Source organism: Amblyomma americanum, chromosome 2 (assembly GCF_052857255.1).
Source record: "Amblyomma americanum isolate KBUSLIRL-KWMA chromosome 2, ASM5285725v1, whole genome shotgun sequence".
Taxonomy (NCBI): Eukaryota; Metazoa; Arthropoda; class Arachnida; order Ixodida; family Ixodidae; genus Amblyomma; species Amblyomma americanum.
The window spans coordinates 149,757,587-149,899,974 of NC_135498.1; the positions used below are offsets into that span (position 1 = coordinate 149,757,587).

Sequence of the window (142,388 nt, forward strand, 5' to 3'; positions counted from 1 at the left end):
GCTTTTATAATCAGCAGAATTCTGTACGTCGCACTGTACCTTAGCTTGAAAGAAGTAGACAATGAGGAAATCAAGGTCCTGATAAGGAAGACATACAAGAGAGCCCTCAGCGTTCCAATCAGCGCGTCGACAGGAAGGCTATTGAAGCTGGGAGTCTACAGCACGCTCAATGAATTAATTGAAGCCCGCCTAACGTCGCAAAACTTGCCGCCTACCCAACAGAAGGACAGGCAGAGCAGTGTTAGACTCAAACTGCCATACACGAGCAGAGCGTAAGACCGACATAAAGCCCCCGAAGAGATGGACAATATCTTACAAGCAAAGCTCGTACCAAGGAACGCGCATCCGGTATACCATGCAGCAAGAAGAGAGGCCGGAGCTAAAGCTATAGACCAACAGAAATACAGTATGTAAGAACAACAGTGCAAACTACATTGGAAGAACAGAAACGCAGTATACACAAACACGGCAGGGCCGGTTGTATGCATCATAACGATTGCCGTGAATGACTCGGATGGCAACCTTAGAAATGACGCACAAATCAGGTGCAGAGACCAAATCCAAGCGGAGTAGGCAGCCATAGAGCTCTCGGTAACCTCACAGAAAAACTAAAAGCGTGGAGGAACACCATCATAGGTAGGATCGGGCAGGCAGCGATTAGGATCCTGAAGGAAGTAAAGGAAGCCGGGAAGGAAGTAAAATTGATATGGACACTTGCACATCAGTCCGTAAAAAGGAACGATAGAGCACATTTCGCATCCCGATCACTCCAACCCCGGAATCCTCAACACATGGAGTAGCCCAACTGTTCAAACATGCTGACCATATACGCAGATATTGTACAACAATAAAAGCTAGACAGAAGGGAACACGAGACACTGGGTGAAGAGCTAGACAAGCAATGGAAAATAACGTTGAGAAGAATAGTAAGACATAATCAAGCGCAAAAAGACTATGAGCCACAATGCACACACTATGCAATAGACCCGTACCTATAGCACATAGTATGGGCCTGCCAAAATAACACATAAATAGAAAGGATAAAAAGGCCGACGATTGAGTGGTGGAAGGAAATACCGTCCAGATCAGGCCCGAAAGTTCAGTAGGAGGTGACCGAAATGGCTAGATCGGCTGGAAGACCCAATGAACTCGTGGAATCAGACGACCGACCGCCAATTTATGTCGCAATAAAACGTTTTCGCCATCACCATTACGGAGGAAACAATGACAAAGGACGCCCGTTCAGTACAGAGAGAAATACAGGATGGCGAAAACGCTAATACTGCTGTTCTTCTGTTTCAGTAGTTACGCAAAAAGACTGGAAACGTCACTGGTGCTTGCGTACAACCGTAATCCTCCGATAAAAAGAGCGTACGAAAAACAGAAAAAGAGTGCGGAAAGTGATGTACCCGGTACCTGGGCAAGCGGCCAGCAGGGTGTCCTTCACAAACGAATGCATCGCGCCCATCTAAGAAGGTGTTGATCGCGATTGATACGTGAAATCTCACTCTGGTGAACCGTATTCTCAGCATGACTTAAATTACTTAGAATGAGCAGAACTTTCACTTCAGCACATATGAAGCCATAGCCTGCGAAATGGTACTAGGTGAAATATACGACGTCGATCCCAGAGCCAGCCCAGATGCTTTTAGAGAAACTACTGAATGCAACACCCAACGCATCATCTCCGTCCGCCGGGGAACGGTCTTCCCAGAATGCTTACGTATTACTCGTGCCTAAACAAGGTATCTGTCTCCAAGCTACGGATGGTCACTTGCAACAATTGCCACTGCATTGGTCATAAGCATGGTGATCTGCACGATTGCCGAAACTTGCTGCAACAATTGTGGACGCCTACACGACCACATGTCATGTCATACTGCGAGCAGCAGACACTTAAGTGCCGTAACTGTGGCGGCCTTTACCCTGGCACAGACGCAGTGTGTCCTCGACGCATTACGGTGAACCCGACCTCCAAAGTTCGCCTGAAAGCGCCCGCCAAGCACAGAAAAAGAGGACCATCACAAACAACACAAAAACAGGAAACCTCCTGAAGCACTCAGCTAAACCAGAAGTGTGCGGCACCTGAGATTTTGTCCTCGAAGGAGAACAAAACCGGTCCACCTGCTAAGCCTCAATAGAATACCTGGTCGGAAGCAGTGCGAAGCCCCCAATACCATCCACCCAGCTCCCCTAGCCACACATCTTTGCCTCGAACTCAAGGAGCCACTCAGCGAGGTCCTCGAGGGCAGCGGAAGAGAAAAACAAGCAAAGTGGTAATACAAATGCCAAAGCGGCCTTGTTGCATCGCAACCGACGACCGCTTCCTTTGAATCCTGGATTATGAAATGTATCGACGAAAGGCAGGCAAAATTTCAAACTCAAATTGAGAACCTGCTGCAAACGTTCGTCTCGCAGCTACGAGAGCTCTTACGCAGCGAGATTAGAACACAAGCCAGGCAGAAAATCAGGATCACCATGAGAGACTATACTTTAACCCTGAAGTAAGAAGGCCCCAAAATCTACTAACCTCACAGAAAGTCATCCAACAAGATATGGCTTCACCTCTGAGCATATGTGCCGAAGCAGCTCATGGTGCCGTGCGGCATTAAGAGTCAATGAAAAGAAATGATGACGGCCAGTTAAAAGCGATCATATAAGCAGCAAGCAAATAAATCACCGAAACGGCCTTGTTCCTGCAATGAACTACAGGAAATTCGTCAAGCGTTCGGCTGAGCTGCAGCAGTGACTTGACAGACCAAACAAAGCACTCGTGCTGTTCCTTTAGGAGACCCGAAGCGAGCATATGGCGCTTCGACACTTCAATTTCTATACATCGCGGATCATAGTTCCCCCGTGACAACAACCCTGTGGTAACAAGCCCTAGATTGGCAGTAGTCTTCATTGACAAGCGGCTAAGCCAAACGATACACAACACTCGTCACTGCTGCACGAAGCAAGAGAAGTGGTCGCAGTACACGTGCTAAATGACAGCAAACAGTATATCCTTCGTTGAAGTGTACATCCGGCCGCAGCACTGAAAAGGAAGCGACGCGGACTGGTTCATTGACCTGGCTAGACAAGCTCGGCATTCCCACCTGATCATAGGAAGAAAGTTCGGTGCTGCAGTCCCAGCCTGGGGTATCTAGTTTCGAAATATTTTGACCCAAGGGGGCCGACATATTTTTAGCTTGGAAATCGTGAATCATATTAGGGCTCAAAGGAGAGTGACTAGGCAGCGATGGCAACGCCACGCAATAGCAGATTTCACCTGAGCATCTGCACAACTCAAGAGAGACTGGATGGTCACCACTGGCACACTAGGAAGCGACCATTTACGCATTGTGGTCACATTTCAAGCTCTTGAAGTAAAACCTTCTCGCCGGACGGTGAAGTTCATCAGCTGGTGCACCTTCCAGAAAACGCTGCATGAAAACGGTAAACCCAATAAAATCTCAGTCAGAGCATTACTTCTAAAATTTCAGTTAGAGCTGGTTGGTTCAGATTTGAAACACTAGAGAGCAATGCAAAAGGAATGCACAGAACACAGCAGAAAGAAAGAAACGCAGTACAGTGGCCGTCCTGTGTTTCTTTGTGTTGTGTTCTGTGCCGGTCTTTTGCGCTGCTCTCTAATGTTTCATTACTTCTGCGCTGGCCGCAGCAACCGAGAACTACGCAGCAAAGCATGGAACGTCAGCTTCATCCCTTCGCCTGTTCAATGCTTAGTCGAATCGGCTGAGAGCCGAGCAGCGCTAGAGAAAAGGCGGAAAAATGTCACTTCTGCGCACGGAACTGAATCACGCCGTGGCACAAGCAATATATTGCTCATTACTAGTTTAAATGAAGAGTATCGACACGGCACATCCTTTAAAGAAAAGCGTGGACAACTTTACGTTACATGCTTCGCCACACAGCCCTACAGAATTTGGCTTTCCGTTCAATGTTTCTGAGAACAACCTCGCAAAACAAGTTGGCCAGCAATGCTTCCCACAGCCTGCATAGTATATGAGGCCCACTCAGACACAGCGGCAACCTGTTTCCGCACATACGCATCCTATGGATAGCCCATTCGTTATGGGTGAACTTATGACGGTGCGCAGCTTCACCAAGAGCACTTGCACTCCAGGCCGTGACTGTGTTTTGTGCCGTGTTTTCCAAAAGTAACCAAGGAGACGAGCAGCGGCGTTCCGGTCTTCAGCGCTGGCTGCTGCTCCCCGCTGCATCTGTCAACTGGCTCACAGAAACTTGCGCCGTCGGTCAGTATGACAGCACTGCGAATGCGCGAAATTATGTGCCACAAATGGTAGCCGCTTACGTATCATCCAAAGAAAGAGAGCGAGGGCGAAGGCTTACGTCAGCCAGCTTGTACTCTCAGCCAGGGTGCAACAGCCACCCCTGGAGACCGCAGCGGCACCGTTTGGCTGCAAGACCACTCCGGCTGCCGATTATTCCGTTACTTTTGGCAAAGACGCCGTGCAGCTATGGGAAACACCCCGGGAAACGCTAGATATCCTTTACTAGGTAAACATGATATGGGAGTCATTCAGTATTCCCAATGACTGTAAAATTCCTGCGTAGTGCCGATAGCGAAGCTACGCTGGCTCCCTACTGAACTGGGAAACTTGCGTCCCATTTCCTTAACATCGATCGTCGACAAGCCGATAGAAAGGATGGTTGTGTTTCAAATGCAGCGGCACTTAGAAACAAACAAGCTCGACCCATTACAAACTGGCTACCGACAATGTCTGAATACTCAGCAAAGTCTCCTTCCGCTGCACCACGAGGATCTCTAACGAGCGCCGGCGTCCTGCGAGCCACCAAGTATTGCGGCCATTAACGTCAAGAAGGCGTTAGACACTGTTCTCGATTACAAGGTACCTGAAAGCGCGAAAAGAAGTAGAAGTCAGTGCAATAATTCACGAATGAATATATTCACAATCTGAACTTCGTCTTTCTCATGAACCGAGAGTACCGGGCTCTGTTAGGTTGTACACGGGACCCAAGGACACCGAACAATCTAGGAGTTCCCTAGTAGGCTGGGCTATCGCCAACCTTGTTTAACAAAGCAACGGTGGATGTTGCGCCGCGGTTAGTGGGCGTCGAAGGGTTAGTTTATAAAATCTACGCTCACGACTTTCCTCTTTCGCCGAAAGCAGAATTCATCGTGCAATAAGAGGACACTTGCCTTGACGCTATGGCCCTGTTTTTGCAGGAAGCTCGTCTCAATCTATCTCACGAGGAGGCGGTTTATGTAGCCGTTGGGAACGGACGCCTTCCAAAACCTCAAGTTAAAGAGACTACAGACCACAACATGAACGGCCACCGTCTTCAACATCAATGTGGCTCAGGGGTACTCGACTCAAACTTGTCGCACATTGGAACAAACCCGTCATCTTATCAAGCGAATAACTTCTAAAATTCGTGGCGCCAAGAAACATTGACGCGCTCTCACAGTTTATGCTGTTGAAAATGCTATTAGCCCCGTTAATGAGGAAGGGCATGTATGTAATTCCACAGAGTCCCAAGAAGCAATACGAACGTGCACCTCCAGACACGACCTTAGCCGAATGACTGAGCGAATTAAGACCCCCGACAGAATCCTGCCACACAGAAGGATGAATTTAACCATTGTATGGATACCGGAACATCAGGGAATCCCTTGCAACGATTTGGAACATGTAGAGACATGGCAGCTGCTCTTATCTAGCATCCCCCTCATGGCGTTCAGTGCAGGCCCAGTCCACAGGAAGAACTTAGCACCTCCTCGATCGATAACATCGAAGACATGATGAAGCTGAAAAAGCACAGGTCATCGCACTTGCAGAGCGACGGGTTTTCTTTGCAGCCAGCTTTCAGAAGTGGCCTACCTCATTCCTTCAGCGTACAGCCGCTCAGGCTCGGCCATCTTTCGCCGGCACCAGACATGACCGGCCATAACCCCAGCGCTCCTCGCCCGCATCAGAGAAAATGAAGAAACAAGAAACTAAGAGAGCGCTTATATGCCAACCTGAATGCACTGTTCTCAGGACACGCCTGTCGGCAGCAAACACCTCATAAGAGGATGCAAGGACCTTCAGATGTGGCGTGGAGCAGCTGCAAGCAAGGTTCCCAGGCTAGGCAACTGTGAAGGGTGGTTCTTACCGAAATGACCTCCAGACCTCACCGAAAGCTGGTCCTCGATTCGCTGTCAGAAGTCATCCGACGGATAAAGCTGTAGGGCCTGTTTTAACATCCTCATTATCTCAATATCTTATATTCCCCCCAAGCCTTTTCTCCCAACGCTCCTTCACGCGATAACATGCCAAGGATGAACGATTATCCTTTTCACTTTCTCCAGTAAACATGTTCACCAGCAGCTTACGGTCATAGCAGCAGCAGTGCAGCCAGAACCCGCCCTGGTTACAACCCAAGAAAGTACTTCGCAGACTTCCAATCGTTTGTCCCTTATTGGTTGAAACTACCCATTTAAACCGCTGCCGCATTATAGATTCTGAAGAAGCACGGTGGCAGTCGAGTCCACTAAAACCGCCCGCCACTCGCTGCATTATTGTCACCGCGGTCACAGACGACACTCGTGCACACAAATACCGTTCGTCGCATTGTTCGCTCCTTTGCACCGATAGCTAATTGGTATGGTTTTTAGCCGCGCTGGCGACTGGCTATGCCGTCGTGGCTTCTACCCCCGCGCAAAACGCAGAAATAGTTTCGTCTACTAAATAAGTCATGTCCGGTCCTTTTATCGTACTTAAACGGGCGTGACATCGGAAGATGTTTTTATCACTTGATATCACTCCCACTGCTCAAAGCGCATGCGCAGCGTTGCTATAGCGACGGAGACTGGGCTCGGCGCATTGTTGTGCACGTAGGGCGAACGTTGCGGATAGCATGGATGGCTTTGCAAACACAACAGCTTCCATTAAGGCCTACACAGTGTCCTGCCACTTCTCGGCCCTTCGGCGCGCGAGTTTTTCTGTTCTCATATGCATTTTATTTTCTTTTGTGTTTCTCTGCGAAGGCAAAAGCAAGCTCTCCGCCGTTCCCCTCCAGCACCACGCGCTGGTAGTAGCGGTTTATGGAAAGAAAATACTAAATTAGAGGAAATATTGTTGGCAGCCGCGGGAATTGCTATCTGATAACTTAAGTAGCAGACCAGCGCCTGGCGGAAATGAAATGGAAAAGAAGGTAGCAAGGAGATGTACAGGGGAGAGCGATAGCCAGAAAATAATGGAGAGAGTATGTTCTGTATTTAAAAATTCCATCAGCTGCTGTAGCTTGCACTGCTCGCGCGCGAGACACTGTTCAAAATATAAGCGACTGCCAGCGACCACTGCCCATATTTACGCAAAATTAAAATACACTATATATACGAAGCCACGCGTACGTGGCGCCCTGTTGCTAATTAATCGTGCGCACGGCATACTGCACAAGAAGCAAGGGTCAGGGGCTCGGTATAATATCGCCCGAAGCAGCATACGCAAAGCGTTCATGTCACCCGCGCACCACTTGGCGATTAGAAAACAGGACGTCAAGCCCGCCCGCCCCATGGATAAACTGAGGCTCACCACTGTTCTGTCACGGGTGCGCGCACTGCTGCTTGCCCAAAGGAGCAGTTTGAGACCGTACGGGATGATGAACTGTACGCCGCGAGCTTCTCGCGACGGTGCTTTGCGAAAGCGGCACATTACCTCATCACAGTCATTGCACGCGTCGCTGAGCGAAAATCCGTGACGCATCCGTTTTTCACCGGGCATACGTGGCCGACGTGCTTTCGAGGGATCATCCGACGCTGGAGGCGCGACAATGAGCACGCGCCGACGACGGAGATGCGCTCTCCTTGCGCGATCTGTTTTTTTGACGGAAGTGATCATGGACCACCACGCGGACATCTTCCAGGGCGAGCGGAACGTCGCTAAGAAGCAAATGTGCGGCGGTGGCGACGTCGTCGACCTCCTCGTTGCCTCCTATGCCGCAGAGGCCGGGCACCCACTGAGCACGAATACCACGTCCGCGCTCTGCAAGGAGCGCAATTTCATATCTTCCCTATACAAATGCTAGCGATTCGTGGCTGCGCCAATAATTGCGCAAGCCACGCGCTGCGAGCTGACATTAGTTTTCAGCGCGATAGTAGCCTTGACTGACTCACTTGATACCTTAAAAGCCGTTAACGGTTCACGCCGTATCCTTATTTTAGCGCATGCTTTAGAAGCTGACTCGCCGACGAAAACACAATGTCAAGACACATCCAGCCGTGATAATTGGCATGCACGAACCTTTTATTCTGTAAGAGTGCTCAGCTCGGAAAGTGACGTTGATGGAGGTGAGGTCCCGCTGTTCAGGCGCACAAACGCGTCGCGAGAAGGCTCACATGCTGTCCACATGTTTTCTTGCTTCTTTAAATTCAAGAAATGTCTTCTAAGCATTTATTGTTCAGATGCCGTTCACACGATGTCCGCCACGACGAGGTACAATGCTGGTAACGGACGAAACTTGGCACACGGCCCGCAGACTCAATCCTCAAGCACGTGATGTAACTTTGCTGCGCGCTAGTGCCTTGAACGGCTCTGGGGCCGCAGCGCCGTGGGTAGCCGACGACATTTTAAGCCTCGTCTCCGTCGTTATAGCTACGCTGCCCATGCTCAGAGAGCAGTGGCGGGGGGGGGGGGGGGGGGGAGATCAAAGTGACAAAAGACCACTCCTCATGGCAACACGTAAGTAGCAAGGCGCGTTCCAGTACGTTCTAGGCATTCCTTTGCACGTGGCAACTCGCGCATATAATATTCCTTGGGTTTATATTCCTACTTTGAATGTTCGCAAAGCATCCAGTATGACAGTGCTGGCCGAGTCACGTGAGTGCTCGAGGATGCAGTCCGGTTTTCTTCCGCTTCGCTCCTTCGCTTCGCGACCAATTTAAGGTGCTTCCCTTTTACCTCCAGACGGTCAACGGGAGATTCCAGAAATGTAGGCCACATCAAAAGTTGCTGTAGAAAAAAATGCAGGGACCAGGGAAATCTGAAGAGTGAGTGTTGCGCCACGCAGCCGGCTTCTTGAAGCCAAGCTCTCTTCTATCTATTCCTTTCACCCTCTGAGCACTCTAATGGTGGCTCTATGAGCCGTCATACGTAAATGAATTGGCCTTTAATTCTCCATGGCTACAATTTCACCTAGTGATGTGCCGGTCTCTAGGGTGCTTCTTTCCTCTGTATGTAGAGCTATCAAATACGAAAGCGTAACCTCAGAGCTATACTGGCGTCTGTTTATAAGATTGTTAAAGTAAATTAATTATTAAATTTAGAGAGTTTCTCCGCGACACGTCTCCTCTAATGTTCACGCATCCAAAACGTCGCAGGTGCTTGCCAAGGCAGGAATTTCGCCCGAGGTGGACTTATAGGGGCACTTGGAGTCCTGCTGCTCCGCACTTTTTAACTGAGGCACCCCAAAAACGAAACAACGCGGATACGGAAAGCGCTTATAGGCACGAAGGATACACAAAAAATACCTAACAAAATTAATCTGGCCACACGCACAGCAGCTAAATATTGGTGTTCTTTGGCTTCCAACATTCAGGTTGTCTTTTTTCACTCTTCCTTGTGTGATAAAAGCATACTAGTGGTTTTAAAAAGTCTTACTTCGATAGGCACACGCGTAATCATGAACTCTCGTGAGCCTCTGAAGTCCGTGGTATTTGTGGGACTTCGTCGTCGCGCTTCTACTTGCGTGACTTTGCAAGGGCGGTGATACCTGTATTTTAGAACTTATTTTCTAATTTACAAGTGCAGAGTGTTCCTTTTATGGCTAGGGTCTGGTATTCTATCGATTCAAGTAACCTTCAGTTTCTCCTCAGTGTCCCTTTAATCGGTCGAACTATGATATGTATAGAACTCGAAGCAGATCGCAAAAAAGTTGGATATATATATAGATAATTCGATATATAAATATGCAAATAGATAAGCATATCTGTGACCTAGAGGCGAGAATACATTGCACCCACGCAAGTGACGCGTTTGCTGTTAAGACGTGCCACTCCCAGGCGTGCTGAAAGCGCACTGCTCAGTAGGCGCTGCTAGGGCTCACCTGCTTCGATGTGAAGCCGGTGTGGACGGTGCTTAAGAACTAGCAGCTGCCTACGACAATATGTATATTCCTATTACCAGTGCACACAGTGGTGGCAAAAAATTACGTAAAACTAAGTTTGAGTTCATTCTAGGATTTAGAAAAACTTGAGAGATGTTGTGCCAGAGCTATTTCGGCAAAAGTTCGTACCAATGGTATCACGTTGCAGCCAGGCGCCGAGCTCATAGGCCTAGCTAAAGCTAGTCTTGCTGCTCAGAGCCCGGCGGCGCCCTGTCTAAACGTGTCCGGGCCTCTTGTCCGGGCCAGCGCGGACCGCTGCTGATCAGTTGATCAGTGCCGCCCCCCCCCCCCCCCCCCCCCCTGGACGAGCGGCTGATGCAACCATGGTCAGTCGCCTATAGTGTGTAAAAGTAAACTAGGAGGTCGGATGGTGAGCAGAGTGAGAGACGCAGCGTTCGGGTCCCCATCATTCGAGTGAGGCAATATCGAGTTCCGTTAAGCTTTATGACCTAGTGCCGCACCTTCGAAGTGTTATTGGCCAGGACTTAAAACTGTCTTAAACCTGGTCGAGATTGTCAGCAACCAAAGAAGACCACCACCCGACCAGCAGGATTCCTGGACCTCATTGAACCCCCGTAAAGTCCCTTCCAGCAGATCGGCATAATCCTGCTTGACCCTTTTCCGAAGTCAAGGTCTGGAAACAAGTGCATCATTGTAGCCTCCTACTACCTTATCTGCTACGCTGAACCAAAAGCCCTGCCGAACGGAAGAGCAGCAGAACTCGCCAAATTGTTCGTGGAATACATACTTCTGCAACAGGGCACGCCCTAAGTGCTCATCACGGACAAAACAACAGCGTTAACAGCGGAACTGACGCAAGCCATCCTGCACTAAAGTGAAACAAGCCACCGGAGGACCCTGCGTACTATCCGCAGACCAGCGGCATTACTGAGCGCCTGAACAAGACCATAACAGCCATGGTTGCCTGTTATGTCGATGCTGAACACGAGACTTCGGACGTCATCCTACCTTACGTCGTCTTCGTTAAAACACCGCCGTGCAAGACACCACCACGATGGCGCCGTTAGGCTCGTCTATGGGAGGGATGTCACAACCACGCTCGACGCCACGATGTCCAACTTTGGCGAAGAATGTAACTTCGATATAGCCGCCTAACAACAGCGTCCGGAAGAAGCACGACGCCTGGCCTGCCTGTGCACTGAAGCCCAAAAGCGCACCAACGCCTAACGCTGCAACCTGCGCCGAAGACACGCGGATTACAAGGCGAGTGACGGTGTACGGGTGTGGACCTCCAGTCACGCTACGGACTGAGTAACAAGCTTTTATGCCGCTACTTCGGCCCGTACAAAATCGTTCGTAGACTTGGAGAGCTTGAATACAAAGTAGCCCCGAAGGAGTGATGGCGCCTCAGCGGCACCGTGCACGACCGTAAGTTGTCCTAAATGTTGTGCGCCTGCAGCTTCATAACGCCTGCTAATGGACACAGTGACTGCATTTCCAATGATTGTTTTCGGACTCGCGTTGTTTATTTTTGCCGACATTTGTTTTCGTTCTAAAGAATCTGGTCGATACTTCTTAAAGGGGGGCGTAATGGCGCATAGCTTTCTAATGTTTGTTCCTTTTTCAAGGGTGCCGGCACACGGCTTCACCGCTCTGTTTGTGATGCAAGTCGCCAAAAGATTTATCTAGATTGATCGCACACAGTTGGAGCCAATTCTACGTAGTTCCAGACTGTTGCCGTTACTTTGCGCGCTGTATCTCGTATTGTTTGTAACTTTTAAATTGAGCGCAGCCGAGAGCCGCTGGCATTCTGCTCGACGATCGCCGAGCACGCTTGTTGCTTTCGCCGCCTCCGAGCCCTTCAGTTCTTTGTGGGCGTTGGTCTGCCTAAATAAACTGTTTATTTCGGAAGCCTTTCGCTGTCGTCCTCACTGCCTGCACTGCCGTCACCACGAAGTGAAAATATAATTCGATATTGCGCTGGGTGGTAAATAAGCAAATACAACTGGCATATAGCATTCAATGCCTAAATCATACGCTTACTTAAATCGCCGAGTTAATCTTTAGAGCACCACGAATATTTAATATTTTTATTCTTATGTTCTTAAGAAAGTTTCTTGTTACACGGTAGAAGAGAAAAGAACGGGCTTTGCCTGGGGCCATTATTTTATTTTCAAACTTTAATCATGGTAACGGAGCAGATAGGTGGAGATTTCCTAGGCGTTTTACGAATTTTTCAGGCACCTGAAGGCTTCAAAATTGAAGAGTGGGTCTAAATGCACTTTGCAGGTGAGCGACCATAAACAAGGTACATGGTATAGTCACGCATTACGCCTCTGCTGGTCATAAGGTTGCTTGCTGTCATTTTATTTTAGCCCTCAGTGCTGCGTCGCGCTGTCATAACTACGCCCCATAATTACGCCCGACGGTGATCTCGGATTCTGAAATAACTGTGGACCCCACCTGGCTCAATATTTACGGGTATAATGATGATGTGATTTCACCACCCTCCAAGGACTATTGCTTAAATACTGCAATTAGAGAATCGCAGATAAGAAAGCAGCACGTCAGTCAGCTGCAGGTTAAAAGTTGAAACACATATAACCGCGGAAAACACTGACAAGTAAAACTGACTGCTTGCAAATATCGCGCTCATTGGAAGCAGTTCAGAGCGACATCTTTGATTAAATTCTTGTGCGCATTAGTTCTATGACTAATATTAGCACGTGTCGCGCTTTGACCATTTCATGGATGAATTTCTGCTCTTCCTTCGAAGCTAAACGGCACGCAGCGCTGCAGGGTGGCTTTTTCGAGCGCAGCTTCGCCAACTGGAGCATTTGCTTAGAAGACATCAACCATTATCAAAAGTTCATCGCCTTTCAATGACGAAATTCTAGCAGTGCTGGAAATAGCTTTCTGAAAACAAACTCTTAATATCAAACGTCCGCTGTTGGTATGTCCCCCTGAAATGGGTTCCTCGCATTGCATTAAACTAAGCATGGCGTTAATAACTGCTACTGTGAAACGATTAAAATACCAGAGTTCTGTGCAACGTGGTAGCTTAGGTAGCGTAGAGCTCTCCTGCTGCAGTCTCCACTCTTTCTTGAGAGAACCTATTTGAAGAGCAAAATTTATATGATGTTTGCCCCGCCTGTTCCACCATGGCGCACATACTTAATGGCAGGACTCGAAAATCGGAAGTGACAAAGGTCTGAAATGTGCAAAAAATTAGTGAACACTGTCTTCGAAGCTGCGCTCACTCAAAAAGTGACAATACACTTATTCACGCAATAAACTTGATGAGTAATTATTTCTACAGCGTTAAAAAATTGTACTTTTTGAATCATGATAAAATTTATGGGTCCAGCAGGAGATCATTCATAAATATCGCTAAAAGTTACGTTATCACACAGTATGAAGACAGCTTTCGCGTTCACTGAAGATTTCTTGGGGAAGCTTGGCACTACTACGATGACAGTGGTGCCGCTGATAAGTAATATTTGGGCTACAATAACAAAACCAGAAAAGAGGCTATTTACAAGGCAAGCACCGTCCGAAGCCCGAGCGCGGTACGTAGCTCAACATGCTGGATCACGCAATAAGTGTACAACTGTCGTGGTTCATTTTTAAAGGTGCCGCGCAGCCACTCGTTTCTTTCACTGCATCTGCGCCTTTTCCAGAATAGAGCACTCCGAGCAAAGCACTGCCGACGCACGCTTGGATGAATCCAAGAACTCTGTAGAGGTTGTCGTACGATCCGCCGTTGTCACGGTAGTAGCCTGAAACAGTAGAATAAAAAATTGTGTAAGTTTAAGGTCATTTGGTGAGCAGCGGCTTAACTTTTTATCGGCAGCAGCGCTGAAAACAAAAGAAGGTGGCCAATATTAATAAATGCGTTTCTTACATTCTTTCGTGTGCTTGCAATTTGCTCTGAAGCGGTGAGTGGAAACAGCAGAACGAGAACGAACTTGTACTTTCGTCACGTACTATGCCCCTGGTGTCAGTGTCTTACAGCTTACGGTGTCTACATGATAACTCATTTCTAAGAGTATTTGAACTTGGTATGTATAACGAGAACGTGCATTTAAACACGGAGCTCTCTGAATAAATTTCCAGTATTCCTTAAACCGCTAGCCTACGTAAACATTAAAAAGATCATGACTCATAGAAAGTAATTTATTAGTACCAAGCGAGTGCATCAAAATTGAGAAATTGCTTATCTGTCGCACAGTTCGTTGCACAACACTTCACCCCTCGTGGTGAGGTTGTTAAACATCTACAGGCTTAATACTACTATAAAATTTGAATCTTCTTAATAGCTGTTGCAAAAACAATAGTTCCCGGTAACTATATTTTATAATTTTGAACGCTTTCAACCTGCAGTGGAGCTATTTACTCTTCTCAGTTTCGAAGTGCACTTTTTTTTGTTGAAAGCGTATCAAAAGGTACAGGAGGAGGCGACAGAGAAACTGCACTGGACCTGGTTCTTTTGCAGAAAATGCGAATGTAACTAATTCTATGGAAGATATGCGTTATGTTCCAATATTTTGATGTGAAATATTCTGGTTGATTGCTGTAAACAGATGGATCAATTCTGTATTCTGGAGATAGATGCCTAAGTCTTTCAATCCATTTCTGTCGTACATTTTGTTCTATGCTTTATTTTTCAGCGAAAATCATTGTATCCTCCTGTCTTTTTTTATTCCTTGTAGCTGGTGCTAATATACAGCTCTGGCATTTTTTGTTGGCATTCTGAAATGTATTCAAAATTATTTTTACTTTTGGAAGAAACAATAGCTGTCCGCCGTGCTGCCTGTGCTAACCGACATTTTCATTATCTGTTTATTGTGCACAAGAATCGGGCCCAGTGCAGAATAAGGCTTTGTATACCTCCTCCTGTGCATACCTTTGATGCATTTTCCACAAAAAGAAGTACACTTCGAACTTCGAAACTGCGAAGAGTAAATAGCTCGATTGCAGGTTTGAAACGTAAAAATATAGACAATGGCAAGACGGGCGAGTTGGTGATACATACTTAAGGGAAAATAGCGCAAAAGACGGGGACAAGTGAAGAAAACAACAGGACCAGCTCTACTCACAACAGAAGGTTTACTCACAGGAAACCAGGAATATGAACAGCGCAATCAAACAAGATAAGAAAGCAAACAAACGTGTACCTAAGTGGGATCGAGGAACGGAACTTTACTATCATGCAGGCAAACCGATGGGCTGCTAACGCACAATCTAGTTTTTTTCTTCATATAGAACGCCTCCATAGTCTCCTTAGTTATCTGCGTTCGGTGATTGTACAAAACATCGTAGTGATGAAAAGAAGGGATGCAAGATTTACGGTCTTTGACATGATCAACTAGATTCGTAGGTTTGTTAGCCTCCAATATATTAGCATGCTCAGTTAGGCGCGTGTTAATACAACGACCTGTCTGGCCAATATATACTTGTCCGCAAGAAAAAAAAATTATAAACAACTCCTTCTGAGCATGGAACATACTTCGTTTTATGTTTAATTCCACAGGTACTTTGGGATTCATATTGTTTTTCAGCCTGTCTTTCCACCTTAGCACATAACCTTTTAAGTCTTTTAGGAGCTGAAAAGACAACCCCTATTTTATACCTGTTCGCCACTGTTTTCAGGTTATGCGAAAGGCGGTGCACATACGGGAGAACTGCAACCTTCTTCCTTTCTTTCTCTCTGTCTGACCCAGGCACACCAGCTGAAGTCTTAAGTTTTTTGGCTATCTTGCTGCAGTCCAACAAGATGGCATTCGGGTACCCTACTCCTCTTAATCTTTTAGCCTGTTCGTTGAAGCTCTGATTGATCAAATGTTCTCAAGATTTGGACAAAGCAGAAAACAACGATGAGACAAAAATTCCTGTTTTTACTGTTTTAGAATGATGTGACTTGTAATTCAACAACGGCTTGCCGGCCCTTGGCAAGTATTCCCAGCAAATATGTCCCGTATGCGGGACATATTTGCTGGACATAGTCACTCATAGCCTGAGTCGTTTTGGGACGTTAAATCCCTACAAACCAAACCAAGTCATAAACTACAAAAGTGTGGCTGTGAGAGTAATTCAGGGAGTGACGACTGAAATCAAAGAACGGAAGGATAATTGCAAAAAGAAAAACAAATTGAACCCTTCGAATGGTGGATATAATCAGGTGGCTTGAAACTTAAGAAGAGATCAGTGAATGCAGATTAGAGAGTCACAAATTACTCAAATATGGGCATTAACCTCTAAACACTATGACGTCATTCCTAAAACGGAGGTTAAATTCGATTTCGCCGATTTTGTCAGAAGTCTACTTGACCTTGAAAACAGTGCCTCGAACCGAAACAGAAGTTCTAGCTCACCTAATTCACATTGGGTCTAACCACGCTAAATCGCGCCATGTTTTTCCGCGGCTAAAAGACCAGCTCTGTACAGCTGCTGATGCTGTGGAAGTTGGAACCTTTCCCAATAGCTGAGCAGGTGGGGCACTTTTGGTTACGAAAGATGTACAGTAGAAGCAAATGATGGTTTAAATTTCTCATAAGTTCAACCGCCATATCGCTTTGCAATTTGCCGCTATTCCTTATACGATGTCATCAGTTGCAATTTATTGCATTTTGCACAAAATATCTGCTTCCAAACAGCACTTGAAGACCCACAAACTTACCAATGATTCTTGGGCAGTAAAGGGCGATTGGCGCGAAGATTGCACCAGAGAGTCCCAGACTAAGTGTGAAAAGCATGTCCGGAAGGTAGTCGGCCAGGAGCACGATTCTCAGGTTCATAATGGCTCCAGCGACGACACTGGTGGACGCCACTGCCAGCGAGTACTCGAGCGGTGACTTGGCACATGAGAGCCAAAAAAGAGATGCAGCCAGCCAGAAATACCCCAGCCTAACGAGAGTCCATCGACTCACGTACCTTCTGTCTGCAATGGCGGGAACTGCGAGTGCACCAACCAATGATGCCGCTGAATAGAGCGCGATATTCCACTCTGCTTGCGCCCGCGACGCGCCTTTGTCTAAAGCGTAGTCTACGACGGTTTCCACGAAGATAAACAGCGCGAAGCAGGCAGCCACAGAAGACACCATGAGGCCCATGAATGTCGAGTCCTTGAACTGAATGAAGAGGTGGGCGAGGTCTCGAAAAAACCTAGTGCTTGCGTTGGAGCTGTGTGACTTAAGTAGCAGGTGGGGCTTTTGAAAACATAGGTTTTTGCAAGCTTCCGCGTGTTCAAGCACCGACCACGAATGGCGTCGTACTCTTTTCTCCATAGGTGCCCCTTTGCCATCGCAGTAATTTGAATCAGAACTCACATCAAGAGAAGAGCTGTTTTCAAAGAGTAAAACGCGTTCGGCTCTGTCACCATCAACCAATGACCGAACTTCCTTGCAGCTGCGTTCCGAAGCAGCCCTAACGCAGGACGAACTTGTGGAGTTGAACAAGCAAACACTGTTGCTGTCACCGTCTTCCTTCCGAGCGCAAAGTCTGTGGTCTGCCTCTCGCCGCTGCAGCATGCAGCAAAAGACGGTGGTCAGCGTCGATGCAACAGCGAACATCAGTAGTGTTGTGTTGAACCCCCATGTTTTGTGAACCGCCGAAAGGAGGTGCACGAAAGCGAACGATGATACTGAACAGCCGGCGCACTTGAGCCCGTTTGCAACGCCCCGATATCGGTCAAAGTAGAACATCAGTATCCTGTCCAAGGACACCAACACCAGGCCCACGCCGCCACCTGTATAGAACCAGGTAGTGGTATCAGAACGTTTTGTAGTTTTTTAACGATTCTTAACTTTATCAGGTAGGCATAAGCTGCACTTAGGAAACTGTTGCCATGACGGAGCTTTTAGCTTGATGAGCTCTGTACGATATGAATTAATTTGAGCGATCAAGGGTTACGATATTCTACCGGGGCTTGCTTAATTAAAAATTATATGCGACATTGATAGGAGGTAGAATCTTTGTGCTCTGAAGAAAAAAAAAACACCTCTTGAATGATAAAACTAGGGAATATTAGCAGTACTTGTATTCTTGAGAACTCAACAAGACAGGCGCACTGCTTCATTCGAAGCCACATAAGTTCGCTTTTATGCTAACATCAAATATTGTTCTTAGACGAAAAACCACCGTGAAAATGCGCATAAGAGTTGCCAGTATCTTTAAAACCACACTCGCTTCCCAGAATCAAATTAGCCGCGATGACAACGAGAGAAAATACGGCTCACTTTCAGTTTTCTTTTCGCGAATAAACATTTCAAATAGTTACCAAACTCTCCTCCTTCAATTCACAAGGACCAGTACACATAGCCATTTAGCTACAAAAGGGATGGTAATGCAATTTCATCTCTCTCATCACTTATAATTTTCCTCCTCATGCGCATTTGATTTCCCAGGGCTGAGAACCGCGCACAACGCACACTTTTTTTTTTACGAGTATGTCTAAATTTATGCGGTGAGTTTCGGGAACCTCCCTTTGCTTTTTCTCGTTTTACTATACAAAGTAACGAGGCAGAAAGATGTCACTGTTGCTATATAGCTGAAAATGTAATTTTTTTGGAGTACGTGAACTAACTGAGCGATCCTTAATTGCGAAACTGAGAATTGTTAGGAAGAAACTGTGATGCATGTGACACCTGAAATGCGATGGATATTGCCTTTCACTAAACTGATTCTGCTCTAATAGTGAATAAATTACGCTTTATTTCAAGAAAGAAAAAATAAAACAGAGCCTGGAGCGGAACTTACATCGGTAGCTTATGTACTGAGATCGCTTGTGGCGCATGCACAAAATTGTTTCTCAGTTCAGAAAACAATACTTTCAGTGGTGTCATATTCGATACAACTCCACCACAACGAAAAATCCTGCACTGGTAGTACAGTTGTTATGGTTCAACTCGTTGCGAGACGTAAAGGAACAAGGGCTCTCCCAGGGAATGGAGACGCCTACCGCCGCTTGCGCTGTCGAGCGGCTGCGTAAGTGGTGCCGACTCGCAGTGGAGGTATGTTGACGTTAGGTACGTAGCCACTGCAGATCTATGTGGAAAGGGGCTATAGTAAACAAGAATTACGGAGAGCTTTAAAACTCTGCTTTAAAATTACCAGCATTATTTAACATATGAATGTAGATACGGTTTACTATTGTCTTTGTAGACAAACACGATGAATAACATTTTACCTTCGATGTTTATAAGTGTAGCTACAGCCTATGTTTAGCGCCATAGTCGTTAAGGCTTCTAGCGGTGTTTTAAAGCTGTAGTACAGATTAAGCTTCTCGTCATAATTCAGCTACTCTTGGTAGGGCACAGAGATGACATGAAAGGGCAGGAAATTCTTAAGTTCATTAGATGCCGCTTAAAGAACCTTTTGGCAGGTCCACACGTCTGATGTTCACAGAATGGGCTCGTGAAGTTGGTGTCACAGAACAGGCTCGAAGAAAACACATTTTGAAGACATCTGTAATGCATGCTTGGCAACAAAGCAACTAGGCTTGGCGAAAAGAAGTTTCGATCCGAGAAAAGCAACCAGCACTTCTAATGCTTCCTTTTAACTATTTCCCTTCACTAATTTCACTTCTTAACATCGTTGTGGCTTACCGTGCACGACACCAAACGTCACGCTCATCCAGAAGATGCTACCAGCTAAGGATGCCAGTGCAAGGCCAGCCCAGACCAGCACGCTGCCAGCGACCGCAATCTGGAAGACGTCCAGTCTTTGGCCAAGAAGAGCTACAGGGAACCCTGCATGGACGCGAGGAGTACACGGAGTAGTATTTTATTCGGTATCGCTGTGACAAGCATACGAACAATTATTGCGTCGATGAATAGGCAGGGTGTATAAAGGAGCCCTGCTTTAGTACAGAATAAAGAAACAGGGCTCAACAGCAGCAGCAGCAGCAGCTGTGATTTCACGCAGCGATTACACCCACATTACCTTTGCACAAACAATCATTTTACTGCCACTACGATAGCCCTCAACTTTAGTGCATTACTTTGTTACTTGCAAAGAGGAGCTGAACAGTTTTTAAATAGAGAAACGATTTTTAGCGGGGCCTAGGGTTCCATTTAACAATCTACTCCAAGCGCATCATTTTGTAAAAACACGTGGTCGCTTTCTCGCCAGGGCAAAACACGTGGGGCGGAGTTCGGCCGCTCTAGTGAGAAAGGTTTGCTGCAGGGCCGTCCCGATCACTTCTTCGCACCCGCAGGGGGTGTAGCGCTAAGAGGCATGATTCGAAGTGACCAGCGCGGAAACAGACAGGGACACGATAATAAAAAACAGTGACGACAGAACAAGTGTTTATTTCAGTCCTGTCGTCAGTGTTTTTTGTTCTCGTGTTCCCGTCTGTTTCCGCGCTGGTCATTTCGAATCATGTCCCACCAACTCGCCCAATCGGCAATTTTGATTGAACGCAAAGCGGGTTAAAGAGCAATATACAGCTAAGCTATGGCGAACGTCACTGAGGTAAAAGTCCATTTAAAAAAAAATGCTGTCGCCATGTTTTGCAAGCACATGTGGTGTGTTCACTCGCCCCCTGTAAATGATCGTATTGTCTGGGTGGATTATGAGTACTGGCTACCCTGATTTTGCCTTTTCTTCTCTCTAAAATGGATGCTGAACGGCACAGCCTACATGAGCCTTCAAGGCCTCGTAAAAAATAGAAGTTTCAATTTGTCTGTTCGTAACGCTTCCCGTCTATTTCAGGCAATTATGACGGGCTCAGAGCTGCGTGAGCACGCCTCTGCACCATGCCTAAAGGGCAAGTACGACCAGGAGTTGATGCCGAAACTCAGGGAAACGTAGGGCTACACACTACGTTTATTTCAGCCATTTTCACTGTTTGCTCGACAGCACGCACCTCACTAACACCTTCGTGTTTCTAAAGCAAATTCACTGTGATCTGAACTATTTTCCCAGACATGTTCAAGCACAGGAGCCTATCAGCGATCAGGTTTTAGCTTTTTAAAAATATGACTAGCGCGCGTGTGCGGCTAAGGGAGGGAAGGAGGAGCAAGTGCAAAAAAAAAGAGGTCTTCCAGTAAGCCTACGCCTGCTTCAGTTTAAATGCCACTGAAGCAGACGTGTCACCTCGATCAGTTTATGAATAAGTAGCGCTGAGGTGAAGGAAAAATTGCACCGCAAGCCGTTCCCGATAGCTATTATGAGTGCAAAATCAACCACATGAGATGGGCCGACAGCAGAGCGGAGTGATTAGTAATTAACAGTGACTTGAATGCCACTAAATGTTCACTAAAGCTGTACATAAGATGGAATGGGCAGCTGTCTCCCTACAGGGGGCCACCATTGCAGTCATGTGCCAGTACCGCAAATTTAAGCCTCTTTGCGCCAGACAACGGGAACGCTAATCCGAGAATTGGGAGAGGGATATCTGAAGAATGTTTCGTGAAGAATGTTTCCTGTTTTAGGTTATGCAAGTTGCGCAGACCCCAGCCATGCAAGCGGGGGAGCGGCCTCTTGGGGAATCCGCAGTGTGCGGTAATGCAAATAACGTCCAAACGGACGACGCAATAGAAGTGCTTGGCTGTGCCTGCTTGTGTCGGTCGTTGCCTTAAGCCTTCACTAAGTTCTCGGCTTTTTCTTTCATGTACCTTGTTTTGACGTCTCCTTTCTCTCGCTGTTATTTACTTTTTTGGTGCTTTTATATGACTATTACTTCGATCATGCTTTGATCCCAGGGCTCTACTGTTGCTCATGTTTCTATTTTATCATTTTACTGAATTCAACGTTCTAGTGTTTCTACTTTTTTGTTTTGGATGCCGACTTTCCTCAGATATCTTCTTGAGCTCCTTTTTCCAATGTGTTTTATTGCTCAGATACGGCGTTTGAGTAACTCATGGTTCAGAACGCTGTCCTTGATACCGCACTGACTTGGTCACTTTCCCTCGGGTGAAAATTTTAAAGCTTTTATTCTAGCCTTTTCTGCTACGTCACCTTGTGGTCATGCCGGCGTGCATTCCTCTCGCGGAGTGGATAGAGGAAGAAATGTCGTGCTCAGGCTTGTCTTGCTTTACAAGGTTCAGTATTAGATGGCTCGTGTTTTTCATGTGATCTACGCTCCCCATATATTGATGAGTGGATAAATGAATAAAGGTGGTTTCCGGTCTGCGCTAGACAGTGTCGCTCGTGTATGGTGCATTTTTTTTCGGCCGCACAGGAAACATGGTTCGTGCAAGCCTAACATATTTTACTCGTGCAAGTGTTTTGTAGCGATAGCTAAATTACGGTAGCGTTTCGAGCCTTCAGCATGGCGGCACCGCCACCCTGTGGCTGCATCGTCCGCCACGCTGTCACGTGGTTGGCCACGTGGGGCGGAGAAGCTGCCGTCGGCGCGGCGCTGTGGCTGATAACGTGGTTCGTCACGTGGTTGGTCAGGCGAGCAGCCCGTGGTACGGAGCAGCTGCTGCTGCTGGCGGGCCGGCGAAACCGAGCTGCAACAGCTGTGCGCATGCGCCGTGTCAAGTGTGACGAAGATGAAGAAGGAACGCCCAGCGAAACGGAGCGGCGAAAGACTGACTTTGCACTTCAACTGAGCAAGTTCCACCCGGCCAGCTGTAGCTATCGCGTCAGTCCAGGTTTAACCAGAGCTAAACCACCGCCATTTTTTTTAGTGGCGCCTTCATACCTTCTACCCGGACACAGAGTTGTGCGTTCACTAGGTTTATATGCACTTGTCGAACTCATTTTGTTTTTTTTTTCTACCAGACATTTTACACCATCTTCTGCCGCGCCAAGTCAGCCTCCAACGTCGATAGGTCTGGCATGAATACGAAATTATAAACCGATTTCTGTTCTGAACTGCATTAATACTCCGAAAAATTGTTAGCCACTCGTATTAAGCAGTTATTAAGCAAAACTGACAGTCGTTACAATACCCACCACGGTCCGCGAAAAATATGTCAACACCTACTGCTTTACTGCTCTTGTATAAAATGAATATGGAGGCCCTTGATAATGTTTTCACTGCGGTTGCCGTACATTTAGTCATTAAAAGCGTTTGATATGGTGTATGATTCCATTCTGCATCAAATCATGGCCTTATTATTACAAGTATGGTTCTTAAATTCTTTAAAAGTTACTTAAGCAGCCATACGTAAAGTGAAATTGTAGATGCTGAAGCAATTCAGGCCTTCTGCGGGTATCAATGAGTGCACAACAAGGTTTAGTAGTGGTCCCTCTGTTTATTTCTGTTTGCAAATGATTTACTCGATTGTTTGACTACTCTTGTAATCGCATGTGCCGGTGGTGCGTTATTTTAGTTCATTCGTAAACCGAAACTCTGGCTAACGTAATTGCCGTTGAACCTCGATATAACGAAGCTGAAGAAGCCCGGAGATTACTTCGTTATAGCCGTAGCCTCTTTATAGCCCGTGTAGACACAGCTTCCAAGGGGAATAGCCTTTCCTTTATTGTATATCATTTTGCTATAAACCGTTTTGTTATAACAAGGTTCGACTGTATTAAAAAAGGATTTCTATAAAATAAGTAATTAGTTGCTGTCTAAAAGGCCAGAAATTAACACGGCACAGCACCTCAGCTTTAATCCTCCTTATAATCTCAGGAATGCGCTACCTTTGATTACGTAGGTTACAAAAACTGCAGAAAGTCTCAACTCCTTAGCTAACAATGAAAAAGTACTTTCAGAGTTATACTTTGTTCACTCAAAAGCACGAATTCATTCCGAGAATGTAACAGTAAAAATTATTGATATCGCTAAGCGGTAACATTCCTATTCACCCATGTGCTGGTAATGACTGCATAAAGGCCAAGTTTTTAAAACATACGTCTTTAATTCAGTTACCCTGAAAAGGTTGTTTAAACAGCCGCTTGATGCATCGTCACTTATTATATCTTGTAAAACAGGGAAGGTGGCTCTATTTCAAAAATTTGTCAATAAAGCTAATCCTGAGAACCACCCATCCATTTTTTTATCGCCAGTAACTGCTGCGAACCATTAGAACATGTCATTTTTAATTAGTTAACTCCATGCAATCTAATTTATGTTTTAGCTGTGCAAAGCACGGATTTAGAAAATAATATTCATACGAAACGATGCCTTCAAGCACAAACTACCCCACAATTTAAACCATTCGTCACATGCTGACTGCATTATTTTAGGGCACTTTAAAGCGCTCGTTAATGCATCCCATCATCTTCTACATCACAATGTAAAACAGTTAAGTATTGCACTCTTTTAAAATGGAATAAATTTTTCAACAAATAATTCCCCGCTTACGAATGTGCGCACTGGTGTTTAGAAATGACCTGTTAGAGGGCAATTTGCATTCCTTATCCGTATAAATAATATTTCCTCTACAATAACCTCTAATATTACTTTTTTCTAGCAAATGAATCTTATTTTTGTGAATTGCCTAATAATAATGATGCTGCTATTCTCCTAAAAAAATGCAACCGCTGCAGAGTACGTGTCTAATACATTCGAAATGAAAATGATTACTAACAAATGTGAAGTCATGCGTGTGTCCCGAACCAATTCCGGAACCCCGACTTACAACTAAATAACATTGCTACGAGTACCTCAATAAATAACTCCTACCTCAGTACCTCAGTAAATAACTTCTACGAGTACATCAGTATTTATATAGCAAATAACTTATCCAGCACAAAGTGCATAATTATATTGTCATGCTATGTTATCTTCGCCGTAATTTTCCCCACGCTGTATGCTCCGCTCAACAACTACTTTTAAAACACTAATGCAACCTGAACCCCAATAGGCGTCTTCAGTATGGAATCCTGGTCACGCCAACCTAAAAAACTCGTTCAAACTAACTGCTCGCGCTTAATTCTTTCCAACTACACCGAACAGCCAGTACAGCCGCCAATAAAAGTTGCCCTGCGCTTCAATCGACTGAAACGCAAGGAAACTTTGAAGCAAGCGCGAAATTTTGCGGCGAGAAGGTAATAGTCTCGTCTTAAAATTTCGCGCTTACCATATTTCATAAACTTTTTCGCCATTCCGTACTCTGCAGCGAGGTAATTATTGAACCATTGTAATGTTCGCATCGAAATGATCACATTCGCAAAATCGGTTGATTTTGCAACAAAAAAACTTCAGTCATTCATTCATCTTACACCCAGTGAATGGAACCATATTCCTGCTGAAACTGTGCCAATTGAATATAACCGAATTTGTCGTAGTTAATTAACAAATTCTGTATAAAGGAGAAACTTCTTTTACCCGCCGCGGTGTCTCAGTGGTTAAGGCGCTCGGCTACTGATCCGCAGTTCTTGTTCGAACCCGACCGCGGCGGCTGCGTTTCGATGGAGGCGAAACGCTAAGGCGCCCGTGTGCTGTGCGATGTCAGTGCACGTTAAAGATCCCCAGGTGGTCGAAATTATTCCGGAGCCCTCCATTACGGGAGCTCATTCTTCCTTTCTTCTTTCACTCCCTCCTTTATCCCTTCCCTTACGGCGCGGTTCAGGTGTCTGCCGATATGTGAGACAGGTACTGCGCCATTTCCTTTCCCCCCAAACCAATTTTCAATTTAAATTCAACTTCTTTTTATAACGATTCCCTGCATTTATATTCACCTTGTTTTACCTTGTAATCAATCCCCTCTGTAATGCCTCTTTAACAGAGGGTGGATAAATAAATTATTTTTTTCACTATTCAGTCGCTCTTTCCTTGAACTTGTGATATTAGAGAAGAGAGATCCGTGGATGATTGATTCGGTAGCAGCGGGCACATAATTAGGACTATTGTTCACACACTTTGTAATAATGCATCAAGATTTCGTGATTATAGAACTATCTTTCAGGTACACATGTTAATACACTGCCAGGCTCCCATTCTATCAACTAAGTTTACAACCCCCTCTAAACTAATTCAAACGCTGACATGGATGGTTGGTTGGTTTTTGGGGAAAGGAAATGGCGCAGTATCTGTCTCATATGTCGTTGGACACCTGAACGGCGCCGTAAGGGAAGGGATAAAGGAGGGAGTGAAAGAAGAAAGGAAGAAAGAGGTGCCGTAGTGGAGGGCTCCGGAATAATTTCGATGCCATGCGTCTCAGAATGACTACGGATAGCGGTCCGTGAGGAGCACAAAGATCAAAGTGTTGATCTATCTTCCGTCAAGGACTCTCCGGTTTATATATAAATAAAACACAACGGCACTGAATAAGTATATTGGCGTAGGTGTTTAACTTATGACCATATCTTGCTTGTTAGTTAGTTAGTTATATTGATTTTATTGGCGCAAAAGCAACTGAGGCTATGATGCGCCAAACACACGGTTAGAGCTTTTGTTAAAGGTTACGCTTTTTATATCTAAAGTTTGTATAAAACATTGGCTTTTCTGAGAAATTTAAAAATGGTTGAAAAATCAACCAGTGCTTGATCTCCTAAATGTAACATGGGGTGTAGTGGGATGTATTCATTGTACAATGTTGTGAAATAATTTTTCCTCAGTTGTTCCAGTTTTTTGCATACAATTAAAATGTGGTTTACCTTGAGTTCATCGCCACACATTTCGCAGAGAGGTTTGTCTTTTTTTGTCAGTAAGAAGTTGTGAGTAAGGTGTGTGTGTCCAATGCGTAGTCGACACAAAATAACTTCTATGGAACGCTCCTGATGTGTACATGATCTCCATTCTCCCAAAACAGGTTTTATAGAATGTAATGTGTTGTTTGTTCGTCCCATGCAATCTTCCACTTATTCCTGAGTTTACTGTGCAGTAATTTAGAAAACTCCCTCTGTGGTATGTTAACTTGTTTTATATGGCCGATTCTAGCTTGTGCTGCGCAAGCATCTGCTCTCTCGTTACCTAAAATTCCAACATGACTTGGGACCCAGCAGAATATAATGTTATATTTTTGCTCTGTAATTTTAACTATGTTATGTATGATTTTTCCTATTATGGGTTCAGCAGCGTTTGTAGAATGCAGCGCTTTTAGCATACTCAGTGAATCGGTGTAAATGATGCTATTTTTTATGTTTTGTTTTACTATTTGTTCTACAGCGACGAAGATGGCATAACACTCCGCAGTAAATACCGATGCATACTGTGGCAATCGTATCATTTTTTCAGTTGTTCCTTGAATTGCTGCACTTCCGACATGACTTTGTTTTTGAGCCATCAGTGTAAAATTCAGTGTAAGTGTTATATTTTTCTTGTAGTGCAAAGAACTCTTGCAGTATGTGCTCGTGTGGTATTTTCTCTTTGTTTACGTGTGTCGGTGTGAAGTCACACACCGAAGGAAGGCTGTACCATGGTGGTAGATATGTCTTTGTGCAATATTAGGTAGGGCGTCCAGCACTGCTAAGTCTTCACATTTATCTTCAAAGCGCAATATTAGTGGCCTGATAAAATGTGGTTTATTATTGAATAATCTCCTAGATGGGCACTTGGTAACAATGGGAAAACAGAGATGTTTGGGGAGAGAACGGGTTTTTAGGATGTACGTGCATGTTAGTGTGACTCTTCTATCCTTTAGTGTGGGCTCATTAGCTTCAACGTAAAGACTATTTACCGGGGATGTTCTATATGCTCCAGTTGATAGGCGCAAACCAAGATTATGAACAGGGTCCAGTCGCTTCAAGTAGGATGCTCTTGCCGAACCATATACCACACACCCGTAGTCCAGCTTGGAGCGCACCAAAGAGCGATATATTTGCAATAGGCATGCTCTATCGGACCCCCACCGTTTTCGCGAGAGTACCTTTAATACATTGAGGGCTTGGAATGCTTTCTTTCTCAGGTTGTTAATGTGTGACAGAAATGTAAGTTTCTTGTCAAAAGTGACGCCTAAAAATTTATGTTCCTGTTTGACTGGCAGTGTGGTTTGATTCAAGCACAGATTGGGATCGACCTGTAGGCCTCGTCGTAATGAAAACAAAACAACTACTGTTTTTTGAGGGGAAAACTTGAATCCATTTTTCTCTGCCCAAGCAGCCAGTTTATTTAGTGTGATTTGTATTTGTCTCTCGCAGGACAGTATGTTGGAAGAAGTGTATGCTATCTGTATGTCATCTACATAAACTGAATACATTACGGACTTAGGTATTACTTTGGCCAAAGAATTCATTTTTACTATAAAGAGTGTCGTACTTAAAATGCATCCCTGGGGTACGCCATTCTCTTGGGTGAATGTCATTGATAGAGTTTCTCCCAGCCGGACTCTGAATGTGCAGTAAGTCAGGAAGTTGTTCAAGCAGTTCAGCATCCTGCCTCGAATCTCTAGCTCTGCTAGGTCATGGAGGATGCCGAACTTCCACGCGGTATCATAGGCCTTCTACAAATCGGAGAAGACCACGATACAGTGCTGTTTGTGGATGAACGCCTCCCGGATGGTGTTTTCTAGGCGGACAAGGTGATCAGTGGTCGAGCATGCTTTCTGAAATCCATATTGATGTAAATCTAAGAGTCGACGAGATTCAAGTGTGAAGGTCAGTGTAAAGTTTATTATGCTTTCGAAAGATTTAGCGATGCAGCCGGTGAGGGCTATCGGTCTGTAATTGTTAGGATTTGTTGATTGTTTTCCGGGTTTCAGAAAAGGTACTATTATTGGTTTCTTCCACTCCTCAGGTATGTTCCCAGTTGTCCATATTTTGTTAAAAAATTTCAACAATGCCTGCACGGCAGCCTCAGACAGATGGGCAAGCATAACGTAATGCACATTATCTGGGCCTGTTACTGTCTTTTTACCAGAAGGTAATACCCTAATCAATTCCTGGAGTGTGATGGGTTGATTGTAGTCCTCGTGCATACCTGCTGCAAATGGAAGTTTTTGTTTTTCTGCTATTGCTTTGTACTTCTGGAACGTGTTTGTGTAATTGGACGAACTGGAAAATTCAGCAAAATGCTCACCTAGTTTGTTGGCCTGTTCTTCTAATGATGTTTGTGTCCCGGGTGTAGTCAATAGAGGAAGTGTGAAAGGGGTATGGTCACTACTGAATCTTCGAGCCTTTTCCCACATTTTTTTTTGAGGTTATTGAGCTGTTTATTCAGGACACATATTTCTGCTACGAGGATTTCTCGGCATTTCTCCGAACGAATCGCGCTCTGGCCTTGGCCCTCCTAAAGGCAATCAAGTTCTCCGCTGTGGGATACCGACGCAGAGAGCCCCAAGCTTTATTTTGTTGTTTTTTTGCCAATGTGCATTATTGTGTCCACCATACTTTATGTTTTTTGTGTACGAGTCCTGTTGTTTGTGGTATGGCTAGTGTAGCGACCGATATTATGCATGTAGTAAACTTTCCATTAATTTCGTCTATGCTGAGATCTTCACAAAATTCTTTTTCTAGTGTGGCACTTGCTGTAAAAAGTGACCAGTCGGCGAGGTGAAGTTTCCAGCGCCGTGGTTTCGTGGGGATGACTGCAGTAGACGATGAGAGGCTGATGATAATAGGTAGGTGATCACTTCCCAGAGGGTCATTTAAAACATCCCATTAAAAACCGTTAAAAAGCGATGGTGATGCGAAAGCTAATTCGAGAAAGCTCATTTTTGCCGAGCTTGGGCAACAATAAGTTGCTTTTCCTGTATTTAAAAGACAAATGTTATTTGAGAGGATAAAATCTTCGATTGTTTGCCCCCTAGAGTCGCAGCGCTCGCTTCCCCAAAAAAGGGGAGTGACTGTTAATGTAAAATGTGGAGGAATGTATACGGAACAGATTGTTAGTGTTTTATAGCTGACGATGCTGACTGCAACCGCCTCAAGTTTTGTATTGAGCTTGATTTCTCGAGCAGGGACGCCGCTTTGGACGACAATTGCGACGCCTCCTGAGAGTCGATTTGCCTGCTCGCGATCGCGTCTAAAAGTTTGATAATGTTTCAGGATATGCACATGTTGTGGACCAAGATTGGTCTCCTGAAGACATAAAACTATGGGTAACATTGACCCTAAAATATGTGTTATGTCACTATAATTCCGCATAAGTCCTCTGCAATTCCTTTGAATTAAAAAAGCCATGCTTGTGTTTTTGAGAGAAAATGAAAGGGGATTTACTTATGTGGTGGGCCCGTTATGAGGGGCCTGTCTTTTTTTTCGCTCAAGAGAGCTGTTCCGCCGCTGTAATGGAGGCGGAGTGGGTGTTGTATCCATCACCTCAACAGAGGTGCTGGAGGACCGCGCAGTCGCGGTTGTGTTAGTTTCAGGTTTCTCCCGACGGGGGGAGGTCCTGCGGGATGCCGACTAATGGACCGGCGGTCCCTGCTTTGGCAATGACAGGGCAGCTTTCGCTGACCCTGCCTGGGGCGTGGATGGCCCTGCCATCGGCTCGGTGGCAGCGGCCTTGGCAGGTGCCGGAGTGCTGTGTGGTGCTACGCCCCTGCGCACCACATCAGCGATGTTTTGTCTTGCTGTGAAGGAGAATGTGTTTGTAAGCGCAAAACGCCTTCTCGCTTCTTTAAAAGAAATGTTTTCTTTTGTTTTTATGGTGATTATCTCTTTTTCTTTCTTCCAGGACGGACACGCCCTGTAGTATGCAGCATGTTCTTCTTCACAGTTTGCACAGCACAGGGCTGCGTCACATACATCAGACTGGTGATCGTTCGAGGCACATTTTGCGCACGTTTTGCGACCGCGGCAGCTCTGTGAGCCGTGGCCGAACCTTTAGCAGTTGAAACATCTGCGAGGGTTTGGTATGTATGGTCTTACATTGATTTTCAAATATCCCACTTCGATTGTGTCGGGCAGGGTGCTGGTGTTGAACGTCAGGATCATGTGTTTTGTGTCTATTTCCTTGTTGTCCTTCCGGATTTTGATTCGGTGGACATCTATGACGTCTTGGTCGATGAGCCCTTCGAGCATTTCTTTTTCAGTTATGTGAAGAAAATCATTTTCCGATATTACGCCCCGGACAGTGTTAAGTGAGCGATGAGGAGTCACTGAGACCGGGATTTCCCCTATGGACGTTAGGTTGGAGAGCTTAAATTGTTGGACATTGTCACACAGTTCGAGCAATAAGTCGCCGCTGGCCATTTTTGACAGCTTATAGCCAATGCCTAAGGTTTCAGTCAAGCACTTTGACACAAGGAAGGGGGATATTATTCTTTCCTGTTTATCTTGTTGTTCACTGTGGATCACATGATATTTGAGGAAAGTTACTTTTCTTTTTTGAAAGAAGTTGTCTGCCTCGTTCCGCCCTCTTTTGAGAGAGCGATCAGGTTTTGAAAGTTGGGGAGCCATAAAAAAATTTTGTTTTTCGGTCATGGTGCCAGCCACCCACCACGGAGTCCAACAAGGGGATGGGACAGGAACTTGATAGCAAGTCCTGCCCACGCCAGCTGTACACCTCAACTATAACCAAATATGTCGCAACTCAGGGTAGTTGGTCACACAAGGTTAACCCTCGCCGCCAGGAAAAGAAAAACCAAGAAGCGAGTTGCATGTAGGAGAGTTGTGAGACAGATAGGAAAGTGAAAGATGGAGAGGAGGATAGGAAAAGGCGACTGCCGATTCCCCCCGGTCGGGTCAGGCTGGAGGTGCCGTCTGCAGGAAGCTGGGGCCAAAGTGGTGTGTTGCCTCCGCCAAGGGGCCTTAAGGGTCCAAACGCTCGGCATCGGCTCAACCACTAGGATCCCCTTTTCCCCGGACACGGCGATGCCACGCACGGCGAGGCGCGGGTGCTCGGGTCCGTGGTGATGCACAGTTCACCATCATCCCCTTGCGGGGATGTCCCTGCGGATGCTCGGGAACCCGCGGTGTCGCCACTCACCGTCGCGACGCCTGCAAGCTGCAGGCGCCCCCCTGCGGGGCATATCTTGCTTGGTCTGGTTTATGGGGGTTAAACGACCCAAAGCAACTCAGGCTATGAAGGTCGCCGTAGTAAAGGGCTCTGGAAATTTCGACTACCTGGGGCTCTTTAACGCGCTCTGACATAGCGCAATAGACGGACCTCTAGAATTTCTCCTCCATCGAAATTCGACCACTGCGGTAGGGATCAAGCCGGCATTTTACGGGTCAGCAGCCGAGCGCCATAACCACTGAGAGACCGCGGTGACACGACCATGACAACATTTTGCAAGCACTGACATAGTACGTGCAGATTAGTGCATTCGTTAAATTTTTTAATATGCGATATGTGATGTAGTTGCTAGGGTGCATTTCAGGTGTCGCAGCTTTTCTAGGTGTACAAAGGTTATTTCCCACTAAGCATGTGTTTGTAATGTAAAAAAAAAACTTTCTGATCTGTTTTCATTTATAATTTTGGTAATCAAGGAAGCATTATTTTATTTTTTTTGCGTGAAATGGCTATTCATTAGAGACCATGCGCCGGCAGTCTTCCGATCTTCTTATTATTTATGTGCATGGAACCGAGATTCGCTTTGTGCGTATAGAATCTAGCACTTAGAAGTGAGAATAAAATAGAACTTAAATGCTCCCCTAAACGTTCAACCACTGCTCTCAATGTTTTGTGCGAAACTTACTCCTTTATCATCGTTGATAGCAATGTAACGTTTATTAAAACTTCTTTTTGGGCTAGTTCGTGCATTTTGAACCAAGGGAAAGGAGCAGCGCAAAAGCATGCAACCACACAAGAAAGGAGAAGAAACAAGCGCTTGTGTCTTCTCCTTTCTTCTTGTGTGGTTGCATGCTTTTGCGCTGCTCCTTTTCCTTGGAAAGTTTTAATCAACGGCAATTTTAGTGTTGTCACTCCGCCCAAAAATATGCAAAATTTTGCGGCTGTCAGGTTAGTCAGAGGTATATCCCATTTAAGTATCTTTTGTTAAAGGATAAGTGAAGAGCCAATTTAATTAGTAGAGTTTGAGAGCTTGCTTTTTCTTGTGTCTCAGTGGTGTTACTAAATCTTTTGCCTTTTCCTCTGCTAAGATTTCAGTGCTGCAGAACTGTTCAGAAATAAGAAATGCTACGTGTGCTTGGTTGCATTGTTCTATGTGGCTGAGATACATATAAGATACGTATATTTGCGGTGAAAAGGATCAATGAAGCAGGTGGTCTGCGCTTCTGCTTGTTGTTTATATGCAGTTACTTGTTGATGGGTTTTTTAGAGCTGCAGGTTTTTTGCTTCCTCTGCTTTTATGTGCCGCACTCCACTCCATGTCCCCACATGGTTCAAACAATGTGGCCATGGCGGCAGCGAAAGAGAACGTCGCCCGTACGCACCTCCTAAGTGTGAGAACACCTCGAGGACGCTGAGAGGCCAGGCGGCGGCTTCCCGGCTGTTTCCGGCCAGGTCTTCCCGGAAGTGGACAAAGAAGAAGCCTAAATTACGGACGGAAACCACCGTCACCAGCGCCGTCAGGCTGGCCAAGAGTGCGACGTTCCAATGGCGATCCACGTTGTCAGGTGAGGCTTGGTTTTCTGTCGGTATTGCGTATTCTCGATGTGCTGAGCAGCAGCTGTCGTGAGGTAGTCGTCGCCGTGAGTCATGGTTCTCATCGCCAGTCCTGTTACGGCAAGAAAATTGAAATCTTGTTCAATGTTACTGGACGATCCTACATGCAGCAGTGCTGTTGTGGAATGCTCCAGAATAAATCCTATAAGCATTAAGGGTTCAACGTAAGCTCGCATCGCTTATACAAGACCGGGAGTTTCGTCCATCGCAGTGTAGCCAGCGTGGCAGCACTGGCGTCCCATGCGCCTTTATTTCTCAGTATTACGCCTATTAACACTCAAGGTCTCACAATGGCTCGAATTTCTTGACAACACCACCCCCATCTCTCCTGAGTACGGGGAATACAAGACCTCGCCAGCGTGCGATATGTCTGCGGGAGTTAGGGCCCTAATCAGGAGAGAACGCCGCGCCCACCGCGTTTCACCACAACCTGCACAGGGGCGAAGCCACCTCCTTAAAATTTAAACGAAATAGAAATGAACCGTGGTTTTTTTCGTTAAACATTGACAATTCAGTTCAAGCGGGAACAAACACACTTAATATACGACCCACCAACGGCTCGGCCAGGTGCATACCAGAGGTGCACTAGGGAGCTCAGAAGTGGACGCATAAATGGGGTGATCAATCCTGCTACAGTAAGAGCACCGGTAGGTTTTTGACATTAGGAAAGAGGACTTAGCGAAGAACGAGTTCTGCTAGAAGGAAAATGCCAACCGCACTCAAAAGGCACGTTACGGTGCACTAGATAGCTTGTCTTAAAGTGAGACCTGCTTGTTACCTTGGGAAGCGTAGGACTGTTTGTTAGACTTGTGTTTAACGCCAATGGTAGATACGGCTCAAGCATGTGTGCTTTATTTGCAGCAACTCTATTTTAACGGCAGAAGAGGAGCGCAGGTTGCGAGCTCCAATATTAGAGTAGGGTCTGCCGTTGATATCGCATTGCTCTATGCAGCATTTCCTCGGCATTGTCGGCAGGTACGATTGTGTGCCCTTTTAACCTTTTATTGTTTCTCTCAGAAAGTGTAAAAAACATAACATAGAAGAACTAGAGAGGAAGCCGGAGCCAGTAAATTTTGTGAGGCTTAACGGCAATACAAGATAAATTAAAAGGAGCTAAATTCTTCAAAGAAAACAACTTAAAAGGAAATTCAAGGCGGTAAAAATAAAACTAAACTAAAGAGAGGAGGAAACAAAAGGCACATCAAAGTCAAAGTCATAGTTACAGGCAGACAAACAAAAAATAGAGTGCACGCCACGTAGAGAAAAAGAACGCATGAAAGAACTAGCCACAGTATAGTCAAGGTCTCAGTAGCAACCACAAAGAACAGAGTGTAGGCACCGACGAAAATCAGGGAACTAAAACATAATCAAAACAGTACGGGACTAAACCATAGACACAACACAGTCAAGACAACCGTCACAGTCGTAAAAACAAAGCACAGTATGCAGACCGCGACGAGAGGCCTCCATGCAGCCCTTCTCTGTGCAGAGCTTGTGGAAGACAAATTAGAGAAAAGAAAGAGGTCAACATAGACAATTAGCAATGGTTTGGTTTACTGTTTGACTTATGGGGGTTTAACGTTTAGAAATATGCGTGGTGCATAGGCTAGTAGGTCCATTCTCAGAGTTTTTTTTTTTTGCACACAAAAGGACGACACAACCAGGAAGAGGAAGACTGGACGGGGCGCAACTTGCAAGTGAATTATTCAGGAATAGCAGATGACTTGTATACATAAAAACTGGAGGGATAATTATAGATTGGCATGTGCAGGGCAAGCTTGAACGCGTCCCAAACCACGCTGAAAGATTTGTTTCTGGTAATTATAACTTCCGTAGCAGTATTACATTAGTTAAAGAGAACCTTGGTTGGAAAACACTAGCACACCGGCGATTAACCGCAAAAATATGACTTTTTCCCGAATTTACTCTGATCTCACAGGAATAAATAAGAACTTGTACATTTTCCCTCCCCACTTCATCTCTAAACGCTGTGATCAGGAGCTGAATGTTCTTGAAATGCGCTGTCGTACTGATGTCTACCGTAATACAATTTTTCCGCATTCTTCAACACACTGGAATAGGCTTCTCAAGAGCACTGGTGAATGTAAAATGTGGTCACAGTTTTTTTCCTTATTGTCAAGCAGTCTGCTGTAGATTAATATCGTCCCGTTTATTTCATATCTTTTGCCTGGAATTGCGCTTTATGCGATAGTGTACCCTTTTCATTTCAGGGTTGTAATTTTTCACCGCGGTACAGTGAATACCGTTTGCCATCGAGATGACTTATCGATGTTACGTTACTTGCTTTTACCAACTGTGCTTAGCTGTTTTAAGTTTGTCACATGGTCATTTAACCCCAATTCGCCCCCCCCCCCACCCCTGCAAAAATGCCCTTGTGATGCTGCAGGTACTTGTGTAAATAAATAAAAACTAAACACAAAGGCACAAATGAAGCGCACAGGCGACTCAGCTGTTATCTACCATATCTTGAAAGTCAAAATCTTTGTCATACAATGTCACAGACGGTGTACTAACACATGAACTGCCACACTCCCTAACATGGTAGCCTTCAACGAGTTCCCGCGCAGGCGTGCCAGAGCTCCTGCACAAGATGATAATACATTGCCGCCTTGCATCGCACATTCGCTTTTTTGCTTTCTCTTTTTGTCATTTTCTTTTCCACATTCATTAATGTGTGCCGGCAGGAGTCAACCAGTACCATTCCGCAAGGACAGTTTATGTTCCCTTATGCGCTCACTGACGCATCGGCCCGATTGCCCAATGTACACGTTCCCACACTTCAACGGAATTTTGTACAGTACCCCTTTTCACACTTTACAAACTGGTTCACATGCTTAATTTTTCATTGTGAGTTGTCGCTTTTATCGTGTGGAACCAGATGACACAGTGAAGTAAGTTTAGTTCAAGCTTAGTGCCACTTTATGCTGATAGGGGTTGACTGCAGGTTTCACATTCCTTTCAGGAGCTGCGACTATTGACTCGTTCCTTTTCCTTTCTTATTTGATCTCCTTGAGCAGTACTTCGACATCCAAACTCACTAATATCATATTTGAACAGCGCAATAAAACAACGGGACACAACGAAGAAAGGACACCACAAGAGAAAGCCTGCCTATTTTAGCGTCTTGATCTGTTCGTGAACGGTTTCTTGCGCCATGTGACCACAGTACTTTCTTAGGGCTGACTCAAGGCACATTAAAGGAATAGCATGTTTTCCGTTTTGAATTCCTTGGAAGCAAATGTCATCAATTCCTTCTGTGCACGATTTTGATACTTCCAGCAAAAGTATTCATCCCTAAGGCTTATTTTTAATTCTAAAATTGCAAGAAGTTATTCTTGGCGAGTTCAAAAGTAAAATATAATCCTTTGGAACGTCGTCTGAAGTTAGTAAGGATGCCCGCGTCTTTATTGTGTCGTCTTTATGTGCTCAAAAAACAATCCTGAGGTATAGCGTCTCAGAGAAACTGACGCCATGAGGGACGCCGTAGTAAAGCGCACCAGGAATTTCGACTACCTGGGGTTGTTTAACGTGCACTGACATCGCAGAGTACACTGACCTCTAGAATATTGCCTTTATCGAAATTCGAATGCCACGGCTGGGATCGCACCCGCGTCTTTCGGGTAAATGGCCGAGAACCATAACCACTGAGCCACCGCGGTGGCCATTAGGAACTGTGTTGCTTATGAGGTGAACCATTTGAAAGACCAGAGCACAATCAGCAGTGTTTCTTAGAAGGGAGGGGTAAGTAAATGATGTAATGTGTGATGAGCAAAGAGATATTAAACGGGAAACTAAAGGAGCTATACGGGAACAATCCTGGAAGTAGTGACGGAGGTCTTCATATAAGATTACACAGGAACAAGTTGAATATGAATATTTGAGTTGAATATTTTTTTAAATCAGAAAGGAAAGATTCTATACCCAGTAAGAGAGAGAAGAGAAACAACTTTAAAGAAACAGCAGCCAATGGACGGAAGGGGAGAAATCTATACCTCCCCCGTCGCCTCTAGCCGTCGGCCGGAATCCTCTGGGACACAGCAGAAGCAAGGGCTTCATTGATGATGTCCTGCTGGACGTTAAGGTCTGGGCTAGAGAGCAAAGCCTCCCAGGATTACAGAGTGCGCGAGCTATCGTACCTAGTTGGACATGTCCTCACCATGCGGAGCAAAGTTTTTGCCTTGTCGCAAAATTTGCACTGTGATCTGAGTACTTCAGGGTGCCACATGGTGTAAAGTACTAGAATGGGAAAAACCCCGTCGGCGATGTTCTCCACATAACCTCCTCTTTATTATTGAGCTTTCTGTCCACTGGTGGATATATATGACGATTTAGTCTGTACTGTAGTGTGATCTCCTGGTATGCGCACATATCCTCTCTGCTGTTTATAGTTTCGGTGACTTGGGAGGTTCCAGGGGTCAACCGGCAATTGAGACTTCGGGCGACTAAATGAGCCTCCTCGTCTCCTCTAAGTCCTTGGTGAGCTGGTGCCGAAACGGGCGGAACCAGTTCTCTAGGTCCTCCTTCCCTGTTTAATATACGGATGGCGGTCTCCGTCAACCTCCGATTGTTAATTTCTTACAGCATTTTTTGAGTCGCTGATGGCCACCTTGCCCCCCCCCCCCCCCCCCCCCTCCTTGACTGATGGCCAATGCTTTGGCCACTTCCTCAGCTTCTACGGTTTCCACACAACGGACTGTGCAGCATGGCACCGGGATTGCGTCTTCTCTAACTGCCACTGTTGCCTTTGCCACTTTCCTCTCGTATACTGCAGCGCCCCTATAGGACGCCCTGTCGACCTGTATACCTATAGCTTGTAATGCCTCTGCTCTGTCTTTACGTCTGCGTTCGTGAAAGGCAGGGCGCATGTTTTTGGGTAGCGGAGGGATTGGATTGGATTGGATTTTGGCGCTTATCCCTTTATAGCGGGCGGACCTTACACCAAAGTCCTAGCCAACTTTGAGACGCAAAGGGATTTTATTCTTGTTCCTGATTTCTCGCGGTATGCTTCATGAGCGCACATGCTCCTGCTTGCGCTCATAGCCCAATCTCTCTAAAATTTTTCTCCCGGTTTTAGGTCCGTGTAGTCTTTGATGCTCAGCGCTAACAGCCTCCTCAAACAGCTCAGCGAAAGTGCTCGATACCCCTAGCTTCATAAGTCTGTTAGTGGACCTGTTCGGGGGGAGTCCTAGCGCGACCATGGCACCTTTCCTGATAATTTCAATTTTGATGCGTTCCACTGCGTTGAGATTGAAGTAGGCTGCCCCGTACACTATCCTACTGTTTAATTAGGCTTGCTCGATTCTCAAGAGATTTGCCTCCTTCATCCCAGCGTGCCTGTTCGCTTGGTGTCTGATAAGACTACACGTCTGATTTGCGCTAGCTCCTAACCCAGCAAGCGTTTCGTGATTCTTTCTGATCGCCTAAATTCTAAGCTTCAGGACGGGCATATTGTCGACCGCGGAGATCTCTCCACCGTTGACGTACAAGTGGATGTCTGCCTCTGCGCTATTGGTGAATCCGCCGTTTTCCGGCGGGCATAAGGAACAGAGCTTCCGACTTTTCGGCAGAACATTTAAGGTCTTTGGGTTTTAGGTTCTCTTAAGTGAAACAAGGTGATTCCGGGGTAGACAGGTCGGAGAAATATTAAGTGTATTAGGAGCTCAATTGAATATTTCGGTGCCGCCATTGTTTTCTCTCCGAAAAATGCGCCATAAATGAACTTAACAACTATGTAAACGGGAACGCACTTAACGGCGTGAAAAGGGTATAAAAGGTCATGTTCTCCGGCACTGCCAGCAGCTTGGTCGACTAAGTCGGTACAGAAAAATCTGGAGGGACCCCGGATAGGAAAAAACTCTGAGGGCACTTAATTTTTTTGCTTACGTGGAAGAATCCCAAAGCTTGCGTAATGACGAAAGGAAAGGACGCAGTACTGAGATCTCGACTTATCGTTGGCCACCTCAATCTGAAAATCATGCAACTGAAGGTGCAGATGTCATCGGTCCGAACCCCTGTGCCAAGTTATCCTCCAACTTCACATCTCGACATCTCGGTGGATTCCTCAACCACACCTTAAAAGATAATCTAGTCTCAGAACACATGAAATTGAAGGTGCATATGTCATTGGTCCGAACCCCTGTCGTAAGCTAGCCTCCAACTTGGCTAAACCCGCAAGCTATATGGAAAGAGAAATGGTATGACACCACCCAGAATGCCGTACGACTAAGGGTTGCTCAAAATTTTGGTGAATTTATTCGGAAATACTGCCACCACACTGCGGACAACCAGTGATCACATCTCTTGAATATTGTCTGCACCTGCGATATCTGTTACTCAGAACAACGTCGTCGCTTCGGCGGACGCGGTTTTGCGCTGCGCCTTTCTTTCCATCATTCTTATTCTTTCCTGTCTGCCCATGGCAGCGATTGTGACTCAGCTCAGGTGTGACGTCATCAATTTGTTGTGGCATCATCATTCTTTAAGTTTTGAGTTATCCTTTGACGTGAGTTCGGTGTGACGTCATCACTCTAAATTTAGCGTCATCAAGTCACGTGACTGTCGTGTGACGTAATTAACTTGACAGTGACTCATTTTTGAAAGTGACCTTTTCACGTGGCCCACTGATCAATTCTCTTTGTCACGCTAATTAGTGGTGAAGTCATAGTTTTTATTTCGTAACTTATTTGCAATTTCAATAATTAACTCATTTTTTTAATCATACCAATTTATTCCTTGATTGCGTTTACGAATTAACGGTATGACGACATTATTCTTCAGCATGGCAGACATCGCTGGAACAGACATCGCTGGAACGGGGTCATTATCTATCAGGGAGTGTATCACTAAGAAGTGAGGAAAGTGGTCAACGTAAGGTCGGGTACTGATGAATGTTTCATCGGTGCGGTTCCTTTTGCAGAGACCGATCGGATTATTTAGAAGAGGTACCCGTGCGCTATGGATATACTGACGGCTCCTAAATGTCGCCTGTGGTTCACCGTCTTATTCACAGGAAGGTCCCGGAGCCCCCCGCCTGGTGAACAGACGGGGAGCCCGTCGGCCGAGGCTTGAGCATGGCCCCGACCGCCACCGTTTCTGGTTTCTAACCTTCACCTTACAACCTATCGCCACGGTGCGGATGATAGCTTCGGTATGGGGGCTAAGGGTACGTGGTGGCGCCAAGCACCGTCACCTTGAGAGTCAAGGTGCCCTTGCGGGGCTACACGCTCATCGCCATAGGCACTAGAGGGTGGATCTAGAGAGAGGCGATGAACGTACAAAAGCAGACCAGGGGAGTGATGAGTGAAAGACCTATCAGTGTAAATATGCAGTGCACGTTGACAAGAAAAGGTAAGGCTTCCTGGCAACTAAGCTAAACAAACGAAAATTTGCATTTCAATAAGGGGTAGTTAATTGCCGTAATGTGAAAAGCATAAACTCTGCACATTACTGGTCTAGATAAATTGGCAACAGAAGAATGTTTGCAAGAACATTAAAAGCAGCGGTTCGCGTAGTATTGTAGGCACCAGTAAGATCAAGAAGTGGAATTCGTTGAAGTGATAAGATGCGATCTCGTAGTCTGGTGCAATGGAACCACCAGGCTGAGGCGGCATATGTAATTGTAGGGAGAATAACTAGTTGATAAATTTGGCGCATATGAGGAGAAACACGAAAATGCAAATGAAACCAATTAGAAAGTTTACTGGTAGATGCGAGAATTTTCGATTGCAAATGATTAACATAGGGAATGAAGCTTATTCAGTCAAAAACAGCGCCTAATAATTTAATACCAGGCTCGTGCTTGGGACTGCAAGTGTCTAGTCGAATAGTTAGCTTGTGTTTGTGTAACGCCGGTAAACCACAAAAAATAAATCCTAAGAACACTTTTCTGAGTTTAACTGAACGCGATACGTGGTACATCAGGCTTGAATTAAAATTAAAACATTTGAACCCAGCGTCGGCAACTCGCGGCTATTCTTACCAGGAACAAGTATAATGGTGTCATCTACATATACCTGAGTGTGATCCGGCCGACTGCTGTGGATTTGCCATTCGAATACAACATTAAAGTCTGCTTTCGTCTTGTTAGTTGCCACCAATACCTGTCGCCAGTTGCTCGGCACTCCGATGTAAGACGCCAGTGCGTTCAAACTCTGGTGAGTATCTCACATATCAACAATGCATCACAAAGGGCGAGGGAATAGTAGCGCATTAAAATGGACGAGGATGATAGAGGGACACCACTAAGTGGTGACTACAACCAAACTTGGTAGCACTCAGCGGTTTGTTGTGTCCCTCTGTCGTCCTCGTCCATTTTTAGTGCTGTGGAATTTGAAAGCATGAAATACCAAACAGCTCAACAAGTCGTTTTGAGATAGTAGCGCTTGTTGTTTTCTCTTTCGAAAACTTCTAAGGGTAACAAATCTCTCCATAATTTCTAGGTGCGCGCTCCGTTATTTAACAGAGGGTACTGAGGGGCCAGTTGGTCAGGCATATTATAAACATAAACGTAGCACATGAACGGGACGAAGAAGGGCGAAGACAGGATGGTTGTTACACTTACAACTGAATAGAATGAGACGGTAAACCACGCCCCATCTCAGAACAACAACTCTCATGCGCATGACTTAAAACAGGGTAAAAACAAACTGATAATCTTAAAACGTGTGGAAAAAGACCAAAAGAAGAGAAGAGGAAGAGAGATAGATGATAAAAGGTGCTAAGAAAACTCAAGTGCATTTTAAAAACTTCAATTCCTTCTCCATCAGATACACAGATGGAGTACTAATGCACGTGCCTTCACTGCATATCGAAATTTCCTGGGCTTCAAAGATTTTCCTAGCCAATTGGTCTTTACCACGCCCTACAATCTTAGTAGGATTAAGCAGGGGAAAACAACCATTGCACTTCTTGCAATGCTCTGGTACGTGTTCCCAGTTTGTTGGCGAAGTGAAGAGGCATGTTCGCCCAGCCTCACGTTTATACACCTGGCCGTCTGCCCAATGTACACAGACCCACAACGGAGAGGGAACCGATAAACAATATCGGTTGCGCATGAGAAGTGCGGTTTTCTATGTTTTATGCAACAACCTGGTTCTCTTTCCCTCACTCGATCTGCTAAAGCACATAGCATTGCCAGCTTGGTAATAGCATTGGTATAGCATTGGCAATGCATTGGCCGCCTGTCCGGCGTTCCGAATAATTCTGTGAGCACCTGCACGTCGTCTAAAGCGTCCCCGTACAACCAAGCATATTCTCTATAATCGAACGCATCGCGCAAGACGAGCACTTAGAGGCAATTTCGACGCGCTCACTGTCGTAGCCGCCGCGTGGAACGGCGCGTCGGCTGCGCGTCAAGTAGCAATCGTCTGATACGCCGTGGCAGTTAGACGAGCAATGCGTGCCACGCGTGCGGCGTGGCAGGGGCACTCGAACAGCTGCTGCTTTCAAATGTTTTCTGCGTTGTCTACAAAGACACGACGGGCGCTGCTGGCTGAGCACTGGCTGCAGGGGCTGTTCCAAAACAGTGCGGCCCTTCTGTGGCTGTGAGGCGCATCGCGCTAGTTCAGTTGAGCTACGTTGATCTCGCGCGCGTTTTCCGGGCACTCCGGAATGGTTTCCTGCCGGCTATACGCTGCGCAGCTACGCTCGATGGTGACAGTGTACGTGTAGACTACGCTTAATGAGCAAAGCGGACTGTCACCCTTCCCCAGCTGGTAACACTTGTAGCTAACGGTAGGGTATCGGTCTACAGAGATACGACGCATTTACGTATGCGCCGGTTTACGTGCCTCATATCTCTATGTTTATCGGTCTTAATTTTGTACGCGGATATGAATGCGCGCACCCTGCCTCATTCGCTCTTGCAACTATTCCACCGTTCACCTTTCTGCAGGCCGTTGTTTGTGGGCATGCCCTGAGAAGTTAGTCGCAGTGACGAGCAGCCGATCGTAATTTCGCGTTCATTTTTGCGTTTATCAATTAATGCAGGCAGCACGAGAACAAATTCTGCCTTTGGTCATGACTTAGTTTAATCGTAAATGTACGCTAGGCTGCAGGAGGAGCAATGTATTCCGCTGAGAAAACGATCACTTCGACAGTTATTCTAGCTACGTCAATAAAGCAACGTCATTCCAGCACAGGGCCGAAAATTTTTGTTGTCGGTACTCAATACTTGCTAACTGCATTGAAATCGTGCCAAGCATTACCGTATGGGTTGAAAAAGGAAACTTCAGATATATACGGTCGTTTTGATTAGCACATCAATTACCCAGTTTTTGCAACTGTGAAAGCACTGCTTGAATAGCCACGCGCCCACGGAAGAGCTGATCATAAGAATGTCGTATTGTAAGCCAAGCTGACTTAAGCAGGCGGCTCATAAATCTTTCCTAAATAATGCAGAGAGCAATGTATGGTTAATGCAAGCAATGCACATCTTGAGCATGAGCAACATCGGTCAAGTTGTTACAAAACATCCGTACGATGAAGTGTATCAACGCGAGACGCACATTACCTTTCGTCCCCGCCGAGCATAGCTGCCGGTGCTCGATGCGACTGCCAGCTGTCAAGCGCAGCTGCGGGCGCGCTGCGCGTCAGTTCCTGCGTCGAGCGCGGCGGCTTACGCTCAGGGCGCCCCCTCGTAGAGCGCAGGTTGAACTAAGTGCGCTTAAGCCATCTGGTGCCTCGGTGGCATCTCGACCACGTGTTTCGCAGGTGTTGCGAGAGCCGTGATACACTTCATCGTACGGATGTTTTGTAACAACTTGACCGATGTTGCTCATGCTCAAGATGTGCATTGCTTGCATTAACCATACATTGCTCTCTGCATTATTTAGGAAAGATTTATGAGCCGCCTGCTTAAGTCAGCTTGGCTTACAATACGACATTCTTATGATAAGCTCTTCCGTGGGCGCGTGGCTATTCAAGCAGTGCTTTCACAGTTGCAAAAACTGGGTAATTGATGTGCTAATCAAAACGACCGTATATATCTGAAGTTTCCTTTTTCAACCCATACGGTCACGTTTGCAGATCGCCGCTGTTTCATTCGCTATCCGGTGGCGATGCTTGCTTTTGCTTTTTACTGCCCGCCGCATCGCGGAAGTTGCTTTGATAAAATTCAAGTCGCTTTAATCGAAAAGGAGCCAAGAAACAGCACGATGCGTGGGCTCTCTTTTGCTACTAACAGTCGCTGTCACTGCTTCCGATATAGAAAAGCAACGCGCGATATCCAAGCGCTCAATTTCGATCGCTTGAAGAAAAGGCTGCTCATCGCACTCAGAATTACTACACGGCTTGCTCGAGTTAAACGCTTTCGGCACAGCCAATTCGGGACCAGAGTCGGAAGACTCCGCTAATCAAGAAGCATAAGTAAAGGAGCACACTGGCGGATTTGTTTCTCACTCTCACCAGTCTATAATTTATGCACTGTTTCTTCATTTTCGATCCGCCATGAACTGGTGAAAGAGCTCGCGAAATTCACACTACAAAACGTAGCAATCTAAGCTACTATGCCCGTGGAAGTTAAGGCAAAAGCACGGCTCGGGTGTGAGCTTTATGCACGGTGCTTCCACGTATATCGATGCGTCAGGGCAATCAGTCAAAAGGGGTTCGTTCGTTGGATGAGTGTCAAGAATAAACTAAAATTGAGGCTCTGTTTATCACAAGTGCTGCGGCGATAATAGGATGTTATGTCGTGGACAAAAGGTGGTCACGCTGACGTGACACTGCGACTATTCAGTGGGTGACTTGCGCGCACCAAAAATTGAACAGCTCAGCGGCTGCGATTTACTGAGCTTTTTATGAAGTTAAATTTGCAATTTTTTTCGCCACCGAGGAAATCCGGCGGACGGAGAAAGCTCAAATTTCTGCTGCTGTGACGTACGTGTTTCCTGATGTAGCAAGTTTGGCAAGCATTTTTCGACGCTCGTCTTAAAAAGGGAACTGTAACTTCTTAAAAGGGACAAAAATTATTGTGAGACTATAAAAAGAACAAAAACTAAAGTGTCCCTGCCCGTGGTCTTAAAAGGGACAAAAATTATTGTTGGACTACAGTTAACAGTTCGCACATTCTCTCTGTTGGCCGGTTGGTGCTGGTTGGATGCTCGTAGCGACCGCTGAATTATGATGGCACGCTGGCCGGTGATCAAATACACGGCGGTTAGCAGTACGAAGAGCCTTCTGGTCTTCGTCCGCTCGCCCGGCGACACGCTGCCGGCTGGGGCTACAACTCCAACTTCTTGACAGCAAAGCGTTTTTATTAAAGACGGGATCGAAATACAAGGCACGTGAAAAAAGGCATTTAATAAACAGGCTTAAACAACCTTTTTAAAATCGGCCGAGACTGAGACTCGGCGCGCTTTTTTAAACTCATTGTTTGCAGCAGGTTTTAAACCCTTCGATAATTGGGTTTATTATTCCAGCTGTCGCCCAATGTTGGCCAATAGCATTAGAACTGCACATCACATACAAATGGGCGGTGCCCAGTGCTCGCTAGAGCCCGACTCTGTAGAGCCCCAGACTTCCTCGAACCTGCGGGGCGTGCGGTTTTGCGTACCAGCTCTAAACATGTGCAACCGATCGAGGCGCCATCGAGAGGGCCCCCTGTCTGCGCTGACAGTACAAAAGGAACCCATCGCTTAGCGTGACAGAAGAGCCAGACATCGCCGACTTTAATGACCCCCCGCCCCCACCCTCCCAAACTGAGAGCCCGCCCCTCCTCAGCGGGAAAAGGTTGTCGGCCCTTTGCGCCTCGAAAAGGCCGTTCATAGTCCCACTCCCCATTTCCCACGGCCTTAGGCAGCGTCCCAAGCGCGCGATGCGCTTTCATTTTTCTAACCCCTCGTGCACGGCAGGTCAGTAGGGGACGACACGGTGAGACGCGCAGCAGCGAGCAGGGGAAGTGATAAGCTAGTCGTGGCCGGAGCTGCAAGGAATGAGCGCTGGTGTCGCGCCGTTCAGTAACCTTCCCTCGATCCCCACGGAGGCTGCAGTTCCCGGAAAATGGGGTAAACGACCCACCGGCGCCATAGGCTTCTAACTTAACAGGGACTATGGGTAATGCCTTCATCGATTGCGTGCAAGGGCCTGGAAACCGGAAAGGGTAATTTAGAACATTTACAAAAACAAAGGAACGTTTATAAATCCCCACATTAAGTGAACAAATGCCTTCAAAAATAGACGGGCGTTTGCGTAGCGCTGATAACGAGAAAGCATTCAGAAATGCATTCTGTGTCGGTGGCTACCGCGACACTTCGTCATTTCGACGCTGATGCTTATCTCAGTTTTTGTTTGCCTTTTCTAATTCCTGCCAGGTTGACTCTCGGGCGTGTTGCTTTGACATATTCCGCTGCGGTTGTTTCCTTTCTGAAAGATTCGGGTTTTAATCTCATTTGTGCGTTTGTATGCGATAAACTTTTTACAAGATCAATATGGTCCATCCCGGCCAAAAGAAAGAACTTTTTGATGAATTTCAGGTTTAAGCTTACAGGTTTATTGTTGAACTAATCAACACAAATGAGGAGGAACCAAGTTAGTCGAGGTGGTGCCAAAGTACAGCTGTGAGCGGGACCCGCTGTAGCAAATACTTAAGAGAAAACAAAAGTTAGCAATCACTTCACCGAAACCACTATGAAATACCAGGGAAAGTTACTGGCGGTCATTCAAACACCAGCAAGAGAGTACATAATCAGAGAAACGTATCTAGTAGCTGCAAAGATTGTAACAAAGATTATGTAGAATTAAAGCGATTACTTTGGAGAAATGACATTTCTTTCAACATAAAAAAACTGGCCCTTTTAGAGTTCAGAAATGAAAAACGACGATCAGCTCATTTAATGAACGCAGATAGCGAATTCCGCGTTGTGTGTAATTTCTCAAAGCAAACCTCTGCTTAGGCCTTGCTGTGATCAACCTGCGATATAGATAGATAAGCAGCTGCAGTCGAACACGGCGTTCGAAAAACCACAATATTAATTCATCGCAAATGAGAAGGCAGCGATATATATTTTTTAAATCGAGTTTTATTCCCTTACGGCATCAATTATGAACGAAGGTTTAATGAAAGGGGTAGTAATGATTAAATTAATTGAAAAAGGCTATCTGATTTCATCAAGTTGAGTAGATAGCTATGGTACGGTCCCGGCGCCCAGGCAGTATATGAAGCAGAGTTGCGCGATGAAAGACCCGCTACCTTCCTGTGCCGGATCCTTGTAGGCTTGAGAGCAGGGCAGTCCCACTGTAAGTGATGAATGTCGGCTTCAATTTCCTCGCGTTTACATATCGGACAGCCAGGCCGAGGAAAGAAATCTCGGTACAGAGGCCACTTCCAAATGACAGCAGCTGTGAGGGCAACCCCGACCCGGATCCTCCTAAAGGCAACCAACCTCCTCTGCACGGGTAAGACTGCGGAGGAGGATTGCCGGACACGGAGGGATGAGGGCACGTTTGCGGCGTAGGAGGATTTCCTTCCTGTTTGAAAGGAAGGTAAAATTGTCTAAATGAAGGAGTCGAGACAATGATGAGCCTGAAGTCGCGAGGCGGGTCGATAAATCTGCCTGGCTTTGAGAGGTCAGCAGATCCCATGGGACCCATTCAATACGTACTGGGTGCGGGATGCGTGCCGCGAGCCGGTGGATATCATGAAAAATATCGCTGGACAGCGGCTAACACGTCGTACAACCGGACTACTTCAACGGCGTAATTGCGGATGACAACGCAGGCCGCGGGGAGTATAGTTGTGGCGGCCACGGAGCAGAGTGCTTCTTGAACTGCAACGAGCTCAGCACAAAAAGACGTACAGAGTAACCGTAAGTTGAAACCTAGAGGTTTGATTCAGGGCAAGTCTGCACGGTAGTAGATTGCTGTTGTTGCTTCGAAGGCTTGGATGCTTGCGTCTACGTAGACCACAATGGATTCTTCAGGCAGGCAAGCATCTTGTTCTTCAAATGTCTGGTGAAGCAACGATTCCGATTTAGCAGATATTGGTCGGCGATTATCTGTTGGCTTCTTTTCGCTGAGCTGTACAAACTTCCATGTGGGAAGAACTGGCTTTGGTGGCTGATGAATGGAGTGTGACGTTGCATAAGTCCTCAGCGCATGCGTGAAGTGCGATAGACTGGACTCAAGGCTGCGCGCATCACGACGCTGCTGCATCAGCTCATCAATAATGGTATTGATGCTATGAGCGGTGTGATGCGTGGAAGGCATGTAATAGGCCTCATATCCTCTCGGTTCACGGCTTCAAGGCGATCCCATTGGGCTCTTGTAAGACATTGAAACTTGGCTTGATAATCAATACGTGGCTGCAGAACTGCCCTCACCAATTGCCGTGCAACGAGCCAGCCTGCGCCACCAGTTTAAGGAGCAATTCTTCTAATTAAACCCAAAGTCTGAATAGCTTGCCTTTTTGCATGATGAAGCCAGACACTCGGTGATCTGATTGGTGAATGGTTAAGCCAAGGATTTTTACAATCGGACTTTCTTGTAGTGGGTTGCCTGATATACAAAGCCAGATTGAACTTGCAGCAAGTTTACGGGGACCCCAGCGGTTCGCGACCGACGTGTATGTTGTTTTATGCACGGAAAGTTGAAGTCCGATGGATGATGCGTAATTAGCGGTAGCATCCAGGGTAGATTGGAGGGCAGCCTTCTGAGTGCGCAGATTTTGGTGATTACTCCACTCCGTTATGTCATCAGGGTACTGCGGGAATTTTATGTCACATGTCATATAAGCGCCAAGGCAGCGGGATGAAAGCAATATTAAATAACGTCGGCGACAATACTGCTCCCTGAGACACGCCGCAGAGAGGAACAAATGATCCGACCGCTTCGCCGCTGAGGCGTATTGCAAATTTTCTGCCTTCCAAGAATGATTCGAAATAACCACGCACCTGTAGAGAGAGATGAAGCATGTCAATGGACATTAGAGTGGCTGCATGAATGATGTTGTCATATGCTTTTTCAATGTCCATTGCTAAAACGGTACGCACATTGCGGCTGCGGGTAAATGACAAAACTGCAGATGCCAAGACAGCCAATCTGTCCTATCTAACAATACATGGACGAAGGCCAATTTGTGCGGGGTTATAAAAATAGTGCTGGTCTAGCCACCAAGGCAATCGTGTGGCTAGCATTTTCTCCCACCAGCTTGCACAGCGTAGGAGTTAAGGAGATAGGTCGTAAGTTTGCAAGGTCCGTCGAAGGCTTTCCTGGTTTCGGGATAGGAATAACGACAGCGGATTTCCAGCTCTCGGGCTCGACGCCATCCAGCCATACTTTGTTCATGGTGTGTAGTAGTTGGGGGAGTGCGGCGCTACAATGTTCTTGAACACCTCGGACTGAATATTGTCCGGGCCGGGCACTGTTTTCCGTTTCTCATCATCTTTTGCAGCCAGCAACTCAGGCATAGAGAACGATAATGGCTGCATTTGGGCGAGTTGGTTTTCCATTCTGAACGTAAAAGCGCAAAAAACACAAGGACACAGACTAAGGCAGACAACACGAGCGCTTACTTCCAACTGATTTTATTTCATGCAAGAAACGAAATTTATACTCTTGATAAGTGTCTGCACATGCTTACAGGGCAATTACCGCAGAGTTATGACTGATACCAGTTATCATGTAACACATATGAAAGATGTCAGATATGCCATCTCTTTTTGTGACAGCAGAATTGATGGAGCACTTATGCAATCATCCCCAGCTCGCGCTATCTCCAAAGCTTCCACAATTTCTCGGGTAATTTGGCATTTGTGCACGTAAAGGCCTATGCACTTGTGAAAGAGAGGACGACAACCCTCTTTACTTTTACTTTTGCACTTTAAACAATGAATGCTCATGTGCCCCCCTTTTTTGTTGTTCACAACGTAGTCATGCTCGCTCAACCGCTCGTTCAGGCATCGTCCCGTTTGGCCTATATAGTATTTTTCACATGATAAGGGCACTTTATAAACAACACCTTCACTGCATCTCACAAACGGCTTTTGATGCCTGATTTTGCAACCAGTTTTTCTTTGGTTTCCTGAAGTACTTTGCTTACATAATGACATCAGCTTATTTGGGGCAGAGAACACCACGTAAACGTTTGCCCTGTTACCAATTTTTTTGAGATTGTGTGAAATCCTATGTTTATAAGGAATCACTGCAAATTTCTTATTGGATTTTGTCTCTTCCGGCTCGTCCTGGCACTTGGCTTCCCATTTTTTCTTTTTGACAAGTCCTTCCGCCACAGAAACCAGCAGGTGTAACGGATAACCCACATCTTGCAATTTGTTGGACTGCAGGAGAAGGCTTTCTTCGATTGCATGTTCACAAGACTTCTTTGTACAGTTAAGAAACCCTAAACGAGCTATGTTTCTTTTTATAAGCTTTTAGTGCGCGGAACTGAAGGGTAAGGGCATTTTTCCATCCCTGGGATGATAAATCCAGCAAGTGTGGTCTTCTAGAAAAGTTAACCTGATATCGAGAAAGCGTATGCTACTGTTCTCTGGCATTTCATGCGTGACTACAAGAGGAGATAGGCTACACTTGAAATGATCTAAAACCTTTTCTACCGCCTCATTGAGGGTGATTGCAGTGGTGTCTAAGAAGATTAAAAAATCGTCGACAAAACGAAAAACTTTTAACACCCCTACGTCTTCAAGGCAGGCTAAAAGCCTTCTGTCACATTCAGCTAAAAACAGGTCACTTAACAAAGGAGCTACGCTGGACCCAATACATATTCCTTGCTTCTGCAAAAACAGATCGTCGGCCCACTTTACAAACGTGGAATTGAGATATGTACTTAATAGCTCCAAAAAACCCCCAACACTCACTCCCACTGAATTCTGGAAAGCAATGGGGCCAGCGTTCTCAATACATCTTTCAACGCACTGCAATAATCCGTTTTTCGGCAAAGAATAGTAAAGGTCTTTGACATCGACCGAGAAGGCAAACATGTTCTTTCCATCGCTTTGCTTTAGAAAATCAATTACATTTCCTGAATTTTTTATCATGAAAGGGTCATCAACAACTAGCTGTTTTAGACATTTCTGTAGGAAGTCAGAGACTGGTTTTTGCCAGGTGCGCGCTTCCGAAACGATAATTCTTAAGGGACATTCCATTTTGTGTGTTTTAGCGGAAAAGAACATGTTAAGACTTAGATCACTGGCTTTTTCTACGGACTGAGCTAAGCGGGTTAAATTCAAGGAGATGCACAACTTTTTTGCTTTCAATCTTACTTTTGACAAATTTATACCTTTTTGCCTATCAAACACTTTCTCAACAGCATGACTGACTTTTTCATGAAAAAGGACCTTAGGCATCACAGCAAAACCACCTTCCTTATCACAAGGAAGAAGACATAAATCGCCTTGCTTCAGGAATTTCAAAACACTTGAAGGGGAAACTTGAGGCTTTGTCTTCAGACACTTGTTTAGAACGTCGACACCCTGCGAGACGCAGCTCCCTTGATCACTCGTAGGTGCATGTTTGGAGACTGTTCGGACCATGGCCAAGAGTTCCGGTTTTGATTTCTTTTGCTCCACAGCGAACTTGGGCCCCAGCTGAAGTGTACGGCGTACCTCTTCGGGAAGTGTTACCTCCCCAAACGTACGGACGTGGTTTTGCGACCTAGACAGCCGTGGAGGGACCAGTTTGCGAAGCCATGGCAGGACAGTACTCCATAAAAACTCAGAAACCTGGTCGAGCGTTCGATTGAATTGTTTCCATTTTCTTTTGGCGCTCGGCAGGCTCTCACCTGTGAAAAGCCTGACTACGTTGTGAACAACAAAAAAGGGGGGCACATGAGCATTCATTGTTTAAAGTGCAAAAGTAAAAGTAAAGAGGGTTGTCGTCCTCTCTTTCACAAGTGCAAAGTCCTTTACGTGCACAAATGCCAAATTACCCGAGAAATTGTGGAAGCTTTGGAGATAGCGCGAGCTGGGGATGATTGCATAAGTGCTCCATCAATTCTGCTGTCACAAAAAGAGATGGCATATCTGACATCTTTCATATGTGTTACATGATAACTGGTATCAGTCATAACTCTGCGGTAATTGCCCTGTAAGCATGTGCAGACACTTATCAAGAGTATAAATTTCGCTTCTTGCATGAAATAAAATCAGTTGGAAGTAAGCGCTCGTGTTGTCTGCCTTAGTCTGTGTCCTTGTGTTTTTTGCGCTTTTACGTTCAGCATAGAGAACGGACACGCAATGCATCTGCATCGACATCAGACAGCATGTGATGTACATACGCTGGGATACCTGCCATATTTAAACCAGGTCCTGAAGAAGGCACAGGATCGTATTTATACAATACGAATTCCAGTTATGTACGGTTTGTGTTTTATTTGAGAAAAAAAATGTTATTAGGCGGCTTGGTATTCCGCTGTAAATTGTTATTTTTAGACAAATAGGAATTTAAGACACAACGACTGCTGTGTTTTAGGGATTGCCCAGTGTAATTTATTCTGCAGGAATCAAATTTTCAGAATTCCGGTTTTCGTGAGAAGTCACGCGACAATTTAACCACAAATTTTCCTAAATTGTTCAGGATATTGCTCTTTTGCCTCCTTTCTGTGATTAATGCTCTGGCATAGGTTGTAATTATGGATATTTTCCACATGTAATAGACTGAGCTTATGAAATAATGGCTCTGCATTTTTATCATATGGAAAGTGTGTAACATTTGTGTAATTGTGTAATATTTGTACCTACCTTTCTAGTCTACTTAGCTTCTGTATATAGGTCGCTGGGGTAGTACTCGGCAAGAGTATGCAATAATTTAAGTAAAACAAAAAAGTCGCATCACAACGTTCATGGGTAGGAAATACTTCTTTGTGTGGAGAATACGAAATACTGACACAAGTCTTCGTGATATACTGTGTGTGTGCCGGTCTGAAGTCGTCGCTTCAGTAAAAATAACCCCAAATATTTTAAATTCCTTCAAGATGCCTATCTCCGAAGCATTCAGTTTGTATTCGCTCCGGCGGAACTAGTCTTGATTTCGCGCTGAAAACGGTCGCTTTCGATTGAGAGTTGTTAAGCATTAGACCACTCTGTTTTGGACAATCACCTACTTTCGATAACACCGAGTTGTCAATGCTAAAAAAACTTTGTGCAGTTATCAGAAACATAAAATTTCAAATGTAATCGGCGTAGATGATGAACTTAGCATTCACGTCCAAATTTGCAATGTCTTTTAGGTTTATATAAAATAAAATGGCCTTAAAATACTTCCCTGCCTGCGATTGAGAGTGACCATTGAGCTAAAGTTATTGCACGCGCGGTGAGAGGTATGATTTAATTTAATGTAATAGTAATCCTTGAACACCATACTTTTTTATTTTGAAAGGAGATATCGGTTCAGATAATCATATGCCGTTGTAAAATCTAGAAATACCTCTATTACATACCTGTTACTATGTATATTTGTTGAAATGGATACTTTTTGGTGAGGCAACGAGAGTTGTTTAGGTCGCAATTTCCGAAAGCCATACTGGGCATCAGTTTCACTGTTTAGTTTTTCTAACCGGTTGGAAAACACGGGAAAGATAGAAACTGCGTGATAGTTTTAATATTGTTATGATCACCTTACTTATGAATAGCCCTTACTTTAGCTATTTGCACTTTATTAGGAAAGGCTGCACAGCTTATGCACAAACTAAATATATGTGATTGGATAGGTGACATAACATCAAGGACAAGTTTTACCGGCTTGATTTGCACGCCGTGGACATTACCGCTGGCTGATTTTTTTAGTTCTCTAATCTTAACAGCACTTCATTGCTGGTCACAGCACTGGGGAAAATATTGCTAGGGTTCATTTTTTTCACTGAGGGACTTTGCATGCTTAGGTAATACTGGTACATGTGAATTTGCGAAGTGGTCATTGAAAGCATTCCCCAAGGCAGGTTGAGAAACGAACTCGTTATTTAACTTAAGACCGCTAACTGGGCCTGGAGTAGGTGAACAGCCAAGAACATGATTTAGTTTTCGCCAAGTAAACTTGCTTACTGTGCTACAACTGTTTTCAAAATAGTCCCTTTTAATTTCCTGATTTCCTTATGAAGGCTATTTCTATACTGCTCAATTTTGTTCAGATTACCCATATCTCGGGTATGAATAAACTGGTGGGACATGTCATTCTAACCGTAATTTTGCCGAATGGGTGATCATTTATCCCAGTTTTCCTTATTTTCCTTGACACGCTACTAGTTCCTCGAGGCAAATGCTTTCTGTAATGCTCATACTACCTATAAGTGAGTAAGCAATGATCCTCTGATTCTTGAACGTCTGCTTAATGCACTCTCTTTAAATCATAACGAAATTGGTCAAATTGGGGAGGGAAGATTTACTGACCGGCTACATCAGTCTATTTGCTCGATTGCGTGAACAATCCTCACTGCATTCACGCAACTGCTGCCCATCCTTCTTAAGCATAGGTTTCCTCACCACGCACTGCTGGGATGGTTCCTGCTTCTTTCCAGGAGGCGACGTGTCTAGGACTCGGTACCAACCTGTCCCACTCGCTTACCACTGTCTTCATAGCAGCGTCATCAGCTCGTTCATTGCCTCACTTGAAGTGAAATAATTTGTCACGATGGCATTCCGAAGAGCATGACGTGTTTATTCATAAGCGCCGCAAATTGGTAACACAATGCGACGTCACGCACCGAATATTCGGCCAACACTTGTTCAGGGACATACACGCTGATAAAGAAATCACGCTCCAACGTGAGATCCGTGTGAGAGATCTCTCGAGCGCACGGCGTCCTACAGTGAGCTGCGGAGCGGTGCGAAAAGTTTAAGGCTCACAACCTCAGCTGTGGTGCCACTGGTGGCACATACGCACGCACGGTCGCGCAGGGTGTACTCAGAAGTGATAGATTGATTCTTTGCTATTTCTTCCTTATGGCCGGGGTCATCCTTAAGAAAATGTCCAATGACTTTAGATAGGAACAATAATGACTTTTGACATTAGGCTCATATGTTCTCCTCATGACTTTCTGGTGCCTTTTCCTGATGTACTCCTAATGACTTTCAGAAAAAATTTGGCCACGGTGGTTCTAGTGTGTTCCTATGAATTCTTTTCTGATAACTGGTTCTTGAATCTCTGATCTCTTACCTGCCGTTACAAATCCCGACGCAAATATTGGGATGAGTATTAGAAAATAACAGCCAAAATCAAAAACGCACAGCGAAAAAAAAATGAAAAAAACGTTACAAATTTCAATGATGCGGGAATTAAAACCACCAACACTCTGGTTTGGTTTATGGGAGTTTAACGTCCCAAAGCGACTCAGGCTATGAGAGACGCCGTAGTGAAGGGCTCCGGAAATTTCGACCACATGGGGTTCTTTAACGTGCACTGACATCGCACAGTACACGGGCCTCTAGAATTTCGCCTCCATCGAAATTCGACCGCCGCGGCCGGGATCGAACACGCGTCTTTCGGGCCGGCAGCCGAGCGCCGTAACCACTCAGCCACCACGGCGGCTCCACCAACACTCTGACCCCTAAGCAACTATGCTAATCACTACACCACACCACCTCCAGGATAAGCAACTGTGTTCAAATTATGGATTATTTTTCCTTTCAAATACTCATGCACGTTCCGTTTATTATCCGTTGTAATTTTTCAACCAGGAGTAGTAGTAGTGAGTGGTTTTGTTAAAATAATAATAAAAAGAAATGAAAAGATTTTTGCTAGGCCACCGATACTGAAGCACCTGAGATGGGGCAGCGGAAAAAAAGCAGAGCAGACAAAATGGAGAAACAAATGGAAGAGGAGAGGGGACAGGAAGAGAGGATAGGGGGAGAGCTAATATACACAAACTATTTACACAGTTAGAAATGTGTACAGGTTGTGCGCGTGATTAGTTCATGATGGAGCAATAAGAACACGCACACAGCACTATGTTGACTACGACTGGAGTGGGCGTCCAGTTGTAAATCGTCGAAGGTAGCACTCGCGGAGCGTTCGGTCACTGGCCCTAACAACCTGGCGGAAAACAGACGGGGCGTCAAGCCCGTCTGTTCGAGGAATGCACAGAGGGTCATCAAGGTTCGCTCACGGGTGCGCGCACTGCCCTGTGGCCACAATAGCGTCTTGGGAGAGTCTGGTAGTATGTCCAGTGCCCTATAGGCCGCAAGCATATCGCGACGAGCATCGGCGAACGCGGCATAGCGAAGGAGCATGGTGCTCCAGTGCTTCCACTGCACCGCATCCGTCACACACATAACTCGTCAGGATTCCGTGACGCTCCCGTTGTTCTCCGGGCCACACGCAGCCAATGCGCACGCGGAGGATCATTGCACGTTGGGACCACGTAAGTGCGCGACAGCCGGTGATGCTGTCGATGTGCTCACTTCCTGCGATACGAGGGTCGGGGCGCTGCTTCCGGAGATAGTCCTGGATGACCACACGCACGTCCTCCAGCGCAAGAGGCAGATCGCTGGCAGTTAGCTGATGTGCGGCAGTCGCGACGTCGTCAGCTTCCTCGTTGCCAGCGATGCCGCTTTGACCGGGCACCAACTGTGCACGCACGGCACATCCTCTCTGCACGAGGCACTCGATGCGCGAGCAAATGGCGCACACTAGTGGAGTACCGCGGACGTTGGATTGCAAGCGGCTGAGGGCGGCGCGGGAGTCGCACAGCAGAGCACTCCTGGGCAACGGAGGGCCCAGGGTGAGCAGCAGGTCCACCACGAGCCGGATCCTCCTCAACTCCGCCGTGGTGGAGGAGCTCAGGAAGGTTGCGTTTAGCTGGCTATGCAGTCGCAGGGCGGGGATGGTAGCCGCGGCTGCAAAGGAGCAGCTGTCGCGGGTCACTAAGCCGTCGGTGTACACGAAGAGTTGGTCCTGGAGCTCCTCGTGTATGATGGCTCTGGCCAGCTACTGGAAAGCAGAGAGGGGCGTGCTCCGCTTTCCCGCGGTGCCGACGATCGCTCGCTGCACCTCCGAGGGAGCAGGCCAGGGCGCGCTGGAGCCGTAGGGGGGTGAACCTTGAGTCAATTGTTCATACTCGAGCAGCGTCACGCCCATTCGTGAGTGCGGTTGCGAGCGCATACGCTGCAGCAGCGAGCCGCCGTCCGGTGCGCGGTGAAGCCGGTCGATGTGATTTAGTGGCCTGCGCGCTGCTTGGTGCTCAAGTGGCCACGCTCCTGCCTCGGCCAACGTTGCGGCGCACAGCGAGTTTTTGGACAGGCTGAGGCACACGCGCTGGGACTCGCGGTGCTGGAGCTCGAGCTTCTTCCAGCACGGCTTGCGCACCATGACGAGCAGCAACGCTTAAAGCGCCGCCCCAAAAGCTGCGGCATTGTATAGACGCAGCGGGGCTTGCTGGGATATGCTTTGGTTATCCATGGTATATGGGGAGCGCAAAAACGGCACAAGGGAAAAAGAAAGATGGACAACACAGGCGCTGACTTCCGACTGAAAGAAACCTTGGCGACCAAAACGAACGTGGACCGTGAGGGGAACCAGGCGCATGCGCTCGGACAGATAAAGAAAACCAGGTGAACGAGGAACAACGGACATGCACGACTCAGGTAATCTTTAAGAAGGCCAGCTCTCTTTTCGACAGGGAGATAGACGGCTTGCTGACACATTTGTCTTGCAAGGCAGCGATGCGAGCTGCTTCTATAATCTCGCGAGTTAACTGATCCCGGTGTCTGGCGATGATCGAGCACTTGTATAGATATGGCACACAACCACATTCCTTACAGTGTAAAGCCAGATTGCTGCCAGTAAATGTTCTCAAAATATTATTGTGTTCGCGAAGTCTCTCATTTAAGCACCGACCAGACTGACCGACATACCGCTTGCCACAAGAGAGAGGGACGTCGTAAACAATGCCTTCAGTGCATTTCACGAATTTCTGTCTGTGCTTAATGGTGCACTGCTTCTTTTGGGGACGTTTATCGGCGCGCAAAGTTTTTTTGGATAGCGCTCTTATTTTCAAGAAATGTTTCCCCTCCCAAACTTAAGGCGCAAGCAAAAAAACTGTGCCTCAAGCTCAATCTCGTAAGAATAGTCAGTAGCATTGAAAACAGTAAGCGCCTCTTCTTAGAAGTGTTCTTTAGCGCAAAAACGCATAAAACTGGCCTACCCTTAAGGGTAATCATATCGGAACACGACACTTGGCAGAAGTCAATTGCTGTGCTTCTAAAAGAAAAACTAAAATTGTTGACGATCAATGACCCATTTCTAGTACATTGTTCAGACGAAGTGTTAAGTGCTGTGAAATCGGTTTCTGACAAGAGCCTCCTTGGTTTCTCAATTGATGTGAAATATCTGTATTACTCATTGCCTCATCACAAGCTGCTTACAATAGTTGAGGATTCCATCCATCATTTTGGCGCGGTGTCATTTCAGAATGAATCCGGCCTGTCCGTCAGCGGTTTTTTAGAATTGCTAAACTTTTATCTCCGTTCCGCTTTCATTAACTGGCAAGGCGATGCTCACATTCAGAAACAGGGAATATGCATTGGGTCTTGTCTGGCCCCTGTACTTAGTGACCTGTATTTGGCTCATCTTGACAGGAGTCTCCAAGAGAGGCTTGCCAGCCCTCATGTAGTCAGGATTTTCCGTTTTGTTGACGATTTCCCTTTTCTGGTTGAGTGTACGCCATCGTGCTCAGAGCAGGTTGCATCCGGTATTTTAGCTAATTTACAAGAGTGTTTTTCACCGCTGCTATTTAGTAACGAAATGCCTACCAACAACAAAATTCGCTTCTTTTATATCCGGTTTAAATTCCTAGAAAACCACGTGTGTTGGAGCTATTCACCTCGAACTAACTAACCTTTACTTCCCTACACATCCGTTCATTCAAAACTCGTTAAAAGAGGCATTATTAATTTATTCTTGAACAACGCTCTAGAAAAGTCATTCCCCATCTCATAAGCGAGAGCTTTCACGAACAAATCGCAAGGTTCTATGAAGCAGGCTACCCAGCTGATATTTGTGTTTCTGTCGCCGAACGAATACTGAAGAAGAAGCGCCAGGAAAGTCTACCACCGTCCGGGCCCTCGGAAAGAAAGAAGGAGAAAATTGCTGTTATTCTTTACATCCATTGCCTGTCCCATAACCTCAATAAAATTGGAACAAAAGCTAATATTCGTGTCGTTTTTTCTGCCCCTGACAAACTACGAGCGCTATCCAAAAAAACGTTGCCCACCGATAAACGTCCCCAAAAGATGCAGTGCACCATTAAGCACAGACAGAAATTCGTGAGATGGACTGAAGGCATTGTTTACGACATCCCCCTCTCTTGTGGCAAGCGGTATGTTGGTCAGTCTGGTCGGTGCTTAAATGAGAGACTTCGCGAACAATAATAATTTGAGAACATTTACTGGCAGCAATCTGGCTTTACACTGTAAGGAATGTGGTTGTGTGCCATATCTGGACAAGTGCTCGATCGTCGCCAGACACCGGGATCAGTTAACTCGCGAGATTATAGAAGCAGCTCGCATCGCTGCCTTGCAAGACAAATGTGTCAGCAAGCCGTCTATCTCCCTGTCGAAAAGGGAGCTGGCCTTTTTAAAGATTAACTGAGTCATGCATGTCCATTGTTCCTCGTTCACCTGGTTTTCTTTTTCTTTCCGAGCGCATGTGCCTGGTTCCCCTCACGGTCCACGTTCTTTTTGGTCGCCTAGGTTTCTTTCAGTCGGAAGTTAGCGCCTGTGTTGTCCATCTTTCTTTGTCCCTTGTGCCGTTTTGGCGCTCCCCATTTACCATGGATCAACGTTACCCACTCGCCCAAGTTTCCATCCTTCTGAATTACGTTTCTAGTTCTTCGGGCGTCTTTCTACGTGTTTCCCAAGGCCCATGTGCGACCGTGTCCCTTATTGCTGCCACTGTGTGCAAAGCACGTTCTGCTGCTTTTTGCGTCCCCTCCGGTATTCTACCTGACGACGTCAGAGTACTCTTTAATGTTCTCAACCCATCCATTGGGCATTCGCGCAGAATATGCAAGATTGTAAAATCTGAATGTCATCGCTATGCACGTCTTCTGAGGGAGCACTTAGCCGTGCAACTCCAACAGGCACTGGAACCTGGGGCCGCTCTTCATCAGCTGCGAGCGTATCTGCTGCTGGCGGACCAAACAACTGAAGCCATCTGGCAACTTCAACTCAGGAAACTTCGATCCCTCTGCCCACCTAAGGGGTCGAGAAAATGCAACCGCGTGTCTGTCCCCGAAGGAGTCATCCTCCCGAGCACGTCAGCCAGGTGTTGGCCCTTGGACCCAAGTTTACAACGGAGACTTCGAAAACTCGGCATGAGCTGCTTATCATGGTGCGACGTGAATCTCGTTTAGCCGACAAATAGGACTCTGGCCGGTGCACCTCCGACGGCGTCGACGTCCTATTGTACTGTACGCCTCGCCCTTCAAAAGTCAATGTTGATCATGTCGTGTCCTACCTAGCTGAACGGTCTCTTTGCGTCATCCCCTCTGACAAAGAGGGCGGTTTTGCAGTATTTACCCACAGTGTATTCAATGAAAAAGCCAATCATGCCGTATCAGAAGTGTTTAAACGTGGAAGAAATGTTTCACTTCCCGAACTTAAGGCGCAAGTAAAAAAACTGTGCCTCAAGCTCAGTCTCGAAAGAGTAGTCAGTAGCATTGAAAACAGTGAGCGCCTTTTCCTAGAAATGTTCTTTAGCGCAAATAAAAACGCATAAAACTGGCGTACCCTTAAGGGTAATCATATCGGAACAGGACACTTGGCAGAAGTCAATCGCTGTGTTTCTAAAAGAAAAACTAAAATTGTTGACGATCAATGGCCCATTTCTAGTACGTAGTTTAGACGAAGTGTTAAGTGCTATGAAATCGCTTTCTGACAAGAGCCTCCTTGGTTTCTCAATTGACGTGAAAGATCTGTATTACTCATTGCCTGATCACAACCTGCTTACAATAGTTGAGGATTCCATCCATCATTTTGGCGCGGTGTCATTTCAGAATGAATCCGGTCTGTCCGTCAGCGGTTTTTTAGAATTGCTAAACTTTTATCTCCGCTCCACTTTCATTAACTGGCAAGGCGATGCTCACATTCAGAAACAGGGAATATGCATTGGGTCTTGTCTGGCCCCTGTACTTAGTGACCTGTATTTGGCTCATCTTGACAGGAGTCTCCAAGAGAGGCTTGCCAGCCCTCATGTAGTCAGTATTTTCCGTTTTGTTGACGATTCTCTTTTTCTGGTTGAGTGTACGCCATCCTGCTTAGAGCAGGTTGCATCCGGTATTTTAGCTAACGTACAAGAGTGTTTTTCAGCGCTGCTATTGACTAAAGAAATGCCTACCAACAACGAAATTCGCTTCCTTGATATTTGGTTTAAATTCCTAGAAAACCACGTGTGTTGGAGCTATTCACCTCGAGCCAACAAACCTTTACTTCCTTACACATCTGTCCATTCAAAACTCGTTAAAAGAGGCATTATTAATTTATGCTTGAACAACGCTCTAGAAAAGTCATGCCCCCATCTCATAAGCGAGAGCGTTCACGAACAAATCACAAGGTTCCATGAAGCAGGCTACCCAGCTGATATTTGTGTTTCTGTCGCCGAATGAATACTGAAAAAGAAGCGCCAGGAAGTCTACTACCGTCCGGGCCCTCGGAAAGAAAGAAGGAGAAAATTGCTGTTATTCCTTACATCCATTGCCTGTCCCATAACCTCAATAAAATTGGAACAAAAGCTAATTTTCGTGTCGTTTTTTCTGCCACTGATTAACTATGAGCGTTATCCAAAAAAACTTTGCCCGTCGATGAACGTCCCCAAAAGATGCAGTGCACCATTAAGCACAGACAAATTCGTGAAATGCACTGAAGGCATTGTTTACGACATCCCTCTCTCTTGTGACAAGCGGTATATTGGTCAGTCTGGTCGGTGCTTAAATGAGAGACTTCGCGAACAGTAATAATTTGAGAACATTTACTGGCAGCAATCTGGCTTTACACTGTAAGGAATGTGGTTGTCTGCCCTATCTGGACAAGTGCTCGATCGTCGCCAGACACCGGGATCAGTTAACTCGCGAGATTATAGAAGCAGCTCGCATCGCTGCCTTGCAAGACAAATGTGTCAGCAAGCCGTCTATCTCCCTGTCGAAAAGTGAGCTGGATTTTTTAAAGATTAACTGAGTCGTGCATGTCCGTTGTTCCTCGTTCACCTGGTTTTCTTTCTTTCCGTGCGCATGTGCCTGGTTCCCCTCACGGTCCACGTTCGTTTTGGTCCCCTAGGTTTCTTTCAGTCGACAGTTAGCGCCTTTGTAGTCCGTCTTTCTTTGTCCCTTGTGCCGTTTTTGTGCTCCCCATATACCATGCATCATCGTTACCGACTCGCCCAAGTTTCCACCCTTATGCCTTGGTTGCAAGCAGTGAGCTTGTGCACTTCGGCGGTGATCCTCTTCACCTGCAGACAGGCCTTGGTAGCCGCAGGCCGGAAAGAAAGGCACCAGTCGATGTCCACGCGAAGGTCCAGGCCGCACCGATTTACGCCAAAGAATCGGAGTCCCGTGTAGTAACAGAGGCGCAAGGTGCGCGCGCGAAACGCAGGCCATTACCACCGAATTGTCCGCGCTCAGCGACAGACCAAGTCCGCTCAAGCTGGCGTCGATTGCGGTCAGAGCCCCCTGAAGGCACCCCCGCAAGCGGAGCGCCTCGCTCGGTGGTCCCCGGCACCACAAAGCTATATCGTTTGCATGTATGTGTCATATATATTAAGGAGCCTAAATTAAATTTTAAAGGAAAAAGGTGTGAAGAAGCTGCGAATTAACCGAAGAATAAAGAAGAGGAAGGCGAAGTATTCGGTGAGGTGGAGGGAGATGATTGGTGGAGAAGCATTCGGTGAGGTGGAGAGAGATGATTGGTGGAGAAGAGAAGACGACGACAAGTCATACGTGGACTAACACCGAGGCTATAAAAGAGCGAGTGAGAGCCAGACCTGGGGGGGGGAACAGCAGAAAAGCGGAGGCTCCGGCGGGTCAGGGACATTTTGGCTTGAAGAGAGCGACGCCGGCTACTGCTCCGGTGAGCTCGCGTTCTACGACATCGCATCTTGGACTTCCTGCCGTGTCTGAGCCCGTTCCGGGGAGTCAACGGAGGACGCTACCACCTGCTACAGCCAGGGGTGTCTCCAGCGCTGTTGCCACCCATCCGGGTGGTGCCCCAACGCCGACAGCGGCTTCACCTCCGCGGGCGCTTGGACCTGGAGCTTGTACGACGCAGCAAGCGACGCCAGCCCAAGCGCGTCGAACGCCGCCAGCGACGCCATCCCAAGCACTGCGAACGCCGCCTCGACGCCGCCTACTGGATCCATACAACGCCGCAGCCACACCGAACCAACCGTGAGCACAAACGCCGACCGCTAATAGTAGAACACTAGTAGTAGACGCTAGCAGCAGTGTGCCCGGGTCGTGTGTGTTTATAGTATTTGTGTTTTGTGTTAGTTTTGTTAGTTTTGTGTTCTAGTGTGTGTGCCACGTAGGGTCTATTAAATGTGCGTTTGTGTGGGTACACCCGTCGCCTAGTCCATTCTTTCGGTCCGAGTGTTCTCCGAAGAGTTCCGTGACAAAGTTAAGTGGCGAGCCTGTATCAGGATACATTTCCTTTTTCTTTTTTGCTTTGTCTAGGATTTTTCCGATCTCTCGACGGCAGAAAGTATGGACTTGGCAAAAACGTTAGAACTTGCGCTCAAGGTAGGGTTAAGCAAGGAAGAGACGATGCGTCTCTATGACGAGGAGGGAAAGAGAAAGAAAGAGGAGGCAGATAGGCAGAGAGAGGAAAGGGCGCAAGCACGCGCAGACACTCGTGAAGCAGAAGAACGCGAGGCGAAAAGGGCTCGCGAGGCAGAAGAGCGAGAAGCTAGAAGAGCCCGCGAGGCAGAAGAACAGGAGAAAAGAAGGATAGAACGGGAGGATGTGTTTATTTTGTGGAAACAATGGCATGCCGCGGGAGGATATGAGGAGATCACGGAAAGTGATCAGCATTCCTTAACGTGTACAGAATCTCCTAGACCGGCCAGAGTTTGCCCAAGGAAGCGAATGGCTCCTTTTGATGACAAGAGAGATGGTTTGGATGCATATCTGCAACGATTGGAGCGGATAGCTTTGGGGCAAGGCTGGGAGCGCCGTGAATGGGCCACGGAATTGAGCATGTGTTTAGTCGGAGATGCGCTGAATGTGCTTGGAAGGATGCCTGCTGCTGATTCCATGGACTACGAGAAGGTCAAAAAGGCACTCCTCCAAAGATTCAGGCTTACGGCAGAGGGTTTTCGTGAGAGATTTCGCACCGCGAAACCTGAGGATTCGGAAACCGCTAAGCAGTTTCCCTGCAGGCTATCCAACTATTTTGATAGGTGGCTTGATATGTCAAACACAGAAAAGAGTTTTGAAGGGGTGCGTGACAAGCTGGTCACAGAGAAATTTTTAGCGTGTTGCAGCTCAAAGCTGGCGCTATTCCTGAAGGAAAGAAAGTTGTGTTCATTAGAAGAGTTCGCCGACACTGCAGACCAATTCCTCGGGGCTCAAGGGCTAAGAAATTTGAGTAAGGCAAAGGAGGAAACCCAAAAGGTCTTAGAGACAGATGCGGCAAAACCAAGAGCTTATGGCGGTGCGTCCAAGGCTCCAGTAAGGTGTTTTCTCTGCGACAAGGTGGGACACCGTGCAGCTGACTGTCAGACTAGTAGCGCTGCCCAGAAAACACGGGTTGTGTGTCAAGGTTGTAAGAGGAGGGGTCATACTCTGGATGAGTGCCGATACAGAACGCAGGACCGAGCTGCATGCGTTGTCGACTCAAAGGTAGAAATTGTCACGCCACCCGAAGTTCCACAGCTGAAAGGAGAGCAAACGCCGCTGGAAAATGAGGCAGTGAGTGGAACACCCAAGTCGAAAGCAGCAATGCCAGTGGTGGTTGGGAAAATAGGGGACAGTCCTATATTGGTGCTTAGAGACAGCGGAGCTAACAGTCTTGGTTCGGAGAAGCCTGGTGAAGGACAAGGATCTTACAGGGGAAGCGTCGGCCGTCACTCTTGTAGATAGCGCAGTGAGGTACCTTCCTGAGGCTAGGATTCTAGTGTCCACGCTATATTATACGGGGCAACTAGTGGCAAAATGCGTAGACCAACCCATCTACGATCTCATATTAGGGAACATTACTGGTGCAAGAGGTGTCGAAGACCCCGATCCCGAGTGGAGGATGCTCGACGTTGAAGAACGTTCAAAGGAGGAAAGACCTGTGACAGCTCAGACGGGTGCAGTCAGTTTCTCGTCGGCAGTGGAGACAAGAGCTCAAGCGACAGTCCCAGCAACGCAGCTTCCGCTCTCTGCTCCTGTTACGATGTGCCTGAGCGTAACACCGGGCGAAATTGCAATTAGGCAAAAGGCCCTAGCTTGAAGGCCTGCTTTGAAAGAGTCGGGGAAAAAGTGAAAAGAAAGAAGTGTCGTTCGTGATTCGAATATCAATTGGTAAATGGTCTTCTGCACAGGGAGTGCATATTTAGTTCAGGAAGTCGGGTCCAACAGCTGGTGTTACCGAGAGATATATGAGAGACAGTGCTACGCTTAGGACATGACGCCATTATGGCCGGACACCAGGGTGTTGAAAAAACGGTGTCTAGGATTACCGAGGAGTTCTTTTGGCCAGGTGTTCAGAGTGACGCTAAGCGCTTTGTTCGCTCATGTGACGTGTGCCAGCGCACAGTTCCGAAGAGAAGAGTTGGAAGCGTACCTCTGGGAAAGATGCCAGCCATCGCCCTACCGTTTCAGCGAGTGGCTATTGACATTGTGGGGCCAATGTCTCCAGTATCCACCAAAGGCAATAGATATGTGCTTACTCTGGTTGACGTGGCCACTCGTTATCCTGACGCTATTTTACTCAAAACTATTGACAGCATACAAGTGGCGGAGGGTCTTGTGGAAATGTTTTCGCGTTATGGGTTCCCGAGAGAAATCTTGAGTGACCGGGGCTCGAATTTCACATCGGAACTAATGAAGGAGGTTAACAGCCTTTTGTCAGTAAGGCAATTACTGACAACGCCTTACCATCCCATGTGTAATGGCCTTGTAGAGTGGTTCAACGGCACCCTCAAAAATATGATTAAGAAAATGTGCCAGGAGGGACCTACTGATTGGGATAGATATCTCCCACCTCTTTTGTTCGCTTACCGCGAGGTACCACAAACGAGTCTCGGTTTCTCGCCTTTCGAGATGCTATATGGCAGAACCGTTAGAAGTCCACTTGCAATACTCAAGGAGCTGTGGGCTAATAAAGAGATTTCATCAGATCTCAAGACCACATACACATACGTGTTTGAGTTGCGGGATAGGCTGAAGGAAACATGCAGGCTTGCACATCAAAGCCTGGAAAAGGCGCGTGAACGCCACAAGGGATGTTATGAAAAGAAAGCCATTCATAGAAATCTGAATCCGGGCGACAGGGTTCTTGTGTTGCTACCCATGGATCATGATAAGTTAATGATGCAATGGAAGGGCCCGTACCTTGTCACGCGGAAGAAAAAGGATATCGATTATGAGGTATTGATAGATGGCATTAAGAAGGTTTTTCATGTAAATATGTTGAAGAATTATGAAGAAAGAGGTCCCGTACGGTGGTACGCCCCCAGGGCAACTTGTTCGGTAGTGGCCGAGGAGACAGGCGATGTTGCCGAGGTGCGCACGTGCAGTGGGAAGGAAAATGCAGGAGGCGATGAATTACTGAAGGAGCCCAATTTGAATGCAGACAGAGGATTACAGCTCTACTCCAAATCAAGCGGGAGACGTTTTGGGATGGGCCAAGCAAAACTGAGGTCATATGTTACAAATTAGACTTGTATAGAGATAGAGCTAACTGGTCAGCTCTGGGTGTCTCTGGGATATATCTTGTTGTGGCTGTGTTAATGTATCTCTGGGATTTACCTTGTTGTTGTTGTGGCTATTGTTGGTGTTATGTGATTATACAAGAGCGTGTGTTGTGGACACGAACATGTTTATTAAAGGGAGACTGAAGCACGTTTTGCAAAAATTGGGCTTGCGGCGGCCCCTTAGAGTTTTTGATGCTGCAAACTCGAATATTGAACTAAAATTGGGTAAAAACAAGCGCTAATTGTCGTTTTAGCAGAAATACGCAGCCGGCGCCTCGGGGCACATCGCGGGTCACGCCGCCGCCTCTGATTGGCCAAGAAGACGTGACGACATTTCGAGGACCGGCGAAGCTGCCGATATGGCTCCAGTGCTGCGTAGGCTGCGTTGCGTGCTGATTGCAGCTCTTCGTGGTGTTGTAAAAGTGATTATAGGACACTTTTAACACTCACGTGAACATCGGGGTGTCACTGTACGTGTTCGCACCAGTTTCGTTCACAAACGACGCAGTATCTCCGTTGCGGGGAGCAAAGAGCAGCCGGGATCGTCTACCGGCGTTGGAAACTTGCTCTGGTACGTAGTACGTCATTTTTCGAAATTGCATGTCGTTATTGGCAGAAGCTTGACGACTGTCTGATAACTTTCTCGCGATAAGCCACTTCGGACAATGCCTTTCGGAGTTCGAGGAAGATTCGGAACGTCGTGACGGTGCGCCTATAGCCCACAGAAACGACTAAACCGGAATGTGTTTGCTTTCGCTTGCCCTACGATGTGTTCTTGATCGTGCCGTGGCATGGTGTGTGAAAAGACCCGCGACCACATTTTTCTCGCCTGGCGATAGCACAACGTACAAAGCGTTGCATGGAGTAGAAATTATTATGTTGCTGCACAATTAATTGATTGCGCGTGATCTGAGTGCGTTCGTCTGCTGCGATGTGATTCGCAATATTGCTTTGGTTACGCTGGATAGCGGCAGTTATACCCGAAGCTTGATGCAATGGAAAGGCGAGTTCGCTAGCTCACCTGTACTGCGCCTAGACTCGCTGCCGTCGGTAGAGGCCTCCCTTTCGAAAGAAGCCGTCCACAGAGCTCTGGTCGTTGTGCATGCGCCGGCCGGCACCATTCGCGAAAAAATTTCCGGTACGTGTCTGATGCCGGTACGCAATTTTTTCGCATGTAGAGTGGCACCCATTTGTGCATAATCGTATTTTCGCTGTGGCTGCAATATTACTCGTTCATAGCAGGTGTTTGTATGCATACACAGAATGGAAGATGAGTACTTCTGCTGCATTTATTATCAAGTGCCAGAAATCGCTAGGAGAAACCTGCTTTGTGCGGCTACTGCGAAATTTATGATAGCCTGTGGTTTAACACAATGCTTGAAAAAAAGACAGCAAATGCTCCACTAATGAGTGAGAAATTTGAATCAACCCTGGGGTAAAGTTTAGCACTTTTCATTCACAGGCTATAGCGAAATGCAGCGTACTTGCTGTTTGGCTCATCTGAAAACAAATGAGAAACAGTCTACGCTTGCTACCAAGTTGTCTCCTGGATACAGTCTGAGAAAACCACCTTTTTTATGTGTTCCTGCAGAGAGAGGTTTCTACAGGGGTGTGTGTTGTTTTCAGTGCTTGAGGTTTTTGCAAAGTGAGAGCAAGAAAAAGGGCTTTTTGGAGTGAGGACTAATTTAAATTAGCTGGGTCTGCTGAGTTCTAGCAGGTTTTCTTGCAATCACTGTGCAGGAACCTGTCACTAATGTGATTGACATGAAGAAACCACATGGCAAAGAAACACAATTTTATTCCGCTTTGAAGCCAGGAAAAAGTATTTGTGGTCCTCTAAAAATGTTAATAAGGTGCATTAATTTGTGAACATTGGCAAACATCTCTTACCATTCAGCGAGGTCACTCAAGATAATTGTGTTCAATACCAACCTGCAAGATAAGACAGCAGGGATTACACGGGTTGTAACTTCAGCCTATGACCATTGCCATTGAGCAGTCATGTACAAGCTGGCCGAGCGTTGCTCTGCTATACGTAGTAGGCGACAGCCTCCTGGCATCCAGCATGTCAGTGACTGCTTGTGATGATCCACTACGCCAGCAGCAACAAAACAGTTAGGCACATGTTGAACCAATATCAAGTTGCATTTTAATGCACTGAATAGCTGTATTATGTCATTTATTGCCGCCGGTGCCAAGCAAGTATGTCCGAGTTAGCAAAACTTCATTCCTTTATGGGGAATTGATGACGCTGCCCTAAAATTCTCGATCACATGAGGCTTTTCAGTATGACAGAAAAAACAAGGCAGTTAGGCTGATCTAACACCAACTTCAAAGATGCAGCTGCAGGGATTAAACAAATCGTACCTTCTACAGCTGAGTGAGTTCGCAAATCCATTTCAAATAAGATTTTACGTCAGCTAAATTATTTTTTTAAATCTTGGGCATGAATGCAAATATGAGGGCTCCATGCAGTAATTATACGCTAGCAGCATATGGATGCATGCACAGTAGACACTTGTTCAGGGCACTGAAATAAGAGAGAAGGTCTGTTTGGCTTATCGAACGCTTAGAAGGGCAAGCTAAAGCAATAAAACTATAGTCATGTCAGAATTGCTACTGCAAATTATAAAATAAACACTGTCACAGAAAAAATAAAAGCCATGTTGGAAGCCTGTTGGCAATGCAAAACCTACTTGCGTCAAGGACAAAAAATCACCTCTGACGATCTGTAATTGGGGTGAAACTTTCCTTTGTAGTCTGCCCTGGCATCTAGCTGTCTCCCTAGTATGGCTGTGGATTGAGGTAGTTGGTCTGTTTGCAGTTCATGCATGGTTAAATGTTTGGACATAGACATCCAACACTGGATACAATGATGGATGCAATATCGTTCAACTAAATTTTGTGAAAAATTGAGCTATGTCTATAGTCTGGTGGAAAGTGCCGTAGTCGAGGGCCAACACACTGAAATCCTAGCTATAAATGTGCTTTGTGTCCATTTCTTCACCATCATTGCCCTTCCAATCAATAAGGCCCAAAAAATTGCAGCATGTTTACCGAAAAAATGCAGAGCAGAAAGGTGGCAAGAAAAAAAGTTTTTTTTTCTGCTTACCAAATGACTATTCCATGAAGCACACTAAGCAAAATGATTGTCTTCTTTCGTGCTAGCCTGCAAATTGTCGAGAAATGCAGAAGCATAACGCTTTTAAGATCATGCAGATACTGTCGTATAGCGTATGGTGTGTTCACCACAGTCTGTCGCTAGTAATATTTCCTAGAAGACAGCAATGGTTGCTAAATATGTGGTAGTAGTGCATTGGTTCTTCTTTCGTAATGGCAGATAAGTAAGGGAGATTTCAATCCTAAAAAAAATAAAATGAAGGGAGAGCCTCAGTCCAGCGACCAACATCCCAACAAGAGGACTTGTCTTTGTCAGGTCAAGTGCGGTCATCATTGGCGGGGGTTATATAGGCCATTCACTCTAAGGAGGATGGGCTGCAGTTATGGTGGGGAGTGGAGTGAGGAGGATGGGAAGATGGCACACTTGGTCTTCAAACAGCTCTTGTCTGGCCATGGAGGCTGTCACCTACAGGTAGGAGAGAAGCAGGTTAATAGCCATACTGACATGAAAAGAATGTAAAAACAGACCCCCCCCCCCCCCCCTTTTCAAAAATTCTGCAACAGAATCAAAATGAACAATGACAATAAAACAGCAATAGGTAAAAAAAGCTAAAGGAAAAAAATGCCATAAAGGAAAGGATAGAAGCGTTAAAGTGGCTATCAAAATTGCATTTTTTCCTTTATAATCTACGCAATCCCCAGCATATAGTGCACAGTGGTCTACATACTTTCTAGTGGCTGCATGATTTTTCCTACTCTGCCTCTTATGTTTAGTAATATCTGTTTTTCTTTTTTTTTGACGAACCAAACATTTTGGTAACTAGTTTTCTCTAATTATAGTATACGGTGCATGTCATCAGATCCTTTGCTGTACATTTTTACCTGTCACAATGGCTATCAAGCCACATTAAGATTTGGGACATGCGGTAAACCCCATACTACTTACCGGTATTTTCTCTGCAGATGGTAAGAAACTGATCATTGTCTCTTGAACCTTGACTTTCTTTTCTCAACCAGGTTCTCTTTTGCGGCCTTTGGAAAACTGCTTCTGAGTGATGGACGAGATTCTGGAGCAGTTTTCCTCTCCTGAGGCTGCATGCTCTCAGCCATGGCCACAACCTTGTCGAGGAGGCGTTTGACGTAGCCTGTGTGAGCATTTCATCGTGTAGCTTGTGCAATATTCACTTTCTTCGTGATCAAATAAACTAGGTGGTGCAAGCTTACCATGAGTGGGTGGCTCCTTTACTGGACAAGCTGTTGGGTCACCGCCTGCTGCCTTTGGGTAACGCACACACCATCGAAGTGTGCCATCCTTTGCGCGTGCCTGACCACGTCCACTGTTCTCCTTGTAGTGAAGTACAGCGAGTTGGGTCCTGAAAAAGTTGCACAGGACAGTGTGAAAACGTGGTACATTGTAACATATGTAAACAGTCCAACTGTAAAGGTCATGTGACAAAACACGGTCACTGATGGGAGTTGAGCACAACACCATGTTAGCAATTAGTGCTTGAAAGCACCATGAGCACGCGTGATGAAAATACTGAAGGAGCAAAGTATTACTTTTGAAGAGCTATGAGAACAAAGCATCGCCTCAGTTGCCGGGCGGATTGAAAATGAAAATGCAGTGCTTGCATGGTGAACACAGCCGAAACTCTAAATGCCCACAAAGTGTCAGCATGTAAAACCCCTTCCGATTCGGTCGACTGTGTTTTCAATTTCTGTTTATGCGACATAAGAAATGATGCAGCTATTGACAATTTCAGTAAGTGTAATTTAAGATGGGCACCTGTTCATGTAGTTGTGGCACGTGCCTACATGCCTTTCACTTTTTCTACAGATGCATGTTTAACATTCTTTTTGTTGAACACAAATGTTTTGTGATATCGATGGCTTCTGTCTGTAAAAGTACAGAAAAGAAGACAACAGCTTACCTGGCCCTCATTCCCAAATACGAATAATGGTAGGTCTTTGGTGCAAAAGGCACTAGAAGGCTATGAAAAGCCTCTAATCCATAGGTTTGATGTCTAGTAGATAGCCGCGGCATGTCTTGCAGAAGAGCCTTAGAATTTGCAATGTCTTGAATCTTCTGGAAAGCCTTTGATTCTAAAAAGAAACGGCCATTATCATCTCTTTGTAAAGCTCTAAGTATGCGGCTTGCTGTATGCTCTGCATCAACCAGTTAAAAAGTGTTTCAGTGCACCTGTAAATAAACTTGTGTTCAGTAATGCACATCTTATAAGTTTCGATAGTTTTAATAAACATTGGTATTTGAGGTGCACTGTAATAAATGGTATGAAAGAAACAAACAGTCATTATTTACTTAGCTCATGAAGCTTTTCATTGAAATCCTGCTGCACTGCACAGGTTGCTGAAATCTTGGAATCCAGAGGAACCCTCTTGGAAAATCTTGGAACCCTCAACAACCATAGGTTGTCCAGACTCTCCATTGCATTTCCTGCCATTTCCTCTTGATTTCTACTAGGATATCATTAACTCGTTTGTTCACTTACCCACTCTGCTCTCTTAATATCATAATGTTACACTTTTCACTTTCACAGCTTGCAACATTGTACTCAATCTAAGTTCAACCTTTTTGCTAATTTTGTTTCTGCACCATAAGTGAGTACTGGTAAGATACAGCTGTTGTACAATTTCCTCTTGAGCGATACTGGTAAATTACCATTCATGATTTCAGCATACTTGTTAAATTCACTGGTCCTTATTCTTATTATCCTGTTTCTTTCACTCTCATGGTCTGGATCTGCGGCCATTACCTACACTAATTAGACCTCTTCCCTTCCCACATTTAATGCTTCGCTGCCTATCATAAACCACTGCTCGCTTCAGAGACTGTTGGACGTTGCTTAAGTTGTATGCATAATGTTTTTAGATCCACTGTTCTGCTTTGCCTGTCGAGGTCATCGATAATGCTTTGCAGTTTGTTCCGAGTTCATTTTTCGAAAGCGCTAAAACAAAACGGACAAAGAAGGAACACACATGGACAAGTGCTCATCCCTGTCTGTTCCTTCTTTGTCCATGTTGTTTTAGCGCTTTCGAAAAATGACAAACATGCACCAACTAGCCCGGTTTGCCACTCTTCTGGAGTTCCGAGTTCTTTAGCAAGGCAACATGATCACCAAATTTCATTAACTCTTATCGCCAGTTCTTCTCATTTGAGGTCGGTGAATACCTGCTGTAAACGCGCAGTGAATAGTACTCTAGAGCTTGTCTCCCAACCTGAAACCCTCTCTTATTGGAATTTGGTTACTTTATTTATCATGCCTAGATGTGCCTAGTTATGCTTCGCTACGGCCTTTCACATATTTTAATTACAAATGTAACATACCTTCTCTGAGCCACTGCTTGGGTTCGATGTCACCGTGCAAGCACGTGGGGAACGATGCGTGGTCGTGTGTGTGGATGTCCCTTATGTGGTTAAGAAGTGACAGCCATTTGGGCACAATGAGTTCTGCTTTGCCTTCGCTGGATGCTGCCGCCCAATATAGATTGTTGCACACAGACTTAATCCAGGGTGCAAGCTCCTTGCAGTTATTTTGTTTTGTAGCTGTGTGCAGTTTCTTGGTGATACCTTAAATGCATATTAAAAAAGTAGAACGAATGTAATATATTCCATAAATATGCTGAAAATAACATTCTATCAGCCACCGTAAAGCCGAAGGTGCTAGATACCTTTTGCTATGTCCCACACGTCGAACTCATGGGTGATTGCAGCTTTGTTGTTGCGGAGAAAGCACTTGATCTGTGTATGACGCTCGGTTAACAGCACTGCTACCTTGATGCTCTCACTCTCCAGGAAAGCAAGGCCTTGTTTCAGGCCTTCAAACTCCATGCGACAGCTGCCGCCAGCATCATTGGACTGTGGAATGATAATCGCAAAGGATATTGAGTGATGTGCAGCGTGTCTACCAATTAAAAAAAAGACTGCATGTATTGAGGTCTCTCCTTCCCAGCTGTAACTATTTTTAAGAAAATAAATCTTTGTATTTCTAACAATGGTAGTGCGGTGCTGGTGCTTCATCTACAAGCACGGGGATTCAAGGCTAAGCCAATGATAATGCATGTGCTGTAGAAAGAAGTCATGATATTTAAATGTTGCGTTACAGTTCATTTGGCGGCATTAGTGAGCAATAGAAATTTACAGAACGTTGTTGTAGCAAAGTGGAAACGCACCTGCACGACTTCAAAATGCAAGACTTTGTGGCGTTCAGCTTCCATCAGAGTATACGTGCCATATTTAGCATTAAATCCTGGTGAATCAGCCCGTCCATCTCCAGGAAGGTTCACTTTTTGGCCTTGCAACTGTTGCAGCAGACTTTTCGGCTCTTCATTCTAAACCTGAAAAAAAACAGTGCGCATTGAACCTTGACCATGCAAAAAAAGCTGGAAACTTCTTCACAATGACTCCTTATCCTGTCAATTGCAGGCCCCAGATATGAACGCTGGATTGCAAAAATTGTCCTGTTGCTCACAACCGGTACACCAATTGAAGCCAGCATTCTCAGTGTAGCTGTTGGGTTGCATCCAGAGAAGAGAACTGCTGCGCAAAGCTGCAGGTTGAGCATCGGCTGCTGTTTTTCGACGTCCTGATTACACCAGTAAACGAAATGGCCAGATGCACACTCCCCATAAACTTCTTGAAGTGCGCCTTCACACTTGAATCTGACTGTACGAGGTGCGAGGCACTCTTTGCACAGTTGGAAAAGCTTCCAAAGGTACTTTTCCTGCACCGAAAAAATTTCGTTGCCGGGTTCATCTGGGGAGTTTCCGACACATCCCTGCCTGGATGAGAATGGGCAAATTTTCAATCGTACTGGACAGCCTAAACACGCTACCTTGCATGAAAAACATGAGGAGTGAATGTTTATGGCACCAGAGTAAAAGTAGGGCAAACAGGTTTTTATCATACTGTTAATAAATTGCATACTTCTCTACAAGTTCTTCGCATGAACTGTAGTCCTCATCATCGTAGTTCTCATCTCCACCTTCGTCTTCTGTGCTGTAATCATTTTCAATGGCCTCTCTTTGGATTGGCATGGTCGTTTGAGTGGCTACATTTATCATGGGGCTTCCAACCTGAATGCCTAAAAGTCATGTGATATGTGCAGCTGCATATAGTAGTTGTTACCACTGCACGCAACATAGAATATGCGGAAATTTTAGTGCAACTGAAAACCTCTATAGCGCTTTGCCCCCTTCCCCGTCATTATTGTACAAATGCATGCATAAAAAATATACGCGGATTATGGAGGCACATACCGATAGATACAGTGTGTTGTTTTGTCTGAGAGTGGTGTGAGGCCATGCTTCTTTTCACACATGCCTGTACAGCTGTGCTTTTTGTCTCTGGCCGCATCGTTGCTTGGACAGACTTGTGTCTTCCATCACAAGACTGTCAGTTTGACCTCCAGCGTTACATCATGTGCTGAATCTGCAATAAAGAGCCGGTTATCATATAATGTGTAAGGCGTCAATGCCTTGCATTACTCTGCTCGATGAAGATTGGTCATTACCAGTGAGAGCGAGGATACTTAGTGATTTTTGCACGCCGAAGTTTTCATGTCGCATTGCACAGAGATCTGCTCCAGCTTCTGTTGTGACATCTGCAACATAGACTGAGATATGATTTGATACACAATATAGGCATGCACAACTAAATGTTCAGACTGAATGTAGCGTCTTTACCTGTTGAGCTACCAGAGGGACTGCCCGATTTTGGATCAAGTTGTTCCACGCATGATCCTTCTCCAAGCAGTTCTGCAAGGACCTGGAAGGATAAAAAGCGTACTGGATTACTCAATTGCTCTTTACTGACAATTTTTCTATCAAAGCAAGAAAACCGCGTATGTGAAGTCGTTCTAGGCTGTTAGGTGATCATCGAAATATATGTTTACCTCGTAAGAATACTATGACGCCTGCCGACTTATCGCATTTGCATAACCACATCGGAATTGGACAGATTTAAAAAGTGTGAAGCTATCGGTTAGGGACAAAGGGGAATAGCGAGGCGCCAGTGCGCATGCGCAGGACCATTAACATTATAATTGCCCGTCCCGTCTGCACGCGAGGAATCTTCCGCAGTGTTTCATTGATGAATTAAGTGACGTTTAGCGCAGGGGTCTCTATAGCATATCCCCTTGCGCGAGAAAAGGAAACACGTGTACAGCCGCGCGGCGCTGTGCCCGTACCATCGCGAGATCGCTCTCCGCGTGGGCTACTCGCGGTCAACGCTTCATGTAAAACTCCACACGCAATTGAGACCAGAATTGCCGCAGAGTAATGAATTTAAAATCGGAAATAGAAGAACTCGCCTCATGTTTCCTTCTTTTAGCAAATGCACTTCTTGGCGGTGGTGGCATGCTTCTTTTGTGCAAAAATAGTGAAAAAACCGCGTCATGGTTCAGCCATGCCCCTTTGACAGAAATCCCTAGCGATCGCATTAGGGACAAGCTCTGCACGTAGTCGCTGTCACAAAAGGGCTTCGAGCAGAGTACGCTTGCTTTGGTCGGCTTGAAACTCGCTCTTCACAGCAACGACCCACTGCGCTGCGAGCTTTTGATCTTTCGGGAAAGTGTGGAAGACGACATCGTCGCGGCCGTAGGTGCTCGTACACCCGAACACACAGCAGTACCTCATGTTAGATCGGCTGCATGTGGTCGGATGCTCAAAACTTGGCTGAAACACTTTGGGATTACGACCGTAACGCAGGCAACACGAGGAGCAACGCGCGCTGAAAGCACGTTCGGGTGACTCGGAGGGTCTCCGGCTCCTCATAATGACGTCACACCGGCCGACAAGGAAGAGGTTTTCCTCTCTGCTGTTCTCCTCTCCTGCGCTCTCTAGGGACGCGGGAGATTTGAACGGCACGCAGTCAATCTGTGATTGTGGCGGTGCTTTTGCAACAACTGAAGAAATAACTTCACAAGCATGATCAACAATGAGTATACTTCAAAAGCCCAGAAGGTTAGCAGATTTGAAAACCGCCTCAGTCTCCCTTTAAGGGCTCTGTACGGACGGCAGCAGTGGTGTGTTAGTGTTCTGAAAACGCAGTTTGGCGTGCTGTGTTAGTGGGGTGCGTTTGGTGTGTGCTGGACATCTTCGGTGTGGTGTGTGCTTAGTCCAGAATTGCCACAGAAGATAGTCGGCTGGCTGGACGGCTTGGTAATGGGGGTGACGTGAGCAGTTTTCATGGAAAAACTCTTGAGAGAGGGGGCATTTGTCGCATATATTAAGGAGCCTAAATTAAATTTTAAAGGAAACAGGTGTGAAGAAGACGACGCGAATTAACCGAAGAATAAAGAAGAGGAAGACGAAGAATTCGGTGAGGTGGAGGGGAGATGATTGGTGGAGAAGAGAAGACGACGACAATGCACACGTGGACTAACACCGAGGCTATAAAAGGGCGAGTGAGAGCGAGGCCCGGAGGGGGGGGGGGGAACAGCAGAGAAGCGGAGGCTCCGGCGGGTCAGGGACACTTTGGCTGGAAGAGAGCGACGCCGGCTACTGCTCCGGTGAGCTCGCGTTCAACGACATCGCATCGTGGACTTCCTGCCGTGCCTTAGCCGTTCCAGGGAGTCAACGGAGGACGCTACCACCTGCTACGGCAAGGGGTGTCTCCAGCGCTGTAGCCACGCACCCGGGTGGTGCCCTCACGCCAACGACACCGGCTTCACCTCCACGGGCGCTTGGACCTGGAGCTTGTACGACGCAGCCAGCGACGCCAGCCCAAGCGCGTCGAACGCCGCCTTGACACCGCCTACTGGATCCATGCAACGCCGCAGCCACACCGAACCAACCGTGAGATTGAACGCCGACCGCTAATAGTAGAACACTAGTAGTAGACGCTAGTAGCAGTGTGCCCGGGTCGTGTGTGTTTATAGTATTTGTGTTTTGTGTTAGTTTTGTTAGTTTTGTGTTCTAGTGTGTGTGCCACGTAGGGTGTATTAAATGTGCGTTTGTGTGGGTACACCCGTCGCCTAGTCAATTCTTTCGGTCCGAGTGTTTTCCGGAGAGATCCGTGACAGTATGCACATGTACACATGGTGTCGGCCGCTCGTGGGGAGGGGGGCCGGCACCACCGACATGGCCACATTAAACTGAAATGGTGATCAGACAGAGCCCTGCGGCACGCCCAAGTCCACCGGACTAGGCTCGGAGAGCTTACCCCCTACTCGTACGCGTATGGTGCGCCGCTCAGAAAACCGTGAACGTATCGCAAAAAGCGCCCGCTCACACCGGCCCCCTCAAGCACCGCGAAAATTGGTGCGCGGTGAACGATATCAAAAGCGTCCGAGACGTCCAGTAGCAGCACCAGCGCAACCTGGCCTGCCGTCCTGGCGTGCTCTAGCGCCGTAACAACGTCCGATGTAGAATCGGCCGTGCACCGCGTCTCACGGAAACCCGTGTGCAGCTCGACAAGCAAATCAGCCCCCGAAGCCCTCTCGTTCAGAAGCTTCAACGCGATATGCTCCATGAGGTACCTGCAGCCGACGTTAATGCCACTGGCCGGTATCCGCTCAACTCCGTAGGTGGGCGCCCTTGCTTTCGGATGGGATAAACGACCGCGGCTCGTCAATCCTCCGGTAGACCCCCGCGTTCCCACACAAGGTTTACTTGCAGCAGGAGGATCTGTCGTTGCTCCGAATCCAGGTTTCGCTGCATCTGGTAGGTCACCCCTTTCGGTCCGGGCGCCGAGCAGCGCATTCTTCAGTTCCGCCGCGGTGAACGGCGTATCACATGGACCTTCCGAGGTGACGGGAGAGGGATTGGCGTCGCTTCTGGGGCTCTCAATAGCAGCTATGTTAGCTGCGTTTGCGGGGCTGGGCGGCGCGAACCGGTCGGCAAACCGCTCTGCCAGTTATTCAAAGCTGAGCCCGCTGCAGATGGCGAGAGCGGCCAGCGGTTGAGGGTTTGCCTCTGGTTCGGTGATACGCCGCAGGGTGTCCAATGCCAATTCACTTTTTATGAATAGGTGTTGAGAAAATTCATGGGGACACTTTGTTGATCTCAAGTGCGGTGAGGCGAAAGCTTTTAGCGCTGCGTTGCTGCTTTTGTCACTGAAGTGTGGTTAAGATGTTAAGTACACAATTGTTTGTGAATCCTAAATGCTGCACACACTGGAGGGCGTTTGGGAGGCATCCGTATGATTCGGCGCCTTTTCGCAAACTCTCCAGCGTCTTAGACACAATTATTGCGGGACTTTAGAAGAACGAAAAATAAAGTGTGCCTGCCTGTACCACTAGGAGAACAATACATGTGCGTTAGCAAGAAGTAGTTGGGCCGCCACGCCGAATCACCACGGTCGTCGAAATCTCTGTTTCGTGAACAATGTTCTTTGGTGCGGGGAGTATATGCTACCCTGCAAGAGCCGCCTAGCTGGCTCCTTTATCTTGGCGCATGTGTGTGCCTCATAGAATTTTGATGTTTTTGAAAGGAGAGGTCATGCAGGGGTATGGTGGGCTGGTGTTTTCTGGCGTAAGCATGCTTAGACCTTTCTTTTGGGCACTGTTTCCATGCAATAAAAAAAACAGTTGGCAGGAAGCAGCGTAGTCGTTAGCACGCTCGGCTGTGGAACGGAAGGATTGGGGTTCGGGTCCCGCCGTGCACATATAGTTTTTTTCTTATCGTGTAGACGTCACTTCATTGACAGCTGTAGTGCGACACATTTCGCGGACGAACAGACGTTCAACGATGAGCCAATAAAGGCTTTTGCCATGAAACGTGTCGTACATGCACAGTGTTTGCCGGTAGCTTGCCGCGAACAGCCCAGTGAGGAAATAGCGCGAAAAGGACACGAGGAGAAAGAGAGTAACGGGTGGAATGAAGCGAAAAAAAGTTTTGCTCGCAAACTGGCGACAGGATAGGATAGCGCATGGACCAGAAAAGCGCCAAAAGCACAGAGCGTTTAACGGAAGCAACTTTGAGTGGACGTACGGAGTTTTGCGACTATGAAATTACCCGCAGAACAGACGACTTTAACGAGAAACTCTAGATACAGCCGCCGTTCTAAGCTCTCAGCCCGGTGAATATATTAGCGTTCCTTCCGTGGACACACTGGAAAAGGAATCGATCTTTTCCACGGAATATCTGTCAATCTAGTCTTTTTGCAATGATTCGCTTCACGCGTACATTTCTATTATTCATGTTTCCTCGGAAGCATGGTTCTCGGCTTTTCATTTCGAGTTTCATCCACGCCTTTGGATGTTTTGCACTGCACACAACTATTTCTATCATTCGTTGTCATCGTTGTCGTCTTCACCGTGTTAATTGCTATTTTGTTACTCTTTTAAATCCTTTTCATTGTTCTTTTTTCTTTTACTTCTTTGAGTACACCACTTTAAAAGGCATGTGGCCGTTAGCCGGCACATCAGAATAAAGAAATGAGTAAATAAATTTCACAATGTTTTTGTATAGTCTGCCACGCGGTCTAAATGCGTGTTCAGTTTAAAGTATACGTACTGTTTAGTGATTCTTCTTTGGACGAATCAAAAAGAAGCACTTGAAGGGATTCCAGAATAAAATACTGTTTTCTAAACAGCAGGGATGATTTTCTAACTTGTTGGGACAAACTGTAGAACGGAGAGATATGAAGGATAGCTTCACGTAGTCCAGGCTGAGAATTTTAAGAGAGCGCATACTTAACTGTCTCAATAACTTAAACTTCGCCGTTGAATGACATTACTTAGAATAATTATTCAGCAGTAACCTCGATTCAATGCGCAATGCGGAAGTATTTCATTGGAAGCAAAAAACTGAGCCGACGCTGAGGCTGCGATCTGGTATCGAACATTAACTCAGTTTTTTCATTGTTGCATAAAGTGTTCAGGAATGGTTGTAACGACTTTGTGTATGCATTCTGTAATGACGACACAACGCGGCCCCTTATATACATCCGTCAAGGCAACCCATGCGCAGCGCCTCCTGTCGATCGCATATTACATCATGATAACCTGGCGTGTAATCGTCTTCGCTACTTCGAGATTTCATATTAAACCAGATTTCGCAAGCAACGTATACAGCACAAGACGACAAATTGTTTGACACCACCCTGACCGTTACACTCCTATGGTTTGACAGCAATGGCCATTTGAAAGTTCAAGCAAATTGTGAATTGGGATGTAAGAGGTCATCGGTAGGAATCCCTATCGCATACCAGGCTCTGACGCAACCAGTAATTGTGTACTCCATAACACGCTGAATCGTTTGATATCACTACGAACCTTCTACATGCAATAAGTGGTCCACAATCTGTATACGAATGGTTGTGCTAAGTGATCCAACTAATATTGTTCACAAACTGGATTATAAGTAGCGAAACGAAAGGATAAGTTATTGCGGTACGGGAGTGTCGAAGATGGGTATGGACCAGAATCCGGAGCCGTTCTCCGGCGCGGCTGTTTTCCGCCGACTGGCACGTGGATGTGCGGGTATTTCTTTTGGGACTGCGTGGCTGCGGCAGCTCCACAGCCGCGCCTGGATATAGCCGCAATTCACTGTTAGTCGGGATGTAGGGCCACTATACTAACTCGAGCGCTGAAGAAACAATGCCGAGCATACTTCCACAGCGCGGTTGTTGCATGAAGTCATTGCGTTGTCAAACGAATAAAATTGATAAGGTAATCATTACATTTAGGTAACATTCGCATTAATTGCATTGTGTTGGCGCTTAGAACGCACTCGCGCTATCGCTACCGTCTTGGTACTCCATCGCAGAAAAAACATTTTTGGTATGTATCAAGCATCAGGTGTATGGCTAGCATGCGGTTCCAATTCCAATGCGCTATTATACGTTCCTGCCGGCCATCAAGCGCACCCCACAAATTGCTGTCGCCAGCCTGGTGGTGCGCTAGTCACATAAAAGAATTATTGCTATGAGCTCGACTTAGTCGAAGGCCTAGTGAAAAGCAGATTTTATCATGGTTATGATATCTAGCGCACAAAAACGAATTTTCGCTGAATTTATCAAAGCTTGAAAGAACATCACAAGAGAAGCCAGCTTTCACGAATTCCGCGCACCGAAGTCGGGTTTAAAGTATATTCGAAAGCTCTCGGCACGTTTGGCATCCTCGTGTAGCAGTTTTGTCAAGTGTCATAGCATATAAGAAAATCGTGTATATTTTGCTGTGATATAGGAAGATATACCAACAGCAGAAAGATGCTTCGGTAAGCCCTTTGACATACATGCGGGAATAATGACAGTGTCATATTGCAAATTTGTATAAAACTGCAATAGCGGTATTGCACTGAGGTCTTTCAAGCAGCGCAGTGTCTTACCGTGGATGCGTAAGTCTGGAAGGTCGTGGAGAATCCCAAACATTCATATAATATCGAGAGCCTTCTCCATATCAAAGAAAACTGCCAGACACACTTTGAGTGTGAACGCTTATCAGCATTTGTTTTCCAAGTGGACGAGATGGTTACTTGTTGAACATGCTTTTCTAAATCCACATTGGTGGATGTCAAGAGAATCACCGAACTCCAGCATAAACCTTACCCAAATGTTCAACACACTTTCTAAAGATTTGGCGACTACTCGTGAGTGATATTTGTCCATGACTGCCCGGAGACGTTGGCGGCTTGCTAGTTCTCAAGAATGGCACAATAACCGTTTTTTTTTCAGGCCTCCGATATTCTCCCGAAATTCCATATTTTGCTAAAGAATTGTAGAATTGGCTCTGAAGAAGCATAAAAGAGTGCGCCAACATTTCGTAATGTATTTCATCTGGCCCGGGTGCAGCCTTTTAACCGGCTGAAAGTAATTTGTGGATTTCTAAAGGTATAATTAGGTTATTATAAGGCTCATTTGCATTGCTGCTTGTAGGAAGCTTGTTTTTCAATGGGCTTTGGTAGTTCAAAATTACTATGTGTAGCCTGCGGAAATATAAACTATAGAGAAATGTTCTGCTAGTATGTCTGCTTGTTCAGCAATGCTTGCTTGCATGAAAGGGAAACTGGGCAAAGAAATAGGGAAGGGTGAATAGGTGCCGTTTAGCTTATGCGCTAGCTCTGACATTTTCATCTATGTGATTGAAATGTTTATGGATAATATATAGTTTTGCCATGATATTGCCTTGCAGCCCAACGGGTATGCTTTCTTTCGGCTCTAGCCTTTTTTAATTTTTTAATGTTTCCATTCGTTTGGTGTCTACGAAACATTCCCCAGCCTTTATATATTTTTTGCTTAACAGCACTCTTGTGCATACCAAACACTACGATTTTTCCGCACATCTCCCGAGGACTGAGGAATCGATAGCCGTGCCGAAGTTACTACTTGTGCACGGTTGTGAACATTGCACTAAATTCGTCGACCCCAAGACCATCGGAAGCTGTGTCCCCTGAGAGACTTTTTCAAGAAACATTGTCCATTTTGCTAAGTGCAACTTAAAAATCCGGCGTTTGCTCGGGGTGGTTGAGGAGGAGGGTGATAGGCTGCTAATGACACGCAAATGATCACTTCCGTACGAGTTATCCAGAACAACCCTTTTAAGATCGGTTAAAATAAATGAGGAGCCAGAATATAAATTTCAGTACCTGATTTTTGGGGTGCTCCTAGAGGAGTACGTGTGAATTTCTTTATAAGTAAGCAGAAACTATTGCACAAAATAAAATAATCTAATTGCTACCACGACTGTTACTTTGTTCACTTCTCCAAACAGTGGAGCGGGTATTAAAATCAGCGACTACCATATATGTCGTCGGCAGCTGTTTAAAAGCTGCTTGTAATTCGTAGTGTAATCTTAGATGTGGTTCGAAATCTGTGGAGTACATTGTGACAGTTTTGAAGTGAAGAGCAGTGACAGCAACTGGTTCATATTTAGTCTCCTATGCCACTAAAAACTGCAGTCCCAGCACCTCAGGAGAGCCTAGATGCTGCGCATGGCCGCAGACGAAGACATTGAGACATAGTTCTTGTTTTAAATATTCTTGCATTGACGGCTTAAGTTGTTTCCCGCAGTCATAATGCTACTGGTGATAGTAAATTTATATACTGTGTTACATAACTGTAGTTTGTGTATTTCCTATAAAGCTGCAATCTATTCGAACGCTATTTTCATGACTCTAGGTGATATCGTAAGGTTTAACATTGAGAAGTACAGAATAACAATAAATTGACTTTGACACCTTGACCTTGGTCGATTCGTTCCGTAATCGATGTCCAACCATAGCTGACAGCGCCCGACACGAAGGCGGCATCCAAATATGGCCTCCTTCTTTCACCGAAATATGTCGGTCGCAATAATCAGGAAATCTAAGAAAGAATATTATGGCAAGTTAATTACACGGCAACGAGGGAATTCCATATAGATATGGGGCATCGTAGGAGATATTGTTGGAATAAAGCAAAAAACACATTGTTCCTGATGCAATCACACAGGAGGTCACTAATACTTTCAATAATCATTTTGTTGATTGTGGAACGAACTTGATTAAGGCATTCCCGACAACACCTGGGCTAAGCCCACCTACAGCAAAGGATAATACATCTGCTTTTCGGGAGATAACCGAAGATGAATTGAGGTCCATAGTTAAAGCTCTGGAAGAAGAAGCTACCTGTTTATGATGGAACTCCAGCGAAGGTGTTAAAATTCAGTATTGATACTCTATGCGTCTTCTTATGCAACATATTCACCGACACGATAATTAGTTGCAAATATCCAAAAACATTGAAGATAGCGAAAGTTGTGCCAGTCTACAAGACTGGTGATCGCAATGACCCCAATAGTTGCAGAACCAAATATGTGCTTAGTAAATAAATTCGCTTTTCGAAAAGCTAATAGCACTACAGTTTAATAAGTTTCTGCTTGATAATAACGTAATTTGTGCACAACATCATAGCTTTGTTTAAGCTAAATCAACAACTAATGCCGTTGTAACACTTTAGCAGTAGATAACCACAGCTCTTCAAAAAACCAGCTTGCAATAGTAGTATTCCTCGACATAAAAAAGGCGTTTGAATGCGGCTGTCACTCCAAGAGTCTGCCACAATTAAAAGCAGGTTGCTTTAATAATAATTCTCCCCAGTAGCTCGCTAGTTACCTCTCCGTCAGAAAACACACACACACACACACACACACACACACACACACACACACACACACACACACACACACACACACACACACACACACACACACACACACACACACACACACACACACACACACACACACACACACACACACACACACACACACACACACACACACACACACACACACACACACACACACACACACACACACACACACACACACACACACACACACACACACACACACACACACACACACACACACACACACACACACACACACACACACACACACACACACACACACACACACACACACACACACACACACACACACACACACGCACGCACGCACGCACGCACGCACGCACGCACGCACGCACGCACGCACGCACGCACGCACGCACGCACGCACGCACGCACGCACGCACGCACGCACGCACGCACGCACGCACGCACGCACACACACACACACACACACACACACACACACACACACACACACACACACACACACACACACACACACACACACATATATATATATATCAGGCAAAAAGACTTCTTGGCACGGTCAGTAGTAGTGACTAAACAGAGACGAACGTTTGAAACAATATACTTTGACGTTTCGGCAGTGGAACGGCATTCATCAGAATAACAGAAATGAACGAAGAACACAGAATATGACGGAGAGTAGACAAAAAACGTACAAACATATAATGCACAGAAGATTAAAAACGTATCACGCACGTGACTAGAACGCGATATGTAGGTACACGAATGTGGGTCACAATGGCTGAACAGGACGAGACCGTTGCGAAATTTAGTGCGCTAACAATTTTAGCTATAGAATGCGACGACAGATGATTAAACGTGTCATTCTTACAGTGCAAAGATGAGAAACCAGAATTACTGGACAGCAAAACTTAAGAAGCCAGAAGTTGCACACTCTAAAAACACTAAAGAACACGGTCACTAAAAAACACAGGTCAAGATAAAGCAGCATAAACGGAAACATTATTAGCTTTTATTACATCATGACAAAATAAATCATGACGCTATCTGCCTGTTCGGTCCGAGCACAAGAAAAGCATAAATTAGAAGCATACCCGTGCGGTGATGTAAAAAGATGAACATAGCGAAATTTTACCTGTATGATGCAGCGGAGAGTTAAACATATAGGTGCGAATAAACGCAAACGCGGGGTGCGATACACATGAAGAAAAAGCACGAACAGAATAGCACTTAACATCAGTGGATATCAGGGTGTTTGAACTGGTAGGGTGCTCAATTTCCCCGTGCTTTCTTTCAAACCAGAGGATACTGTATTAAACTTATAGATCATGAAAGACTGTCTAATTTGTCGGTCGTGATTAGATTTAAATGCAGATTCCAGAATAGTATCTGTAATGTCATCAAATGAGTGACCTGGGAGCTGAACATGTCTTGATAGGGGCAGGGTTGGGAGGGATTTAACATGGGCTCTGTGGTTATTGAACCGTAATCAAAAGTGTATTTCTGTCTGGCCTACATACTGAAGGTTACATACGGTGCACTGGAGTAGGTAAATGACGTTCGCACTATCGCAGGTGAAGTATCCCTGAATTTTTAAATGAAAGTTAGAACCCGTAATGCTAAAGCTCTGAGACGTAGTCATATGCGGATAAACTTTACAGTGGCTCTTGTTGCAAAGGTGGCAGCGTGTGGGTTGCGGAGCAGTAGTTTTTGGAGAAGTTAGTATGTCCCGTAGATTTCCCGATCTTCTATAAACAGCCCTTGGTGGCTCTACGAATATTTCCTTTAGGCGAACACTATGCATGAGAATATTGTAGTGTTTTTTTTAAGATTGCCGATAGTTTTGGTGCCGATGCAGAGTGAGTGAGGACAAGGTTGGTAATCGAGTAGGAAGAATCTGGTTTTTCTTTAGCGAGTAGAATCCTTCAGGATTTTGTATCTGCGCGTGCTATGGTGACATCGATCAGCTGAGGGGGGTAATTTTGTGTAATGAGCGCGCTACGAAGTGTGGCGCAGTTGCTTTTAAAGTCAGATTGTTTCGAGGAGATACATTTGAACCGAAGTGTTTGACTGTAGGGGATGCTGGTTTTTAACATGTTTGACATGGCTACTATCAAAGTGCAAATATTGCTGGCGGGCAGTAGGTTTTCGGTACACCGTTGTAGTCAATCTGTCTTCGTGAAGCGAAACGGTGACGTCAAGAAAATTCACTTTACATCTAGAGTAGGTATGGGAAAATGATATAGCATGATGCAGGTTGTTGAAATCGGCTATAAATGAAAGCAGCTCGTTTTCTCCATGGGGCAAAATAAGAAATATGTCATCAATGTAACGCCTATAGTAAAATGGTACTAATGAGCGGCTTTTCATGAATTCGGTTTCCAAAAACCAATAAATATGTTTGCATAATTAGGGCCAATGCGCATGCCAATAGAAGTGCCACTAATTTGAACACAATGCTTTCCCTCAAACTCAAAGTTGTTAAGTTCTAATATCAGTTTAAGTAAGGTGGCCAGTGCACCACCGCCCAATGTCTTTTCAATAAGAGCTTCATTGTAGACGGCCACGACTGCCCGGATACCATCTGCATGCGGAATGTTCGTATAGAGTAAAGTGGCGTCGATGGTGACAAGCAATGAACCCTGAGGAATGTCAAGATCAATGATATCGGACCGGAAGTTAGTAGTGTCCTTTATGTAGGACGGAAATGTTGGCGGAGTTATATTAATTAGCGAATCGACGTAACAGGATAGATTTTCCTTAACACTCTGACACCAGAAACGATGGGTCGACCCGGAATGTTTACTTTATGGATTTCTGGTAACAAGTAGAATCTACCAGCAACCAGGCTAAGCGGAATGCTTGAGCGAAAAACGTTTTCTCTAATTTGGTTATCATTATTAAGGTCTAGCAATGTATTCTTGAGAATTTCTTTGAACTGATTTGTGGGGTCATATTCTAGAAGACGATAAAAAGAACTGTCCGCTAGCTGCCTGTGTGCCTCTGCGACATAATCACTCTTGTTCATTACAACCGCAGCTCCACCCTTGTGAGCAGGTTTAATGATGATTTCATTACGAGATGCTAACTGTTCCATTGCTTTAGTTTCGCGAACTGAAAGATTACGGTGGAAAGGTACCTTACTCTTGTACAGTTGTAGAATATCTTTTTGCACGGCACCAATATACAACTCTAGGCGCTTGTCCCGCTATGTTGGAGGAGCCCAGTGCTTGTAAGACGGCAATGAATTTCGTGGGGCGTTAGAATTAGGTTTGTCGTAAAAAATTCTCGAAGGCGCAGGTTGCGGACAAAATTGTCCAAATCTTTTAGTAGCTGGAACTCGCTGTAGCCGCCTATAGAGGGGTAAAAACTAAGGCCACGGGACAGCACGTTGTTTTCTTCCAAGGTTAATTTGGAAACAGAAAGGTTTATTACGGTCCAATTATCTTGACTACTAAGTTCTTTGTTGATGGCGGGCACTGCGGAGAAAGCTGAGGAGCAATCTGCGGCTGTTGAATGAGGACCAAATTCATAACCATTAAGTTGTTGCTGGGGAAAAGAGCACTCCACGTTGTACGAAGTAACTTTGTTGTATTTAAGGCGCTAAGTTCATTTGGGTTTTGGTTTCATAGCATTCTAATGCAGCTGATTCGACACAAGCGAGTTTGTAATGAGAGCGCATTTGGCACTCTTTGTTAACAAGCACTTTCTTGGAAGAGGTATAGTGCTCTAAGACACAACTGGTTAGTTCAAGTGAAGCGGTTGTAGACACAACTGGTTAGTTCAAGTGAAGCGGTTGTTAGTATTGTGATCCACTTTGTTTTATTTCTGACGGACATTTCACGTATAGCTGTTTTTCATGTTAACCGAAGGCCCTTCGGGGCTACCAAATAGGTGCTAAGGCTGGAAATATGCTGATCATGAATACGTTTTTCGGCAAGTATTCTAAGCTTTAGAAGTCCGAGTGAAAAAGACGTAGATTCACAGTTACCGGAAAATGGCGTGGCTAGTCACTCATGCTTCCCAGGCAAGGAGGAGTCCCGATTGGTACTGCGGCGCTTGTGGTGGCTACCTCGGGATGTAGCAGTGGTAGTCCAACGTGCTGCCGCGGAGCGTGGCTTAGGCTTAGAGGTGGTCGACGAACTGCTAGAGGCTGAAATTGCTCCTACACATGCACATAGAGGGTGAGTCGAAGGCGCACTCGTTGACAGTAGTATGCCAGACGTGGAGTTCCTTGAGCGTGGGGTGCTCTGGGCTGGAGAAGCTACTGCATTTTCATTGGGTGGCTGAAGTGGTGTCTTGTTCGTCAACGTTGGGTTGCTAGTGCGGCTCGTAGATGGGTGGTTGCTGCTACTTGTAGCAGCTGGAGTAGCAGTCGTGCCGGCAGGCAGGTGGTCGGGAAGATGCTTTACGGAACCAGTGGACGCTAATGTAGGCCAATTGTTGATGCTGGGCAGAGGAGCAGGAGGCTGGTTTTTTAAGGTAGGACCACTAGAAGTGCGGCTTGATGAAAGACTGGGGCTATGCGGCTAGTTACGTGGAAGAGGAGTTTCAGCACCTGAAATTTCGATGTAGGGTAGAGGTGCAGGTGCGCAGTCATTCCAGAAAGGTGATAGATAGACAAAAAGAGAGGAGGAGGGAAAGGCAGGGACCAGGAAGGTGAAGATTTGTCGTAGATCGGCTTGAAACAGATCTCTCTGAGATGGCCAGCAAGGAGTGCAACGCCTTCGAAATTTCGGTGCAGGCCGTCAGCTGCTAGAAAACAGGCCGTTGGTAGCCATTCGAAGCCATGCTGTAGGAAGGAGACGAGTTTAGAACGCCCACCGAAGTGTTGCAGAAGGTTATTGGAGTGGCTGGTTTCTTGGCTGCAGCGGTGCACGAACGCGCGATTTTAGCTCCCTCGACGACGGTTTGGCGTCCTTGGCAAGATAAGACTCGCATATATTCGGGTGACTACTGGGCGCCCTCTTGAGATGTAACCAAGTAGGGCGCTATGCCTTTTGAAATCTGTTGCTCCGGAGCTTAACGTAATATCGTTAATGCAGACATGAAGGATCAGCGTTGTTGTCGTCTTAGGCGTGAAATCCAGGAGTGCCCGTACATCATCGATAACCGCACCACACTGCGAAACAAAAGCTGGTGTGCCACTAATAGAACAGCGAGAAATCTACGCGACATACTAACTTCTTCAAGCACTACAGCTCCCCAACCCACACGCTGCCACCCTTGCAACAAGAGCCGTTGTAAAGTTTGTCCGCATATGACTACGTCTCAGAGCGTTAGCAGTACGGGTTCTAACTTTCATTTAAAAATTCAGGCTGACATCACCTGCGAGAGTTCGAAACGTCATTTACCTATGTCAGTGTACCATATGTAACCTTCAGTATGTAGGCCAGACTGTAACCCCCTTTAGATTAGGCTTCAATAACCACAGAGCCCATGTTAAATCCCTCCCAAACCTGCCCCTATCAAGACATGTTCAGCTCCCAGGTCACTCATTTGATCATATTACAGATACTATTCTGGAATCTGCATTTAAATCTAATCACGACCGAGAAATTAGACAGTCTTTCCTGATCTATAAGTTTAATACAGTATCTTCTGGTTTGAACGAAAGCACGGGGAAATTGAGCACCCTGCCAGTTCAAACACCGTGATATCCACCGATGTTAAGTGCTATTCTGTTCGTGCTTTTTCTTCATGTATATCGCACCCCGCGTTTGCGTTTATTCGCACCTATATGTTTAACTCTCCGCTGCATCATGTAACAAAATTTCGCTACGTTCATCTTTTTACATCACCGCACGGGTTTGCTTCTAATTTATGCTTTTCTTGTGCTCGGACCGAACAGGCAGATAGCGTCATGGTTTATTTTGTCATGATGTAATAAAAGCTAATAATGTTTCCGTTTATGCTGCTTTATCTTGACCTGTGTTTTTTAGTGACCGTGTTTTTTAGTGTTTTTAGAGTGTTCAACTTCTGGCTTCTTAAGTTTTGCTGTCCAGTAATTCTGGTTTCTCATCTTTGCACTGTAAGAATGACACGTTTAATCATCTGTCGTCGCATTCTATAGCTAAAATTGTTAACGCACTAAATTTCGCAACGGTCCCGTCCTGTTCAGCCATTGTGACCCACATTCATGTACCTACATATCGCGTTCTAGTCACGTGCGTGATACGTTTCTAATCTTCTGTGCATTATATGTTTGTACGTTTTTTGTGCACCCTCCGTCATTTTCTGTGTGCTGCGTTCCTATTCTGTTATTCTGATGAACGCCGTTACGGCCGAAACGTCAAATTACATTGTTTCAAACGTTCAGTGAATATATATATATATATATATATATATATATATATATATATATATACACTTATTAAGGCAGCCAACAGCCACCGAAACCAAGGTGCATAGGGGAACGTTATTTTTTTTTTTAATGTGTTTTGCTTATCAGTGGGATAATATTACTTAGATTAATAAATCGCTAAAGGAAAATTACTGATAAAGCAGGAGAAAAAACAACCATGCCGCTGGTAGCATCCGAACCCATGACCTCCGAATATCGCGTAAGGGAATATCGCGACCGAATATCGCCTCCGAATAGCATGGATATATATATATATATATATATATATATATATATATATATATATATATATATATATATATATATATATATATATATATATATATATATATATATATATATTAAGGAAGCCAACAGTCACCGAAACCTAGGTGCATAGGGGATGTTTGTAATTTTTTTTTTAAATTTGTAGTGCCAAGCATTCGGTTTAAAGATATATATATATATATATATATATATATATATATACACGCGAAACTCCGACGTCGTCTTGGAGTACCTTCAGAACAATAATCCTGGTGACTGTCATGTGTTCAGCGTGGACGTCGAGGATTTATACTATTCAATTCCTCATGAGTGTTTGCTGCGCTTTGTAAGGGAATGTATAAGTGAGGACAATGACGAAGTGCGCTTCCGAAATGTTTGCGGTGTATCTGTTGATGCTTTCCTTGAAGTGCTGTGTATGTACCTCCGGTCTACCATTGTTTCATGGAATGACAGTGTGTTTATACAGCGTTCCGGGATATGCATTGGGACTCGCGTGGCTCCGCTGCTAAGTGACTTGTTCCTTAGCAGAATTGACAAAACAATTGCAGGAGAGTTACCGGGTGGTGTACTGAAAGTACACAGATACGTGGACGATTACCTCGTTTTTGTTGAAAACGAAGGATGCACGCGAGATGTCGTGAACACATCCGTCAGAAATGGTCAAGGATTTGCTTTCACCACGGAGACCGTTAACCAAGGTAGGATACAATTCTTGGATGTGGAGCTGAGACTTGAGCCCGGACATGTTTGCCGGCTATATTCGCCTCGTTCCGTCAATCCCCTACTCAGCTTTCAGTCTGGGCACTCTAAGATGGCAAAGGATGGCATCGCCCTGTCTTGTGTTCGCGCCGCCCTCAACAACTCGTGTGTCCATATCATTGAGGAAGGTGTGCAAGGACAGATTTCTAGGCTTAAGGACGCTGGTTTTCCTGAGGCAACTATCGGAAGGTTATGCGAAAGGCTAATGACCAAAATCAAATCGGAGCATAAGCGTGCTCCTCAGGAAGATGAGGTCACGAATCGCCAGAAGTTTGCTGTCATCCCTTACGTCCATGCATTATCACACCGTCTGAAGAAAGTGGGGCGAAAATTTCTAGTTGATGTTGTATTTCCGTCTCGCAGAAAATTAAGCAACATTTTCCGAGCTGTGCAGCGGAAGCGAGAGTCCCTACTAGGAAGGAGGATTGGTGGTGGTTGTACCACAGCACACGTAGAGAGGAGGGCTGAGTGCGTCGAAGGTGTAGTATACAAGATCCCTCTTTCATGCGGTGGGTGGTATGTTGGCCAGACTGGGCGATGTCTTAACGAACGGCTGAGGGAGCATTACAATTTTTTGGACAGGGCAGCCGGTTCGAATTTGGCGCTGCACTGCAGGCAACCTAAGCACACGTGCACCCCATTGCTTCATCAGACATCCGTCATCTTCAAACATAAAGATCAGATAGTAAGGGAACTAGTAGAGGCATATCATATTGACAAGGGGGGTGCAGCATACATTAGCAAGCCCCCATTATCATTGGCTAACCACGAAATCACCTGTTTGGAGCATGCATTTGCAGCAAGGTAGATTTAATGTGTTCAGTGATGACGCAGTGTTTCTTGAATATTTTTTGTTCTGTGTAGTGTTTGGTGGGAATCGTATATGTACACACGTGCGTAATAAATCACCAGTTGTAAGTCAGCGCTCTTGTCGTCGTGTTTGTTCCGTCCTCGTGTTTTTTCCGCGTTGTTTTACCATGGATAACAGTAACCAACTGGCTAAACTTTCCGTACTTCTAACTGTCTATTTTGCCGCAAAGCGAAATCTACGGACCAATTTTTGTTCTAATGCCACCCATTCACCTCTTTGAGAAGCAGGTTCTGGAGAAACCCATGCAGCATCATGGCCTTAGTGTGCGCAGTCCGCTCTTGCTATCATCCGGTGCCACTACGCTTCGGTTCAGCCACAGATCCTATGTTCCAGCATTCAAAGTTTCTTAGTGCGATCTGTTAGCCTGTCTTGCTAAGCTTTACAGTAATTGTTTTTCTGTTTTTATTATTTAATTTTGAATTATTTAGGCTTCATTACTTAAACTTGTTAAAAGCATTTTTGTTTTTTCAGTTCTTGTCGTACTGATTCAGAACTTTTTCGAAAGCGCTAAAACAACACGGAAAAAGAAGAAACAGACAGAGACGAGCGCTAAGCGCTAAGCAAAGGCAACATTCTAAAGGCAAATAGTTGGCAACAAGCTTCAAACTTGTATGCCATACCGATGGCAAGGTAATTGTGAATGCTTCGCTCCCGATGCAGCTCTCCACTGTCATAACTCTCGAAGGCCATACCGTCGGAATAATGAAAATTTCTTGGCGCAGTTTCTAAATCAAATGCCTCTCTCTCTGGTCTGCAAGCGTAGATGTAAGCATGGAATGCTTTATGCACGCGCGTTGTGCATATTACAATGTGTAGCGCAAGTGAGACTCATCGACTGGTCCCACGCTATACTGTATACACTATGTAGAACTTCTGCAGTTTACTTCGTTGATGCGACTAACGTGTCCGAGACTCACACGTTCACAAGTACATGACGCAAGCCCCTTAGCGAAGAGCAACCATAACATGCACAGCGCCGATTCATGGCAATGAAATCCTTATCACCTTCGTGACTCTTTTTATGATCAATGCCCCGCGTCTTAAGACTTCCTAGGGATGAGCAAAACCTCGATGACAAGATGCAATCATTCTGCCTCGCAAAATGTTAAGGCAGTGCCTGCAGAACCTGGTCATCGCCTTGGTAGCTTTCTGAAGCGCGCACTATAGCCTTCCGCTGTCGCGCGTTGGTTCCTTTAGCACACACTGTGCCGCAATCGTTCGGACTGAAAGGTTGAAAAGTTCGCTTCATTAGTTCTTTCCTGTTTGCCGCTGTTCTCTTAACATGATCTTATGAGTATGCAGAGAATTGGAGCTGAAAGCAACTCTTGCTTAAAACAAAACCTGCGTATAATTTCCTCCTGATGCACTTAATTGCTCGAGCGACTAAATAAGTGACAAGTAGCAAGCTATTTTAACACAGACTACTTGGAACCTGCCACCTACCGGAGTAACAAAACGGGAGTGCAGACCACAGGCGTGCATGACTGTCTTTTGGTCAGCGGAGAAACTGCAAGAAATTACCGCACCAGATGCATCACATTCATGGAGGACGTTGACGACCGCTCTGTAGCGCACGCCATTCGAATCTATGGCGAAAGATGCGTCTGTGATTCGGTGAAGGCGCAGTAAACGAACAGCTCAAGCAATAGTTGTCAACGAGTACGTTTTTATACACCTTCCACTGCGTAGTCAATATTAGCAAAACTGACGACAAACAAATTTTTTTGCGCAAAATACTACCTTAGGATATGAATCAACGTTATAAATGAAGACCTGTGACGAGAATCTTGCAGACGATTCCCATAAACAGACGCTAGAAGTAGAAGTGCCTATTGTGGTACAACGTCTTTAGCATATTGATAGCACTGGAACAAATTTCCCAAGGGCATAAAAACAATAGGTCGACACCATAAAGTCGAGGAGGGGGGGGGGGGGGGGTTGAGTGCAAGCTCACAGTTCCTTCTTAGATTTATCCGACATGAGTATTTCTCGAACAATCACAATGGTCGTATCTTCTGCATTCGCGGTCTTGAACCGCAGAGGCGCCTCGTTTTGCCGACACCTCAGTTCTTCTGGCCACTTCGGCAGTGGTCACAAAGATACTAAGCACAACCTCGGCAATAGACACACACCAACATTCTAGCTTGGGCGCAGGCGGGGCTATAGAAACGAAAGAATGTCGAAAAAAAATATTGCAACTTAGTTTTCCTTATAGCCAAGCGCTCCTCTAAGGCAGCCAATGCACGCGTCAACGTGATGCTCAGTGACAGGCCATTGTGCAGAAAAAAGGGCCAGAGCCTTAAGGTTGTGCTTCTGTGGCCCAACTAGAATAATCGTTTGTTTACGCGAGGTAGCTCAGTTGATTACGTCCGAGATCCTTTATCTGCAGTGATATAATAACTGCTGCGACCGTGTCGTGTATGTGCGTGGAGGGCTATAATAAGCTCTTCGAACATATTCGTTTTCTTGGACAGGGGTGAAATGATTTATCGGCACCGGCCGTCGTTATGTATTGAGACCGGTTCCTATTAGTGAGCCTTAATGTCGACAAACTGACCTTGCTCCCAACTTCTTCGCATCCATTCAACCTGCAGAGAGAGTTAACGGGTCGCAGTTCTGGGCAGAAAATTGCAGTATTCGGAGTTATAAAACAAAACTAGCAATTGTTCAAATTCTTTTTAAAATTTTTACTTCACAATAAGAAATGTTCTGCAAGAAATGCCGCTGCCCGCCAATCAACTTTTTTGTTATTTAGGTTCGCATAAGAGTTGCCCATGAACGCATTGCACTGCTTTATTGTTTTATTCATTCGTGATCTGACATCTTCAATATAGATTTAAACGTGCACTAAGAACCAGTTAAAATTTGCCTGTAATCATAGATTGTATTACTGTAACGACAAAGACACCGCCATATTCGGAAGTGGAGATTTTGTGGGTTAGAGGTGAGGAGAAATAGAGATAAAGGAGCTGCCATCACGAAGCGGTTTTGTAACTAAACTGCTTGGGTCGACACTGAATTTGGACGCGTGTATTGCATAAATTACGCAAGAATTTCTTCGCTTAAAAACGGAAGGAAACAGTGCTTCATAGTCTCTGCGTCTCCTGTACAAGTACAGCGGCGGGGAATAAAGTTTAAATTGAAATTTGATCAATAAATTCGTTATTCCGTTACAAAAAGGTTTTAGCCAAAACATACACAGACCACGAGAAAACGACAAACACAGGCGCTTGGCTCTCCGGAGGTGCACCGTGTCGGAAGGTAGCCTGTGCCTGAAAATTACTGTCCAATATAGGCAACAAGCTACTTTAAGGCGGTGGAGTTCACAGTCAAACTCTCGCCGCGAGCAGGTGAAGTACCACGGAACGCAACATTCGCAAAGAAAGGGCCACGATAAGCTTTTCCGTACAAGGCGGACTTCGGTCACCCGCAGATAGATTTTCCATCGAGGGAGGGGAGAGGACACCAAAGGCACTCTTTAAAGCGTTTTACAGCACAAGAACCGAATACTAAGTCGGGCAAAATCTTGTACCCTTCTCAAAACCCTTGGGCACTTGGCTCTCTGGAGATCCAGCCCGGCATGTCCAGCACATTAGGCAAAGGCTATACGTCAAGGTCACGGTTTCTGTTGTGGCTTAGCTGGACACCGGTTTGTGTCGTATTTATGATGGTCTGTGTCGGCTCTAAAACTTTTAGGCGATAGCTAAAGCGTCCTGAGTCTCTTGAACACATGCAGAGCAAAGAAGACAGTTCTGTAAAATAAATCTAAGAAACTCAAACTGCATTTTCCTTCCCGCGTCGTGGCAGTAAATACACTGTTTTTGCAGTTGCGAAAAAACTTTCGTACTCTTTGGCAAGTCGTGTAGGCACTGACCTTTGTTTCGCGGTGAACGGCTGAAAAAAAAGGAGCTTCGCAAAAAATGCGTAAGCCTCGGTGAAGACACACTTGCAGCGTACAGGTGTTGGCATAGTGGGTATTGCAGGCCAGGTTATATTTCCCGCCACTTGACGTCCACCCATGAGCGTGGCTCAGCGGCCCCTTGCGGCCGCCGTGGTCCAGGTGTGTTCGTCTGGTGAGCCGCAGTTACGAGGATCGAAACACCGCAGGAAATGGCATGCTCCCTGTCGGATGCACTTGCGATCCCCTACGATTTCATTACTGCAACTAAACACATCATGCTATACCGAAATAGTTATTCAGCGATGCTGGTCAATAAAACCTCAAATTATCACACGAAGCCTATTGTAGAACGTCCGCCACAAACGAAGTGGCAGTCACGAAAGAAGATAATATATAGAAAAAAACATTTCATTTTAACTACTTAGTCTTTCGTGAAGCATTCTGCATAGATAACGCCGACATTTCCGTGGGATAAGAAGGAAATGTATTCCCTACGCAAAGAAATGCCCAGTCAAAACGCTCATCCCACTCTGCAGGCTTGCACCACGGACGAAAGCACTAATCCGTCGAAATAAATAAACCAAACAAAGAAAAGGAACGAAGTTGGTTGCTTACACGGCCCGGCATGAAAAAAAAATATCTAGACAAAAGAGGGAACACTCCTAAATGGCGCGTGCATTTCTTTTCAGAACATACGCCCGGAGTTGTTACACATCAGAGAAGGGGTATTCTCAGGATATCTGTATCAATAACCATAGGTCTCTATATCAGGAAGAAAATGCGACTTGGAAAATCGGAATCATTGAAACGCGAATGCTGGGAGCCGAACTGGGTACTAAAACTGACAATTGCGGATGGTTAAAGTTCCCCCCGTGAGAGTGGTCCGAAGCCTTGAGAGATATCGGACCGGATTCTCTAACAGGAACCTAATTACTATTGGTAACGTTTTCTATACTGTAGCGAAACTGAAAAGGCCAAACTCGCGGCAAGTATAAAAGGCCATTATGTGTCACCGTCACATGCCGCCATGGGAAGACAACTGGGAGAGGCAGTCGGCGTCAGCGTGCCATTGACATCTGTTGTAAAAACTGGTGCGGTCGGATTGTTCCTGACATAACGTGCAGCGAAATCACTGCACGGCATAAACAACCACAAGACATTCCTGCTTGGCAATGCCGCTGTTCCGTTCAGTCTTTAGCAGTGACCGAGGAGACCAAACAAGCCTAACTTATTGCCTATCTTAGCGCTGAACAAGCACACCACAAATGCCAGCACGATTCGCGCAAGTATGCATATTTTTCGGAACATAAGGAATAAAGTGCAGAAGATTCGATTTTGACGTTAACACAAATCAGTTGACTGAAAGACGATTTTCATTCAGATTTACAGTGGTATGGATTGTCTTTCTGGAGAAGACACGTGGACGGTGGGCGGCGTCAGTAAGAGTAGGGACGGAAGCGGCGTAAATATGAACACAAGTCTTAAGAACCGCGAAGGGGCTCCACAATCTGGGGTTATTGAAACGCTGCAAAAGCAGCTGTGTTGTGAGGACCAGGTCGACCTCTTTTACGATCGACAAGATGGCCAAACACAGCAGCGGCTGGCACTCACCGAAAAGGCGCCTTATTAATTGAGAAGAAGACTAGCCCGGTACACGAAATCAAAATTGAGGGCTAGGCGTTCACTTCGCTGGCGGAATGTCCGGTTGAAGATAACGACATCGTCAAAGTAATGTCCGGCTGAAGATAATGACATTGCCCAAATAACACATAAAATTGTCCCATTTGCAGTTGCAGAGTAAAGCACCCACGAATATCTCAAGTTTCGCAGACGTGCTGCGCGGGCCGGAGGGTCAAACGATAAATTTAAGGAAGGATTCAGGTTCAAGGAATACAGCCTTTTTCTTGTCCGTTAGGTGCACCAGAATTTTCCACCAGCCCGACAACAAACTGGCAGGTAAAAGTACGAGGCTCAGTAACTGGCAGCTAGCGTCATCATCAATGCGTAGAAGCGGGTGGTAGTAGTTTTGTGACTGCATTTAGGCGGCGGTAATGTGCGCAAAATCTTCATGTCCGTATTTCTTCGTGGCAAGAATGGGAACCGCCCAAGGACTACAGAATTCCTAAATAATCCCCTTCGTAAAATTTCGTGCACCTGCTCGTAGATAACCTTTCGTTCGGTCAGGCAGCAGACTGTATGGTTTCTGGGAAATAGGGCGTTCTCTTTCAGTCTCAGAGTGATATGGCTGATCCGATACGAAACTGTGGCGTGACACTTTAGGGCTGCGAAAATAAAAGACCGAAAAATTCTTTGGTAACAAATGCTCCAAAGCATCACGCTCCGTGGTGCTGAACGAGTCGGCTGACGACACTGCTGGATATTTTTCACATGCATCCGTAAGCAAAACAACTGACGTCGGGATATCTGCATTACAAAAGGCAAGCTGCATGCTAGTTTGCAAATACAGAATATTGTCACGTAGTGGGGACGGCAGTCGAAGCAGCGATGAAGACGGACGAAAGGGTCTTCTAAAAGAAAACTGTTTATTGGGCTGACTTGCACCCAAAATGGACTGAATCACTCGGCGGCGGCGAAGTGACAAGCGTGCTCGGCGGTCGTCGAACAGAATGCCCGCCGCTGTCGGCCGTGCTCAATTTAAAGCTGATAGCGAACTTTCGAAATAAAGCGTGCAAAGTTAATAGAACATTCCGGAACAACATAGAATCAGCTCTGCCTGGCTGCGATCAATCGAGATAAATCTAGTCACGTCTTGCATCGCAAACAAAGCGATAAAGTGGTGTGGCGGCAGATTTGAAAAACGAACAAACACTGCAAATATTCGCCGTATTAATCCCCTCACAAAGAAGCATCGACCCGATGCATTAAAACAAATAATGCGACCAGTAATGGAAAAAAAAACGGATTTTGCGAAAATAGAGCATGGAAATGCAGCGGCGTTTAGCGCGCATTGTATGGCTTCAGACGGACTACATGGACAAATTCTGGTCGTACGCGGCCTCGCTGGGATGCAGTCATTGCGTCAGGGATGACTTCATAATCCAGTTCACCCAGCCGACGAAGAACTTTGTACGGGCCGAAACTGCGGCGCAAAAGCTTTTCACTCAATCCACGGCGGTGAATGGGCGTCCACACCTAGACTTGGTCTCCTGGCTTGTATTCCGCGTTGCGTCTTCGTAGGTTGTAGCGTCTGACGTCGCACCGCTGCTGATCTTTGATCCGTAATCGGGCAAGCCTTCGAGCTTCTTCTGCGCGTTGAAAGTAGGCGGCAACGTCGACGTTCTCTTCTTCTGTAACGTTGGGCAACATGGCGTCCAGCGTGGTCGTGGCCTCCCTTCCATGGACGAGCCTAAAAGGCGTCATCTGGGTGGTCTCCTGCACTGCGGTGTTGTAGGCGAAGACGACGTAAGGCAGGATGACATCCCAGGTTTTGTGTTCGGCATCGACATACATGGCGAGCATATCGGCGATGGTTTTGTTCATGCGCTCGGTCAGTCCGTTGGTCTGTGGATGGTATGCAGTTGACCTCTGGTGGCTGGTTTGGCTGTAACGCAGGATGGCTTGCGTTATTTCCGCCGTGAATGCTGTTCCTCTGTCCGTGATGAGCACATCGGGGGCGCCGTATCGAAGAAGAATGCACTCCACGAAAAATGTGGCGACTTCTGCTGCTGTTTCGTTCGGTAGGGCTTTCGCCTCGACGTAGCGGGTCAGGTAGTCAGTCGCTATGATGATCCACTTATTTCCCCATGTTGATGTTGGAAAAGGGCCAAGCAAGTCCATGCCGATCTGCTGAAAGGGCCTTGAGGGAGGTTCAATGGGGTTCAGAAATCCTGCTGGTCGTGTGGGAGGGGTATTTCGTCGCTGACAATCTCGGCAGGATTTCACATAGTGTGCGACATCGGCAGACAGTCGGGGGCAGTAATACTTGTCTTGAATGCGGCGGAGGGTGCGAGTAAACCCGAGATGTCCAGCTGTCGGCTCGTCGTGTGAAGCCTGTAGAACTTCTTCACGGAGACAAGTAGGTACAATAAGGCGGTAGGCTGTTTTGTTCGCTGTAAAGTTCTTCTTCACAAGGACCTCATTCTGCTCACAGAAGGAAGACAGTCCTCGCTTGAACGAAGTGGGGGATGAAGAAACCTTGCCTTCCAGGTACTCGATGAGGCCTTTTAGGTCGGGGTTCGAGCGTTGCTGCTGAGCAAAAGAGCTGGGGTTGATGGGTCCCAGGAAGGCGTCCTCATCGTCGTCCGGCGGCGGTGTATCTACAGGGGCTCGTGAGAGGCGGTCGGCGTCAGAGTGCTTGCGTCCGGACTTGTAAACGACGGTGACGTCAAACTCCTGGAGACGCAGACTCCATTGAGCGAGTCGGCCAGAGGGGTCCTTCAAATTCGCAAGCCAGCAGAGCGCGTTGGGGTCGCTGACCACCTTGAACGGCCGTCCGTAGAGGTAGGGGCGGAATTTCGACGTAGCCCAGATGATGGCAAGGCACTCCTTCTCAGTTGTCGAATAGTTAGCGTTGGCCTTGGAAAGGAAACGACTAGCGTATGCGATGACTTTCTCCAGCCCGTCGCTTTTTTGAACGAGGACGGCGCCTAGGCCCACGTTGCTTGCGTCAGTATTAACTTCAGTATCGGCGTTTTCATCAAAAATGCGCAGAGGATCGGTGGGGACTGTAAACGACGCTGAAGTTCTTTGAAGGCTTCTGCTTTCGGCGCTTCCCATTTAAATGGCACGCCTGCCTTCGTCAGTTCGGTCAGGAGCTCGACGATGCTCGAAAAATTTTTCACAAATCGTCGGTAATATTCGCACAGTCCATGGAATCTGCGCACTGCTTTCTTATCGACCGTCGGTGGAAACTGTTCAATAGCAGCTGTTTTCTGCGGGTCTGGGCGTACTCCCGCCTTGCTAACGATGTGGCCTAGAAACAGTAGCTCTTCGTAGGTAAAGTGGCAATTCTTTACGTTAAAGGTTAGGCAGACGACTTGATGGCGTACTGTTCGAAGTCTTTTGAACTTCTCTTCAAAGTTCGAGGCGAAGACAACGACGTCATCTAAATATACCAGACATATTTGCCACTTCAGGCCTGCCAGCACTGTATTCATTACTCGCTGAAACGTCGCTGGTGCGGAACGGAGACGAAATGGCATCACCTTGAACTCAAACAGCCCATCCGGAGTGATGAATGCTGTCTTCTCGCGATCTTTTTCGTCGACCTCAATTTGCCAGTACCCAATCTTGAGGTCCATTGATGAGAAATATTTGACGTTGCAGAGGCGGTCCAGTGTATCGTCGATGCTGGGGAGGGGGTAGACGTCCTTCTTTGTTATGTTGTTCAAGCGGCGGTAATCCACGCAGAATCGAAGTGGGCCGTCTTTCTTTCTCACTAGAACAACCGGTGCGGCCCATGGGCTGTTTGAAGTCTGGATGACGTCGTCGCGAAGCATTTCTTCGACTTGGTCCCGGATGGTTTGTCGTTCTCGCGGTGACACACGGTAGGGGCTTTGACGGAGTGGTCGGACGTGTTAGTCCGTTATAATGCGGTGCTGGGCAATTGGCGTCTGTCGCACCTTCGGCGATGTCGAAAAACACTCACTGTAGCTTTGAAGCAGATTGCGGATCTGGTCTTGTCTGTTCCGGTGCAGGGCTGGGTTGATGTCGAAGTGGGCAAGTTCTCTTGGTCAGGCGAATCTTCTTCGGAGGGGTCGGAGAGGGCAAAGGAGTCTCGTAGGTCGGATGTTTCGTTTCGTTGAAGAAAGCAATCGTCGTTCCTCTGTTAATATGTCGGTATTCTTCGCTGAAGTTAGTCAGCAGTGCTTCGGCCTGGCCATTGCGCAAATGTGCGATGCCTCTTGCGATGCTGATTCCTCGGTCTAGGAGCAACTGCATGTTGCCCTCGATGATGGCTTCAGCGTTAATAGCTTACGTGGCATCTACGGTCACGATATCGCTTGATCGGTGTGGGACGCTCACTTCTTCCTCCAGGATACTCAGGGCAACGTGATTTTCCCGAGTTTTCATCGAGGCGATGGCTTCGTTCGTCGAAAGCGTGATCAGCTTGGATCGCAGGTCGATGATCGCCTGATGCTCATTAAGGAAATCCATACCCAAGATCACTTCGCGGGAGCATTGCGGTAGCACAACAAAGGTCGCAGGATAGGTATGTCCTTTGACAGTCAGTCGCGCTGTGCATTGTCCTGATGGCGTAATGAGGCGAATTTGCGGTGCGAATTTGTGGGCCGTCCCAAGCCGTTGCGACTTTTCTCAGCTGCGCAGCGATTGTTCCATTCATCACCGCGTAATCGGCTCCTGTGTCGACTAGAGCGGTAACTTTCCGGCCGTCGACAGTCACTTCTAAGTCGGAGGTCCTGGCTCTTGCATTGCATGTCGCTCTCGGCGTCGGGTCACGGCTTCGTCGCGTATGCAACTCGCGGGTGGGGCGTGTGGTCGAGACTTTTCTGGGTGGCGTCATCGTGTTGAAGGCAGTGTGCGTCGTGGTCGGGGTTCTCATTGTGTGCGGCGTCGGTGCAGCGAGAGTAGGTTCTTCATGCGGCGTCGCGGGTGCAGCGTCTTCATGGGGAGTGGTCGGTGGAGGATTTTCGGTGTTTCGCTCGTGAGCAACCCCACCTCCAGAGGTTGCTCCCTTTAGTATCCCCTACGGGGGCTGGGAGACCTTCCTCGTACCGCGGCTGCGTAGCTGCGGCATGGCGACGCAAAGCTCGAGGTTGACGGCGATGGTGAGCGCGAAAAATGGTTCAGCGTGTGCTCCTCTCGACGCAGGTACTCATCGATTTCCTGCGGACGTTGGCCGAAGCGTGGTCGTGGGGCGTTAACGGCAAATCCTCGAAGACCAATACGTCGGTACGGGCAGTGACGAAGAATATGGCCGGCCTCACCGCAATGGAAGCACAACGGCCGGTTGTCGGGAGTCCTCCAGGCGTCGCATTTCCTGGGGCTTGAGTGTCGGTCATAGGCTGAGCGGGCGGGGGCTGGGAGGCGGCGTTGTGAAACAATTGGCTCATCTCGGGGAGGAGGTGGGGGTTGTCGCTGGGGCTGAGCAGTCCTTACTGCAGCGGCGTAGGTCATGGCCTGGGGTTCTTTGGCCGTCGGGGTGCCAAGTGCCAGTTGCACTTCTTCCCGTACCACATCCATCAGAGTCGGTGCTTGTGGCTGTGGGGAAGATGGCAGTAATCTGCGTAGCTCCTCTCGGACGATTTCGCGGATAACTTCCCGCAAGCGGTCGCTGGTGGTGGCCGGCGTGTCCGAACGGATTGCACAGGGAGAGGAACGGCGATTGTGCTGCCGAGCTCGGACGTCGAGGGTCTTCTCAATCGTGCAGGCTTCTTGCATGAATTCCTCGACTGTTTTTGGCGGCTGGCGGATGAGGCTTGCAAAGAGTTGTTCTTTTACGCCGCGCATTAAAACCGGAACTTTCTTTTCCTCGGACATCTCGGGATCGGCGCGGCGAAATAGGTGCTTCATCTCCTCGACGTAACCACAGACGGGCTCATTCGGAATCTGGATCCTGGACTCGAGGAGTCGTTCGGCTCTTTCCTTCCTCACGACACTGGTGAATACCTTCAATAGTTCTCTCTTGAATAGATTCCATGTCGTAAGGGACGACTCGTAGTTTTCGTACCACGTGCGTGCGGAGCCATCGAATGAGAAAAACACGTGTCCAATCTTTGGCGCATCATGCCACTTGTTGAATGACGCCACGCGCTCAAATTGGTACAACCATTCTTCAGGGTCTTCGCCTAGGGATCCATTGAAAGTTGGCGGTACCCGCGGCTGCTGCAGTATGATCGGTGTCCACATCTTCGACGAGGTTGCGGTGCTCGTAGCGGCGTCTTTTCGCTGTCTAATGCGGTCCGGCAGTTTCCCGAACTCAGGCCCCTCTCCCTGGAGACGTCAGCTGGCTCGCTGAGCTGATGGCTCATCCTCGGGTGCGAAGCGCTGAGGGCTGGCTTCACGACTTGAAGGGGGCGTCCGGAACATGGAAGGCCACCCCGCACCTCCACCAGATGTCACGTAGTGGTGACGGCAGTCGAAGCAGAGATGAAGACGGACGAAAGGGTCTTCTAAAAGAAAACTGTTTATTGGCTGATTGGCACCCAAAATGGACTGAATCACTCGGCGGCGGCGAAGTGACAAGCTTGCTCGGCGGTCGTCGAACAGAATGCCCGCCACTGTCGGCCGTGCTCAATTTAAAGCTGATAGCGAACTTTCGAGATAAAGCGCGCAAAGTTACTAGAACATTCCGGAACACCGTAGAATCAGCTGTGCCTGGCTGCGATCAATCGAGATAAATCTAGTCGCGTCTTGCGTCGCAAACAAAGCGATAAAGTGGTGTGGCGGCAGATTTGAAAAACGAACAAACGATGCAAATATTCGCGGCAATATGAATAGAACGCTTCTTGCTTTACAGTCATGCTCAGTTCTGCATTACCGACACCAAGCAGTGAGAGATAAAGGCACCACTACTTCGTACAATTAGAATAAATATGCGGGAGGTAGAGACGCAAGTCTGTAGCGCGTGGCAACAGCATGAAGCCAGAAGACACAGCGTGTACATCGGAGGCACGGTGGTTGTTTTGGGCAGCAACGCACATCAGCAAAAATCGGGATTGCATAGAATGCCCTCGCCGAATGCAACAACCAGAGCTAATCTCGCCCGTGTGGCGGTCGACGGTGGCGCCACACATGCACACAAACTAAATATAAAGTGTAACACCGTGATTAAAAAGGCAGCACTATGCATTCCACTGAGAACGCTGTTCCATTCAGATACGCTTGGCACTACGCACTGCCACAAGGCACAGCAAAGTGTGACTCGTAAAAAAATTGTGGAATGAAATTTACCCAATCACCTATAAACGACATACCAGAAGTAAAGTGCGGAGGATGCCTTCGCGGGCAGATAACAATTCTTGCGTAGTTACACAGCCTCCTTGACACCAGAAATCTAAAAATAAACAAATAAATAATTTTCCAAATACATTAGAGCGGTATAGACATTCTTCGCTGTTGGGGAAAATACCCAGAATAGCGATTAGTCATTTGAGCATATTTTTACCGCAATGGTGGCCAAATGGTTGAGCATACGCCTCGCATGCAGGAGGTGCGTACCCATTGGTGATACAATGGGTATAAGGTTTCCCCTGGCCTGGTGCCCGGCTTATCAGCGGTGAAATGTTTGGGAAATGGGTCTTTGACCCCACCTTGAGTAATGGAAAATAGGTCGTGCCATGGCACTCTTTGGCCATAGATGCTCTTGCGCCATAGAAATCTACCATCATCATCATCAACTGAGCATATTTGGCCTCACAATAATAAAACTGAACAATAAGCTTTCCTTTCACTTCCCTGAGGGGTGTCTACACTCTTTCTCCTGTTCGGTATCAAAAACCTCTTCAGGTATGAGTACAGCTGAAAAGGCGCCGTCTCAAAATAAAAAAAAAATTGGGAAATGCCGCTGAGCCTCCTTCAAGAAACCGGGGCAACCGCATTTATAAGGAAAATAAAAATTTATCTTGCTTTTATTTCGCAGCAACCAAAGTGCGACAAAGCATCTTCCGCGAGTGCCGTGGAGGTGTCAGTTTCTTCCAACTCGGGCCCAAGCATAGCTGAGCCTACAGAATGCATTTTGCATGGCTCCTTTTCAATTAAAAATGGATTTTGTTAACAACGTTTGTTAAAGGAAAACTTCAGAATTAGCAGTATATTAGTGTTCCCAGCGCAGACACAGATAATGAGCTTCAGCAGCTGTAATAACAATTTTTGAAGAGGTAAAGCACGAAAGAAAAGGCAAACAGGCCCTAGCCGAGCAGTCATGAGAGCTTCGACAGACATGTGAAGCAGCGCCGCGGACCCATTCACTTTAACGCTTTCAGGCAGCCAGGAACCATTCAGCGCACTTTGTTCTTTTAAGCCTTGAACTCAATACGGGAAGTTGCTGTGCCTGCTATTAAATCCAGTGTCCTAACTTTGGCCTGTCGATCACTAAAGCGACTGATTCCCAAGGACGGGTGCATTGCAACTTTTCTTGGCATGTCTCTGCGTTTAATCACTGAACTGAAAAAAGAAACGTACTGTTTGTTTGGTGATAGAGTAGACGGCCTGCAATCGCCGCGATAGTAATAGCGCAGGGTGATTCTCGGGCTGCCGTCATAAATAAGGTCTAACGATATCGAACTTTTTCGAAGCTACTGTTTAAACAACTTGTGCCTATACCAGTGTGTCGCTTGCGACCGTAAATGAAAAAAAAAATTAGTTTTTTCCCGTTGCAGTAGCCTAAGGTGCCTTAAATTCACACAGGCACCCTTTTATCATGCTGTGGCGAACACCCACATAATTTTTTATTCAAATAGGATACGTGTCAAGGAAAAGAAAAACATTGATGTGATGATAGCTCCGCACATCATTCCACTGCATACCATAATCGCTATATTCAGCTGCATTGATTCAGTCGGTCATCCCGTACCTCTATGCTTCCGCTTGGATAAAGGAAATAAATGTTTTGATTACTACAAGGATTTCAATAGAACAGAATATTATTTTCTAAAGAGTGTCATAGCGCAAGATATTTTGCACATAAGACGAGGTCAAAGGCTAATTTTTCAAGCGTTCCACGCATGAATAAAAAAACGAACCTCAGGCGAGCGGAAAGCTTCCACCCATTTAAAATCGGTGGGTACGCAGAGGCACTGGCGATCGAACAGCGCACCTCGCGCATGCGAAGTGGGTGCTTCAACCGCTAGGTGACCTCTACGGCCATGGCGAATTATCAGCCCAATGGTGTGAGCTGCTTTAGCGGAAGGACAGTTCAGTGCTCTTTCTGCCACGTCAGTAACCCCTGCGCACGTACGAGACAAGCGTACAATAATGTGCATGTAAAAGAATCACACAAAGCAGCGGCACAATTTTAACCTCTTTCGTCGCTCTCAGTTTAAGTTTTCTTCGCATCAGTGTAACAGCGGACGAAATAGGCTAAAATTTTGCAGCTGTTTAATATGTTTGTTTCACATGCACGTCAAGCTACTCTTCTGTCACGATTGCACACGGTACATTATCGTGGCAGCAAGAGGACTGAACCGTCCGTCGACAAAAAATCTCATAGCATACGGCTAATAGTCTACAAAAATACGCTTTTTCTGTTAGACAAACAGAAAGAAAAAATTCAAGAGATGGAAAGGCAACACCCTGCACTTCACACTTAAGGTACAACCGCAACTTGTGGTCCGTTTAATCTTAGTGCACAAATAAACGCCTTTTGGTCAAATTTACCAAATAAATCACGCAATTCTTTACGGTTTATGCGGGTTTAACGTCCCAAATCTACACAGGCTATGACGGACGCCGTAGTGAAAGGGTTTGGAAGTTTTGACCACATGAGGTTTTTTAACGTGCACTGGCATTGCACATTACGCGGGCATCTAGAATTTCTCTCAATTAAAATTTCACCGCCGCGGCCGGGATCAAACCCCTGTATTTCGGGTCAACAGCCAAGCGCCATAACCACTCCGCAACCGTGATGGGAAATAATTCGCACGAGATTCATCTCATGAAGCCAGCAAAATCTGGTCTAGAATTCCTGCTGTCGAGCGAGTAATAAATTTATATTTATCGTCAGTGTTATCATAATGATCAGCTTATTAATGACCACACCAATATTGTCCATTGAAATCCTACAATGAACATAATATTGTTTGCTGGGGTGAGATTTTATAATCTGACACAAACGACTCTTATTATCCGCAGCCACTGAGCGGCGCCCACTATACCCGTTGAAAAACCTTCAAGACGAAAAATTGTTGGCTACGCTCTTTTCCTAGTTGTTCTCCAAGCCTCCCGACTCTGAACACACTACTACTACCTTGATGAGCCCTGTGCGAAAACGTTACCGGACACTTTCGCTTAGCAAAGCTTAATTATCTAGCACTAATAGGCAGGTCACAAAATTGTTTCACGGCTGAAACTTGTTGTTAAGCAATGCGCGCAGCTAGGGTGTTCTTTTTTATTTTTGTTTATTTATTCCTGATAACGATACAAGTGCAAGGTCATCGGACACAAAAGCGATGCTACAGCACATACGTGTTGAAGAGGGAGAGTGTGTTTATCCGAGGAGCAGTAGACAGGAAAGCATAAATCCTTCCCAAAACAATTGTTCTGAATTGGGCTTGTTGGTTACAGATCATGTGTCCCGCAAGCACGGGACACAGTAAGGAAACACCACGCCTGCCGACGGAAGCATCTTGTTCTTGCGCCGGCCAGCGATCGTGGTGTCTATTTGCTGTGTCCCGTGATGGCGCTGTTTAAAATATGATCCTCACAGATGGCACGACAAGATAGTGTGCAGCCTTCACGCAGTATAATCGGCCGGTGAAGTGTTTTCGCCGATAATAAAGCATCAAATGGGACGCAGTCAGTGGATACTGCGCCAGAAAATATTTCATTGGAAGAGCAAAATACAACAGTCCTAAAAAAAGCACAGACTTGCATAAGCAAAAGTCATCGAATAAACTAAAAAAGTTTCAGCTAATATGAAGCCGTTTCACTACACACGTATGTTGATTAAAATTATCAGCATAAAAAAGTGCCGGCGGCCTGTATTAGGGCTTTCCGAGAGTTAGAAGATTTGTATAGGCTCAAATGGCTTATTCGGATACGTGCACGTTTGCAAAGCACCACCCGTCACCACTCGACTCCTCAACTATCGGTTCAGTTTTCGCGAAGACGCTCCGGTTTACAAGCTCCACGCATTCTCCGTTGTCTTATTCGCGTGCTGAGCGGCAATTCAGTTTTCCCGGAAGTCGCGCAGTGTTTGCTCGTTTTTGCGGAGCCTTTGAATAACCGTAGCCTTTATTTCTTTGAAGGTCAAGTAATTCTATTCGATTTGCCATAGTAGATTTACAACGTTCGTTAAAGCGCGCTTCTGCAAAAGCACGATAGTCTTACATACCTCAAAAAGAATGCAGCAAATAGCCTTAAGAAAAGTCCACCAAACACTAGCTTACACATTTTGTGTTGTCATGGATAAAAGCGCTGTGTGTGCGAGTAACACATCACGCGCGGCCGCTGTGTTTTTCTGTAAAAAGCCTGCCAAAGAGGTTCCGCAGAGTAAAACAATACATGTATTTCTCATATATTCGTTACGTGCGGCGCGTGTCTCCCATAATGGTATTTAAATTTGCATGAGGGCTTCTATAGGGGGTTCGTCATATCGCGTGTTTTGCTTCATGACTCTTCCGAAATTATTATCCCAACTTAAGGCATTTTAACGTAGCGCTCTTAACCTTAGTAGGATTCTTAAAACTTTTTCGCATATCGCTAGCCTGTAAACCTTCATGGCCGGCTTACCTACACAACAGAGGAGCAAATTTAGTTTGAACTCTTCAGCACCTTGTATTGGAGCCAATATATAATTTCGTATGGAGAACTGTTGAATGTGCACAAGTACCTGCAAAGACTGTTTCTTTGGTCTCACTGATTGCCGGCGTAGAAGTAGTTCATGCATTTGTCCCACTTTGTGCCTTCATAATGCTAGCGCAGGTTTGCCTCACGGTTTTCCTGAGTGAGTTAATGCGTGTCTACTTCTGGCTAATCTCTGAATTGAAGTGAAGTGATGTTCTAAGTTGCTCATACTTTTGAATGCTTTCAAGTTCGTGTTGGCGCAGGGGCCGGTACCACCAGTGCATTGCGATAATAGCAGTGCGGAAATGTTCAAGAGCTCTATTCTTGAGTATAAATGTCTCTTTCATGTTACTAGGCTATATTTTGCCACATTTTAGAGTAATTCTGCTGTAAAGATATATTTTAAACATATTAAACTTCGTAGCACCTGCTCCTGACGATGAGCGCTGCACCATCAGCTACTTTTGCCTAAAAAATCCAAGCGTCACTCACACTGCTGAGCGACACATAGTAAAAAACACTTGTAATTGCAGTGTAGAGTAGCATGCTTCACATACCTTGATCTTGTTTGACTCATAATGCTACCGCTGATAGCTTTTCGCACCGATTTTGGCTTTTAATGATTCCCTTGTGCATGCAGTAGAAGTTTCATAGTGTTATAATTTATTTCCTTTCCACTTTCTTATTGTTGAAGAGGACAGGCGGTACAAAAGATGCGATTTCGATTAAAAGATCTCTCTTGAATTTTCCTTATAAGGTTCCTGAGCTACTAAAAAACCTGCCTTACAAGTCTGATACCATCGGTGCAGCTGAAGTGAGAAAAATGAAACCTTTGAAGACAACCTTTTTAACTTTATTCTGCATCAGTTCTTGATTTTATTCGGTACTCTTCCGGTTATCTTTACTGTTCAGCTTATTTGAGCGATTTTGCTTGCCGAAACAAGGTTCCTCTACCATCTAAAATAGAAAAAGCACATATTTGCAAGTATTTAATCTTCACGAGCATCGCATTCGAGCGGAGACTCGTCACTGTGCAGCAACAAATATTAATTGAGAAAAACGCCCATCACAGAAAATGACAGATATTGGAATCTGTCAACTCGTTTTCCTCGGTTCGCACATTTGAGCCACTGTACATTTAGGAAAATTTTCGTGCTAGGTTAGGGCTGCCAAAACTTATTTTAAAAAAGATTTACAAACATCAGTATTGTAAAGAACAAGAGAAGGGACACATGATCCTCAGGTCTTATGTTGTGGCATAAAATGCCGGATTTTTAAAGCACCCTAATTATTCAACGTGCTGTGAATTATTGACAACCTCCTCATATAAGAGCAATATCCTCGCCTTCTATATTTATGAGGGGCTTTTCTGGGCTAACCAAGGCCAAAAAAGTTAAAAAATTACAAGATATTTTAAAATGCTAGTATTCCTGAACTGACGCACTCACTGTGTCTTTTTGCTGTTATCTTTTTAAAGATGTATACCGGTGAATTCTTAAAGGCGCGGGGATACCTGACGATTGAAGGATTTATCTAAATCCAAGAAACGCCTAGAAAGTACCGATATAGCCAAGGATATTCAATTAGCACGCATTTCAGCTCTCCATACCAGTTACGTGTACACGGTGAATGCTAACTTAACACATCATTCAAATTCAATGTGCAGACTATTATTAATTATGTACCTCATGCCCCAAATAGCACTCTACCGCAGGAAGTTTTGACGCTGTAAACACAAGAGACAAAACGCGAAGACTACCACTGATTCGTGTTTTATACCGCTTAATATCAGAGCGTTTAAGGGTGATAAACTATACAAGATTTGAAGAAAAAAAGTAGGAACGAAATGGGTATATAGAATGCATTTACTGTTAAAAGCACCAAATACCTCTCTTTTGTTTGGTCTTCTGTAGTCCTAGAAAAACAAAGGAAACAAATGAAAAGGAGCGACACGAAAGTCATCGTGAATACAGAGCGCATCCTAAAGCATGATTCCTTGATCCATCTATAGAGGAACGCACTTTAAACAGGGCAAAATCTCAAGAAGTTTTTGGAAACGCGCTTCAAACGGGTGTGCTATTGTGACAGCAAGGTCATTATGGCTGTTTTGCTCGCAGTGCAGCTCTCCACATATGTCGCAACTCTATCTGGCCATGCCGTCGTAATATTGAAATCTTCTTGGCGCAATATTCAAAGCAAATGCCCCTCTCTCCTCTTCGAAAGCAGATGTAGGATTGAAATGCTTTGCAGCACCTTTTGCATGTTGCAGTAGAGCAGGCCACAATCAGTCATGGCTGATTCTAGATGAATAGTTGAAGTGAGGCTCCTCGATTTATCCCATGGTAAACTACACAATCGAGCACTTCCGCAGTCGACTTCGCTGAAGCCATGTACGGGTCTGAGACTGACACGTTCACAAGTACACGTTCACGAGTCTGTATCGAAGAGAAACCATAACGTGCACCGCGCCGATTCATGGCAATGAAATACATGCCACCACCCTGACTCTTTTTGTTATGTCTGCCCCGAGACCCAAGTCTTCCGAGGGATGAGCAAAGCCCCGATGACGAGATGAAATCGTTCTAGTACATACAATGTTAAGGCACTGCTGATCGTCACTTTGGCAGCTTTCGGAAGCCCGCACTGTTGGTCATGGTTTTATTAAAAATAATAGTAAAAAGGAAGGAAAAGATTTTTGCTAGCCCCGGCATCTGCCATCGATACTGAAGCATCTGAGCTGGGGCAGCGGAAATAAAGGATAGCAGGCAGAATGAAGAAATGTAATGAAAGAGGTGAGGGGACAGGAAGAGAGGATAAGGGGAGAAGTAATACGTACAAACTATTTACAGAATAAGAAATGTGTCCAGGTTGTGCGCGTGATTAGTTCATTTTTGAGGGATTAAATCACACACGCGCACAGCACTGTGTTGGTTACAACTGGAGTGGGGCGTCCAGTTATTAATCGTTCAAGGTAGAACTCGCGGAGCGTTCGGTCACTGCGTGTAACTACCTGACGGAGAACAGACGGAACGTCAAGCCCTTGTGTTCGAGGAATGCACAGAGACTCACCAAAGTTCGCTCACGAGTGCGCGCACTGCCCTGACGCCACAATAGCGTCTTTATGGAGTCTGGTAGTATGCCCTGCGCGCTATAGGCCGCGAGCATATCGCGACGAGCATCTGCGAACGCGGCACAGTGAAGGAGCACGTGTTCTAGTGTTTCCACAGCACCGCATCCGTCACACAAATCACTCGTCGTGATTCCGTGACGCACCCGTCGTTTCCCGGGCCACACGCAGCCAATGCGCGCGCGGAGGATTATTGCACGTTGTGACCGTGTAAGTGCGCGACAGCCGGTGACACTGTCGATGCGCTCACCTCCCGCGATGCGTGGGGTCGGGGTGCTGCTTTCGGAGATGGTCGTGGATGGCCGCACGTACGTCCTCCAGTGCAAGGGGCAGATCGCTGGCAGGTAGTTGGTGTGCAGCGGTCGCGAGGTCGTCAGCTTCTTCGTTGCCGGCGATGCCGCAGTGACCGAGCACCCACTCTGCACGCACGGCACAACCTCTCTGCGCGAGGCGCTCGATGCACAAGCGAATTTCCCGCACTAGTGGGGTACCGTGGCCGTTAGATTTCAGGCGGCTGAGGGCGGAGCGGGAGTCGCACAGCAGAGCATTCCTGGGCGGCGAAGGGCCGAGGGTGAGCAGCAGGTCCAGCCCGAGCCGGATGCCCATCAACTCCGCCGCGGTGGAGGAGCCCAGGAAGGCTGCGTGTAGCTGGCTATGCAGTTGCAGGGCGGGGATGGTGGCCGCCGCAGCAAGGGAGAAGCTGTCGCGGGCAACTGAGCCGTCGGTGTACACGAGGAGATGGTGCTGGAGCTCCTCGTGTATGACGGCTCTGGCCACCTGCTGCACAGCACAGAGGGGTGTGCTCCGCTTTCCCGCAATGCCGACGATCTCTCGCTGTACCTCCCAGGCAGCAGGCCAGGGCGCGCAGGCGCCGTTGGGGGGTGGGCCTTGTGTCAAATGCTCATACTCGAGCAGCGCCGCGCCCATTCGTGAGCGCGGGTGCGAGCGCATACGCTGCAGCAGCGAGCCGCCGTTTGACATCTGGTTTACAGGGTGGTGATGCAAATTATAAAGGATAGACTGCAGGCTTGGGTGGAGAACGGGGGGTGTTAGGGGAACTACAGAATGGGTTCCGGAAACAAAGGAGGTTGGAGGACAATCTATTTTCATTGACACAGTGTATAGAAATTGCGGAAAAGGAACATAGGCCCTTATTGCTAGCATTTCTGGATATTAGGGGAGCCTATGACAACGTTACTCAGGAGCATTTGTGGGACATTCTGAGCACATTGGATGTGAAAAATGGAGTAATTAATCTTTTAAAAGATATATATAGAGGTAACAGAGTGCTCATAAAATGGGAAAAAAATGTATCAGGGCCTGTAGAGATACAGCGGGGGCTTAGACAAGGATGTCCTCTGTCCCCTTTGTTGTTCATGTTGTACCTGCAAGGTTTGGAGGCCAAACTAGAGGGGAGCGGACTAGACTTCAACCTATCTTTTTTCAAGCAAGGGGAATTGATTAAACAGACATTACCGGGACTAATATATGCGGACGATATAGTGATAATGGCTGACAACAAGGAAGACCTGCAGAAGTTGTTAGACATATGCAGTACAGAGGGAGATAAATTAGGCTTCAAGTATAGTAAGGAAAAATCTGCAGTCATGATATTTAATGAAGAGGGCGGCGAGCATAGAATACAGGAGTTCGTGCTAAAAGTAGTGAATGAGTACAAGTATCTTGGCGTGTGGATAAATAACAGTGTTGAGTATCTGACAGAGCATGAAAAATATGTAATGAATAAAGCTAGTAGGAATGCAGCTGTCATGAAAAATAGGGCACTGTGGAATTACAATAGGTATGAGGTGGTAAGAGGGATCTGGAAAGGGGTGATGGTCCCTAGCTTGACCTTCGGGAATGCGGTCCTGTGTATGAGGCCAGATGTTCAAGCAAGGCTGGAAATTAGGCAACGGGGAGTAGGGAGGTTAGCTTTGGGAGCACATGGCAATACACCAAATCAGGGGGTACAGGGTGATATGGGATGGGCGTCTTTCGAGAGCAGAGAGGATAGCAGTAAGATAGCATTTGAGGAACGATTGACAAGGATGGAGGAAAAGCGGTGGGCTAGGAAAGTTTTCAGATACCTGTATATAAAGAATGTTGACACGAAATGGAGAAAGCGAACTAGAAAATTGACAAGCAAATATCTGGACAGCAGTAAGGGGGCAAATCAGCAATTATCGGTTAAGAAAAAGGTTAAAGGAACAGAGAGAGCTTTGTGGAAAACAGGGATGCTAACGAAATCGGCACTGGAAACATACCGGACCTTTAAACGGGAGATTGTCAAAGAAAATATCTATGATAATTGTAGGGGAAGTTCTTTGTTGTTTGAGGCCAGGACTGGAGTTTTGCGGACTAAGACGTATAGAGTCAGGTACCAGGAGATAGACACTTTGTGCATTGCGTGCGGAGAGGAGGAGGAAACGGCTGAACACTTGATACTTTTCTGTAAAGGGCTTCACCCTACAGTGGAAGGCAGCGGGGCTGACTTACCCAAGGCATTGGGGTTTAGGGATAGTGAAGGGAAAGTGGATATTAAGAGGCTAGAAGTAACCAAGCGAAGGTTATCTGATTGGTGGCTAAAAGCAAGACGGGAGTAAAATTTCACAAGACATGGCTAGGTGGCTTGAGCCACCGCCCGGTGCAAAGGGTTCAGCCGTATCCATCCATCCATCCATCCATCCATCCATCCATCCATCCATCCATCCATCCATCCATCCATCCATCCATCCATCCATCCATCCATCCATCCATCCATCCATCCATCCATCCATCCATCCATCCATCCATCCATCCATCCATCCATCCATCCATCCATCCATCCATCCATCCATCCATCCATCCATACATACATACATACATACATACATACATACATACATACATACATACATACATACATACATACATACATACATACATACATACATACATACATACATACATACATACATACATACATACATACATACATACATACATACATACATACATACATACATACATACATACATACATACATACATACATACATACATACATACATACATACATACATACATACATACATACATACATACATACATACATACATACATACATACATACATACATACATACATACATACATACATACATACATACATACATACATACATACACACATACATACATACATGTGATCCAATGCCCTGCGCGCTGCTTGGAGCTCAAGTGGCCACGCTGCTGCCTCGGCCAATGTTGCGGCGCACTGCGAGTTTTTGGGCAGGCCTAGCACGCACGCAGGGACTTGCGGTGCTGAATCGCGAGTTTCTTTCAGCACGGCTTGCGCACCGTGACGAGCAGCAGCGCACAGAGCACCGCCCCCAAAGCTGCGGCATTGTATAGACGCAGCGCGGCTTTCTGGGAGATGCCCTGGCCTCGAGCGGTGAATTTGTGCACGGCGGCGGTGATCCTCTTAAGCCCGCACTGCAGCTTTCTACTGTCGGGCGCCGGTCGCTTTAGCACGCACCATGCTGGTAATGGTGCGGACTGAAAGGTTAAAAGATTGCTTCAATAGCTCTATCCGGCATGCCGCGGTTCTCGTATGTTGTTCTCATTAGTATGCCGAGAATTGGAGGTGAAATCAACTCATGCTTAAAACAGTCACAACTAGCAAGTTATTTTAACAGACTGCGTAGAACCTGTGACTTACCGGAGGTACGAAACGGGAGTGCAGACCACAGACAATTTCCACGACCGTCATTTGTCGCCGCAGAAACAGCAAAAATTCCCGCTCGAGATGAACAGCAGAAGACGTTAACGACTGCTCTGTAGCGAATAAAGGTTTGAATCTGGGGCCATGGGCGCGTATGCAATTCAGTAAAGATGCAGTAAACGAACAGCTCGGGAAATAGTCTATGGGCACGCTTTATACCTTTCGCTTTTTACTCAAAGCCCGTAAACTAGCGACACGCAAGCTTCGCGCCAAATACCACCATGGGTATGAATAAACGTTATAAATGACGGCCTATGACCACAATTTTGCAGATGATTGCCACCAAAGAGACCCTAGAAGTAGAAGCGCCTATTTTGTTTAAACTTCTGCAGCATCCTCAGAGCATAGGAACAAATTTCACAGTGGCATGACAACAATAGGGCGTAGCCGTAAATCGGAGGGAGGGGGTGGGTGCCCTTTTAAAGAAAGTTCGCACATCATACTTTTATCCGGCAGGAGCACTTCCCGATTAATCACAATGGTGGTTTCTTCTGCATTCGCGTTCTTGAACCACAGGGCGCCACATATTGACGACACTTCAATTCTCCTGGCAACTTCGGCAGTGGCCAGTAAGATTCTAAGCACAGCCTCGGCAATAGATACACACCCACATTCTACCTTATGCGCAGCAGGCGCCATAGAAAGGAACGATATCGAAAACAGGAAAGATAGCGAGTAGGCTTTCCTTATAACCACACTGGGCACGCGTCAACATGGCATTGAGTGATTGGCAATTGTGCTCAAAAAAGGCCACTGTCTTTTAAGGTTGTGTTACTGTGGGCCAACAGGAATTATCCCTAGTTTACGCCAGGCAGCTGGGCTTATTGCATGCAAAGTCATTTATCTGGAGTGATATAATCACTGCTACGACAGCGCCGTATATGTGCCTGCAGGGCTATAATGCTCTTCGGGCATTCCATGGACTGGGGTGAAAGGATTTATCGGCACCAGCCGTTGTGATACATTCAGACCGGTTCTTATTAGTACGCCTGAAGATCGACAACCTTGCCTTGCTCCGAACTTCCACGCCTTCATTCAACCTGCAGAGATAGCTAGCGGTCCACAAGTTTCTGGCACAAAATTGCAGCATTCAGGGTTATGAAAAACAACCGCTGCTTCCTGAAATTTGTAATGTTTCAGATGTGCAATCAGAGAAATGTTCATTACAGAAACCCGCTGACCTCTCGTCGGCTTCTTTTTATATAGGTTAGCATTAGAGTCGCCCATGATCACGCACTGCTTTATTTTTTTTTTCGTTCGTGATCTGATATCTTCATAGTTTTTAACGTGCGTTGAGAACCAGTTAAAATTGGCCTGTATCGATAGAATGCGCCAGTCTGGAGTTAGAGAGGCCACCATATTTGAGAATTAAGCTTTTTTAGATGGCAGCTGTCAAAAAGCGACATAGCAGTGTCGCAATCACCGAGCGATTTCGCCATTGAACTGCTTCGGTCGACGCTGACAGCGACATTGCCGACTCCTCGGCGCTAGGATTTTCTTGCCAGACCCACCGCCCCAGCCCTCATAAGCATCGCACGCTGTGTGGGGTTGAGGTCGCTGAACGCAGGCCGCAGTTCTTTGCGAGAACATCGTTGTCTGAATCGGGAACGTGATCCATCGTAACCTTGGTGCAGACGTAAACGAAGCGACGACGGCTGATAGAGGCCTTCAACGTCCTGCAGGGCAGTAGTTTGCATTTCGGTTCCTGCTAGCCGGGAGCCCAGCGCTCGCAGCCCGCAATCAATGAGTCCTCGTTTCTGTTTCTGCCACTTTAGGTCGCTCCTTTTCTATTTCGTCATCAGAGAGTCTCGAGCTTGAATCGTAGCGGCGGGAAAAATTTTGTCAACTTTGAATCCAAATTTCTTAGCAATAAATGTACCTTCGACTGCCGGACAAGCGGCAACAAAGCCACAAAATTCCGAATCTTGGATTTTACTAACAAAGAAAAAATTCATCGCGCTGTCCTGAGTGTCTCTTTAGACACAATGTTTTTCCCGTTGCGAAATATACTCTATCGTACGTTTTTGTAAAACCTGTAGGCAGTGGTCTGTGTTCCAGTGTGAGCGGCTGAAGGAAAAGGAGTTTCGCAGGAAATGGGCAAGTGCTGGTGAATACACACTTAGAGTCTCCAGATGTTCGCTTAATCGTTATTGAAGGACAGGTTGAATTTCCTACCATCTGTCGTCCACCCGCTGGCGTGGCAATGCGGACACCTGCGGCCGCAATATGCCAGGTGTGCCCGTCTGGTGAAATCTAATTATGAGGACCGAAACGCCGCAGGAAATGACATGCTCCCAGAGCAATTGATGCCTCTCGGATGCAGTGATAATCCCCTACAATTTTATTGTTGCAACCAAACGCCTCACTACTATAGCGAAAAAATGATTAAGTGATGCTGGTAAATCAATCCGCAAATTATCACATAGATCTTGTTTAAAAACGTCCGCCACGATTAAGGCGGCAATCACGCAGGAGAAAAAAATGTACTCCAAAGAACCTATTTTATTTTAAAGTACTTCGTTTTCCCTGAAACAGCCTGCATAGATAACCGTGAGAGTTTCGTGGAATAAGAGGCAAACGCGTTTGTTACACATCGAAACGCCGAATCGTAACGCTCATCGCACTCTACATGCGCGCATCGCAGATGTGAGCAATATTTCATCATATATGTCGAATTGCATAAGCCGAACAAAGCAAAGGAATGAAGCGCCTTGCTTGCATAGCCCGGCTGTCCACGGTGAAAAAACTGCTCACATTTCACGTCATGGCATGACCCAGAAATTAAAGTGTAACGGGAGCTTAGGTCTTCGCTTAGGCGGCGACGAAACCGCGGCGGCGACAGAGTCTCTGGTCTGTCCATGTCACCAGGCTCTCGCTCTGAGCGATGGCAGTGCGGCTAGGCTAATGGCCCTCTTCTTCTTCTTCACAATGGCCCCGGAGACAAAAGGAACCATCCTGGCGATTCATGGTGTGGGCAACACAACCGGGTCGTAGTATGGCTTGATTCATTGGTCATGCAGTTTCGCGACCACGTCGGCTGAGATCCGTAGGCAGTGTGACGGGCTCAATAATTTAGTTGACGGAGGATGTGCGCTCCAGGACGCGGTAGGGGCCATGGTATTGCGAAAGAAGTTTCTTTGAGAGGCCGGGAGCAGTGGAAGGGATCCACAGCCAGACGAGTGAGCCGGGTCGAAAATCTGGATCCAACTGACCTTCTTCGTCATGGCGGTGTTTTTGGCACCCCTGAGTGTCTGTCATTAGCGACCGTACACTCTGGAGGCTGTCTCCTGCGTGTTGGGCAACCTCATGAACAGTTGTACACTCAGATGACGCAGGGGGGTATGGGAAAGCTCTGTCGATGGGAGCGGATGAATGCCGACCGCAGAACAGAAAAAATGGGGAGAAACCGGTTGTAGACTTGGTAGTAGAGTTGTAGGCGTACGTAATATAGGATAGAACATAGTCCCAGAGTGGTTGGAAAAAACGCACACAATCAGCATGCCGGCCAGAGTGCGATTAAATCATTCAGTTAGACCATTTGTTTGTGGGTGGTAGGCTGTACAAGTCGGATGAATTATATTGCACTCGGCGAGTAGAACTTTAACGACGCCAGACGAGAAGACGCGTCCTCGGTCGCTTAGGAGTTCGCGGGGAATAATGTGGCGAAGTATCAAGCGCTGCAAAATAAAGGACCCCCACTTCACAAGCTTTAGTGGTCGAGAGCGCGGCGGTTTCTGCATGCCGGGTCAGATGATCAATGCGAACAATGACCAAGCGGTTGCCAGCAGCCTTGTACGACAGATGGCCGTACAAATCTATGCCAACACGGTCGAATGGGCGGGGCGGACGGCGCAATGAAAGAACAGCACACGACAGATCAGCATGCGACAAAACAGCGCACAAAAAACAACGCAGCGACAAAATAGCGTAAGGAAAAAACAGCGCAGAGACAAAATAGCACAGGAAAAAAAACAGCATGACGACAAAACAGTGCAGGAGAAAACAGCACGCGTCAAAACGGAATGCTGGACAAAACGGCACAGCGACAGAACAGCACAGCGACAAAACAGCACGACGACAGAAGAGCGCAGGGAAAAAACAGCACGACTACTAAACAGCACAGCGGCGTACGGTGCAGAGCTGCGGGACGGCTGAACTATCACAGCCATATCCGCAAACAGCAAATCACAACACATTCGCCAATGACCTTTGAGTTATCCATTGCTCGTATGACAGACTCAACTAGGAACCGGGTAGGGTAATGCCGGCGGTATGAAATATTTGGCGGGTGACAACGCTGAAGTTGTGCTGGAAGGATCCATTTTGCGGGTTGACCATCATGGCGCTGAATTCTGGCAAATACGGCCGACGTAGGGCTCTGGGTGTACAACAAGTTCTTGTTCTTCAGAACTCTCGCTGTCGGCAATTGAATTGTCAGCAAATTTGTTTGCAGCAGGCTGCAGGGTCTTCATGCACTGAAAATATCCAATATGCGATGCTTGTAATGGTTGCAGGATTGCCCGAGCCGACATTTTCAGGTGGCTGGGTGTTTACCAGGACGCTGCACAATGGTTGCCTGAGGCTGGCAGGTGTTTTCTTTACTTTGCGAAATGGGCTACCCCGCTGACCTCCGTTTGTTGTGTGTAATGTTACACTTAAGCTCTTTTCTTCACTTCGAAGCGAATTATCTGGAAACGTCAATTTCGCAGCACTCCAACAAAGGTACTTTTTTGTCGCTTGGAAGCCAGAGCTATTACGGCGTCTATTTTCGGAAATTTGATCATTTTGCTCAGAACCGCAAGAAACGTTTACCTAACAAACACATCTAATCTAGCAAGCACTAGTGGGAGTCTACTGCAACAGAGTTGTATACAGAAATGAATGCAGGGATTTCGTTTCACAGGATGTTTATTGCCCATTCGGGCTTGAAGACTGGGAAGATCCAGTAAAAAAAATTAACACAAATAACGAATTGATGATATATTATGTTTTGCTTCAGTAGAGACAGCAAGAAAAGCTGGGAGTTTAGAAGAGCGAGTTGACGGGCTAGTTGGTATTGCCTGGTGAAGGAACAGCCCTAAGTACGGGAAAGGAGACAAGCATGGAAGCACAAGGATGGGCGCTGACTATCAAGTGAATCTTTATTTTGGAGTACAAACATATATCAGGTGGTAGCAATAACTCATAACCCCGTTTTGCGCAATACTTTCGCATCCTGTTTAATCCTTCATTTGTTTCTTGTTAGTTCGCGTGACGGCCCTCTACTTCCTTGCAACTTTTATCGGTTTTATCGCCTTCACCCATCCGTTCTTCTTAGCTTCAGGTTTGTATAAGTTCATTATTTGACGTGACTATCCATTGTTTCCATGTGACCGCGCATGCGTGAATGTACCCCCCCCCCCCTTGCTGCCACCTGATATATGTTTGTGCTCCGAAAGAAAGATTCAGTTGATAGTCAGCGCCCGTCCTTGTGCTTCCATGTTTGTCTCCTGTCCCGTACTTAACGCTGTTCCTTCACCATCACCAAGAAAAGCTGAACAAAATGTGCCGGCGGGATGGCTCTACACCTGGTAGTTGTACTAGGCCGTGCATATTCTGCTTGGGTAGTCGTAAAATTGATCGCCAACAGCAGCGCTCCCGTTCAAGGAGTTTGAAAACTGCCAATAAAAAACAGCCGTCCGAACTAAAACACTGACCTGAGGCGTTACGGGCATCAGCGTATACAAAACTTAGAAACGCAACTATCGACGCGCACCGTCGCGGTGGCTCAGTGGTTATGGCGCTCGGCTGCTGACCCGGAAGACACGGGTTCGATCCCGGCTGTGGCGGTCGAATTTTGATAGTGGCGAAATTATAGCGGCCCGTGTACTGGTTTGGTTTAGGCTTGGTTTATGGCGTGTAACGTTCTAAAGCTATAAAGGCTATGAGGGACGCAGTAGTGAAGGTGTCCGGGAAATCTCGACCGCCTGGGGCTATTTAAGGTGCACATACATCGCGCATTACACGGGCCTCAAGAATTTCGCCTCCATCGCAATTCGACCACCGCGGCCAGGTGAGGCCCGCGTACTGTACGATGTCAGTGCACGTTAAGAAGCCCATGTGGTCGAAATTTCCAGAGCCCTTAATTACGGCATCCCTCATAGCCCTAATCGCTCTGGGACGTTAATTTCCCCATGTGCCATAAACGATCTACGCATTGCTGTAATGCTGTGTGTATTTAAACGACAGCTACGACATTTGAATGTTCTTTCACCGAATGTGTGCGAACTTCTCTAAGCACAATGTCAGCAAGTGATGTGATAAATAAAAAAAATCAAAAGAAAGCAAAAAGGAAAAACCAGCACGTCACCGCATACCATTCTGTTTTCATTAGGCTCGTTTGTTTTCTTTATGTGATTCTTTTAACTTCTTAATATCTGAAGATGACAAATATAAATAATATACCCTGCTTTTGCTTGCCGCCACTGTTAAGCTGCGCGAAAAGTTAGACATCTTATTGTAGACATGAGTACGGCATCCACATAAGGTAAAAAAAAATTAACCGCCCACTCGAAAGTAGTTATCGACGAACACAAACATAGTTTTTTCCAGTTTGTTCTACAATTTACAGTTAGCATCAAATTTACATTTTCAACAATATGCGCCTTTTCATGGTACTAATTGTCCACGGTCGGCACTCACGCTTTATGTTTTTTCTGATAACCATATTATTTGTTTTATTTTTATGCAAGTGCCGCGGGAATGTGGGCATGTGGTCATATCTAGGCCTGATCTGAAGCGTCCAAAACACGTTTGCTTGAAAGCTTGCCCCCATGTAGGGTGGTTGCTCGCTTTTTGTCATATGTGTTCGGTCTGAGCACTTTTCATGATGCATGCCAAAGCACTTACAGGTATATGAAAATGCTTTTGTGCCGGTCAGGTACTGGCTTTTCTTCAAAACCATTTTTATAGGCATTCTTTGTAACCTTCAAGTATGACAAGAAACGATATGGAAGTAACGAACGCCAGACATCAAATGCAATTTTCCAAGTCGAAAACAGGGTGCACACCGCAACATTCGTACACGAGCGCAATGGCAAGAGCAATTGCCGTCGCCCCTCCGAAGATTCCAGGGATGCTTCTAAAGAGTCCCACATGGCTCGGAAGCGAACGTCGTAGGCTGTGCACAGCTGAAACCTGGGGAGCCACTTTCGTGGGAGCTAACAGAAACCTCCTTGAAGAGGAGGTTTCTAGAAGTATCTTGAATCATGAACATCTATTTTTTTTTGTAAACTCACCTCCAGCACGCCAAAGGAGTGAGTAGACATAAGCCACAAGGCAGTCGCCATTTTGTTTTCTGTGGAGCATTACGAAAGGCCACTGGCATGTCTAAAGGTATCACGCAGTTTTAGAAAATTGGCGCGTATAGAGGAACCGTAACCACCCCCTCCCCAAGTTCGTTCTTTCGCACTGATGAAACTACAATGCTGCACTGTTAGAGTACGCATTGGACCAGAAAATGGCGCTCATAACGAATTGAGCTGTTTCTAAATGGACGCGCATTCGCTTCTAGAAGTGTTCCTATCCACGTGGGAGAAGTCGGTCGTACTTCCGTTTTCTATAGTTGCAGATTAAAAACTGCGTGCTGATTTTTTTACATTTTTTTCTAAATTACTATTAGCAAACTGTTCAATACGTCCTTTAGGCTGACCCCGTAACCGCTATTAGCGCAAAATAAAAAAAAAAATGTGTCGGCGAGGCGCTCTAGACGACGACAGCGACGAGTTCTCGCTTTTTTCCTAATGTATACGACACAATTTCAGCGACATCGAAACCAGCTTGCTGTTCATTGGTTTTCTGTATGCAATTAGTTGACGGCTCGTTCAAATGCTACTGAGAATAGCCTCCCGCTTTCTGAAATCAGGAAACTTCGCAATGACGATCATTAAAAACGCGTTTTCAACAGTTCCCACATTTCTTGCTGCAATAATTTTACGTGTAAATTAGACTTGTGGCAGCGCCTATCGGTCAGTCCACTTGTACCAGGGACGGAAAGTGTCCACTCTCCCAAGACGACGCTAAAGACATATGCCATTATTTTTTTATTACGGACGCTATTGTTGTTGTCCTCAAGAGGATAATGCTCCTCGAACGTGCTCGTCCAGACGACCCTGTAAACATAAAAACGAAAACGAAAGACTGTAAGCACGATATTATTATGCGCGAAAGGTGATACTGCAACGGAAAAACGCCTGCGTGCCATTAAACTGTCTGCCGTACGTGGTACTCGGCGGCGGCTAAAAACCTAAATACAGCAGCGAGCTTTAATCCTTCACAAACAAAATCAATTCGCAACATTCCGGTGTGTTTGTTCTCAGACTGTAGAGGTAAAAAATAATGTGCACGAAAGAGTTGATGGAGCTAATATAGCAACAGGAAAACACATTTGTAAACCATTAAGCCAGCCGTCTTAACGCCGGCGAGGAACCCATCGACAGCGACGAGTTTTAATTCATCAAATGAAGCGCTAAGAGCCGGCATCGTCAGATAATAAACAGACCATGTAAACAACCTACAGCGTCCGCTGCTGTAGCAAATCTCTCAACCGTACGATTCTCTCCTGCGTAAATCACTGCTAGGATTCGCACGTCTACGAAGACTGCTTAATTAGCCACTAGTTTGCGTACCAATTAACTTAAAGGAATGACCTACACTTGAAGGACGGTGCCTATCCATACCCGGCTACAGTCCGACGCCCGCAAAGAGCATGACTCGATCCGCGTACGTCAGCTCCGCCAGCTGTAGAGAGGAAGTTAGCCTACATGGATGTTGTCTTCGGCGAACCAATCATCTTGGACTGCTTCGTGAGAAACAGAACGCGTCCAAAGATGGCTGCTGTCCGGCTAGACGTCTACGTAGCCGTCTACATGGAGGTATTGGAACGCACCCGCAGAAGCGACCATTGAACACCACTTCTTGGAAAATCAACACTTCCTAGATCGTCCTCTGTCATCCGCAGGCAGCGTAGGAAAAGATGGCATGCCTCGTCCGCCGTCGGCGTTCTCCGTCAAGGAAAGTAGTAGTGTTGGTTTATTTAAAAAAAAAAACGGAACGAAAAGAATGTTTGCCGGCCTCGGCAATTGCTACCTAATATCTTAAGCGCCCGAGCTGCAGCCGGTGGGGGTGAAAGGGAAAGGGAGAGGATAGCGAGAAGTATAGAGTGGAGGGACCGGAAGAAAGGATAGGGGAGGTCGTTTGTTTTCTAAGGCGCCGTCCGGTTCTAAGCCACTCGCCGAAATTCGCCTGCCGACGGCGTGGAGCCGGTCCTCTTTTCTTCCCGCAGACAAGAGAAAGGATGCCGTCGGATGTCACCGTCGCCGCCGCGTCAATACAATGCACAGTTGCCGGCAGAAGGAACGTTGCTAAGAATCTCCCCGAAAAGCAGACAGCCCGAAACAGCCGCCGTATCGGCAGTTTCATCAATTGCGGATGCAGAGCATGCTTGACAGGAGTCAGTTGGCTCTGGCCAACCGTTTACTGAAACGTGGAGCGATAGGGTGTAGGCGCAGAGCTGCAGAGCGCGCTCCGCGCGTAGAAAAAGAACTTCGTTTTTATGTGCCTTTTTCGGCCACAGCGTCCAGGGTAATCGCGTTTTCGAAATTCTCAAAACTGATATGGCTTTTGCTAACAACTGGCCAGCAATCTATATTTCAACCGAACGCCTAGCTCTAATACCTAAATGTTATCCCCGGTTCCGCAGTTCCTGCTCGTATACATGAGCCCAACGTTGCGGGCCGAGTCGAGCAAGGCCAACACAATTCATGGCGCGACCACGCGAGTAGTAAACCGGCACCAGCTTCTGTTCTTCCCTGCAGGAGAAGGTTTCTCCAAACGTGAAAGAGGATTAAGTGCAATTTGCGGAGAGGGTTGCGAGTCAATACCCACCCTCTGCAGTCAGCCCTACTCGACGGTCGCTTAGCTTGACCCGCTAGCGGATAATTGAGCCCGACAGCCGGTTTTCAGCACAACCGCCTAATCGACCCGACTTTTGTCCCGCTCAAGTAAATGGCCAAACAGTTGAGTGCCTTTTTCTAGCTCCAACTTGGGGAGCAGTAAATGGCTAAAGAGAGGGAGCGGAAGATTCAGGGCCGTGGCAGCACATGGAAACAGTGTTCTTAATTAAGCCGGTATGGCTGGTATGGCCCGCCAGTTCTAGTACCTACACTCTCTTAGCTCACAAGGCACCCACCCTCCCCCTCCCCCCAAAGGAAGCTGTAGGGCAAATATAGCCCAAAAATATCCAAATAGTAAAAAACAAATTTCACCCGAACCAGAACAAAAAGTACCACACTTTGGCAATTTATCTACGCGCTAGACAATAAAAAAAGGGCACCCGTGATGTCACGTGAACACCCCTTGGAGGCGGGGCCAAGCAAGCGAGGTGTATAAAGAGGCACCGCAATTTCACTTATCAATGCGGCCCTTAACCATGGCAGAAATTTTGAAAGCCCGGAAAAGCGGGGAAAAACTAGTCTATGAGGGCTACACCTACCGCGTAATGCGAAGAAACCATAATCGAACTTCATGGCGCTGCTGCACTGCCGGTTGTCGAGGGTTCGCCACCACTATCGCGCTGGAAGGTGCACTTCATGTTGAAAAGGTAAGAGCCACATTCTTTTTTTCTTGGGTGTTACGAAACACGTTAGTTTTGTGATTTTCTGAAAATCGGCATGTAGACTCAACCAATCCTTAAATACACTTCAAAATTCTTGCTTACTTCATTAAGCACAAAATACTTGAAGAATAGATAAGGAATAACTCACTGAATACCTAGAATCCACCTCGAAGAGATACGTCCTGTTTTTTTTTTCTGCAGGCAACGCCTCTACACCTAGGCCACCTTTCCAACCCTGAGCGTTGCATCGCGGTTTCAACAATAGAGAAAATGAAGCAACAAGCGACAGGATCTCGAGACCGGGCCAGAAAAGTCATCTCAGAGGCAACTTATTCACTGAATGGTAAATTCATATGTTTGCCATAGCCGGAAAAAATTCGAAAAGTAGCTTCACACGACGTGCATTAAAAACAAAATAAGTTTAGTTCCTTCACTTGTGGAGTTGGACTGTATCGCTGTTCACAATGTAGAAAGCCGTCACAAAGCTCTGGAAATATTTTAATTTGAATCGGCGTAGACATCAGGTGAGATGAGCAAATGTGAAAAGGTGATATAGCACTAATAAGGATAGTATTTGCCTTGAATTTAAATTCTTCTAAGGGGCTGTTGAAGATAATTATGTTGTACGCTCCTCCGGCCTGACCTATACGGCATATTTGCAATTTCTAGGCGGAGTATTTAATTCACCTAGCTGTTCATAACGCCCTTTAAACGTATAGGATACCACCTTCACCTGAACATGCCCACAGTTTTCTAGCGAACAAGTCCTTCAACAAGACCGCCGTTTCAAGAAGTGTGGATTCCAAAAACACTAAGAGAAAACCCGTATCAGCAGCTGCGACACTGTGCTAATTAGAAGCTTTGTTTCAACCGTAAGGAGATGGATAACTATAGCACCGAGCCTCTACCTGATTGAAGTTTTTTTTAATAACCATTTTATGCATTGCAAATAGTGGCTGACTTGTATCTTTAATTGCCATTCTCTTAATTTTATGCGGTAATTTTTGTTCTTGATCCCACTGCGAATTAGTTTTTCGCAGCGGGGTTTTAGGCATATAAGGAACGTGCGGCTTGAATTCGCAATATTCCTCAGGTACGACTATACTGCAATCCTGTTTTTGTGATCGACTTTTGAATCCAGACAAAATGAAACAACGTCGCTTATTCATCATTTCTGCCATCCTTTTTTATGCACTGCAGAATTTCAAAGGTCAGCACTGCCTTCATAGGCATCGATGACTAGGACGATTCAAAGGCAACGGAGGATTTCCAAGGCCCTGTCGTCCACGCCCCGGTCCATCGCAGACATCGTACTGGATAGAGAGCTCGTACAGTTGGCCACTGGTGACGATTTTCTGCTCTTCGATGGTGGACCGGGCGACCCGGAGAGACTCATTCCTCTTGGAACGAAGGCAAACCTTGACAACCTGGCCTCCTAGCCACACTAGTTCGCGGATGGAACATTTTCAGTGGCACCAGCTGTGTTTTATCAGCTGTGCACCATTCACGCTCTGCAGTCTGGCATGGTGTTGCCAATGGTGTATTGTCTGCTAAAGAGGAAAACGACAGCAACCTATACACGGGCGTTCAGGAAAATGCTGGAACTCGAGCCGGCTCTGTCCCCAATGAGTTTGCTCACAGATTTCGAGCAGGCAGCCATACAAGCCTTTCGGGTGGTGTTTCCAGCCGCAACCCCTTCCGCACGTTTTTTTTTTTCATTTGAAGCGGTCTGTCAGAAAGAAGGGCCAAGAGATCGGCCTTATCCCAAAGTACGCTACCGACTCCTACTTCCGTAAACCAGAGCAGCTACTTCATGCGTTGAGTTTTCTGAGACCGGAAGATGTTGCCAAAGGTGAGTTGGGCTCTTGCAGCCCATGTTTCTTTCAAGTATTTGTTAAGAAATTAAGGTAATTACCTCCCACCTCCAATGCACAAGCGTTCGACGCCCGAAAATTTTCGCTACAACGCCGTCTTTGCATATGTGAAAGAATGCAGCTCTGCCTTCATACGCTTAAAAATGTGCTTAAGGCGAAGCATTTAGAACAATGGGAAAAATAAGTGAAGGGAATGTCTCCCGTAAGTGCAGTTGTAGAGTGTGCATTTGTTTTCGTTTTAATTAATAATGGGCTTCCGAATTTTTCAGGCTACGAAGAGCTCCAGGACCATGTGCAAGTCCTGGACCATCAAGAGTCAGAAGTTTTTGACTATTTTGAGCGGGTATACATAGGTGTCCTATTTAGACGAAATCGAACGCGGAAGGACACCCCGTTTCCGCCTACGCTTAGGAGCTGCAGCGACCGCGTGCTGGATGGTCTGCCGAAGACCAACAACAGCGTTGAAGCTTGGCACAACAGCCTGCAGCAATCACTAGGTTCCCCCCTCACCCCCCTCACCCCCCCTTTCCCAGACCCTTACCGCCTGATTGCGGCCCTGAAGCAGGAGCAGTCCCTAACTGAGCAAAATCAGGCGGATGTTAGACGTGGGATTGGAGTTCCCCAAAGGGCAGCCTATGCTAATATTGCTGAGCGCCTGCAAGGCATCTTGGCAAACTACTCAACGACGCCTTTAATAGATATGCTAGGCTGCCGGTTTGCTTACGAGTTGTAAACCTCTACAGTGTGAGCTTCTCGCGAAATAAATGTTTTCTACAGGCTCCTAATTCTATTTGCCCCTTCATGTTGGTTTCTTGCCGTATTCCGGAAGCATGCGGTGGGTTTGACACGCATTTATTCTTTACATCGTCATTTTTCTTGATTCTGCTCTCTCTCTCTTTTATCTGCACGCTCCATTGATAGTGGCCAAGTTGGTGCCGCTTGACGGCCTCATGCCCATTATTCTTTATAAATCTACTTGCTAGTACCACTAGTCTACTTGTGGCAACCCGTCTTGCCTTTCCCGATACAGCTGCCCACTAGGTCACACTACGGCTACAAATGAAGACAAGCAAATAATTAAGAATGAGCGCCGTCGTTTGACGTCTCTTGTAGCCAACAATGTCACTTTGGCACGTATAGAAATTCATCAGTAAATCAGCAGCGTACGTAGACGGTTATTTTAGTAAAGCACTGTGCGAAAATTTTGTCATAGACGACGTTCTTAAATTCCGCTTGTATTAAGGATATTTTATAGTTATAATTGATAATAATTAGCAATAAAGGTATTGAGTACTTCCAGAACATCAAGAGAATTCGAGAACATCATGATGCACCCTTCGATTCCTGCGAAAAAGGTCATGGTTTATTGCCTTACTATGACAAACATTATTCCAGCTTGTTTTTTGCGAGCCGTGCGTGAAAGGTACAGAACAGGGGAATTTTGAAATATTTAGAAAAATTTATCCTGCCACAGTAGTCATTCAAAGTATTTTCTCAGGTTGTTCAAAAGGCAAAGAAGCCGAAAAAATTGTTTCAAAGATCAGGAAACGTAAGCCGTGTCAGATAAGAAATTCGAAATTTGAGAAAATTTGCTTCTTGCGCCATATTCAGCCCTGAATTTCGCAGTGAGGTGTTCGTCAAAATATGGAAGTTAGTACGTAGAGCAGCACGATTTATTGCATTTATTTCCGGAACATCCTTTTTTTTAAGGGAAGAAATAATTTTTAATGATATGTCCCTGCGTCTGATTCCGGCGTTTCCCTGTACCTGCTCTTCATTGCAGTACACTTCGCCGCCGGCTGCAAACATGCACAGAACCAGCTCCCCACTGTTCGGATGCGATGGTGCACTTGGCTTGGAGGCTGCCAGTTTCGTCAATGCAGAATCTGCTCCATGGCACGGTTACAGAAAAATGAAAATGAAGCGGCCACCTAGCCAGAGCATCAGGATAACCCGCGTAGTAACTGCAGATGCGGACAAAAGAGCGCTGCAGCCACGCTCCCCAACGCGCAGCTGCGAGAAGCTCTGTGAAATGCAGATGCCGCTTTAGATCTGAGCACAAACAGACTGGCTAGTGTTCCACCAGGCTAACAGTACTGCTCTGCCCTCCTGCCAGGAACCACACTTTGCGTTCTGATAACAAGGAGAGTGAAAGCCGCTCCAAGATATCGTGCCGCATTCTGTGAGCGAATCAGAGTTGTGTTTTTCGTGAGTTTGGCCACGGGAGATCCAGCGGCCGTGGTTTGGTTGTGCCCACGGGCGGAAAAAAGTAAAACCGAACGAGATGGTTATTTTACATCGCCTTTTGCAGCAGACGAAGGTGCTGCGCAGCAAGAATCAGTCTTCAGAGGCCATAGAAAGGACAGATACTGACTCCTTATGAGCTATTTACAGGACGGAAAAAACTATCAAGCGTGCCGTAGCCCTCTGGATGCCAGAAGAACTTATTCAAGAAAAAATTTTAACTGACTGAACGGTTAGAAAGCGCACTGCCTTTGAACGAAACACGGGCAATTCATCACATCAAGCCTCACTTGTCTTAAATGGATCATTACACTATTGTTTAGGCTCATCGTCTAAATTCAGAAAAATCAACTGCTGGGCGAATAGGCTACGCTTCCCGCTGCTTTGGAGCACTCGACCACTGCAGCAGCCTCTGTAGCGCTGCACCGTACTGGGCTACGCTGTTTTGTCGCCAAGCTGTTTTTTCTCTGCGCTATTTTGTCGCTTCGCTGTTTTTTCCCTGCGCTATTTTGTTGCTGCGCTGTTTTTGTCTGTTGTTTTGTCGCATGCTGTTTTGTCATGTTCCCTAGGCGGACAATGTAGTGGCTGCAACTCTCCAGCAGAGTGATGAGGCAGTTGCATACGACGTTGGCAGGACGGGCAGGAGCGGACGTACTTCAGGATGAAGTGATACATGCCGCGCCAGTAGTACCGGAGATGGATGCGAGTTTACGTCTTGAATACTCCCGCGTGGCCGAGTGCGGATCAGCATGGAAACAGGTACAGATTTGGGACCCGAGACTTCGGGGAATGACGAGAAGCCATTTCCGTCCATCAGAATTATAGTTGCGCCTATAACGCAGATAGTCACGATATTTTCCCCTCTATCTCTTGTGCGATGTTGTTGTTGCATCCAGATGTTTATGTGGAGTGGTAGAGGGCGGGTCTCGTGAGTGACCTGGGGGACGTACTTCGCGATTGCTGAGTTTGAGACAGGCGTGCAGGCCTTCTGACGTTGGCACTTGGAAAGGCTTTCCTCAAAAAATATTTTATTACAATATTTACAAAAATTATTTACATATGCCGACAGATTTCGGCCTCTCCGCTTTAACTAAAAAAAGACAAAACTCCAACACTCTCGCGACTCCGGACCACCGTCGGCCACCACACGGCCAACCCGCCCGGCCGCCGCTCAAGGAACTCGCTTTTCCAACTCCGCGACACCGGGACCACCACCGGCCGCACACGACCGATCTGTCCGGCTGCCACCAAACAACCTGTCGCGCTCTCCTTAGCGCGCACCCATCTCCTTGTCATCCCGCCAAAACTACACCCTCAGCCAATAGGTGACTTTCCCGCCACATTTCGGAAGCAACATACCACAACTCAAAAAAAGCACACAATATAAAACACACGCCTTGCAACGCAAAAGAAAAGCACAAAATATTGAACACACGGCTCGCTCCAAGCTGCCGTGGCTAACTAGAAACATGCCACAACGAGGGGAGAGAAACCATTTACGACGCATGCGTCCTGTTAGCCGCTCTGGCCTAAGGTGCCCGGATGAGCGCTCGCCTCCGGCGCTGGCCCATCAAGCAAGCAGCCGTGGCTAACCAGAAACATGCCACAACGAGCGGAGAGAAACCCTTTACGACACATGCGTCTGATCAGACCATTCCTCCTCGCTTAGGCCGAGGCTCCCGAAACTCGCGCGCGACGCCGCTTTGAGAGCCTCTCCCTTTTTGGTGTGGCGTAGGAACAGCGCTAAGAAGAGGACAGAAGTCAAACATGGAAGCACAGGGACGGGCGCTGACTATCAATTGAATCTTTATTTCGGAGCACAAACATATATAAGGTGGCAGCAAGGGGGTACAATCAGGTATGCGCGGTCACATGGAAACAGTGAATAGTCACGTCAAATAATGAATTTAGACATCTGAGGCTGCGAAGGACGGAAGGGAAGAGGCGATATAACAGACTAAAACCGATAAAAAACTGCACAGTGTAGAGGGCCGTCACGCGAACTAAGAAAAAATAGATGAAGGATTAAACAGAATGCGAAAGTATGGCGAATAAAATAGGTTTATAAAAGTTTACAACTCGTGGAAACGATAGTGAAAGAATAAAATCATTAAAACAATAAAGATTGCTGTGTGCGGCTAAAAACATGTAAAGAGGGCGTTCAACATTTCTCAAGTTTAACAGGGGCCAAAAGTCAAAAGGACTAAAAAGTTTTTTGAAGGCAGTCAACGAAAAACCCCAAACACCAAAGCACCATGAACCCCAAAGAACAAGAGAGAGGGGAAAAAATGTCTGCTAGAACACAAATACCCTGAGTTAAGTCACCTCTCAAAAGGTATGCCCAGCTGCCTTTAAGAACATCAATTCTTTCTCAGAAAGGCAGATCATTTGACGTGCCTATTCACTGTTTCCATGTGACCGCGCATACCTGATTTTACCCCCTTGCTGCCACCTTGTATATGTTTGTGCTCCGAAATAAAGATTCAGTTGATAGCGCCCGTCCCTGTGCTTCCATGTTTGACTTCTGTCCTGTTCTTAGCGCTGTTCCTACACCATGCAATACCAACTAGCCCGTCAGCTCGCTCCCCTCTCCCTTTTGTCGGCGCGTTACCCTGCTCCCCTTCGGCGGCCCTCCTCACGCCTTACCACGACGCACGCCAGATGTGTCGTGAAACCTCCCCTCTTCTTCTCCATTCTTTCCCCCCCAATTTTTTTTGCCGGTTCGAAAAAAAACAAGCTTTCCCACTAGGCTGGCTCAGGACGCGACACCTGTCTCCAGTGCGAGAATGCATTAAATCTTCCCCCCCGAGATTCACTCCGAAAAAGAATACAGGCATGCAAGTACACGAAAGCGAGATACACTGCTACACACCACACTCTACGCCACAGGATCGCATATTTGAAATGAAGGCAGAGTATACAAGAAGCATGCATAAAAATAAACAGAAGAGCAACAACAGTCCACTGAGGCGAGCCTCGAACATCGCTGCTCTCATGCTCCGGGATCAGGGGTTCCTTCTGCTTGACCAGTTCGTTATAGACCTTCACTGTTAACAAGCAGTCAATTTCGCTCGCCAACTCCTCTGTCACTGCGCACAAGATGGAAACATGTGGGCTCCCCCGACCGATTCTTAGCGGCACATGCGCGAGCTCAGCCTCAATGTGATGTCCGAAGGCTCCCTTCAATGCTACTTTCCCTCGTGAATCTACCCTTTCCTCCGGCAGCAGTGACCTCCTGAGCACTGTGATATCAGGGCCCGAATCCACTCGTTCCAAGACGACTGATTCGCCCGAACACGGAAACGTCACCCACCTTATGTCTTCGTCCACTGAGTACTTGCCTTTGACTCTCGATTCTGGCACAGAACTTCAGCGTCGTGAGTGTTCCCCTCTCTCAGTGTGGCGGTAATTTTCATAGCTTCTGTATCTTGGCATTCTCGGGCCATATGCCCCAAACGGCCGCAGCGGTAACAATGAGGCGACGCGGAGTCTTTTCCTCTATCCTGCTCCCTTTTCCCGCTGCCAGAATGCCCCTCCGTGGCAACGTTACGAACACCTACATCTCTGTTTACTATTTTTTCTTCAGTTTCTTGACACTCCTTAGCTATGTGACCTGGTCGGCCACAACGGTAATACTGGCGCATCGTCGTATGCGCTTTAAATGGCGCATTCTTCACCTCTATCTGTTCTTTCCCGTGGTGTGGCGATGCCCCAACCATCTCTCTTCTACGTCCTTCCCCGCTGGCCATACCCATGCGCGGAACGCTAGCTCCCGATGGTTTCACCCGGCTGCTCTCCACAGCCTCGACTACTTCTGTAAGTCCGTCTATTTTCAGCCAGCTTTTGTTCTCCAGAAGTGCTATCTGTCGCAGCTCGTCATTGGGCACTGCCTCTTTCAGTTTATCCACCACTACCAGCTCCATCAGCTCCTCCGTTTCGGTCACTTTTCTAGTGCTGGTGTAATATGAGTAGTAACTGCGAAGCCGGTAGCCGAATTGGCGCCACGATTCCTGCGGTCCTTTCTTAGCCGTGTCATTCTTTTATATTCTGTCGGGCTTAGTCTCAGTTCCCTGAAAATTACTTGCTTTAGCTGTTTGTATTCAAGAATTTCTTTTGTCTCATTTTGCATCGCCATTGACCGCATGCGGTCAGTGAGGTAACCAATCAGGGTGATGGATTGCACGCTCTCCGGCACCCGGAAGGAGTGGAACAGCATCTACACGGAATGAAATCACCCCGGAATAAGTGACTCCTCTTTCGGCATTCGGGGCAGTACACTGCTCAGCATTGTTGAGTATTTTACTGCTTCTTTCCCTTCTGAAAGATTAGCTGTGCCTTGTCTGCGTAATTTCTCTGTCTCGAATTCAATTTTGGCCCTCTCTAGCCTCATCTTCTCAATTTCCATTTCGATTTGCATATTGGGTCCAGGTTCGCCCCTTTGCGTGCTGGCCTTGCTCACTCCCCCAGTCGTGCTATCATCCATCTCTGGCGGCAGTAGCTTACTCTTTCCCCTCGTGAGCATAAAGCAACAAAAGCTGAGAGCAGCGCTGTTCGCTCACCGTTTTCATTCGTCCCCTTGTCTTCAAAGATCGTCAATAAGGCCAAGTTCCAGAGTTCTCTCACAATGAATTTCGTTCTAACATGCCACCAGTCCCGGTACGAATCGCCGCCACATTCTCAAGTCCCGTTGCAATTAAGTCCGTCCTCCCTTGCTCTGTTCAGGTCCACGATTCTTCTCTACACCTACAACGGTGTCGAAGCTGCGATGATCGGTGAAGATCCGTCTGCTTTCTCTTGTTCTTTTGCTGACGTTTTTCTTTCTTGAGGTGTGTTTTTCCACTCTACTTCGCCGCCCAAGGGCAAGCGTTGCTGGTGAGCTGACTAGCTCGACGTCTCAACTTGTGTTGCCTCTGTCTTCCTCTTCCCGTAGCAAAGCAGCGGTACCCTGATCCTGTCGGCGGCGCCAGTCACGAATTATTTTTCCCTCTCTCTCTTGTTGATGTTGTATCATCCAGATGTTGACGTGGAGTGATAGAGGGCGAGTCTCGTGAGTGACCCGGGGGACGCACTTCGCGACTGGTGAGTTTGAGACAGGCGTGCAGGTCATCTGATGTTGGCACTTGGAAAGGCTTTCCTCAAAAAATTATTTATTACACTATTTACAAAACTTGTTTACATATGCCGACAGATTTCGGCCTCTCCGCTTTAACTAAAAAAAGACAAAACTCCAACACTCTCGCGACTCCGGACCACCGTCGGCCACCACACGGCCAACCCGCCCGGCCGCCGCTCAAGGAACTCGCTTTTCCAACTCCGCGACACCGGGACCACCACCGGCTGCACACGACCGATCTGTCCGGCTGCCACCAACCAACCTCTCCCGCTCTCCTTAGCGCGCACCCATCTCCTTGTCCTCCCGCCAAAACTACATCCTCAGCCAATAGGTGACTTTCCCGCCACATTTCGGAAGCAACATACCACAACACAAAAGAAAAGCACACAATATAAAACACACGCCTTGCAACGCAAAAGAAAAGCCCAAAATATTGAACACACGGCTCGCTGCAAGCTGCCGTGGCTAACTAGAAACATGCCACAACGAGGGAAGAGAAACCATTTACAACACCTGCGTCACTGTTAGCCGCTCTGGCCTAGGATGCCCGGATGCCCGCTCGCCTCCGGCGCTGGCCCATCGAGCAAGCTGCCGTGGGTAACCAGAAACATTCCACAACGAGCGGAGAGAAACCCTTTACGACACATGCGTCTGATCAGACCATTCCTCCTCGCTTAGGCCGAGGCTCCCGAAACTCGCGCGCGACGCCGCCTTGAGAGCCTCTCCCTTTTTTCGGCGCGTTCCCCTGATCCTCTTCGGCGGCCCTCCTCACGCCTTACCACGACGTACGCCAGGTGCGTCGTGACACAGATAATCCCGAATTCCAAGCTGTGAAGCTTGGCGACGAAGGACGAGGGACGCTGGAGCCATAGATGGGTCCGAGAGAAAGTCAAGAAGAGAGGCAATCCATTCATCTTCACGCTGCTAAGAAGGCATGTCGCAGGTGGTGAGCGAAGGCGCAGCAGATTCGAGGGCGGAGTGGTTGGCAAGCTCGACCGGTAGCGAGGAGCGGGAGAGTACATCAGCGTCCTGATGTTTGTGGCCCCACCGATATACAACACGCATGTTTTATTCTTGGAGACGGAGAGCCCATCGAGCCAGGCGACCGGAGGAATCTTTTAGAGAATAAAGATTACATTAGCCATGCTGGTCGATGACCACGTCACAAAGACGGCCATAGAGATAGGGTCGAAACTTTCCAAGGGCCGAGACATTGGCCAAGCACTCTTTTTTCGTAGCGGAGTGGCTGGATTCGGCTTTCGTGAGGGTGCAGGTGGCGTCAGCAACCACATGTTTCTCGAATCCAGACTTGCGTTGGGCGAGCGCAGCCCCGATGCCGATGCCACTGCGGCGGTGTGCACTTCGGTTGGGGCTTGCGGGTCGAATTTACGCAGTATGGGTGGTGCCATGAGGAGAAAGCGCAAAGTGTTGTAGGCTTCGTCGCAGGCAGGCGACCAACTCGAAAAATCCAAGTTACTGCCGAGAAGCTCAGTTAAAGGGGCAGAAATGGCCGCAGTGTTGCGAATAAAACGTCCAAAATATGAACAGAGGCCTAGGAAGCTGCGCAGTTTCTTAATAGAAGCAGGTTTTGGAAACGCATTCACCGCATGAAGTTTGGCGGTGTCGGGGCGGACGCCCTCTTTCGAAACAACGTGGCCTAAAATTGGCAGTTCACGAGCAGCAAATTGACCATTAAGGTTGAGCTGAAGGCCGGCGTCTGTAAGGCATGTTAAGACGTACTTCAGCCGAGACAAATGAGTCGCAAATTCGGGCGAAAAGATCGTGATGTCGTTGAGATAACAGAGGCACAACTTCCATTTCAGCCGGCCCGGAATGGTGTCCATCATGCGCTCCAAAGTAGCCGGAGCATTACAGTTCAGTTCAGTTCAGAAAAACTTTATTTCCGGCAGATGGTGGTCTCCCTACCCCCTCTCAGGCTCGGCCGAAGCCTAAGCCCGATTAGGAGAAGAGGCCGTCGGCTGAGGACGGTGTAGCTGATGCTTCACGGCCTCAGCCACCACGCGGGTGGCTTTGCGCTGCGCTTTGGGGTTCTCGCTCCGCAGCAGCGCCTCCAAGGCTTCAAAACTATTTCTTCCTTAGCCCCTGGTGAGTTAAAACATTCCCAAGTAATGTGGTTTAGTGTACCCCTTTCCCTACAGTCGATACATTTTTCGTCACCTGGGTTCTTAGCAATTTTGACTGGCGATATGTATACCCCTGCTTGGATCCTCCTCTAGATATACGCCTCTTTGTGAGTAAGGGATACGTCTGGAGGAGGGTATATTCTTCTTCCTAATTTGTAACCATCCGTAATTTCCTTGTACGTGATTGGGGCATCCTTAAGATTTGTGCAGACCGGTTGCTCCGCTGCTGCCCGGATGTAGGTTACTCGGGCTAGCAGGTGAGCGGCCTCGTTACCAGCTATTTCTTCATGTGCTGGTATCCAGAATAGTGCAGCAGACCTATGTTTTGGCATGCTTTCCAGAATGCGTTTGGCTTCCCAAGAGACCAAGCCCTTACTAAAATTTCTGACAGTGGATTTACTGTCGCCAAGAATGTACCCTGCATTAGATCCTGCCAGGGCGAGCGCCACCGCCACTTCTTCAGCAGTTTCCGTGTTCTGGGTTCTGACTGAGACTGTGATCAGGGGTTTTCCCTGACCGTCTACAACGGCCGAAACCGCAGCCCCCTCCAGACCCCCTGCAGCGTCTACGTATGCTACCTCCTCAGCAGGCAGCTCTCTGAACTTTTTTGCCATAGCCTTGGCCCTATGTTTTCGTCTATCTTTGTTGAACTGAGGGTGCATGTTTTTCGGTATGGGAGGAATTTTTATTTTGGACCTGATGTCGAGGGGTATATCTACCTTGCCTTCTATTTTGCTGTCAGGCTGTACCCCCACCCATTCCATAATTTTCCTGCCGGTCCGGGTTTTGCTAAGTCGTTCAAGCTGTGAAATTCTAACTGCTTCCTTAAGCTCCGCCCATGTGTTATGAACCCCCATTTTTTCTAGTTCTTCAGTGGATGTATTTACAGGTAAACTTAGGGCTCTTTTTACACTTCTCCTAATGATTATATTCAGTCTGTCTACCTTGCCTTTGCTAAGTTCCATGAAGGGGGTGGCGTAGCAGATCCTGCTTGTGATGAAAGCCTGCGTGAGCCTGAGCAGGTTCCGCTCCTTCAGCCCCCTTCCTTTGGTAGCTATTCTTCTAATTAACCCTGCTATGTTATCTCTATACTGTTCTAGTTTCTTTATTGTGCTAGCGTTCTTGCCTTTGGAATTGATGAAGAAACCAAGGATTCTGATTTCCTCAACTCTGGGAACCTTGCGGCCCTCAACTATGATGTTGATGTCTGGCTTAGGTCCGTATATTCCTTTGGCGTACACTAGAACCTCTGATTTTTTAGGAGAGCAGGCCAGCCCTCTCTCTTTGGCATATTTAACAATGATGTCCGCAGCCTGTTGTAGCTTATCTCTGGCTTCGAACGTACCAGGTTCGCTGATCCAAAGATTTATATCATCGGCGTACAAGCTGAATTTGAGGTTGCTAATTCTGTTGAGCAGGGGTGGGAGTCCTCGCATTGCTATATTGAAAAGAAATGGGGATAGTACTGCCCCTTGTGGCGTGCCGGACTCCCCTATCTTAATTGGTTCCGACTTTGCATCCTGAAACCTCAGTATCGCTTCTCTGTTTGCGAGAAAGTCCTTTATGTAGTTGTATGTTCTTAGGCCCAGGTTTGCTTCCTGTATGCCTCTATGTATAGCTTCATGCCTAACATTATCGAATGCCTTAGTTAGGTCTAGGCCTAATATAACTTTCAACTCATGTGAACGGTTCCTGATTATATCCTGCTCTAGTCTTAGCATTATATCCTGAGTGCTTAACCCTGGTCTGAAGCCAACCATCTCGTGTGGCCATTTGTTATTGTCCTCCATATGCCTTGAAAGTCTGTTGGGCACTACATGCTCCATTACCTTTCCTACACGGGATGTAAGTGAGATTGGTCGCAAACTATTGAGTTCCTCGGTTTTGGAATAAATACTACTTCTGCCTGTTTCCAGGCTTTGGGAATCTTTCCGGTTTCCCCTACTTCCCCAATGTAGGCCGTGAGGTTGGTGACGGATACATCATCAAGGTTTTTAAGTACCTTGTTGCCAATGCCATCTGGGCCGGGTGCCGACTTAGTTTTTAGATTGCATAACGCAGCACGCACCTCCGCTTCCGTGATTGATGCTTCCAGCTCCGGGTTGTCCTCACCACATATTCTGGTAGAGGCCCAGCCGGTTCCTGGTTGATATATACTTCTGCCAGACGCTCGCATAGTTGTTCATCTGTGCCGTTGAAACTGTGCCTGACTTTCGTTTGACTAACTCTTGCCTCTGATTTGGATTTATCTGGGTCCAATAAGTGTCTGATTATATTCCACGTCTTTGTCAGACTCATTCCCTTTTCCATCTGGTCGCAAGCGCTTAGCCAATTTTGCTCGCATACCTGAAAGGCATGCTTTTCAATTTCCCTGTTGAGTTTGCTTAGATCCCTCGTTATCCGCCTGTCG

The 142,388-nt window shown here is 46.5% G+C and overlaps 1 protein-coding gene across 2 annotated transcripts; it reads right to left on the bottom strand.

Moving 5' to 3' along the window:
- Positions 1-7,005: 7,005 nt before the first annotated feature.
- On the bottom strand, positions 7,006-44,087 carry LOC144121900 (monocarboxylate transporter 12-like). Of its 2 annotated transcripts, XM_077655343.1 has the most exons (5): positions 43,974-44,087; positions 33,211-33,494; positions 19,698-19,841; positions 16,772-17,839; positions 7,006-13,871 (listed from the first exon to the last, which is right to left on the bottom strand). In XM_077655343.1, exons 1-5 carry the CDS (start codon positions 43,991-43,993, stop codon positions 13,684-13,686), a joined length of 1,704 nt encoding a protein of 567 aa, XP_077511469.1. In that variant the 5' UTR covers positions 43,994-44,087; the 3' UTR covers positions 7,006-13,683. The 2 variants fall into 2 exon arrangements, with proteins under 2 accessions (XP_077511469.1, XP_077511470.1); XM_077655344.1 differs by lacking the exon at positions 16,772-17,839 and having other exon boundaries at positions 13,546-13,871.
- Positions 44,088-142,388: the final 98,301 nt, after the last annotated feature.

What these genes read in the sequence shown, in the direction of transcription:
- LOC144121900 (XM_077655343.1), bottom strand. Translation starts at nt 43,993, where the DNA reads ATGCTCGGCGGGGACGAAAG. An exon ending in ATGCTCGGCGGGGACGAAAG is followed by an intron (nt 33,495 to 43,973) that starts GTAATGTGCGTC and finishes TTGCCGTAACAG; the next exon opens with GACTGGCGATGAGAACCATG. An exon ending in GGTGTTCTCACACTTAGGAG is followed by an intron (nt 19,842 to 33,210) that starts GTGCGTACGGGC and finishes GCGTCCATGCAG; the next exon opens with GGTTCCCTGTAGCTCTTCTT.